We start from the raw sequence: 115,878 nt of genomic DNA on the forward strand, positions 1-115,878 counted from the left end.
TCAATTCCATCCATGTTCTGCAAATGGCATTACTTCGTTCTTTTTGTGGCTGAGTAGTATTCCGTTGTGTCTGTATCTGTCTATCTATTTTCATCTTCACTATCCATTCTTCTGTCGATGGACATTGGTTGCTTCCAGATCTTGGCTGTTTATACTGAGTTCTTTTTCCAGTGAACAAGGTGCACATCCAGGGTGATTCAAGGGAGGCAAAGGGTTTTATTAAAGCCCTGAAGCTGCCATCTGTTCAGCCTGCCTGTCTTTGGAGTGACGGGCCATCATCCGGTCCACCTGCCTGCAGGTGGTGGTGCTGTGTCTCCAGGCTATGATCAGAGAGGCCAAAGCGTCTATGAGTACCTGTGGCACCAGCTGCTGCTGCCTGGAGAGACACGGGTCACCAGGCCAGGGGTTCAAGGCCGACCTCTGCTGTGTGTGGGTGTGGTGTGTGCAGTCCCAAGCGTAGAAAAGTGCGATCTGGGCGTGGGTCACTGCTCTATACCAGGGCCGTAAATATCGCCTGCACTTTGCTTTGAGCATGCGTGGAGAGGGACACTTGACTCCTCTAATTAAAATTATTGCCACGAATGCCTCCAAAATTCCCTTTTCTACTGCTAGGGTGGCAAAGCCACCATTTTGAAGGAACGAGGCACAAGGTCACCCTTCCCACAGCCTTGTTTTAAAAGTGAGTGTTTCGGGACCAGGATGAGGGACAGAAACACCCACCAGTGTACCCTTGCCTCTACACAACGATCGTGAAGGTCAGAGGGGCCTGACTCCCTGGGAAACTTCCTCGAAGATCCACAGGGAAGAACGGCCTCAAGTTGTCAATAAATCCCTGAGAAGATGCTGGAGAAAAAGCAGCAAGGTGTGGCTGAGGAAAAAGAGGGAAAAAATCAAGAGAGAAGTAACCTGAGTTAAATGTTAAACATCAGTGTGAACTCTGAGCCCTAGTCGGGATGGTTATGATCACAGCGGACGTGTGTGTGGCTCCTGCTGTGCCCAGGTGCCACCCCAGGCTCCTGACCTGGGCTCATCACGTGACCACCAAGCTGTCAGCTGGAGCCTGGGGGCTGGTCCTGCCATCACCCACATTTTGCAGCTGAGGGCTGAGGCCCCGAGTCAGTGAGTGCCCCTGGCGCCCACGGCATGGAAGGCGGAGCCAGGTCTGATCGTCCCAGCTCCAGCGTCTGGGTGCTCTGTGTGCAGAGGGGCTGGGAGAGTCAATAGGGACGTGGTGAGTGGGGGGATGGAGGCGGGAGGGGGAAGACGAGGAAGCCTTACTTCCAAAGAGTAACTAGCGGTCAGATTCAGCCCGAACACCCTTGGAGGCCAGGAGGGCAGGCTGGCCACTATGACGGGGCTGTGGTCGCCCCCAGTGGCTCCTTGGAGTGACGCTGACCTCCACAGAGACTGGGAGACTGGGCCCCGTCTTCTTGAGGGTCCTGTCTCTGAGGGCAGGCTCCCGGGGCCGGGTCTGTAGAGCTGGCGGGAGCCCGGGAGATGTCCCTGCATCTCTGAGTCCGAGGCTCGAATCGGGAGGAAGCCGCCTCAGGTTTGACCGAGCAGAGGGCAGCATCACGGCGTCTTGGTCAGAGTCTGGAAATTTCCAAATGGTTTAAAGAGAAGAAACCTCACAGCTGGTGGGCTGTCAGCTGACCCCTGTGACAGGACCAGGCCAGCGTCAGTCCAGCAGCAAGATCACGGGTGCGACAGAGGAGGCAAGAGGGATTTTAGAAATGCTACTCCTGGAGCCTGCTCAGCCGGCTGGTATTTAAATTTCAGGACATCTTTTATCACCTGAGGAAAACAGAACCCAGTATCATAGAGTTCGGATCGGCCTTAATGACAGGGAGAGGAAACATTCCGGGCTGTCAAAGCTTTTCCTGTTAGAGAGCAATGTCCTTAATACAAAACGTGACACACCGTCCACTCTTTGTTTTCCCCAACAGAGGTTTCCTGAGCCCACACAAGCCATCACCTTCCTAGAAGCTGGGGTGTGTGGACACCTCTCTGGGCCAGTCCAGGAACCTCCTCCCCAGGCCCTGATGGGGGCCCCTGGGGAGCTGTGCGGGGCTGGGGCACCCCGGGCTCCTGGCTGGTGGCTCTCTGCCAGCTCGATGCAGCCCTGAAGTCGCACGCAAGCCATCAGGGAACAAACCAGGGGAGAGCAGCCCCATGCCGGTGCACGTCGGCGCGGGAGAGACACTCGAAGTTGCCTTTTAAAGTTTTATTCGTCTGAAGCAAGAGAAAACAGAGAAGAAGGAGGCGCACCCACCCATGGGCTCTCCAACCAGCCTTTTGGAGCCCCCAGATCAGAAAACAGGACCACAGTGAGGACAGAACCCCCACGCCAACGTCCGTGAAGACGTCAGCTCACCTCAAGCTGCCAGTCAAGCGGTACAGCCTCCTGGGAATCATTCACTTCCCCTGAGAAGGCCAGAAACTACTAACACCCAAATGCCAAGACTAAAAGCCCAGGGCGGGACGGCCTGCCTGGCCCCGCGGGTGGCCACCGGCCCAGTGGCCTCAGTGGGTGGGCGAGGTCGCGGACGCAGGGATGAGCTTGGGCCGGGCCTGCTGGGGCGGCGCCACGTCCGGGAGCGGCTCCCCGTGCTTGTACACGCTGACCGTGATGTCGATCTTCTCGCCGCCGTACTTGTTCTTGACGCTTATGCTGTACCGGCCCGAGTCCTCGGAGGTCACGCCCTTGATGGTCATGCTGACGTACTTGGCCTGCTCCACCTTGACCTGGAAGTGCTCACTGAGCTCAATGTCCTTGTCATTCTTGTACCAGACCACCTCGGGGTCGGGGTTCCCGAACACTGTGCAGGTCAGGTTCAAGGTCTGCGGGGAGGGCGGGGTGGGGGGAGAGAAGGGAGCGTTAGAGAAAGAACAGGCAGGCGGCCTCGGAGTGGGCGGGGTGCTCCTCTGTCCTTCACGTTGTTTACTCAACGTGCTCTTTACGTATGTGAGCACCAGGCTAGACAGCAGGGATCCAGCTAGAGCAGGAAGCAGGGCAGCCCGTGAGGAAAGTCAACGGTGCTCTTTTCTGTTTATCCTCAAGCTTAATCCATGGCTTAGTCGATTTAAAAACATGAAGGTAGTCAAGCCCTGTGTTTCCAGTGGGTATTTTCAGCCTGTTTCTAATTTTCTTCCTGTGCAGACGTGTGAACCCCCTTCACCAGCTCCTTCAGCAAATCCAGAGAATACACTGTCTAATGGTAAATGGCACTGTTGACACTGAGTGAAACACGCTTTCCTTCCACGACAAAGGAAGTGGGTGCTAATTTCTCCACCTTTGTTGTGAGATCCTTAACTGTTCAGCCACAGCTCTTCAGCTGCTGAAGAAAAGGGCGATAGATTTGGGTATTCTGGCCTCAAAAAAATCCCCCCAAGTGACTGTGTCCCCGTGACACTAAGGTGGGATCACTCAAGCACCCAGAGAAGTTACCAGTTAGATGTCAGTAATGCCACTGACAGGTGACAAATTAAGACTCCAATGAATGGTTCCCAACATACATTCCAAAACGACCTTGAAATTGAGCAGAGGTGGTTTTTTATTTCCCACTTGACGAGGTGGCTCCCAGCTTTGCACACAGTGGGGGGTCGTGCAGCAGTGGGTGTGGCCCCCCCGCCCCGCTCCTTGTTCAGTGATGCCCTTGAACGGGCCTGGCGTCAGCACCAGGTGGGTGCCCAGGGCTGGAAACACCAGTTGCCACAAACACGGCCGTGTATTGTGTGCCCAGCGCCGTGAGGCCGCTGCGTTTGGACTCGGAATGTTAGACTGTTCCGTCCCTTGACGACACAGGTCATCGGGGGCAGCCTGGGCCCGGCAGGACGTGGTCACCCTGCCCCCCACCCCGAGCATCCCCACCTGCTCTCACCTTGCCCTCCATGATGGTCACCACGTCAGGTAAGCCACCGATCACCTTGCCACGATCTGCAACGGGAAACCAACTTGGCTGAGGAAACCTGTCCACAGGGGCGTCCCGGGGGGGTCGGGCCCCGGGCTGAGCCCCCAGGGCACAGAAGGCAGGCAGGAGGGGCTGTGCTCCTCGGGAGGGCCCGCGGATGCGGCAGCGCGGCGGGGGCGGGGCTCGGGGCGGGGCGAGTGACTGATTCTGCGCTGTGAAAAGCTCTACAGGAAATTCGGGCTGAGAGGCTTTGAGGACGAAGATTTCACCTAGGGCTCAACTCGTCAGCTGTAATTGGTCGGGAAGCGGGGTCTCGGCATATCGAGAGAGGGTCTGCGACGGCGGTGTGCTACAGAGATGCGTGTGTTCTCTGTCTATCATGATGCTCTCGCATCCCAAACCCTCTTGACGCCAAGAGCCCGGCCAGGCCAGGCCTCCCCCGTCTGCCCTGCACCCAGGAGGCGATGTTCCTCTGCCAGAATTACCCAGGCCGGGAGCAAGGCAGCCAGGAACACCCGTGGAGCCCAAAGTCCAACAAAATCATTCAAACCAGCCAGTTTTACGGGCTCCCCCCGCCCTGGAAACCCCAGCAAAGGCCATAGCCTCAGTCCCCCTCCCTCCCATCTTCTGCCTCCTGACACCCTGACCACCCCCACGTGGCCCGTGTGGTCCTGTCTCAGGACCCGAGAGCACAGTACACCGTTCCCTGAGCCTCCCCTGCGTCCCCTCTCATGGCTGCCCCAGACTGACTGTCGTGTAAAAGGCCACAGAACAGGTGGCAGAGGCTGGGAGGCAGACAGGGGTCCAGGGAAGGAGGGGGGGCAGGGGTGAGTGGGTGGGAGCCGGAGGGAGGGTCTCCTGTCAGGTGAGATGGTTTTCTGTGTATTATTTAAAGCATAAAATGAATAAACTATTGCCCCTTCTGCCCCACCCAAATAATGATGTATTACACTCGTTATAATCTCACAGGTACTTACTTTTCTCTGCAAAAGCAGCTGCCCTGAAAACCACGGGGGCGGAGAGGAGAGAGCAAACAGAGTGGTGAGAACAGGCTCTCTACCAAAGCATCACACGTGAGCGGGGGCAGCACAGGAGGAGGGAGGCACGTGCGCTTCTAGGAAAACCCATTCGGGCCGCGGGACCTGGGGACCTGGGGACCTGGATCCTGGTGTTTCTCCCAATGCCCCTCCCTGCCCACGTGGGGTGGGCGTGCCCTGTCTCCCAGCTGCTAAAGCCCACAGAAAGGTTAGCACTCGGGCTCAGGCTGGAGAGAGCTCTGTCTTCACCAGATCCACCCAACTGCACTGGAGGGTTTATGGGTTTTGGTGAAAACATTGGTTTCCGATTTTCCTTAGTCATCCATTCAACGAATAGTTACTGACTAGCCTGGTGTGGGACAAGGATGGCCCTCAGTTTAAGACACTCTAAAATTTAGATGCACATTTAAAAATCCCAAGGTATTCCTTAAAAAGTTGCTCTGGACAACGGGATATTGTCCAGCACTACAGAAAAATGAGCAATCGAGCCACGAGACAATGCAGGAGCGGGTTAAGGGCACGTGGCTAGGAAAGCCTTCCTTTAACTTAGAGCCGGCCCTCCAGCATCTCGGGTCTGCGTGCGCGGGGTCAGCCGACTGCAGACCACCTGGCACTGTCGGGTTTACTACTGAAAAAGATTCACGTGTAAGCAGACCCACAAAGTTGAAACCCGTGTTGTTCAGAGTCAGTGGTATGGGACCTTCTGGAAAAGGCAAAGCCATGGAGACAGTGAGGTGGGGGTGGGGGTCCACGGGGAGGGGGGAGGACGGGGGAGCACAGAGGTTCTGGGGCAGTGAAGCTGCTCTGTGTGACACTGCAATGGCAGGCACATGACATTAGACACTCGTCCAAGCCCCCAGAACGTTCAGCAGCAAGAGGGAGCCCCCGTGTAAACCATGGGCTCGGGGTGATGGTGATGTGTCCATGGAGGGTCCCTGGATGTTGCAAATGGACCATCTGGTGGAGGTGCTGGCAGTGAGGGAGGCTGTATGGGGGGACAGGGGGCACGGGACATCTGTGTACCTTCCTCTCAGTTTTGTCCTGAACCTGAAACTGCTCTAAAAAAATAAAAGTCGCAAAAAAGAACTTAAATATATAACATTTTAAACAAAACTGCTCTGTGTGATGTGTTGCTATGATTAAAACTATTCTAGAAATTCAGTGTTTTAATCATCTAAAGCAACCCAGGATTATCACCACTCTGAAGTTAATTCATAGAAACACTTCTAGTTCAGAAGAACACCTTCGTCTACATATTGAGTTGTTTAAATTGCCATTATTATCCCAGTTCCCGGGAACATCACGTTCCTTGGGTCATTCAGGCATCCCCAGAGGTCCCCACCCTCAGCCAAAGCAAGGCCACTCAGCCGCACCCCACAGGGAAGAGCAGTGACCAGACGTGCAAGTCTTACTTGAGTTGCTGGAACTCTGCGAACGCCTCGTCAAAAGCTGCAAGGGAAAATTCATACATTATTAACCGTCTCACTGTGTTTGGCTTTTCTTCATCCCCTCAGCTGCTCTGCCGGTGACTCTGCTTAATGAAAACTGACAAACAGCCAAGTGAACGCGGTGATTGCTGGGAAGTGATCTTCTCTGAATGAAAATCGTGGAATCAGGTTGCTTCCCTTCCAGCATCAAGTTCCCCTCGACCACGAAGAGAGTCGCTAAGCACAACGTTAACAGGCGCTAAAGAGGTGCTCTGACCTTGACCAGACAGGTCCAGGGAGCGCTGGTGTCTATCTTTGCCGTCAAAGATCTCGAAGGTGTATTTCCCCTTGTCCTTCTCCGTGGGCTCATAGATCTGCAGCCAGGCCATCTCCTCGCTCCCTCCAATCCTCATGTGCTCACTCGAGGCAATCTTAGCATCCCTTTAAAAAAGTCACAGGAACAAACTGCAATTTAGAATCTCGTCTTATCTGCAAGGTGCCTCCGGGCCAGCATCCCAGGTCCCCGCGAGGCAGCCTCCTCTGACTTGCTAGCGCTCACGTGGTCATCGATTTTTCTGTATGTTACACGTTCACTAATTGACTTCAGTCGCTCAGCTCTGAAAACTTGTAAAAGTAAATCTGAAGTTAGTTTTAAAAGACACATTGTTGTTTAACATCTGCCTGTTGCCCACACAGCACAGACGATCAGATACTCTATGCAGCATGGCACTTTTCTGCTCAAAACTTAAAAATAGAATCACCGTATGACCCCGTGATTGCACGTCTGGACAGATACCCAAAAGAACTGAAAGCAGGGACTCGAACAAACATTTGTACATCCGTGTCCATAGCATTGTTCCCCACAACAGCCAAAAGGTGGAAATAACCCAAGTGTCCATCTAGAGGTGACGGACAAACTGTGGTGCATCCGCACAATGGAGTAATATTGAGCCTTAAAAAGGGAGGAGACTCTGACACCTGCTACAATCTAGATGGGCCTGGAGGACATCGTGCTGAGTGTCAGTCACAAAAGGACAACTAGGGTGTGACTCCACCTGCAGATCGTTGGGGGCCCGGGCAGGGGGAGCCAGGGGGGCGGGGGTTGTGGGTGGCGGGTGCGGAAGGCAAGCTGTGCAGACCAGTGGTGGTGGCGCGGCAACATGAGTGCCCCCGAGCTGCTCGCCCAGCGGTGGTTAAAATGGGAAATTGTACGTTTTGTGTATTTCACCACAATTTATAAAGCTCAACATAAAGTTTGAGCACCAGCTACCATTCCTGCCTCCTCAGAAAGCGTGAGCCCTGCGCCAGCTGTGCGGGGCGTCCAGGGACAGAGAGTTCACACCTTCGCGGCATCGAGTGAACGTGAGTTACTTCCGAAAGCCCCTTGGGTTTAGCGGGAGCGGAGGAGGATTTGCGGAAGTTCGAGTCACGGGCACTTGAAGCCCAGGACTTCGGCCAGACAGGAGCCTGCACGTGGGTCCGTCTCTCTCCTGCAGCAGCTCCGGGAGGCGGGCGCTCGGTGCTCGGCCGGGCGGGTCCGGCAGAGGACTCCCCGCAGCGCATCCGGCACCTCGCGGCCCCTGCCTGGGACCCTGCTCCGCCGTGTAGCTGTTTCCCAGCACTGTCGCTTACTAGTCGTGTGACTTTGAGCAAGATGATTTCTTGCTAAACCTCAGTTTCCACGTCTGTAAAACGTGGGTGTTGGTACCCGGCTCGCGGGGCTTTTGTGAGGGTAAGCGAAGTCTTGTGTGCTGTGTTTACCACACACTAACCGCCCCCACGTGCGTCTGCCCGCGTGCCCCACCCTGTGCTCACGGGGGTGTGGCCTGTGTCTGCGCCCAGCACAGAGCGAGCTGCTCCCTGGGAGGCAAGGCCGGGGAAGGAGCCGGCTCCCCGGCGGATGGACGGGTCTTCAGGGGAAGACAGGACGCACGTCACAACTACACACAACCTTCTGCAACACAACGCGCCGCAGACGACAGAGACGCACAGGGCAGGGAGCGATGGATTCTCCTTTTCCGGGGCGAGGCTCGATTCAGCTAGAAACAGATCAACCCGTCGGCCTAAAACACAAATCCTTATAAACAACTGCATCACAGAAACACACTGGAGATTTCAGTCTCCACAGCCCCTGTGACTGGAATCCTAGGGAAAACACTGCCGCTAAGGCCCTTCCCGACCAGCCCCTCGGGTGGGAGCTCCAGTGGCCCCCCTGCCGCGGCCGCCCCCACCAGCCCGCAGCAACGCAGGCACCAAACGCGGCGCACCGAGACGCCGCTGCAGCTTCTCGTCTGAGGATCCCGAGTGCAGCGTCTGAGACAAAAGCACGGCCTGTCAAAGTCCAAACAGGAGGAAAGACTCCCAAGGGCGCTTACCCGGTTAGCACTTGGGTTCACTCACGGATAGATTCACCTAAACAAAAGGGTGGCTCTACAAGGAAGAGCATCCTAAAGGCAGTTTGCCTTTTGAGATGCTAATTAGAGGAAATAACGCCTGCAGGCACAGCGTGGACCCTGCGGGGGTGGGGGGCTGCCAGGCCTTTGGGGGCCTTTTCAGTCCATCTGGTGGGAAACAAATAGACTGGAAATTGAGGGTGTGGCTTCCAAATGCTGTTTCCCCACTAGCTCGGCCAGATTCCAGACAAGTCGTGTGTCACCAGCAACTCCCCCAAGTTTTGAGGACCTCTGCCTCTGGCACCTCCGGGCATTTCTTTCTCTCTCTTTCCCCCCACTTTCCGGCGACGGCCCCCGCCCCGAGCCAAAGGCTGCATCCTTTCTCTAAACAGCAAAGTCTGGAGAGGACCCAGCCCCGAGCTCGAGGTCCCAGCTGTGAGCCGGCCCCGGCCCCGCACGCGGGTACTTACTTGTGATACCAGTTCACTTTCATATCTTCCATGAAATATGTCATGAAACACTGAAGTTTGATTCCTTCCGGGGTGCAGAGTACCTTCAGGGGAGACGCCGACGTTCCTGCAGGAGACAGAGCACACTCTGGTCGGGGGAAGCCGCGCTGTGTCCAGCGGACAGGCGCGGCCCCCAGAGGTGCCCGCCATGTCTGGGGGGAAATGTGCCCGCTCGCTGACAGCCTAGCATCTGCCAGCCACAGAGTCCTGCAGTTTGCCAGGTCATCGTCCTTCATCAAATACGCATTTGCCACACCGGAATCGTCTGAAAACCTCTTTGCTGGGAGACCCCATCTGGGACACAGACGTTAAAGACTCGACATCTGGCCTTGGCAGCTGAGGAAGAGGAGGAAATGTCGTGCAAAGAGCACTGTGCCGGGTACGTGCTGCGCGATCTGCCAGGTGAACGACCTGGGACTTGGCTGCTGCAGAACAGCGCCTAAAGGGAGGTGACGAGTCAGCGGAAGTGACACAGGCGGAGCCAAGGACACGGCAGCCAGGGGTCTGCCTTTGAGGTGAGCGAAACTGGCTAAGAGGGCAGCAGAGACCGCGGGCAGTAAGAAAATTCTACGAAGTGGGACTGGGCCCGATGGCCCTGGGGTGGGTGGGTCAGCGGCGGGGGGTGGGGGGCGATCAGGGGCCCAGAAGGTCAGCCTCTCCCCCGGACGATAGCGAGCTTGGAGCAGAGGCTGCTATGAGACACGTAACTTTAGGAAGTCCGTAGACTCACGGTCTTCCGTCAGCTAGAAAGTAATACTTGCAGCATTTGCAAAATAAAAGAAAAGAATATGAATTCAAACTGCGGATGAGGGTGTGATGGGGAAAGAATTTTCAAAATGCCACTTCTTGGGTTTGCTAAGCAACTGCAGATTTGATATGAACCCCAGAGTCACACAGGACTCTGCACAGTCACTGTATTTCCAGGAATTCACCCAAAGCAAATACTCCTAAATACTGACAAAAGCCTCTCTTTGCCCAAAGGTGTGCATGACTGTATAGTTAATTGTAGTGACGGGAACGTGGCAGTGTCCCTGCAGAGGAGGGTCTAACCCGCAGCACAGAGAGTCCGTGACAAGCCAGGCAGTGGTTAGAAACAGTAGGTATAAAATCTGTATAAAACCCAGTTATCACGGAGTACGTGAAAAGAGAAGCAATTATGACTCTAATGTAAAGAAACAGAAATCGAACTGAGAACAGTCCTGCCTGTGACGCTCTGTATTTACACACACGTCGCAGATCCAGCGACACTCGCTCCTCCCCGTCCCGACGTCGCACACGGGACGGAACGCAGCGTCCAGCAGCACCAGGCCTGGTGCCTCGGGGACCAGAGCCTGACCCCGGTGCTGCCGGACCTCCCGCGCCTTCTCTCCGCCCCCAGAACTCTCAGGGAAGCCCACGTGGTCCTTCCAGGCACCGGCATCTCCGACCCAAGACCCTGGGAACCGGAGGAAATGGGCCCTTTCCTGAGCATGTTCACTTTTCGAGAGGCCACGTGGACCGTCTGTGTGACGAGCAGAAGCAGAAGGGAGCAACCGCACCCTGCAGAGCTGCTTCGAGAAAGCACTGCAGACACACACGGAGAAGTTCCCAGAGGGGGCCAGAAGAACCCTGAGAGACGGCAGCGGAGCTCGGGCCTGGGAGGGACACTAGCTCCCAGCTGGAGTCCCGACTGCGGCTGGCGGAGCACGCAGGGCGCAGCCACCCAGCTGCTGTCGGCCTTGGGACTTTGCTGGAGGTGTAAACTGGGCGACTTTGGAAAGCCCACGGTCGTGAGGTTTCATCGGTCTCAGCATCGAGCCCTGTACAGATGGAAGCTACGATTGTCAAATGGGTAACCACAACCTCTGTTCTCACAGGTTCCGCGGAAGGGCAGACAGAGAGGAAGAAGGCATTTGCAAAGCTGAAAACTGGTTTCGTGCACATTAAACCAGACGCAAAACCAGAGGCTTAAAAATTCATTGCTGCTGCCCAGCATTTGCAGTGAAGACGCTGGCAGCAATTAGGCACAGAGCGCCGCCCCCACTGACCCGCGGCGAATTGCAACAAGTGGCTAATCAGGCAGCCCGGACTGAGCCTGTTTTGTCCTTTTTTTTAAAAGAAAAAACGTGTTCTACGTATAAGGCTGAAAATCACCCTGAAGAAGCATCACTGAGGCAGGCGGATAACTGCTACAGGCGATCACCAGGGCCCCATCAGCTGTGGAAAATGCCTTTCTCAGGAAACAGTGATTTTTAGCACCCAAAATGACTTGCAAATTAGAAGGCACGTACTTACCACAGACTCTGCTCATTGCCAAGATCATATCCTCGTACACTGAAAGGAGGAAGGAAATGCACCATTACGATGGGTAATTCTATCAGCAGCACATTCACGTGTAATTGAATTGATACAGGAAATCAGGGTGTTCATTTGAAAAATGAAATGCTAACAGGGCAACAGGGAGCCAGGAAAGGCTCGTGTGTGGCGATAAGTCCTCCTAACCTGGTCCCTTTTTAAACGAGGAACAAGAACACTTGACTCAACGTAAATCCAGCCATACGTTTAATTGAACTGCTCCACCACCGTCTGGACCGTTTTAACTACGTTCCCAATGGCATCGAACTTGGGTCCTAAGGCTAAGGTGGCACTTCGTACAAGCCCAGAGCAATGTCGCACCTTCTCCTAAAACCCTGCAACAGCTCTGAATGCGACTCAAGAACAAATCTATCTTGTACTGTGTCCCTGCTGAAGACGCAGTGTGTGCCGCAGCCACAGAAACACACACTGCGCCTTCGGGACTCGGCTCCCCCTGCGGGCGGGGCGGGGCTCCCTTCAGTAGAAAGAGGAAGGTTTAGTCTACCTTTGCCAGCCACCTCAAGGACAGACACGTCTTGACCTCTCTCGTCCTTCAAGGTCGCCTTATATTCACCATGGTCCTTCTTTGACAGCTGCAAACAAAACACACCCCACGTGTAGGTAACGATGCCGCGATATCCAATATACACGTTAACATAGGTTCTTTGCAAACCATGGAAATTCAGGACGCAGATCGGGAGATAACGCAGAAAGGCCTTTCTCGCCTGGTTCTGTCTGTCTCCTGAGCACACGGTACCTTTGGTATGAGCAGCTCACAGACTCCCTTCTCCAGATCGGGCGCCTTGTCCGTCTCGTACAGAACATCATCCTTCAGCCATTTGAAAACGGTTTCCTTCTTGGTGTTTGCCACCTACAAGACGGGAATCTCAGTGTGTGAATCGCTGTGGCTCATGAGAAAAAAGTCTATTCTGCTTTTAAATCACGGACCTAAAAAAGTCAATTTTTATTATCGACAGTCTCAGATGGAAGCTCATGGAGAAGCTGTCGGTCCTAACAGTGGCACACGCATCTCTAAACTCCAGCTTCCGAAACAGTTAAGCCCTCACAGGTCCACGCAGAAGGACAGGCAATTCCTCTTCGTTCTAACCCAGGACGTCAAACTAAGGTTCCTTGGGTTTCTATGAGATGTCAGTAATAAAACAAGCTGTAATCAGTGTATTTTAAATTTATAATCAACATAAAATATTATCCTAGGTCCATAACACTGTTTAGTGACTGCTTTTTTTTGGGCAACATGACACTCGATATGTCAACACAGGGGGAAGGAACTTTAACACAAAGTAAGCCCAGTGTGGGCACGAGGGCTTCCCTTCTGCTAAAGTTTCTCGAAATTCAGTCTCTGCCAGGAGCCTGACCTCGAAACAAAGCTGTGCACAATTCCAAAGGCGAGGAAACGTTTCAAGTCACCTGCTCTGACATGCACGTCCTACGGACGAGAAAGAACTCGGTTCTGAATGAGCAGAACGTAGTGACCACAGCGGACTGTGTGACTGACTGTTCTAGTTTACACCCCATGTAGACTCAGAACAGAGCTCTCCGGCGGCAGTCTCCCCTCATGGCCGGCGTCCTCCCAGTCCCCCCCCCCCACTGGCACTCAGCGCAGGCCCGTCGCTCCCCGGAGCCCCCTGCCTCCTTTCTCTCCTGCCCCTGGGCCACAAGCAGTATGACCCCCTCCCTCACAGCCTCTGGCGACGTCACATCGCAGGGGCCCATAAACTCAGGCTTGGTCCTCCAAAAACACGACTTTATACTTCCCAGTAATTCAGGCTTACTGCACTGCTGACTTGTGGCAAACAAAAACTCAGGGAGCACCTGATTCCCCTACCGCACCTTTTATTTCCTAGAGAAATCAGATGAGCCGCAAGGAAATTACCAGATAAATGTCACCACAGCACGCTTTCTCATAAACTCACTCTATCAACTGCCTGCCCGAGTCCTCCTGCAGGCCCGTGGTCTGTTCAGGAAGGGCCGACAAGACCTGAAGTCTAGGTACTAACGGCCCCCCGCCCCGCCCCCCACCCTCACCCCCGAGTCTGCCGGGACCGCCTCACCCGTCCCGGGAGCGAGACGCCCACTGCTGGCTGCTGGGGACCCGGGCCTCACCTTGCAGACAAGCCGAACTTCACACTTGTCTGTGACATCCCAGTGCAGGTACTCCGCGAAATGCGGGCCTGCGGGGCAAAGGGGGACGTTTTAAAAAGGAGGAAGTTCTAAAAATGCACACATGCGTGCACACACGCACACACACACATAAATGCATTTCTGGCAGAAGGAAGTAGCTGTTCCTCCTGAAACCAAGATCACTAGTCTCCAGGGCTCTGCGGTCAGCGTGTGGGACACTGAGACTGACGTCTGCGTTTCCAGCAGGGACCTGCCTCGTCGCTCCTCCGTGTCTAACAGCTCTTTCTCTTTGGAAAGAAGAATAACGAAATACTATGTTTTTTTCTCTAAGGTGTGTGTCTAACTGAACAGCCAACGGCATAGTACATACAACATCCCAGAGGAGAAGTAATAGAGGTAAGACGAAGAAAAGGCAGCTTGACCTCGCTGTCACGTAAACGCAGGTTCTACTTACGCAGCATTTGAATTCAAGGATGAATTTATATCTTTCAAAAATATCATTTTATTTAAAATCATTGTAGAGGAAAGTTATGTGCTGTATAACACGTTCAATACAAAAAATACAAAGCAGATTCAGACAGTATTTACTGCTTTTTTCCATATAAATATATTCTACAAAGTTAAAAAAATCATCTTGTAGAAATGAGTCAAATAAAATCTTTTGACTATTAAAAATTTTAAAAACTAAAAACAAGAAAAATCAAGAATGCCTTGATTTTGTATTTTAAAATCTTTAATTTTTAAAATATTTTCAGATATTCTAATTTTTTTCTGGAAACTATAGAAATCCCGTAATAAAATATTTTCCAAATAGACCCTTGTGTTATATTTCAGATTCTAAAATGTATCCATTTTTCTTTGTATCTAGTTATATGCATTTTTAAAAGAATGTATTTTAAGTGTATTATTTGTAATTAAAAAGCTAAAAAGCCTTAAAGTTGAAACGTTCACACAATTTTAGGTAAAACAGCGAGTCCCTGGCAGCCGGGCTCGCCCCTCCCGCCCTCTCTGCGCCTCTGCTAACAGTGCCCCCGGCCCACCCGGCCTGCGCTTCTCCCTCCTTTGCCACAGCCGCCGGGCTCCACCTGGACCCCAGCGGAGGCGCCCTTCCTCGGCAGTGCAGGAAAACTCGAGCCCTCAGCAGCAGCCCCCGTGGCTGTTCAGGGTGAAGCGAGGAAACATGCAGACGAAACAAAGGCAAAGATCCAGGAACAGGAAAGCACCCTGTTTCTACAGAGCCTCTAAAATCGCACTTGGAGTCTCTCGGCGGCCAGCAGGACCCGCTCCCAGCAGCCACTCAAACCCTGAACCTCTGCCTCATGTTCGCGGTGAGGGAGCAGTTCACCTACCTTGTTTCCTGAGAAACTCCTTTCTTTGAAATTCAGCCTCTTTCAGGACTGCCTTGAACGCTAAACCCGATATTTAAAGGGAAAAAGAAAAAGAAATGAACACGTTTGCTTGCTGCAGTGAGAAGACCTTCCTTTGACTCCCCCTCACGGACGCAGCGATACCGTCTCCGATGAGAACCAGAGAGGACTGGCTTTTGGCCTTCCCGTCGTGGAGCTGCACAGTGTAGGTCCCTTCGTTGTCCTCGGTGAACCGGTCCATCACCATCTCAACAATGCCGGTGGACTTGTCGCACTTGATCCTGTGCGCCTGGGAGCAGGGGGGAGCGGGCCGGTCACCGAAAGCCCCTCCTCCAGCCTTCCCTCCGGCCCCGTCGGCCCTTCAGGGCTTGTGACTCGCAACAAACACAAAGTGAGGGGCGGAGGGATAAACTGGGGGTTCTGGATTTGCGGGTGCACACCCCTGCATGTAAAAGAGACAAACACAAGGTCCTACTGTGCAGCACAGGGAACTATATTCAGTACCTCGTAACGGCCTAGGATGAAAAGGAATACGAAAAGGAACACACGTATAGATGTTTAACTGAATCACTGTGCTGCACGCCAGAAACTAACGCAACATCATAAACCAACTACACTTCAATTGAGCCCCCCTGTCCTTCCAGGCCACACCTCACAGGGGGTCCATCTGTCCACCCAGCACAGGGCCCGGCGGGTGACAGCACCACACAAGTGCTGGTTGAACCCCCAACGAGGAAGCCCGCCTGAGGCCTGTCAGCCCACGTAGCTGTCGGGGGCTGAGCCGCTCTCCGGACACTGCTTTGTGATATGGAGCAAGTTTTCTTTAGGGACATTCTGATGCCCAGCACGTCCCAGCCTTCATGTCCAGGGACAGACGCTGGACCAGCCTTCATCCAGGCAGCGTATGTAATAACAAAGCAGTGCCTACTGTGTTCAAGGCGGGGCTGGGAACACAAGGGGCCCGGGCATGGCCTCGGGGCTGCCAGCCCAGTGGGGAGACATGAGGCTGCCCAGTCACCAGGACAGGGCGGGGAAGGGCGCGAGGACCTGTGGGGGCAGCAGGAGGCTGGTGGGGAGCCACCGTCCATCCACCTTGAGCCTGGGAAGCCTTCCCCCATCGGGCCGAGCCCTCCCTTTTGCACATGAAGCCTCAGTGAAACCAGGCACTGGTGCGTGTGCCCCCCCCCCCAGCCTGGCTGGTCCGGCCGCCTGCCCTCAGCACCACCACAGCACCAGGGTTGATGTCCCCAGACTCTACAGCCCCCATCCGGGCAGCCTCCCCCGGGGACCCTTTCCCAATGCCGCCCAGCCCGCCCAGAGCTCAGGTCTCCTTCTGACTCACTCTCACCGCCTGCGATGAGCTACAGGGACTGAGACGTTTAACGGGTGCTGACAGACTAGGTTTTATCCACCCGGATATGATGTCTGCAATCAAGTGGGTCTCGGAGCAGGAGGAACAGGTCCCCATGAATGAGTCGTCCTGGACGCAGTCGTCATGCAGGGACTCCCGACAGGCTGGGGGCGCCGGGCCCGGGCCACCCCCGGGGGAACACGGCCCACAAGCTCCCTGGGGGCCGCTTCCTCTGGCCCTGACCACCCCCACCCGACTCCCAGAGTGAGCAATAGGGCAGTAACCTTTGCTGCTGACCTTTCCTGCAGGCCTTCCTTCCCAAGGGAGCCCAGCTGGGATTTAAGGGATGGCTTCCCTGCCTGGATAATGTGCATATACACGCGTACGTGTATTCCTTTCCGTGTTCTTTTCATTACGAGCCACGACAAGGTGCTGAATATGGTCCCCTGTGCTGTACCACAATTCTTACAGTGTCACTGTCCTCGTGGGGAAGACCGACTGGGCAAGAAGACTCACACCACCTTCACACGTCCACACTCGACTTCTTCTCGAGACATACTCATCCAACCATCCCAGCTTTACTCAACACCCATCCGACACCCAGCTCGACAGGGCCAGGAGCCCGGCTCAGAGGAAGGGTAAGTGGGCTGCCCACCTGGCAGGAGCGACTCCTGCGTCTCTTCCGTTAACATCTGGGCACACGGGTGAGGCAGTTAGGACTCAGCAGGGTCTAAGCAGACACAACGCCTTGGGTGTCGGGGGAGAGCGGAGAAGGCAAAGGTGGTGGGATCAGAGAGACCCCAAGGGCACCCTCGAACAATCAGGAGAGGCCCCTTCACACAGGCTGACTTTTAACTGGGTTCCCAGCTGTCCTGCAGGGACAGACAAGGATGGACGGAAACAGCCAACGCTCCAGAGCCGAAAAAGGGGTCCTCGTAACAGTCGCTCAATGAAAAGTAGGACCAGGGCAAAGTGTGTGCGTCAGGCGTGCTCTGCGGTTCTCTCTGCCCGCATTTACCAGCAGGAAGCAGCCCGAGGCTCCTGGAAGGTGCAGAACCTAGTTTCCCAGCCGAGGTCTCCCACGAGGGGCTTGCAGCGGGAGGGGGGCCTGGGGAGGCACTGCTCACCTCCGAGCACAAGCACACGCCCTCACAACCACCATCAAGAGCAAACAAACCAACAGCAAGGTTCTACCGTGCAGCACGGGGAACAACGTGCAGTAGCTTGTAACAGGCCGTGAGGAGAAAGATCACACGTGTACGTGCAGCTGAACCACTGTGCTGCACGCCAGAAGCTGACTCAACACTGGGCATCAACCACACTTCAACTAAGAAAGAGCAAATTAACGTCCATCAAAGATGCTGAACCTGAACCTTTTCACAAAACCAGGCTCAACGTCCCTAGAACATAGTTTGTCGTTTTTCAGTTCCAACAGACTTGACTTAACGAACTCCCGATCTCTTCTCCAACTCGGACCAAATCTCCGAGCCCCGCAGGAACCAGTCGTCTCTCGTCCGCCTTGCCGAGCTTCCACACCCCCGTCTCCACAGCTCCGAAAGGGCGGGAAACAAACACAGATGACCGACTTCCAGGAGCTGACCTCCCCGAGGAGCACCGGCCCGCTCCAAGGCCAGAGAGCCCTCCCGCGTGGACTCACCTCGCTGTCAGACACCTCTCTGTCATTAATGACAAAGCGGTAGCTGGCATCTGGCGACAAGTGCTCAGCCTGGAGCCAGAAGCGGACCTGGCCCTTATCAAAAACCTCATAAGCTAATTCCGACTTCAGAGGGATTGCTGGAGGAAGAAAAGAGCCACGGTCAGTGAGGCGTGAGCCCTCGAGAGAGAACAGCTGCTTGTCGGACGAAGTGCCCATCTTGGTTATTAAACTTTTTGAGAATGTGCGACCCTGGGGTGTTGAATTGGGTTATGAAGGGAACTCTAGCCCGGCGTCGCACCCCAAGCCCTCGAGCCTGGGCCAGTGGCCGGGAGGGTGTGCTCTTCCTGCACTCTGTGTAATCCGACAGCTGAAGGTCCATCGGACACAAACCTCACTTGGATTAAACGGCCACAGTAAACCCCACACGGGCAATGGAAATTCCTGCAAGTTACAATACTAGCTGACCCTTGTCTTCAACCAGCTGTTGACAAGGCGGGAAGCCGGGAGCGTAAGATGAGGCCAGCCTGTCCCCTCGGGCCCCTCCCAGAGCCGCACACGGGGTGAAGGGCCCCGCCCAGGGTGCAGCCCTGCCTCCGGTGACCCAGGCTCACTTACTGGGATTCTTTATCTCATTGCTCAGCGCCATCAGACGGTCCAGCTCTAGAATTAAGGACAAGATAATCACTCATTTTGACCTATAGGTTCAGAAGTTTCTCAACAGCAAAGCTAGACAAAGCAGAGGCTTGACATCACCGAGGTTTAATTTGAGGCTGTGAGAGAAATGTGAGCTGGGAGTGGGACGGAGAGGAGGGGTAACTAGCTCCGAACACTCCCTCCAGTCTGTTAGCGGCAGACCCCACTCAGATCCTCACCATTTAAATACCCGGCTTACTAACGGGATGGGTTAGGACGGGTCAGGGCAGAGGCCCGGAGGTGCGGGGGCTGGGGCGGGGTGGTACATCCCCTCAGAGAGGAGGTGGAAGGAGATCCCTCCCGGACCCTCGCATTCCGCATGAACTGCTTCCTAAAGTGGGTCTGGCTGGCGAGAACGTGGGTGGTCTCTGCTTTGCCTTCTCCTTTCAGTGTCCTGCTCGGATCCCTCTCACCCACCCAGAATGTCCCGTGGTGCATTACGTGGGGAAGAACCAAAACCGAACAAAGCATTGCTCCTGAGAGTCCCAAGAGCAAGTTAAGAAAAACCGAAGGTTCATTTCTTCCCTTCTCTTTCCTTCCCTCTTAAAGTTAGAACTGAGAAACGAGACTGTGGTCACGAAGGTCTGTAGCTCCTGTTCATCTGAACTGAACAACGAAGCCAACCTCCCGTGACCGACAGTAACTGGACCTGGTCTCATCTGACAGAGAGGACCGACTCTCCCAACTCCGTCTCACGGAAGGAACCCCCAGAAATTGAACCAGCTTAAGCTGCAGCATCAGGGTTTTGCCCAAAATATATCTGAGGGCCACAAACAGTACAAAATGCACCAGAAATGCTCATCCTTCGCAAGTATTTAAAATTAAGGTTGAAAATGTCATCTGCAAACTTCCAAAGGGTGCCGAGGTGTACATCACTTTCAGAATCTTTACGGATGGTTTGTGCTTAAAAAGCTGTTTGAAGACCACTGAGTTGGGGTTCCAAAGGGGAGCTTAAGGAGATGCGAGTGGATTCTGGCCTGTTCCTGCCTGACTGTGAGCAGGGAGCTTCCCGGCTCCATGCTGCCCCCCGCTGTGCTCCGGCTGGTCCTGCAGCAGCTCACCCGGTTCACCCAGCGTCCACGCGGGACCTGTGGACGCCTGCAGCCAGCCGTCAGCTGAGCTCTCCTCCCCCGACCCCCTCGGCTCCCTGAATCCCGTCCTGGGACCACACCCTTAGCTGCCTGCCAACCAAGATGCCAGCTGGTAAGGGACGGATTTTCTTATCAAGCTTGAGGCATTTTGACTGAGGACTGTCGGAGACTCAGAAGCTTTCAAAGACCCAACAAACCGTGTAGATCTGAGGATTCTGTCCAGTGCTACCTAGCTCACTCCAGATCACTAACTGATCATCTTACAAACTCGTAAAGCTGGCTCTGACCCGCAGGTGGAGCTGACAAGAGTTGGACAGAAATGTGTCATCTCCAAAGTAATTTTGGGCTTTTGTTAAGATTCCCCGCCCCCAACTCCCACAAACACACACCCTCTTCTTGAGCAACTAAGGCTCCCCTCGTTAGCATTCACCCTCGGAAGTGTTATAAAACCAAAAGGCAAGCCGGTCCCTCTGGCGTTACCTTCTTCATCCAAGACGAGGCTGGAGGACACGCCGTCCGTGTCGCTCACGGACACAGAGTAAGTGCCTATGTCCGATTTATCCGGGTTCTTAAAGTACAGCTTTGAGCTGAAAGGGAAGAAGAGCCAGGGACGTTCATCACGGGGTCTGCAGGAGCTCGTCCGAGGGCGTGCCGGCCGGCGTCAGCGGGAACTTACTGGTCCCCCACGGTCTCCACCCTGAACCGCTCGTCGCCCGCGATGTCCTCATAGGACTTGCACCAGGTGAAGTGCGAGGCATCCGTCATCTCCTGGCAGTCGAAGCTCAGGTAGATGTTCCCCTCCTCGTCCACGCCCGCGCTCACCTCCTTGGTGCCTGCAGAGCGACAAGGCCGGAGCGTGCCTTAGGAACACGCTGTCCTGCAGGTGCCGTTTTTGGAGAGGCGGCGGCACCGGCAGAGAGCTCGTTTTACGCCGAGTCATCAGTTTCTGCTGTCCGTCCGCACAGGACGTCGGACAGGTGTGAAGGGGCGAGTCCTCCCCGGGCCGGTGCAGGGCGGGGCCGTTCGGGGTTTGGTTTTGCTTTAAGACGGCATGTTTCTGACCATCTCCTTTTATGGAAAAAACTCTCTGGGCTGCAGATCCGCCCATGAGGCTCCTCCTTCTCTGTGAGACGTGACCCCTTGCCCGCTCCCGGGGCCCAGGCAGGGTGGTCACAGCACGTGTCTCACCCACCCGCCTCCACTCTCTCCACTTTGTCCTTGGGGGCGGGGAGGACGAGGGCTTGTCGGTTTGTTTGTGACTTTTTGACCCAGTGGACACCTGGCCCAACACAGGCCAGTCAGCATCTGTCCCTGGGGAATCTGGAATTGGAGGAGACGCCAGCCTGGGGCCAGGTACACAGTCTCCGTACCAGGAAGCCGGAGGAGTGGGGAGCCCGGTACAGAGCGAAACGGAGCAGTCTCCAGGGAAAACGTGGCTGCCGGTTCCGTCGCCTTCTGGAGCCAGGGACCCACCTCCCCACGCATCCTGCGGGCTCACCTCCCGCCCCGAGAAGCAGCTCCCCGGCGGGTCCCCTCAGCCGGGCTCTGACCACTTGCAGCCAAGAAAACTGCCAACGGCTTGATCATTTCTGATCAAAGCTCCACAGTGACATGAAAGACCATTGTCACCCCTGCGTGTGGCTCCACCCCTGACACCCCCACAGAATGACCTCGTGGCCCCGTCGCCGCCCCCCCAAATCTCCGCTGTGGTGAGGCTCTGACCCCTGAGCAGCCGAGCAGGCAAGGCTCACCTGGCCTGGCCTCCACCAACACCGGCTCAGACGTGTCCGAGGGCCGCCCCACGCCACTGGCGTTCACCGCCCGGACGCGGAAGACGTAGGTTTTCCCTTGGTGCAGGTCACAGACCTGGAAAGACAGACGAGACGTCACTCGTGAACAGAGCAACGAAAATGCTTTCATCACTTGTCACTTCACTGAAAACATCTGTCTTTTTAAAAATAACATGTGCTTCCCACTGGAGCAGCCACGCAGAGGACGCTGGAGAGCAGCCGGGAAGAGAGCCCCACGGGCAGCGCCACCGTCCTCTGCAAGAAAAAGCGGGGACGCTCCTGTTCTGATGTGTCCTTTGTTCCTTTTCTTGGCATATCTTAAAGCAGAATGGAAATCGTATCATCTAGTTCGTAATCGGGCGTTGCTGTGGCCCATAATTCTGTGGGACTAAAACCCACTGTACACGTGATTTTTAACTGTGCCGAGCACCCCCCGGGGGGCACACCCTTGCACGTGTGTAGATGGCGTACACTGAAGGCGGCACGGGCAGCCACCAGTAAGGTAAGTACGAGCTGCTTGCTAACTAACTCATTCAGGTGGATTCGCAGCTGGTTTTGTTTGCTCAGAAGGCACCGATCTTGTTTCATGCCGTCAAACCTTCCCCAGGTCTGCGCCCATTTGCCCCCTCCCCACGCGCAGCCCTGCACCCGCTCAGATGTGGCCCCTCTAAGCCACACCCCGGAGCCCACACTCTAGAGAAGAAAGCCCCGGACCAGGGCAGCGGGGTCTCCAGGTCTGAGGCCGCTGTCACAGCTGACCCCGCGATGGGTGCGCTGCAGGTGCTAAAAATGGAGATGCCGGCGGGAAAGAGGATAGAGAAGTGCACACATCGTAGTTCTGTCAGCCGTATTCACACCACGTGTCCGTGTGTGCTTCTCAGATAGACTCCACCAGCGACCACGTGAATTAAGGAAATTAAATGGGGGCGGGGGGTGGCGAGACGGAGGCCAGGTGTCACTGTGGGCTGCCCGTGAACACAGCCCGTGACCGGAGCGGGGGGTCAGGCTGGGGGAGGGAGGGAACGGGCCCGTCCAGGTGGCCCCCACGGCCCCACTCCACGCGTCTGCAGAGACATGGACACCTCCTTGAACCGCCCTGCTTCGCAGCAGGGATCCCCAGGCCACGTGCACAGCGTGCTGGGGGGTTCGAGCTGGTCGCCTACAGGAATGAAACGCGTTCCCCCAGAAGGCAACACCGTCACCTTTAAGTAACGGTTGGTGGTGGCGGCCTCATTGACGGTGATCCACTCTCCGGAATCCTCTTCCTTATAGTCCACGAAATACCCAGAAATGGGACTGCTGCCGGAGTACACCGGGGCTTTCCAGAGCATGACCAGGGACGTGTCCCGGACCTCACAGAACGTCAGGTCGTAGGCAGGCCCTGAAAAGCAGAGCCGAGTCTGTGACGGACGCCACCACTGGACACCTCCTTACGGACACATGGTCGCTGTCACTGCTCCTTGAAGCTACACAGTGCCTTCCCGAGAAAGCTGGTGGGAGCGGTGCTGAGCGTGGTGCTGGGGCTGAGGGAAAGCCGGGCTCACGGCCCCTGCAGCCTCATCACTCAGGCACCCTGTTTTGTTTTGCTCAGAACATGAGAATGTCCTCCATTGTCGTGGGGACCCGAAGGGACTGGACACGGAGACATTGAGGCCCAGCCCTTGTGAAGGCAGGTCTGAAATGTGGAGCCCTGAGTAAACACACATTTGTGAGAACGGTGATGTGGTTTAGAGCCAGGGGCCCAGGCTCTGGGAGGAGGAGGCCTGAGCTAACACACAAGCGGGACCAGCGTCCTGCGGTCCCCACTCGGGCCCGGCTCGCCCCTCCTCCTGGGAGCTGGCCTCCCTCTGCCCCTTTGGGAGACGTGAGCCTGGACCAGGTCCACGCTGGGCCCACCTCCAGCTGCAGCATCCTTGCCCTGGGGGAGCCGGGCTCATTCTGCAGCCGGGAGCGGGGTCCCCGCCTCTCACCTCAGCGCTAATTACTCCACATGTGTCACCCCCAGCCTGCTGTCCACGCCCAGCCCAACGCCCAGCTCTGCCCAGAGCCCGGCACGCGGTGGTGACACCGGAATCCACCCACAGTGACCAAGGCCTGCTGCCTGCAGAGGCCACGTCCCGGGCCCGCCCTGCGCATGCCCGCGTGGCTCGTGGGAGTGTGTCGGGGGAGCATCTTACCAGGCTGCGGCGCCGTCCAGGCCTCACACTTGAAGGGCTCGCTGGGGTCTGACGGCTCCCCGATCCCCACCAGGTTGGCGGCAGCAATTTTAAACTCGTAGGTTGAGCCTTCGGTCAAGCCCTCCACCTATTTAAATTGTGTTTCAATTAATCAGGGAGACAAACACTGGGTTACAATCTGTCGGGGGGAGGGAGAGTTCACGGTGACTCACAGCAGGGACATGAGGGCGCGGCCTCGTCACCGCGTCCACTGTGGAGCTGGGAGGGTTATTTCTGTGGCTGATGCTGCGTTAAACCTGACAGGGTACCTCCTTCGCCCCATAAGCCCCCTGCAGGGACGACTCGAGGCCCCCCTTCGGGCAGGTGGGGAGTCTGGGGCTCAGAGAGACGAAAGCCACAGGGACCCAGCGGAAGAGCAGCGAGGGGTCCTGCCCTGATGCCCAGGCTCCTCCCTGGAGGCTCGCCACCTGGGGTGCTGGGGACCGGGGACGTGAGGCATCCTCGCTGGGCAGTGGCCAGGCCGTATGAGCAGTCCCCTCCCTGCACACGTTGGCTGGAGGTCCATTCGGGGCCCCTCTGCCTGGTCCGTGCCACACAAGACGGAAGGAAGGCTTCTGACCAGAACCATCAGCCAGCCCTGTCCTGCAGCCCGGCCAGTGGCGCGAACACAGCGTCTAATGACATCGTCTCCGACAAACAGCTCCCAAAGCAAGCATGTCTGAAGTCAAAGCGCTTTGTCCGCTGGAAGGCGGCCTGTCCCTCTCGTGGGAGGAGCCAGCACTCGGGGCCCGGGGGCGCATTTCCTCAGGAGTTTGGGACCGGCAGAGTCGTAACGTGTCGGAGGTTAACCATGGCCCACACATCAGTGACGTCACGCCACACCTGAACTTGGACAGCACGTGTCGTGCACGTATAAAACGCATGGTACATACGGTACATAAATACGTGTTTTAACCTAGAATCTTCTACAAGATGGAGACCAGACTCCTAACTGTCTCCCCTACGAAACAACAACCCTCATTTTACAGCCGCGCCAGTGAAGCTGATCGCCGTGTGGTGCCGGTGTTGGTGTGAGCTGCCAGCACCCAGGAGCCGCGCTGAACACACGAGAGGCCCGGCGTGGTGGAGGCGAGAGTGGCTGGCCACGGGCGGCCGAGGGCTTGCGGGGGCTTGACCCCAGATCCTTGTTTCTACTCCCGCCACCCGGACAAGCTGCACCCGGGCAGGGACTCAATGGGAGCCTGGACCCTGCCTCCCGTGGAGCCCACGCTCTGCGCCCGCGCATCCTGCCGGGGACGAATCCCCTCCCGGCGCTGGGGGCCTGGGCGCCGCTCGGCACCTGGCAACGCGCCCGCCCGCCTGGCCCTCCTGCCCCTTCGCTTCTCAGAGAGAGGATGCTTTCTGAGAGCTCCAGTCCCCGTGATGCCCCGGCTTTAAGAATCCGTTTCTGTTTCTGTATCAGACGCTCTAATGGCATCAAACTCAGAAACACTCAATGGAGGACTCTGCCCCAAACCCGAAACCACCCGACGAGAAGGAATGAGTCCGCGAACACCCACCGTCAGGATCCTCTCCTTGAGAGGCAGAGAGTTGACCTCGTGCCAGTTTGTGTGGTGAGCCTCGCGCTTGTCGATGTAGTAACCGAGGATGGGGGAGCCGCCGCTGAATTTCGGCACCTTCCAGCCGAGGGTCATGGCGTGGCCGTCACAGTTCAGAAGCGTGATCCCGTACGGATAGGACGGGACGGCTGCAGAAAACACAGCGGAAAGGCACCGAGACCTCAGCCCGGGGTTCTCTGACCTCCAGGGCCGGCTCCAGCGTCGGAGGAGCGGATGGCCCCTGGGAGACGGCCCCGGGCCCCAGACCGCCTCGCCTGTCCCCGCCCACCACTCACCACCGCCCCTTGGTTTTCTCTCTTCTCTTAAAGAAAGTATTTTTTTGAATTTCTTCTGTATGTATTTATTGCAATTTCTAAACACACCTTCCAGTACATGCACACACACACACACACACACGCACCTCCTCTAATATCTCAATAACACAAGGGCAACGGATTACCTAAATCTGACCTGGACGTTTGAAAGCACAGACGCCCCATCCTCTACGGAAGCCCTTGAGAAGGAGCTTCTCATCCCGCCCATGAGGAACGACAGCCCCACCCCCCGTGACCAGTGGTGACCAGTGGTGACCAGTGCATTTAGGCCCGTGAGTCCTCATTTCCTCCATAGGTACAGAAACCAGATTAATTCAAAAGGGGATGAATTCACATTTCTTTTCCAAACACCTAATTTGGAAATGGACTGCCTTTTCCAAGTGGGTTGAAAACGATGTGTCTGCCTCCCCTGGACCCTGAGTAGCCTGCACGCGTCACCCTCTGGTACCTGACACACAGGTGACCGCGAACGAGCAGTTCTCACCACAGAACTAAACGCCAGTGATCGGTTTTCTTTAGTAAGAATGACGAACAGTAATGTCTGAAAGTCCTTCCTGGGAAAACCGATCGATTAGCGTAACGACCTTAAAACAGAGCAACTGCTGAGGCTTCGCCAGGCTGCCCACCCGAGGCTTGTCAGCTCTGACTCCCTGGGAGCCCCAGAACAGCGCTTCCCTTTGCGTTAGAGGAGAAGTCGTGATTTCCAAAGACGCTTTTAGATTTTGGAGACAAAAATAACTAGACAGCAGAACATTTCTGCCAGGAGTGAAAAGATGACACTGCAATTCAAACAAGTGTCTGAGACGGTCATGTTTCAGGATGTTCCTGAAGGCGTTCAGGCCGTGGGGGCGTTTTATATGAAGTAGTCAGAGCATCGGTTGTAAAACCCAGAGCCGTACAGATCAAGCTGACCGGGGCCTGTCCTGGGAACTTGGAACCCAAACTGCTCAGGAATTCAAACTTCAAATAACTTTTGAAGACCACTGTTAATGAACTAAGCCACATAAACATTTGAAATTCTCTGGAATTTCTTAAAGTCCCTTGAACTAGGAACAGCTAGAAAGGCCACGATGTTCCATGTCAGCATCCGTTCTTAAAAGAGGCAGTCGTGCCCTCCAGCACTCGCTTTACCGTGGGCACGCGCGCTTGGCAACAAGCGTGACCCCCAGTAATATTTTCTGGGTTTAACTTGCATTTGATTCGCATGTGATCGTTTCTCCCTCCCTCACTGGCACTTCCCAGACGAGCGGCCAACGGATGGGAGGTTTGCACAGAAGCGCACGTTCCCTGATCAACAGTTTACGTCCACTTTCCCCCGGCGACATTCCAAGCGGCACCATAAGTGTTTCCTCACGCAGAAGTTGCAGGGTAGCGGAGAACCCGAACCCGGCGCGGAGCCGCCCGGCAGCTACTCACTGAGGGCGGCCTGGACCTTTATGACGTCCGACTCCTGCGAATTCTCACTTGTCCCGACCGCGTTGACAGCCTTCACACGGAAGATGTACTGCTCGCCAGTGGTCAGGCCGTGCACCACGAACCTGCGGGAGACACGCACCGGAGGCATGACTGCGAGGCTCGGCCTCTGCCCTCCTACCACAGAAGCAGGGGTCATCTCCAGCACGCCATGAAAGCGTTTGCACCGGGGCTAAGAGGACGCTGTCCTCCTCGGGTGCCTCAGAGACGCGTAACATACGTCATTTTTATTTTCAGTTTTAGTTCATTAATTGCAATCAACACACCGTGTCCAAAAGTAAGGCAGCAACAGGGTGACACCAGGCACTGGAGGGAGCCAGACTCGGAGAGGAGGGCCACCGGCTGCTGGACCAGGGCCGAGGGGCAGGGAGCCAAGCCTGGGGGATCCCGAGTGGGACACGCGATGTGGAAGCCCCTCGCTCTGGGGCTCCCCCTCCAATTCTGAACCTGCCAGGTTTCCTCGGGATCAAAGTTCTGTTACAAAGTGAGATTCCACTCCTTACCTAAAAGAACCCACGCACGTAAAACTTAGTGAGTGTTACACTGCAGTGGCCAAAGGCTGACTCTGAAGGCAGGACAGGCTTGGAGACCAGCCTGGACACCTAAGAGATTCTGTGCCCTCAGTCAAGCTGCCTGACCTCTGAGAGACTCCGTCCTCCCGTCTGTAAAATGGGATCATAGTACCTATTTCTCAGCACAGCTGCCTCCCCCGTGGCAAGTTCTCAGTAAGCGCGAGCAGAGGTTATGTAAGTCTTTAGTCATTTATGAGTTCCTGCACTAGGATGGTATTTTAAGCGTTTTGCTCTGACAGCTGCTCCTGCCTCTGCTGCCGAGGGCTGTGAATAACCGCTGACTGCTGTTCTCCTCCGTCACCTCGCTGCTTTTCCAGCCACAGCTTTTCCCGTTTTTTTTTTTTTTTTTAATAAGAGTGAAGAGGGAAAGGCGCCTGAACCGTAACTGATAACCTTCCACGGTGGAGAACCTGACGGCTGCTCTGCTGTCCTCAGGGCGCATCCTGGAGAAAGGCTAACAGACCCGGGCCATCCCTGCGCCCCCGGCGTGGGATGGGGCAAATCCATGCCGGGAGGAAAGACGCCCGCCCCCACCGCACACGGAACCGCTCCCCAGCTCCGTGCAGCTGGACAGGACTGTCCACCAGGTCAACAAGGCAATGTAAAAAGTTCGAAAAATCAAGACAGAAAAATGAAACACCCTTCCCGTCTCGGTGGCCTCCCCTGTTCAGCGTAAGCCTTAAATGCTAACTGTCAGGACTGGTGTGGCTGAGCTGCCCCTCCCATCGACAGCCAGGCCACTTCAGCCCAGGGGCAGGAACTGGCCGGTCGGTCCGCTTTAATCCCGGCGCCCCTGGGGTGCGGGTGAGGAAACAGACTCGGGGCGCGACGCCACGGGTGTCCCCGCCCTGGCCCGTGCACCCGCTTCTCGGCCGGCACTCCAGGCAAGGCCGCCGGCCTCGGGAAGGCGGGGAGGGGCCGGGGGCAGCACCTGTTGTAGCCGATGGGCTTGTGGTTACAAGGCTCCCAGACTTTGGACCCGGCCACGCAGCAGTCCACGTAGTAGCCCAGCAGGTCCTCCTCGTGCTTGGGCCTGTCCCACTGCACCACGACCGACGTCTTGGTGTTTCGCGAAGCCAGGACGCGGCCGGGGGCCGAGGGGACCGCTGGGCAGAGGAGACAGTGACACGGTAAGTTTGGGGGCACAGACACCCGCAGGCCCTCTTGTCCACAGGGTTCAGGGCTTTAGATGAGATTTGGACAAAGGAGGGCGGCACAGGGAAGTGGGGGCGGTGCTGAGAGCCAGAGGGTACACAGGAGGTGCTGGACAGTCCCCGGTCCCCTCTGTCCCCCAGGCCCCAGCCTGGCCCCCACAGAAAGGAATTCTGCTCCCAGAAGCCCTGCACCTGCCCTGGAACCGTCGCCGAGGATCCTCCAGTGACACCCATGCTCTGCTACCTGGGAAGTGACAATCTGGGATGTAAAGTGACCCACTTTAAGAGCATAGGTGCTTATCAGATTCGAGGGACTCTGCAGGGGACTCAAAATCAAACCTGGGGGGAGGGCGCAGCTCAGCGCTAGAGCGCGTGCTCCGCATACACGAGGTCCTGGGGTCAATCCCCAGCACCTCTGTGAGAAAAAAATTGCCTCCACCAAAAAAAAAATCAAACCAAGATTTGACGCTGGGTTCCCCCCCATGCGATTCCGAATCTCTGCTGTCCGTGTTTGACGTCTTCAGGGAGGGAGCGCCAAGCCACACGGGCCGGAAACCCGAGTGCGTTTAGGTGAGGCCGTTTTTTTTTTAAGTAGTCGTTTCAGAATATTTCTAACCCGTTTATTAGTTTCATGCAAAGAAGACAGGACTCTGGAGAAGTGTTGACAACGGACCAAAGCGGCAGGGAGACCATCCTCTCATAAAGGCACTTAGACGCGTGGATTTTGGCGCACGTGCGACAGCGGGTCTCTATGGACATGGGCGAAGCCGTCCCACAGCCTGGCCTCCCGCCAGGACGACTCACCGATGGTGTCCTGGGCCTGAACGGGGGCAGTGATTTCCGACGGGTCGCTCAGACCGTGCTTGTTTGCCGACAAAACTCGGAACACATAGGATTTCCCGTCAGCGAGATCGAAGACGGCGTACCGGGGGGACCTGACGGCCGTCTGGGCGTTCACCCGCTGCCAGCTCCCGCTCCCCACGACGGACTGCAAGAGACGGGCTTGGTGACGGGGGCTCCCCGCGTGCAGGCCACCAGCTCACCGCACGCTCCCCTGACAGCGCCAGATGCCAGCGACACCCAGTGAGACGCTTCCAGGAGCCCGCGCGTGTGTGCTGGCACCTGCTCTCCCCGGCGCGGCAGTGGACAGGGAGCCGCCCCTCAAGAGGGCCGAGACGCCCCTGCTGCACCTGGCTAACCACCCGGACTCTCGTAACGCAGACACCGCAAGTTAGTTAGTGAGACGGTAACACAAGCGAGCCTCGCAGACAAGTGGGGAAAGTCGAGGGTCGTTGCTCCTCTTGGGGCCTGAACCCCTGTCATTTCCACCCACCTTGGCTTCCCCCCGTTGTGTGAACGCTGCTGCCGTAGGTCAGGTGCCCGTATCCAGCTCGTCTTCGTGTGCATGTTACATATGCTGGGCTGTATATATTACGTTGTAATGTAAGTGTAGACCCACAAAGCCAAAAAGGGTTTCCAGCAACGGCCCACAACCCAATCACGGGTCACCAGTTTGAATGAGTGAGTCACACCTGCACTTTGTGCAACAGGACAGGCTAAGGCGGGAGAGAGCACGCAGCGTGTAGTGAGGGCACCGTGTGTGGAGTTTGTTGGTTATGTACGTGAACTGTGTGTGTGTGCGTGTGTGTGCGTGTGTGTGTGTGTGTGCAGGCTGCAACACAGTTTCTTCATGTGCGTCCAGATCTAAGAAGTCTCCAAACCATGAGTCCGTGTAACCGTCCGCCCTCTGAAGGGTGAATTCCTCTATGAGGTCGCCACCAAGTATCCGCTGGGCTCACGGACACTCTGCGAGCAGGGCCGCTCTCTGCCTCCCCACCTCACAGAACTCTCAGACTCGGGAGCCCAGAGAGCTTCAGCCGGAAGAGAGCGACAGCCCCTCAGCGTGGCTCCCTGTGTGCCCCGTGTGCCCCGTGTGCCCCAGGTGCCCCGTGTGCCCCAGGTACGGGGGCCCTGCGCTGGGACACACTCCCTTTGCAGGGCTCTGCAGGGGGTCCCGGTCGGCCAGCGCCCACAGCTTCTTATTAAACAACAGTGACAGAGTCTCTGTGGTGATGGATTTGACCGCTGCTCAACCTTAAAACCCACAAACAGCATAACGGGAAATCCGACAGATTCGCCGGTTCCGGAGCCCCGGCCCGGGAGTACCTTCTCGATGAAATACATCAGCGGGTCCTTGCCCCGGTGAGCAGGGGGGTCCCAGCTGAGGACGACATACGTCCTGCTGGTTTCTGAGACGTGCACGTTGGTGGGAGGTGCTGGAATCTGCACTTCGCCTGGAGGAGGAACAAACTGAGTGAGGGCTGGAAGAACCCGGCGCGCGGCGGCGGCCACCGTCGGGCACCGCCCCCGGGCACGTCCCGACGCTGAAGGGCGCTCGGGCCCACCGTCCTGTGCTTCGTTTCTATTTGGGGAAAGCAGCCAATGGCAAGGCCTGTTTCTCCAGAGCTCGAGTGTCATGAACTGATAAAGACCACCAAGCCAGTTCACATGGAAGAATCTAATCAAAACCCATCCAGAATTTCAGCTGGACGTGGGGAGGGATTCACCCAGAGGAAGCAGGACATTTAACCAGACTGGGGCTCTGACTGCACGGGGAGCTGGTGCAGGGACGGCGCTGGCAACCGTGCTCTGCAGTGGGAGCGCCTTGCCCGACGGACTGTGCGCTCCGCCACGACCCTCGCTGGCTGTTCCCCTTAGCGGTGCCCTCAGAGCACTGAAACAATCCATCAGCTCGTGAAGCACGTTGCTCTTCCTGCCCTGGGAAGACCTGCCCCACAGTCGCAAGCTTCGTCGTCTCTGCCTGTGCACTTGGGATTCCTGAATGACATCAGTGAGTCTTTTGCAAGTAACTGTGATAAAACATTTGCATCAGAGAGGCCCGCCAGCCCTCACTTCTGACACACGACGCTTTTTAATACAACGTTGGGTGTCTGGGGTGTTAAGTTAGCCTATGAGAACTCCTCATAAGGGGTGGAGGTTTTCCAGACCTGCGGTCCCGGTAATTGCAATACAAAATATTATGAGCTTCCAATTAGATTAGCACATGATTAAAACGGTTCAAACATCCCCAGGACATCTCTGAGCCCTGCTCGATATCCAGTTGCTCCCTCCGGACTCTGCCGCCAGCAAGAAACTGAACAGCCGCATGGAAACAGCGCAAACAAGCCGGGGTTTCATTTCATAAGAGTCCTGTTACTGAGCTCATCACATTTTACGGGCGACGCGGGCGTCGAAGCAGGCCTGGTCTTATCCAGGAGCATCCTGGCAAGTGGGTTGGATTTCAAGCAAGGAGCCAGGGTGTCTCCAGAAAAATGCCAAGTGTACCGGGCGGATCTGCGTGCCACGTCCACACCTAAGGAGACCAGGGAGGCACGAGGGGGAGAAGACACAGGAAGTCCACCAGGGTCACGTGGCCAAGCTCCAGAACGCAGCCGGGGTCCACTTCAGAGGTACCAGATGGCACAGGAACAAACCGAGGGGACAGGAGGAAGCCAGGCAGGGGACAAAAGCAGCCTGAGCTGGGGGAGTCGGAGGCAGAAGCACCTCTCCCGCAAGGTCAGCCCTGAATGCCTGGCTGTTTGCAGACCTGGCTCACAACTTCCAGGCCCCGGGAAACAGAACAAAGGGCACTGAATCCAAGGCCACGGCAACAAGGAAGAAAATCGTTTCTGTCCGCAGGGAGCCCCCGATCGGAGTGAGATGCTTGTGTTCAGACCTTGGGCTGTGCACTAGCATGAGCCTCGGGTCTGCAGGCGACCCCAGCCCCGAATGGAAGAGGAGGGGATCAAGTTGGCCCTGGGGAGCCCAGTGGGGCCACGGAGATACGCTGACGTCCGTCAGCAACACTCCCACAGCTGAGAGGAGACTCAGCAGATGGAGGCAAAACAGAATGAGAGGGAACAGCCAAACGCTCTCCCCGTGTGCTGACCGCAGCACCGGCTCTGCCCTTGGCCTCTGCCTCTGGGTCACCGTGCCTCTCTGGAGCCCTGTCCTAACGAGTCACGTCAGTACCAGCCGGAAATGGAAACATGAAATGGACGTGGAGCTCAGAACGGAGCTCAGGGAAACGCTGGGCTTCCTCAGATCACACGGCTAGTGGGCGGTTGAGCTGGGGTCCTTGCCCAAGTCTTCTGATTCCAAAGCCAGCTTCCTGTTCTGTCAGCTCCAGGACGCCCCAGCCTCCACAGCCCGCCAGGAGACGCTTCTCTAAGTCAATGAAACACGAAGTTTCTTTGGAAGTTTTAGAATGCCCAAGATGACAGAATTCGAGAGAAGGAACAGCTGTAAATGAGTTTGTGGCATTCAGAGCAAATGATGGATTCAGCGTGCTAGCCGCAGACGGCCTTGTCCAGGGCAGCACGGCGACTGCCTGGATCTGCCGCTGGGACAAAGACAATCCCATCGCGTCTGCGGGAGCCGTTCTGATCCTTCCCCAGACGGGGCGTCCACTTTTCCATGGAGCAGCTCAAGGAAGACTGGAAATGTTGGATGACATTAAGAGAGAAGCATGGATAGCAATTTAAATGTTTGCAGGAAGACACTCACCAAGATTTAAATGATGATGAAAATTCGGCCAAAAAAACATGAAATAGCAAAGGAGCGACTTCTGAGCCAACAAAAGAAATGTCTCTCCTTCCTTAACACAAATGGCATTTGCCAGTTCTTTTTCTGGCCAAAACAGCACTGAGAGAGGAAGCTAAGCTTAGATGAAGAAAAGAGATATGGACAGAAAAGGCAGAAATTCCTACAGCACATCTGAACCGAGACACGGTTTCCTTGAAAACGTTACGGAGTTTCTGTCTCTATGAAGATCTGTATTGACTGGAAGAGGTATTTGTTGCTTAAAGTGAGCAAACAGATGAACGTTCCGACCCCCGTCTCAGGGTTAGGGTATTTAACTTCACACCTGGTTTGTTCTAGACCGCGGCCGCGGCCGAGCCCCGCAGGCACAGCCTCGCACGGGGAGCTGAAGGCCTGTGGGGCTGCACTCCGGGCCGTGCCAACGTCCCAAGGCAACTGAGTTTCCATCTGAGTGCCTGAGCCTCGGCCTTTCACGACCAGCTACGCAAACAGAGCCTCAGAAACGTCTCCCAGAACGTGGCTGTAAAGCCACCACGTTCAGGAAATCATCCAACAGCAGGAAGTCACGGGCCCAGGCAACCAGAAGCCCTGGCTGCTTACGAGAAAGAAAAAGGGAGACGACATGTGGGAGGTGTTAGCTGAGACTCTGTTCCAGGCGGAAACAAGCTCTGTTGTGTAAGACAAACTTCCATCGTAGCTGTCGGAAAACAAGGCCTTGCAAACGTGTTATCTCTTTATTTGGCCCTCCATGAATGGCGGGCTATTTATACCGGCTGTATCATCTTCACGTATGAAGCGATCCCCGAAAGGGCACCGTTCCCGCCCTGGAAAGGGGTGTCGGGTCACGCGACCTCGCCCCCGCGGCTTTTCACAGTGACCTTCGCAGAGCGCAGGCTCGCCGCAGGGGTGCAGTGTTTACAGACCAGCTCACGCCTTCTCGCTTCAGGTCATTCTCACCCGGTTTGCGTTCCGACCTGCCCGCCCAGGTAACTGAGGTGGCTGCTCTCCTCAAGGACCCGTCAGAGGGGGAAGGCGCCCCCCTTCCCTCTCTCGTGTCAGAAATGTCTGTTTCGCCCAGGCCGACCTGTCGCAGCAGCGCCTCTCCCAGACGCCAGGGGCTGTTTTTTATTCATTCAAACATCCGCCCTAATCAGCCTTTTAGGACGTCACCACGTCAGCCTTTCCCGAGGGTTTCCTTTCGTCTCTCACTTACTGGGCGTCTCTCCCAGGTTCTGGGACTTTCTGGAAGTGAAGGTTTTAACCAAGACTTTAACCAGAACCCATAAAGGATGCTCCTCAGAGAATTACATGTTCTTCCCAAGATCCTGGAGAAACGTCTTTACGGGGCAGGTGATACGAGGTCTGGATGCCACTCGGGGGTAAATGTGAATGTCAGCCTCTGGCCTCCTCCGACTCTGCGGCTCTCTGGGGAGAGGACCGTCTCCCCAGGCCAGCTGCAATTTTAAAGAACTCAGAAGTACCTCTCCTGGGACAGTGGCTCCAAATTAAGTCTTTTCTTCTAATTTTTAAGTTTTCCCTCGTCCTCTATGAATGCAGATTATAAGTGCAACTAAAATCTCCGGCCTTCTGGTTAGTGATGCTGGATTCCCCTTCTCAGGAAACCCACCTTCCGAGCTTTCTCTCTTGGGAAGAAATATTAAAGAGAAGTGGTCATAAAATCCAGTATCAAAAAGGAAACGCAAACTTTCGAGCCACAGGGACATTATTTGGCAGGAAAGATTAATCCCTTTCAGTTAAAATACATTTTTTTTGCTTAAAAAAATAAAAGCAAATACTATTCTAGCAGTGGCGTCTGGGAGAAGGGACCGCGGCCTCGGCCAGGAATCACGTTCCAGAGTCCGTCTGGTTACGTCTCCATAAGTCCCCAGGGAGCGCGGGTGACCCCCCCACAACACACACACACACACGCGGGGACGCGGCCGCAACTCCGCTGACGCCAACTCCTGCTCTCGTTCCTGCCCTCTGCCCTGCGAGCCCTGAAGCCTGACCTGCAGTTTTGACTTTTACACAGAAGAGTGGACCCACCTCATGGGTGCTTTCCCTCCGTCTTGCTTCCCTAATCACAAAGCCCTAATCCCCGGGGCATACGCAGCTGCAGGGACGGGGAAGAGTTCCTTACCTTCGAGGTCATCCTGATAGGTTACCGTTTCCTTGTGTCCCCCCAGGTGGGCTGCTGCGGAGAGAAAGGGTGGTGCTGAATTTGAGGTGCAAAGGTTCCTACAGAAAACAGCCGCTTTCCCCGGGACGAGGTCCGACTCCCCTTGCAGCCTGACCGCGGCGTCCGTGCAGCTCTGGCAGAACCAGGGCTGACGCCTTGGAAGACGCCTTAAAGGCACCTGGTTCTTCTCAGGTCTTCTCAGGCCACGCAGGTGAGGACAGCGCAGGGACTGACCCAGAACCACAAGTAAGGGTCCGATCCCGTTGAGGAATCTGCGGCCAGTGACATTAAGGGGCTTGGCTTCAGCGCCTTCTGAGCCTCATCGTGTGTTGAAATGGCAACATCGATGGACTGAAAAAAGTCAAGTTCTGAACCAGTTTAAACTGGACTCCGTGAAGAGCCTTGGGAAGATGTCTGAAGCCCCTTCGCTTCAAAGTCTAAGTGTCAGCCTGGCTGTCCCCACCACTAACGTGGCCTTGGTGGCCACACGGGGGACCCCGAGGTGCGGCTCAGCCCTGGAGATGCTCTCCAGGCTCGCACACAAGCTAGGGGGAAGAGAGAGAACAGTTGCACAAAGCTGCCGGAAACCTGAAATCTCGGCCACCTACCGTGCAGCCTTTTGAGGTCCAGGGGGTCGAGGGCGGCCACGGCCTCCGAGACTCTGGATGGCCGGCTGGTGCCAGCGCTGTTGACGGCCCGCACGCGGAAGATGTACGACCTTCCTTCCAAGAGGCCGGTCACCGGGTATTTACAGATTTTTACAGGGGCGTCGTTGCACTGAACCCAGTTGTCAGTTCCCACTTCACAGCTTCAGCGATAAAGAGAAGAGCAGAGAACACCAAGCACGTCAGTCTGGTCGGCGTACGCGGCGCGTCCGTCGCCCGCGCCCGCGTCCCGTGCACGCTCGGCCACTGCGGCAGGAGGCTGCCTCCACCGGCACAGCCGGTGCTGTCCAAATGCTGGCTTCCACAAACTGCAGTGTACGTGGACTTCAGGAGACAGAGCCACCTGGGAAGTGCGGCGTATACACACACTTCTCCCCGAGCCTTTGTAGCGCAGCTGGAGGTTAATCCCTGACTTCAGACGCATTCAGGCAAAATCTCCAGAGGACACTTCAGGTCTGTCCCTGAGAGCTCTCTTCCTGTTTACACCCCAGAATCAGCGGCTGCCCCCACGCGCCCCGCACGTCCGCTGCAGAGACTCAGGAAACCAACGGCCTTCCGCCCGGTGCCGCACGGTGGCTGCCGCTTCCTCCCCCGAGCCGTGAGGTGTGTCCTCCCCGCACGGCTGGCCCACCGCCTACCCCAACAACGTCAAGGTGTTTCTTTCCAGAGCAGCTCCCGTGTGGAATTTGGACGTCTTCTGAAAATATTAAGTCCTGACCAGAAATCTAGAGACGCAGCCAAGATTAACCTCCGTTTCTCACAGGCTGAGAAATTTCAGGACTGAAGCTTCCTGTCAGATTCCAGGAGGAAGGAGCAAGTTGAGAAGACCCGGCTTTCGGGGCTGTCCAGCCCCAGGGTCGTGCCCGCGCTTTTAGAAGGGTCAACTCTCTTTCCTCCTGACGAATCGGGGTTTTTCACGAAGTTCTCTGACCAGCGTGCGCTGCCCTGTCTCAGCCAGAGGCTGACGTGGTCCAAACTGAGAGGCTGGCAGGGGAGGAACTCAGCTCAAAGCAGCCGCTGGCAAGTTGCAAGGACAGGAGAGGGCCAGAAAAGGGGCCGCCTCCCCCCACCCAGAGTTTCTGCTGCTTTTATCTTTTTTAACAAGGGAGAGACCGGAGCGGAGCATTAACTGAGAAGGTGCCAAGTGGTTGGGAAAATTATCAAATGTCTTAGGACAGTAGAAAATAGCTTTTGTTTTTCATTTTTTAATTCAAGGTAAACTCTGAATGATGCAAATCGGACTATTTCCCTGAGGGTGACTGTCCTGCCTAAATACAGTTTTGTTGGTGGAGAAGGGAATTCAGTTAATACAACGCCAGCAAACGGAGCTGGCTCTGTTTTCTGAAATAACCTCCTTATTTTATTTTTTTTACACATACAAGATCTTAAGTTCCATCCAGAACCATCCAGAACCTAAGCGAAGAGCTAATGCCCTCTGTCTTCTAGATCCACCTTCTTTGACTGTGACTTCACTCGGTGCTTAGAACCGCAAATGCAGTGAACCCACGGCTCTGCCCGTGCTCTGCCCCAGCCCCTGAGCGCTGCACAAGTGAAGGAACGTGAAGGGTCAGAACCGCCCGGGGGCTCAGATGCCCTACGTTCCGGCAGCACTAACAGCTCCCGCCCTGAGGCATCACTATCTTTCACCTCGAAACAAGAAGCGGACGCTGCTTCACAGAGAGGAAGACGGCATTTGGGTCCGAATGGGCCAGCACCCTCCGCTGCAGCTCCCGGCGCCCGGGCTCCTGCCCTCGGGAGCGGGGAACAGGGCCGAGCATGGACCCGCCAGCCGGAGCCCCGTTCCCAGCCCCGGGCTGGACCCTCAGCAGAACCTGAGGCCGGGCTCAGAGCCCGGGGACGCAGGGTGGGGCCTGGTCCTCGTGTTGAGCAGGCCAACGGAGCCCCCCCGCCGCCACCACCACCACACAGAGGGGCCTGCCTGTTTGGTGGTGTTTTCCAGTTACGCAGTCAGGAACGCTAAGTAACCAAGCAGTGAATTCCTACATCCCATCGAGAAAGGTGTCGAGACCCTGAGAGTAGGAAAATACCCATAAATAAATGAATGCTCAAGCTCCAGAACGTAACAAGGAAAACGCCCAAGCCGCTGTCCTCGGCGACACCCGCTTCAGGAGCGCTTCATCCCCGGAGGGACCAGCAGACACTCACCGGTCGATGAAGTAGCCGAGGACCGGGCTCTCGGTGGTCGTGTTGGGCGGCTTCCACGTCACGATGACGTAGTCGCGGTTGGCGTCGTGGCACTGCAAGTCCATGGGCGCGCCTGGAGCCCCCGTCACCAGGGGGTCCGCGTCTGGTGGGGGAGGCACGTGGTCAGGGGCTGGGGCGGGGGGCACGGGGCACGGGGCCCTCGAGTCTGGGGTTCTTCATAACTGAACCCAAAATCAGATCCACCCTCTCCTGACGGCACAGGGCCACGTCACATCACATCAACACCGACTGAGGAAAGGATGAGAACAGCAATGAGGCCTCTCAGACCCTGAGAAGTGCCCCTGCAGCCCTGGGTGCTTCAGCATCCTCAGATGGGAGGGTTTAAATTTCTCTCCTGCAAGCTGTGAGCACACGCTGGGCCTGTCCTCATGGGTCCTGCCCCACAGCCGGCTGACCACGCACAGTTACGGTTTGGCCTCAAGGCCGACAGAGCAGTTTAGAAAGTGCAGACCCTGCGCATCTGGCCTCCCTGCCGCAGACGCGCATTTGTTCAGTGACCGCCATGGCTGCTGCCCCGTCTCAGCAGGGCAAGCACGATGCAGCTCCTGCTCCCGTCTCCTCAGCATGTTAAAAGCAAAGGATTTCTGATGTGGAGCCATTTTCTCTCCTGTTCAGAATCCTCGGAAAGAAATGGGAACAGCCAGAGTCCCCCACGTGCGTCCCTTCCCCGTGCTGGCTGAGCTGCAGAGCAAGGTGACTTCAGCTGCGCTGTATTTACTGCGCTTTAATGGGGCGGAACATCTCGCCAGAGGCAGGCTCAGAGAATGGAAGGGACGCCTTAAGGCCAACGTAATAAAAACGGTAAAACTTTGTGCGTGTGTGTAAAACCCCAGCCTTGCGAGTTTATGCCGTCTGGTGGGGGTGGGGGGCTTAATTTGCATTTTCCTTTTTTTTTAAGTTAAAATATTCCCGGATGACACAGCCCTTCCTTCGTACGCAGATCTAACTGATCTGGTTTGGAAAAAATAATACATAATCGGGTTATTCCAGGCACAGGCAACCTGGTGTCGGAGGCGGACGTAAGGCTGCAGGAGACACGAGCCCACGACAGGCGAGGCCAGGTGCACGAGAACAGAGGGCAGCACATCCCGAGGGAGGGGCCGCGGGGGAGGGAGCTGGGGCCCGGGGTCAGTGCAGCGGCCCAGCCACCCAGGGTGGGCTGTGCTGATGTCCTCAGGGCGGTTCAGCCATGCCTTGGCCAAGAGGGGCCTCTGTGCCCGAGGGCAGGCGCGGGGAAGGGCTCGGGCAGGCGGTGTCCCCACACACACAGGGCTGCAGCTTCGCGGGGGACCCAGCTCTGGCCCCCAGCACCTGCACCCTAGGGAGGTCCCCACACCTTCATTTGAAAAGGAAAGAGTATTTTAGACTGTATACGTGTATGTGAATAGATGTGTGTACACACGTATATATACACCTGTATGTAAGGATACACACATGCGTGTATGTACATTGTACACAAAATATATATAATCTTACCCTTTTTATATGTCCCTTCATCCACTTTATATACAAAACGTATGGAAGACACGTCCAGGCACACACACGAACGTGTTCACCTGTAAGCCGGTGTGTGATGGGCACTTACATGTAACACAGAAGTATGTCACACGTCTAAAGACCGGCGTGCCTATACAGCACGCACGTGACATCTACCGCGGTGCCTGGCGTGTGGTGGATTGTGTTTTCCTTCCCACAAGTGGGATGGAGAAAGCTGTCCTGCGGCCTGTCGTGAGGATGAAGTCGCCAGACGTAAACCCTCAGGCGTGTGGCCGCCAACATCATCAACTTAAACACGCGTGTGCTTGAAGTGGGGGGACTCAGGAGGGCGGGAGGCTGGCCGTGGTCTTCTGCCCCTCATGCTGAGGGGGTCTGAGGGAGTCTGAGGGAGCGGATGAGGTGGGCGACACGGGCGGCCCCACAACCTGCCCTCTCGCTCCAGACCCGCCCCCTCTCGGGCTCCCTGCAGAGTTAGCGGTGGGGCTGTGTTCACTCTTCACAGACATTCTGTAAATTCCAGCAAGCGACCAGGGACTGACTCGGAAGGACAGCCCTGGTCCACGTCCGCCCCGGACGCTGTCGGGGGCACCCAGGGAACCAGCACTCAGTCCCACCCGCCAGCCCGCACACCTCGGACAAACAGGAAGGCGCTGTGGTCTCTGACCCCTCCCCTGGACACGATCCTCAGGGTGTAGAGGCCCTCGTCGTCCTTGTTCAGGTGGCTGAAGGACAGCGAGGCCTGGCCCTCCCCGAAGAACATCTTCGTCCACTGGGACTCCTTCAGCAGCACATCTGGAAGGAGTTCAAAGCGAGATGCTCTCAGGGGCGCAGAGGACCCCGGAGCGCACCTGCAGGACAGACGTGCGAGGCCCACGAGACGCCCGTGCCCGACCCCGGCGTGCCCCTCGCTGGGGGGCCGGGGACAGCGTTCCAAGCGCGAAGGCTACAGCTTGTCAGAAACGGGCACGGCTCTGCCCTCGAGCGGCACCGAACCTCGACGCTGACCCCGGGACGGGCTCCACCAGGTTCCTTAGAAATAAACCGTCAAGTGCCGACAAACCCTCCTCAGGAGGCCGTGGCGCCACAGAGGCCAGTTTTGAGAGAAGAAATTAAATGGTGAAAAAACATCCCACGCCGGACATTGCAGAAACGCAAAGAACAGTGAGGAGAAATCTCCCTTCACCCACCCATCTGGCAGCGTCTACAGCTGGAAAGGGCAGGGAGCCACGCTCACATTCTGGTGGGAGCGCAGCTGTGCAGATGCAAAGTGAGAAGGCCTGCCCCGGCCTTAAAATAGGCTCGCAGCCTGGACACCACGGCACAGACCCTAAGAGCTGCCCCAAGGCGTCAGAAGGCAGGTGGTGAGGACTTTATTCCAGAAATGTTTGCAACAGAGAAAATATAAACCAGCTCAAACACTGAAACGCAGGGCAGGGACGGCCAGCTCACGTAGCGGGGCACAGGGAGCTCCCGAGCTACGGGTGCCAAAGGACGGAGGCTGTTGCTGTGCTCTGCTCAGCCGAAGAAGGAGACTTCAGATTCAAACCGTGTTCCCTGTTGTAACACCTGCGTACGGATCCAGAGAGACAGCACGTGACAGACGAACAGAAGTAATCTTCCCCATAAACCTACACTGCATGTGTTACAAGAAAGGATTTATTCTTATATTTTTGATTTTTAAAACCTGGCACATATCGCACCTCACTGGCAAGCTCAGGAGTGCCCTGGGCCACGGGGCACGGGGATGCGTGGGGCACGGGGTACAAATTCTGCTCCACTTAGTCGGCCTCACGGGCAAATCACACCCAGCATGGTCTCGTGTTTTATTCTACGGAACAGGGGTTTTCTGGCCTGCGGTCACTTTAGAGTTCTGATCCCCCTTAAATTGTGTCCCAGTTCCAAATGTCCTTGTCACGCTGCACTTCCCGAGCCCGGCAGAGGGCGTCACTTTGTGGGCTCCCGTCGCCTCGGGGCCGACAGGCCATTGGTGGCTCAAGGTTCCTTAATGCTAAAGAGTAGAAAACACATCGTTGCCTCTTTAGGTCTGAAAATAAGCTGGGGAGAGTGGCCTCCACACGTTCCCACGGGAGCAGCAGGGCCTGTGCCGGGCTGGTGGCAACAGGCCGTGCGGAGCTGGGCTCCCAGCTCAGCCCCGGCCACAGCCGCTCCAGCCCCGCGGAGGATGGCCCGTCAGACACGGCTTTGAACTTGCCAGGTCCTTTCAAATCAGTCAAGCCTGTGAAACCGCGTGTCCCCAGAACTCCGGGCACTTCCTAGTCACGGGAAACCTTCTCAAAGCATTAGGAGAACTGTCCTCAAATCCACTTCATCTCCCTCCAGAAAGGGTGAGTTAGACTCCTAGAACTTGAATTAGACCTTAAACCTTACACCAGAGCAACAGCGGGTGAACTGGACCTCCTCGGCCACCCCCACCCCAGCCCCTTCTCTCCCTCGTGGGGCATAAAAATCAGACACGGCCTGAATGATCAACCCAACTGGCGTCAAGGGTCTGCAAAGCCAGCTGTGCGCTCCCCCGGCCCCTGCAAGGTCACGGGCCCTCCCCGACCCGGGATACATCCCCGCGCTCCTCTGCCCTGCACCTGGGCCCGGGCACCCCACCCCCTCACCCTGAGGCCTGCTCGTCTTTCAGCAACCTATTTTTTCTTTCCACAAAGCCCTCCGTCATCGCTGCAGACCTGCTTTCCTGGCTAAGTCCGGCAGCACGCTGGGCCAGGACCGCACATTTGGCAAAGCATTTCACCCCATCCTGGGACATTTCTCACACTGTATGGAGACACAGCTTTACCATTCTGTGTGTTTTCCCGACCAGAATATAAATATCTCATGGGCAGGAGTGGCCTGCGATTCTCTGTAATATTCCACATTGTGTCAGGTTCTGAAGAAATACGGGTGGAACATCCTGTGACTGCGTCCTCGGGAGAGACGCTCCCTTTAGCCCAGAGATGAAGCCCCTCCCACACCCTGCACACAGCCGGCTGCACGGAGCAGCCGAGCTGGCTGGGCAGCGGTGCCGGGCCAGGTGGGGTCTGCAGCCAGGTGGCCCGGGTTCGAGACCCAGCTCGGCCCCTCTGGGGGTGGGGGAGGTGGGGCAAGCTCCTTGTCTCAGCTGCCCACCTTGTGGGACTTAAGGGCACTTACATCGTGGTCCTGATGAAGATCAAGTGAGTTACGGCACTCAGAGCAGAGTCGGGCACAGACATGGCCTCACGGTGTAGCTGTTGTTTTTGCCAAGGGAAAACAGACACAGACGCCTCGCCCACCCTTTCTCATCCCTTGGAGACCCTCCTGATGGGGCTATAAAGCCCCGGTGACTCATCTAAATCCAGGCGCTCCCGTTCGCCCCATTCCCTGGGGAAGTTCAAGGCCACGGGTGCTCCAGGCTCTCCCCCGGCCCACAGCCATCACAGAGGTGGAGACAGACACGGGTCAGCACTAAGGTTTACGACCCACCGTTACCCCAGCGAGGCCCAGATCGGAGCCCGAGCCCGAGCACGAGGCGACACTCACCATCCCGGTACCACTCGGCCCGCGGCTGCACCCTCTTCAGTTCCGGCGTCACCAGCAGCAAGCACTTGAGGGTCAGGGTCTCGCCCTCTCTCCGGAAGGTGACCCCAAATTTCTCCACAAACTGCACGTCGAAGTGCATGTATGGAATCACAGGCGACAGGGGCACTGCGGAGCAGAGGGACGCGGTCAGCACAGGAGGGGCTGGCGGACATGGGTCTCCTCCTCCTGCACCCACCTCCTCCAAGGAGCCGCGTCCTGGGGTGAACATCATGCCCTGGGTTCTCATGTCGAAGCCCTGGCTCCCCAGCCCAGTGGCTAGGAGGCGGCCCGCGGGGACGGTTAGGGTTGAATGGGCTCACCCAGGTGGGGCCCCTGGTGGGATCAGTGCCCTGGTGAAAAGCGGAAGAGACCCAGCCCTCCCTCCTCCAGTGAGGGCTCAGAGAGAAGGTGGCTTCTGCAGATGGGACCAGGCCTTCTCCACCCAGGGGGCTCCTTGACCTTGGGCCCGCAGCCCCCGGAGCTGACGGAAGTAACTGTCTGATGCGTAAGCCTCTGGGTGTGGTGTTCGTTACAGCGCCTGAGCTGACCAAGACACTTCTGAAGCATCGGAAGACCAGCTGTGGGGTCGTATCTGGCCATCTCAGCCAAAGGAGGATGGAGGGGCCGGGTGTGCGGGGAGGCAGCCTGGGCCCCGTGTGGTGAGCGAGGGTTTACTTAGATTCTGCATCAGCCCCAGAATCCATGGCCACGGCCGTCAGCACACGGACCCCGGCCAGGAGAAAGGGTCTTTTGAAATATGGTTTTAAAATAATATTTTATGCTGAAAAATACGTATTTTTTAATTACATGCTATGTTTGTACACATTTTTCCACACAAAAAATGAGAACAATCAACTTACACCCGATCGGGAGTCCCACCGAACGGAAGGGCTCCTCGTCGCCTCGGAACCCTGCAAGACAGCCAGCGCTGGCGCTCACGGCGGAGAGACGGGGCGGGAGGGCACCCCCGCAGCCCGCGCGCCCCACCCGAGGCCAACTCACTTCTCACCACCACCGCCGCGTTGGTGGACACCTGCCCGTGCACGTTCGTGGCCACCGCCGAGTAGGTCGCGCTGTCGTCAAAGTCCGCCCTGGGAGGGAAAGGGCGAGACATCGCCCAAACGTGCTGCGTCCTGTTCTCTAGGAGCCGGTGGCCCCAACTTGCGCACAGCCCCCCCCGAAAGTGGCTCGTGTGGCCTGGAGCCCTCGGTCACGAGTGATCGGGTCTGGAACAGTGCCAGCTCTGTCCTCGAACGAGGTGTTAAGTGTAGACGCGGGAGAGGTCAGGGCCCAGGCCGCGGCTTGGCTTCGGCTTTGCGGGGAATAAACGCACTGGCTCCCCTGCAAAGCGCCGTTTCACTCTCAAGGGGAAGCCTGTCTCCCCTCTGGTTCTGTTTTTCCACGTCTGCAGAGTTCCTAGGTTTATCTCGTCAAGGGGCAGCTCCAAGGGACACAGCCTCCTGGAGGGTTAACCCCACCTCCCTCCCCTGGGTTCCCACGTGCAGACCCCAAAGCAGGGTGGCCCCCTGTAGAGAGTCCCCACTTGAGGGCAGCATGAAAGCCCCTGGACCGACCCCGCCTGAGGCTCCCCGCGTCCGGGGACGCGTGTTCTCCCCGGAAAGGACGATGATGCAGGAACTGCAAACCCCCATCCCCCAGGGGTGGGCTCCTCCGCCTCCCCCGTCTGTCTCACGGAAGTCAAAGCTGTGAACTGTCTTCCCGCCAACGTCCCCCAGAACTTCACAGACAAGAGGGCTGGGGAGGGGCTGAAGTCTGTGGGGCCCCTACTAGGCGCTGGCGCTCTGCCGGTGTCTCACGTCGGCTACTTTGTGTGAAAGGCTCAAGAGCCTGGCGAGACAGTGCCAGGACCCCGCTAACGCGGTGGGACAGTCGACCCTTTAAGAAGTGGGTAAACACGGTCCACAAAACCCCCAAATCTGCAGCTTTCTGCTGCTTCTCCAAGAGTAAGCATCACGGACACAACAGACAAATACAAATACAGGGAAAGCAAAGTTACTCAAGCCTCACGCGGCGCATCCGGTGCCTCCAGAGACAAGCCCACTCCTCCGAGGTCCCTAGGGATTTCATTTTCTTCTCTCTTCCACTCGGAGCCGAAAACAGCGTCTTTGATCAAAAACTGCAGTGTCTCCAACGAAGGAGAGAACGCTTGAGAGACCGCGGCTACCTCCATGAGCTCCGTCCCTCCCCAGGAGGGTCCAGTCCAGTTCCAGGCCGTCGGGCAGACCAGCTGGTCTCCTTCCACGGCTGCTCCCACGGACGTTCGGGCTCAGGGCCTTCTCTTCAGCCTCACCTCGGGGGCCGGAGGCCAACCACGAAGCCCGTCAACGAAGCTGCCATTCTGGCCTGAACTCAGGGCTGCTTTATGGGCAGCTTCCGAGCAGACTGCAGGGACGGCCGTATCCCCGGGGGCGCGTCAGAAATCCCGGAACACAGACGCATTCTCCACCACGAGGCCTTGACGCCTGGCGCTGATCCACCCACCTGACGCGTGTGCACACGCCCCCACAGGGCACAGGCCCCGGGAGCTGCCTCTGGCATCACGGCTGGGTCCGGGGAGCAGGGTGGAAGGCAGGCTTACTCCTCTTCCTTAAACCTTAGGCAGTGCTTGAATTGTTTTTAAACTTGCACTTGGGTTATTTCTTCCAAACAATGAAACCACTGTGTTTCCATCCGTGCATTCTTCTGGGATTAGCCCTACACACTCTGACAAAGCCCCCGCCCAACAGCAGCCACACAGCAGTCATGCACCCCCAGCAGGGGTGGGAAAGCTGGAGACCAGGGCAAAGCGGGGGGAAGCGCAGGGCCCCGTACAAACGCCACCTTGAAATCCCCTGACCTGGAGGCTGGACCGGGACCCACTCGTGACAGACTCGGCAGTAGGAGTCACACGGGAAAAACCAGCAGCACCCCGGGGTGGGGGCGGGGGCGGGGCAGGGCAGGAGCTGACCCTCCCCACGCCGGGCCAACAGTCAGCATCCCCTCCCGACGCCCACGGGAGGCGTTTTCAGTGCCTGAGCCCACGGGGAGTCCTCGGAGGGGAGAGTGTGGCCGTCACTCAGAGTGTGTCCATCGGGCACCACAAAGCTCTCCAACATCCCCTGCACTGCCTCCCCCCAAGCCCCGTCGGGGATTGTCCAGTCTCACGGTCTCCAAACTGTCCCGAGGTCCTCAAACCGAATGTGCTGCCAACTCCTTCCTACATCTGGATCTCAGCAATACTTAAACACACAGCACCTCACGTGCAGTCACGCGCCATCGCACGGGCCCGCCCCGGGCCGCACTGACACGTTTGTGCGCCTACGGCCCTCGGACAGGGCCACTTGCCTTCCCCGCTTCACTGACTTAACATTCTGACTCCACGTCAGACTTAACGCTCCCACTGGCGACTAGGTATCTCCGCGAAGCAGGATTTTTTTTCAATATTGCACAGTCAGAATAAAGTCAGGGCAAAACAGCTGCTGGGATCACAGGGAGGCCATCTCCAGACACAGGTTACAGCCGCCAGATACGTCTCGTCTACTGACTCGGTAATAAGTGAACAGCACGCGTCTTAAACTCCTCAAGTGCATTCACTGAACTCCCCCACTTCACTTGGGGGACACTGATGATTAAATAAAACAATGCATTTGAAAACAGTTTGCAGCTTCACATGACGGTGCTCACTGTGTACATTATTGATGAAAGTGCATTAGCTGAATTCTTGGACCAAAGTTCAGAGAAGGTTCCCCGTCTCTCCTCCACGAGGGCCCTCCCTCTCTGCCTTTCCATCCCAACAAACAGCGCGGGTCTCAGGGCCGTGGGGGCCGCGGGGAATGGCTGGCCCACCGCTCCCTCGCCGGGCACCGCTGGAGGAGTCCCAGAAGGAGCCTCATGAGGAAGGGGGCGCAGGACCAGCCCCGGGCGCCGGGCCCACCTGAGAAGAGTGTCTCGCACAGGAGCTGGAGCCCGTCCTTCACTGAACTGGGACCCGGCCGGGAGCTACCTAACACATTAGCGCCGACGGGCTGGCCCAGTGACCCGTCAGCACCTGGCGCTCAGCGGAAGGGACCGGGCTTGGGAGAAGCAGCCTCATAGACTGCACCCTGAGCCTTCTTCCGTCAAACACAAATGGACGTGTACATGCCCACGTGCACACACTCGGAGGAGAGGGCCCACAGAGCCCCCCCCAGAACACGCAGACCCACTGGCCTCCCGCAGCGGCCCCCAGGGCAGGGCGCGCCCAGTGCGGGCTGTGCGGGGACGTTAGACCCCCCGGCGGTGGTTACTTTAATCCCAGTCTTCTTGCCCGTCTCTCCTGCAAATGTTCTACTTCGTACAAAATATAGTGGAACGTGTACAAATATGAGTAAGCGCACAGTGTGTACGGGGAGGGGGGCTCCTGCGTCTCTGTCGCCTGCTGGTGCAGGGTGGGCTCCAGGAAGCCTGGCCGGGGGGCACCGGGCGGCAGACACAGCAAGGGGCTGGGCAGCAGGACTTGGCCGATGCCGAGGAGATGGAGCCCAACTGAAAATTCCGTCCACCGGTCACTTGGAGACCCTCATGCCTGACCACCGCCCGGAGGGCTCCAATCTTTCTCTCCTTCCCAAGGCCACACTCAGGAACATGTGTCGGCAGCCCGCAGAGTCTAATTCGAGCCTTTACCGCGTGCTCTCAGAAACTGCAAGCAAGTGCTTAAGGGGCAAAGGGATTTATTTTCTGTTTGGACAGGATCCCAGAACAGACAGAGACGGTCTCCTCTGGTCTCAGTTCTTACCAGCTTCCATGGGGCCCTTTGGCATCCCAAAGCAACTATCTGAAGTGCCCAAAAACAGCTCCACGGGAGAAATTAGTAACACTTCATCTATTTTAAAGAGGGACAGACAGAGGTCTAAGTGGCCGAGGAATTTCTCCTGGGTAGTCAGGCCCCCGTGTCCTCAGACTCTCGGCAGTGCTGACACGGGATTTAAAATTTAACTCAAAGTAGAATTTGAATATCAAAGTCTAAAAATAAAGTGCAAGAAGAGGTTTGGCCTGGAGCCCTCTGGCGAGGAGAGGGGGTGGTGGTAATGGGACAAAGCACAAGACGGAGCGCTCCAGACACCTTCACACAGGCACAAAGCAGCATTACAATTCTTTGCAGAAATCGAAGTCAGGCCGTGAGTCCCAGGAGAAAATCTTATGAGCGTATAAAATAGTGTCAAGTGCAGCCTCAATTCGACCAGCACGGAAGAGAACTAAGTTTCCTGTTCGGCGCTTCAGGAATTCGGTGACAGCCGCCAAGGAATATTCATAGGAATAAATGTCACTCTTGTAACCGAAGGAAGAGTGGCGGCTGAGCCAGCGGAGGAGGGAGCCAGCACATTCCACAGCACTCAGCCGGCCCGGATCAGATGATGGAAACTCAGCAGTTTGGAATGAACAGCTGAGATCAGCTGTAATTTGTGGGCTCCCCCGGGCTCTTTTCCTGAAAAATACCCACATTTCATCTGCTCAGAGCGTCCCAACGCGGGTAAGCCTATTGGGAGAAAAGCTGGTCTGGGAAATTTCCTTTCCCAGATTCCTCGAATACTTGCGAGACTGCGCAAACGCCAAGCACATCGGAGGAGGAAGGAGACCCCTCCTGCCGTCTCTGTCTCCTGGGGCCTCGCTGGTTCAAAGCCCCTGTCATTCCCAACAGAGACGTAGAAGCTGCCAACACTAGTGTGAACAGGACCTTTCACGCTTGAGAAAAGGAATTCGTTTCGCTTTTTAAAACAGTAACTAAAACGCAGCTTGAAAACAAACCAGTTGCTACCTCAAACTTACCCTAAGTAGCCACAGGGCGGCCCAAGTTGGTTAGAAAAGGGTCACCCGGTCCCCAGATAAAGACACTCCTCGAAGTGAAGGCAGACTCTCCCTAGCTGGCATGGCTACCTGCCTGTGGAAGTTTCTGGGAAGTCTGGAAATCAAGCGAGAGTGGGCTGCCTAGGTGCCCCCCCACCTCCAACCCTCTGCCGTCCTCGTCCCGGCGGAAGCAGGAGCCCGAAGCTGACACCCACATCCAGTCCCTCAGCAAAGCCTCCGGCTCCACGCAAAGCCGGCCCATGCCCAGCCCCCGGCTCCCCACACCCCCGGTCCAAGCCCCCCGTCTCTCTCGAATTCAGCCAGGCTGTCCGACACTCGGCCCTTCCACCCACCCGCAGTCAGAGTGACCCTCCTGAAGCTAAGTCAGGTCTCCCCCTTCCCGCCTCTGCGGTCTCCCCGTGGCCCCCGAGGACCGGCCGACGTCCTGGCGACGGCTGCAGGCAGGGGCTCCTCGCGGTCCTGGAGACACCTGTGCCCTCCTGTCCCCCAGGCCCCCCACTGCGGTCCTGGGGCCCGAACCTCCTCCCCGCACCTCCCTGTCCCCCCACGCTCCCCATGAGCCCTGCCCCGAGACAGCTTCCCCACGAGGGCCTGCCCGGCCCCGAAGCACCACACCCGCCCCGGCCCCCGCCCGGTAGCAGCGCTCACCCCCTCTGACCCACTGTGGCTCACTGACACTCGCCGTCGGACACGGGGAGGAACCCGAGGTTGTTTCACTCGCCTGTATGTACTACATGTTTCCAATTTGTCATGAGAAAAAACCAGACATTAGATTTCCTGGAAGAGTCGGCTCAGTGATTGCTGCCCAAACCTGGCGGGGACGCGGCAGGCTGCTGACCAGGGCCGTCTCTGCCTCTCCCTGCGCCCTCACACCTGGACACCCTTGTCCTTCCTCCCACCCTTTGTCCTTTCGTCCCCTCTTTGTTCCTGGAGCAGCCTGGGCAGAGCAGAGTCCACGTCCCTCGGGCCTGACACCCAGGTCACTAGCGTTGTGTCCACCGCCCGTCTCATTAGCTGGGAAACGCCACGACGTCGCGCAGGACACAGACGTGGGGCCCCCTGTTGTGTGTGGAGGGAGGAGCATGTGGGCAGGTGCTGGGGGTGCACGGCCGAGTCCCAGCTCTCACCTGTTGATCTCCAGCGTGTGGACCCCATACTTGCTCTCGATACTGTACTTCCCCGGCTCCCCCGCCTGGCAGATCAGGCTGCCGTCTTTATACCTGAATGAGGGAAGCACTGCTCTGAGCATACAGGCAGACAGGGCCCGGGCAGGTGTCCCCTCATCGCCCCAGCGCGTCATGGCCCTGCCTCTGCCAGCGTCACCTCCCAGATCACAGCTCAGAGGCCCGGGGCCCAGCTCAGCTGTTAGGGACAGAGCGGCTCTGGCAAGATGCAGACCCCTGGGCAATCCTGAACTCCGACGGAGCCTGGGCCAGCGGTCCCCCTGAACCTGTTAGGAACCAAGGTCATGTCCTTCCATAGAAAAAATGGAGCCAATGTCGGGGAGGCCCTGGGGCAGCCTCCCGAGGCCACAGCGGAGCTGCGACGCGTGTGGAGGGTTCTGTGGGACCCAACCCCACCGGATCCTGCCTGGAGGATGCTGCCCTCGCCGTCCCCCAGGGCAGCAGGACTGCAGCTCCCCAAAACCAAGGCCGAGCGGCTCTCGGCCTCCCCAGCCCACCGCCTGCGTGGCCAGAGGAACAGGGCTCTGCTCTTCTGCTCTGCCCCGTGCGGGACACGGGCGGCATGGCTGTGGGTCTGCGGCGAACGGCAGACTCCGGCAGCACTCCCACCGAGTGGGAGAACACAGGGACGGGGTGTCAGCTTGAGAAGCACATGCTGAAACGGAAGTGTCAGTGGGGCTCAGAGATTCAATTTTTCAACATCACGCGACTGGAGGGACCCTCGCTCCGTGGTCTGGAGCCTCGGAGCTTGGAGCCTCCCTTACGAGTCTGCACAGGCGTGAAAGCAGTGCCACCGGTGGAAACGCTGGTCACGTCAGGGAGCCTGGCTGTAAACAAAAGTCCTCTGGAAGCTCAGCTGGGTCAGGTTCCCAAAAATGAAAGCACTTGCCCAGGATTTCCAGTGTCCACCCCACCCCCACCCCAGCCTGCTCCTAGGCCTGTGCATGCGTTTCCCAGAGTTTCAAGCACGCTGGTGGGTGGAATGGGTGTCATGTGCCATGTGTCCCCGGCGGGTGGACCTTCTCCATCAGCTCAGGTGAGCCGCCCGCTGCAGAGGAACCCCCTCCCAAAGGGACCCCACTCACCACTGCACCACAGGAGTGGGGAAGCCCTGCACCGTGAAACACAGCTTGACGGGCATCCGCTCCCACACGGTGTGTGACCTCAGCCGCACCAGGATCTCGGGCGCTCGACTCAGCCGCTCCTCGTACGAGGGCCTCTCCCAGGCCAGCCTGTCGTCCACCTGTCCCGGGAGGCGAGCGGTCGGGCGTGCGGAGGGCGCCAGGCTCCCGCCGTCAGGCGTCCCCCAGGCAGCCCCGAGCCCCTACCATGTGCTGCAGGGCGAATCTGTCCAGCTTGTCCTGAGCGTGGGAGCGAGCCAGGTGCACGTCCTCCTCCAGCTGAGCCAGCTCTCGGAGGAAGCGCTCCCGCTTGGCCTCCCCGTAGGCGGCCACCAGCGACTGGTACCTGCGGAACCAAGCAGCCACGTCAGTCCCGGGCCACGGGCCACGGGCACATGGTCACAGAAGGCCTGGGACCAGACACGCGCTCCCCCAGGACTTCCCTACGTGGGCACGACTTCTGTTCTCGTGGCCTCTGTCTTTCCAGAGCCGCACGTTGGCAAGCGTGTTAAATCCGCATGTGAAGGGCTATAAGGAAAAGCGGGTGCAAGACTGGTGACCAGACATCCGCCCGCCTTCCTCCTGCAGAGGCTGCAGCCTCGCCACCAGCACCCACCGGGCGCTCACTCCCGGGCGTGGGCGTTGGAAGTGGCCCTGTGTGGGGCGCGGGTCCCCACAGCCACGGCAGGCACAGGGCGCCGTCCCACAGCGAGTCCGCGGCCCCTGAAGCCAGACCACTCCTCTCCCCTTGTGCACGAGGCAGCTCGCGCCCAGCAGGTGCTCAGCGCAGACTACGCTTCGCTGTGAGTCGCCGAGCCCTCCAGGACTCGGCCTCCCTGTTTGTAAAGCAAGGAGGCGCTGCCTTCAGAGCTTGAGACTCGGGGGTGGGGTCCTGGGGGCAGAGGCTGCTGGCGGTCAGCTCCCACATCTGAGACTTCAGGGAACGCCGGGCCCCGTGGGCGGGCTGCCTCTGCGGGACAGCAGACAGAACCACTTGTGTGGGGAGGTTGCCAAAGACTGAATTGAAGCCCTTTGAATGAACAGATGCAGATAAGAAGTAAGTCTGTGTTCTAGAAAAATAAAAAGGCTGAAATACACAACTCAGCTTCTAACCTGCGGGGCCAGAGAAATGAGGGCCACCTCTGGAGCCCCGCGGGCCTCACCCCGGCCCAGCGCTGCCTCCGCGCTCCAGGCCGGCCGGCTCCCCTCTTCCCCACTGCGTTCCCGAGGTCCCCGCAAAGCCAGAGGCTTGCTGTTCCAGGGGCTGTGTGGGGAGGGAAGGCGGCTGAACAGTGTGCAGGCGGCAGAGCCGGGAGCAGGGGAGCTGCGTGGAGGAGAACTGGCTCCTGCGAGTTTTAGGCACCGGTGCCCGTCACAGGTCACCCATCACACCAGCTGCAACCCCTTCCCCGTCCGGGGCCACACACACAGGAGCTGCTCTGCGAGTCCGCATTGGAGGAGCAGTGAGCGCCGTCCTCAGAGGGCTTGCAGGAAACGAGCCCCCCTGTTTGCAGGGAATCCCACGAACTTCCAGTGACAGCAAAGGCAAACCTCTGTTCGTGCCACAAACTGTCACGAGAAGCCGAAAGGCCAGAAGTCCCACCGGGAACTTGTGTAAGATTCCTACGTGTGTTGGACTCACCAGCAGCATCACCCCCCACCCAATGTTTTATACTAACTACTAGGCCTGGAGTTGCTTCCCCCGACCCAGCCCCGAGCCCCGTGACCCAGACACGGAGGATGTGTCCCTGCTGGCCTGGGGTGAGGTCTCATGGCTCCGGCCTCTCGTGCAGAATGTCACTCATCCTGCATCCGCCCTCATCGCGAGCCCCTCGGACAGCTGCACCGGGCTGGGAGGCCCACTTTCCACAGGACACAAGTAGGGGCATCAAAGGGACATTTCTAATCCGCCGTGTCTGCCAGGAGGACACGCCAAGACCCTTCAGAGCACAGTGATGCTCTGCTGGAGTTTACATGAAGACACAAGCTTAGCTCACACTCATGATCCCAGACCTTCATCCTCTCAAAGGACTGACCTGTCCTGCGAGTGAAACCAGGACCTGGCACAGGAGGTCGGTCACGCCCAGGGCCAGCAAGGGCGGTGAACCGTCACGACAAGGACTGGGGCTCACTTAACGGCTCCCATCACCCTGGCCCGGGCCAGGAACAGAGCAGGAATTGCAATAAAATCTCCATTAACCCTGGCCCCGCTCACCGAAACCCACAATTACTTAGATTTACTTTTAAAGGAGGAAAGACCTAATTTCAGTAAGATCGTTCACAGGGAAGACGTGCACACGGCTGTGAGAACAGAACATCGTGAGGCCGTGCAGTGCAGACTCTCAGAGCACGGACGCTGGGCTCCGGGGAGAGCGGCACACGCCGACCCCCACCCGCCGCGCCTGCCCCGACGGCCTGCCGTCTGCCCTGAGCGGAGGGACACAGCGAGACCCCGGTCAGTCACCAGTCATCAAAATACGTTCTCGAGCCAGGTTTGCTGTTGCGGGAGAGCAGCTTCGCATGTTCCCGGAAGGTTTCCAACAGCCAGGATTGTCCAGAAACTTTTTTTTTGGCTGAAACCACACAAATCACAATAACCCACTTCCTGATCGCTCAAATTAATACAAGTTTACTTCCCGCACTTCACCCCAGGAAACTGAGGGCGAAGACGTTTATACAACGAGCTCACACCAAGGTACAATGGATGAAGACAAAGTTATGGAGCTCTAGCCTTCCCAGTCCCCAGGCCGAAGTCCTCAGAAGAGGGAGGACCCTCTCCTGACCCAACGCCTGGAAACCCAGACTTCCTAACGTGCACATTTTGCAGTGACTCTTTCACAAAAGAAGTCTGCATCTGGCTGTAAAATTAGCTTACAGGACAAAGTGCCCACAAGGCAGCTAATAGAGCGTTCAGACTTTTAAAAGCACAGGCTAGTCTCTCCGGCGAGCTGGTATCTTTATTAAGCAGCTTCCTTACTCATAGTGCAACTTTCAAACTGGAACTTGTTTACCCAAATCTCATTCTTCCTTCTGGTTTGGGGCGTTTTATTGAAATAGAGACAAATTTCTAGAAATAAATATCAGACGGAGGTAAGGAAAAAACTGCAGGTACAAAGTGAAGCATTCACAAGATGATTAACTGCTTTGTTCTTAAAAGGCCTGAGGGCGGGGGCCACCTGTCTCTCTAGGAGCTGGAAACAATCCCAGGACCGGTGTCCCTGCTCCTCCACCTCACCCCTGTGACGCGCCCCCGTGAGCCGAGTCCATTGAGCCGCGGAGCGCGAGGGGGGCAGGGCCCTGCCGCTCCGTCTGCGCCCGGACCACTGGCCCCTGTCTGGACCCCCTGCCGGCGCCTAAAGCTCAGGGCTGCTCCTCAGCCACCGAAGAGGCTGTGAGAGGACATTCAGAAGCCTCAGTTCCCGCCCCTGGGTCTTGATGCTTCTGAGCGTGACAACCTTGATCTCTGGGGAAAGGTAGCGAGTCTGGGGGCCGAGGGACAGCGGCCTGAGGCCAAAGTCCAGCTGCGACACGGAGGCCATGGATGTGAGTCCTCTGGGTCCAGAGTCGTCTCCACATGAGGATGCAGAAGTCCATCCCACCTGCTCTCCAGTTGGGGTTGGTCGAGATGGAGATGGTGGCAAAGTGATTGCATGTGGTCACCGCAGCAGGTGCTCCCCTCCCTGCTCGCTCACGGCCCCCTTCTTCCTCCGACCCGCAGAGCCCCTCCCAGATCCCCGGGCAGTGTGTCTGGGCGACAGCTGCGGGGGGTGGGGGGTTACCTCCTCTTAGTCTCCTGCGCCTCCTCCTCCTCCAGGGCGGCGCTCACCCTCTTCGCACAGATCCTGCAGGTCGTCGCTCCTTCCGCCGTCTGGCTGGATGCTCTCTGGGAAGACGACTTCTGGGCGACAGTCTTCTGGGAGGACGACCGGGTGGACGTACGCCTTGGGGAATGGTGACAAACTGCACGTGTTAGGGAAGTACAGAAATGTGCCGCCACAAACCACGGCACTGTCCCTCCTTGCACAGGTCAGGCATCTGCACACGCAGGCAGGCAGGCACATGTGTGTGCTTCCCATCCACGTGAACACAGTGCACACACACCCCCGTCTGCCCACACGCTCAGCCTGCACACGTGAGAACACACGCCTCCACTCAGGCACACGCAGACACACGTGCCGTACACACACGCATGCACACCCCCCACATCCCTGTGCGTGGCCTCCACCCCCGTGTGCACAGCCCGCCCCTCCGAGGGGCGCTCTTCCAGCCCAAGCTGCCCGCCACCCCCTTCAGGACCAGCGAGTGCCTTCAGCTCTGTTGGCCCGAGGCCACGGTTATATATATCTGAAGGGATCTGAGGCTCCCCAAGGCTGCCGGGAGGCACGGCGAATGTTTGGTTTTGTTTGTCAGCGGGATGGCAACTCACCACAGGGACCGCGGGCGTTTCTAAACATAGCGTGCGGGGACACGCACGCCAGCGTCTGAGGCCCAGCCGCTCGGGCGTGAACAGATTTGCTTTTTTGCCACGTGTATTGTTAATGTAGCAAAATTATCTTTGCTACAGTCTCCCTCTGAACTTGACTCGGTCCCCATCAACTCCATCCCACCGACAGTCTTCTCCAAAAAGCCCTTGCTTTTCGGTGACCTTTTAGATTCTAGTTCTGGAAGGTGCGTGAAGAGGAGTGAAGTCAAGGAGCACTTTCTGAAGGTCCTGCCTTGTGCCATAAACCAGGGGCTCGGAGCCAGTCTACCAGGCACTCCCAGGATCAGCCGGGATCTCCCAGGGTCTACCAGATTTACCCAGGATCTCCCAGGATCAGCCGGGATCCCGTGTGGCACTCCAACACAATCTGCTGTGCAGCCAGCCCCGCCGTGTCCCCCTCTGGCGCTGGACACGGGCACTGGGGGCACCAGAATCCCTCCCTCCCCAGACTAGTCCGCCTCCAGGTCTCAGGGCCTGGAGAAAGCTTCCTGCCATGAGTCAGACGAAGCTCGTAATCAAAAAAGCTTTGACAGGTCGAATCAGTGAAATCCAACTTACTTTTTCGCTGCATACTCATCCAGGAGGTACCTTGTTTGAATATTACGGTACGACTGGTCGAAGTGTTTGTGTCTCTTCTGGTAGAAAGGCAGGGTGACAAGGGACATCTTTGTGTTCACCTGCGAACAGAGAGCCACAGCAGAGCTGAGGTCCTGAAAGTTCTAAAGCAGTCGGGCTCCTGCGGTGCCTAACGTGCTGCGTTGTTCCAAAGCCGGAAATCAACTCCAAGTAATAAACCCTTTTACTGCTCGGCCATAAAAAGGAACGAAATGGTGGCATCTGCAGCAACATGGACGAACTTGGGGTTGCCATACTAAGTGAAGTAAGTGAGTCAGACATAGAAAGATAAATATTACATGGTATCACTGATGTGTGGAATCTTTACAAAATGATACAAGTGAGCTTATTTATAAAACAGAGAGACTCACAGACATAAAAAACAAACTTACGGTTACCAAAGGGGACAGGCAGGGGAGGGGTAAATTAGGAGTTTGGAGATTAACATACATAGTAAAACCGAGAACCAACGGGGTCCTACTGGACAGCACAGGGAACTACACCCAGTGTCTGGTAACAGCCTCCAATGGAAGTGACTCGATAAAGAACAGATGCGTGGATACGTACATGCACGTATAACTGAGTCACTTCGCTGCACTGACACACTGTAGATCAACAGTACTTCAAGTGAGAAAAGGAAAAAAATAAAAAATTTTAAAAACCTTCTTGGCGGGGGAGGGAAGTAAAAGAAGGAGATGTGCGAGGAAATGATCTCAGGCACCTGTCCCATTCCCTGGGACCTGATCTCATTTCGCGTTTGCGTCCATCAAAATCAGAAGCTTGGGCTGCACGTCTCACTTCACTGTAAACTCAGCTGCCGTCTACAGAAGCCCGCATGTGTTCATGGCACTGCGCACGGCCACGCGTGAGATAAGGACAAAAATAAAACTCAGATTAGGGATGTAAACAAACCCTGAGGGCACAGGAGACGAGGAGATAAGGCTCCGCGAAGCGAGGAGGGAGCACGCAGGGCAGCGCGGGGCCGCGGGCAGCCCCGGAGGCCCTGAAGCAGGTGACGTGTTAGAACAGCCCTGACGTCTGGGGAGCTGACAGGGGAGATGGCGGTGCGGGGAGGGCATCCCAGGAGGCAGGCAGGAGGCAGGAAAACACAGGATCTCAGGACACGAAAGAGGAGACGGGAGAAGCCACTCTGGAAAGACCAGGACCACGGGTGGAGGGCTCGGCGTCTGCGGCAGGAGTCGGAGCCTCTCGCTGCTCCGGAGGGGGCTTGGAAGAGGAGCGAGTCTCCAGGACCCTTCCAGACCCTCCCTTCTAAAAGCACATCTCACGGCTACTTGCAGATTCGCTGGGCTGGAAGGGCAGGAGTGGGGACTGAGCCCAGCATGGCAGCCTGGGGGACGTGGGGAAGGGAGCGCTTTTCGGCTAAATTCTCCCCCAACGAGAAGTCACTGAGACCCGGCCAGCAGCCTGGGATGTGGGGGGGCCAGCGCGGGCGGGCGGAGGCCCTCTGCCGCACACAATCCCCCAGGGAAAGAAAACGCCAACTTCCTGGGCACCGGGCTCTTTCTGAAAAAGACGTGCGGACGGCACTCCTAACTCTCTGTGAGCGTTAGCCTCCCAAAGGCAGGGGCTCGAGAGCCCCTCCAGGCCTGAGCCCTGCGCACGCCACTTGTGTTTACACTGCAATAATCTGCCTGGTTTAAAGGAGGAACCCTCAGGAGGCCCCAGGGCACAGCCCAGGGGACAGAAGAATGGAAACCAGGAGCAGGAATGCCAGGCCGTGCCCTGAAATGGGTCGTTAAGTTCACTCTCCCCCCGCGCACACACCTCTAAGCGGATGGTGGAAAACTTACCGAAACACATAACCCATCCCAAGTCTGTGCCTCACAGTCAGTTTCCATCAGACGGTGATCCCCTAGGATCGCAGAGCTGTGGCACTTGGGAGGATCCTCAGTGTCCAAACCCCTGCTCTTCGGGGGAGGCTGGGCAGGGCAGGGGACCCGGTGGCCACAGAGGAGAAATGGTCTCCCGAAAACGATATGGAAAGGGCTGGCCATCCACAGGTCATCAGACTCCTATTTCTGGGCATTTTACACTTTTCCGCACTAACTCATCTCAAAAGTCCCTCTTAAAAACCAACTAGTCCACCAACCACCATGAATCCACTAAGGGTCCAGCGTGTGTCCTATAGCACGTGGCATAAAACTGACTATAAATGTGCAGCAGAAAGCTGCACCTACTGGGACGCAGTGAACACACATCCCCTCCACCCTGCCTGTCCGACGGACGCGCCATGAGGCTGAGGTCAAGTGCACAGGCTGTGACATCTGACAGACCTACTGACTCCACACTTTGGTGTGACCTTGGGCTAACCTGTCGCACCTCTAACACAGGTAGTCTCCTGGATCCACACAGTGCTTGGCACCGTGCTTCGTGGGGAGTAACCGCCAGAACCGGGGGGGCCCCACATGCTCTTGCTGTTTGCTGCTGCTGTTAAGCTGAATTCTGCAGGTAGGAGGAGGCATCCACAAGCATGTACTGATCACTCTAATATCTGCAACATCCCCAGCTGCAGCTCAGTGGGTCTGCTAACAAGTGACTCAAGGTGAATCATGAAGAAAAGCTTCTCGCTCATAACGGTACACATTCCATTTGCTGTCCCTGGAGTGCCTCCCTGTGCTGGGGAAAGCTCTCGGAGCGGGCGTGCTGGGGGCAGATGTCACCACTCTGAACCAGTTTTGTCTCCGAGACACCTTCTCCGAGGTACCTGCCCAAATGCAGGGAAAGTCAGCCACACCAGAATGCCCAGAGCAATCCCCGTGGCTGCCACTGCCCTGGTGTCCCTGCCCTGTCACAATATTTACCTACATCTGTGTTGTTACCCTTCAAATCTCTCTGCATTTCTTGGCAGAGGGCAGGGTCCAAGAGTGGCCTGGGTGACAGGAGAGGATAAGCTATCTTGACACATTTAAACTGTGGCAGCCAGCACCCCCAAAAGAGGCGGCCCCCACTTGACAAGATGCTGCTCTTGTTTTGAACGTGGAAGGGTTGGGAAAGGTCAGCGGTGCCCACAGCTGGTGACCGTGTACCTTTAACTGGTCTGCACTGTGCAGTTCAGCGCTCCGTGCACGGGCCACACCTGGCGTGTCTAGGGGATGGTGTGATAGGAGCCTGTGTGACCTGCAAGTCCTCACACTTCCCGCTGGGAGCAGACACTTCGAACAGAGGAGGGACGTGGGCCACAGTCAGGTGGACACGTTTCCGGGGCCCCTTGCTCCGAGGGCAGACTTACTGCTCCCACATCCCCTCAAGACAAGGTGGCAGCAAGCAGGCACTCGTCCCCCGGTGCTCGCTGTCACTGAAGGACAGTCATGGGGGGGCCAGCAACCCGGGGGCTTCAGGACTCTCCCCGTTGTTTGCCCTGCACACCTGGAGCACCTGCCGCATGCCCGCCAAGCCTGGACCAGGGAACCGTAGCATTTCAAGGACAGAAACATCTCAGACGCCTGCTCCTGGGATGGTAGCAAACCCCGTCTTCCGTGCCTCTGACCCCGCCCCGGGAGTGCCCGCAGGGCCACCACACAGCCCGAGCCCACGCCCAGGGCACTCATTTGGGTTCTGCCCCCTGGACCTCGAATTCCAGGACATTCCCAGCTGTCCCTGACCCCGCCCGGGAGATCGCCTGCAGACGGGGGTGAGCACACCTCTTGGAAGCGAGCTGTCTGCAGGCTCAGCACAGGGTCCGAAGCTGCATCCTGAGGGTCGCCAGGCAACGTGAGGACCACAGAGAGAACGTGGCCAGCTGCGCTGGGGAGACACCACGACGAGAGGGCGGCAGCGGTGGTCTGCACGGTCTCCCCACACTTTCTCCTTCTCAGGGAAATGACCCCCCCCAGAGGCAAGGAGAACAGCCGTCCCCCAGCACGGGTTCTGGGGTGCACCCGGGGCGGGGTGCTGGGGCCTGGAGTCCTGCACGGACCCCACCACCCACACAGCTCTTGGCTTCTGCTTGCTTTGTGGGGACTGAGGGCTGGAGGAGGTGACGGCTTTCAAGCACTCAAAGTGCCCAAACTCGAGACCGAGTCCGAAGCCACCGGAGGCAACACCCCTCTCTGAGCACCGATCGTCCTCAAATACCAAAGACGCGGAGTCGCCCGGGTCCACACACACGCGTTTTGATGCTTTCCACAGCTGTGACTGAACTGACACACTCGAGATGCCTCCTCCCATTCCCGACCTCCTCCTGCGAGGAAACTGAGTCTCAGGAGGTGACGAGAACCCCCCGGTCCCGGTGCCCGGTGATGGAGCCAAGCTTCCATCCCAGCGTCTGACTGGGCACCGGCCCGCCTTCCACCCACGGACGCTCCTAACACGTTCGGGAATCATGAAACCGAAATGAAACGTGAGCCTGTCCTCAAGCTCAGGGGACTGGGCGCCACTCGCTGGCTTGGTCCTGGCCCTTCCTGCGAGCACTGCTGGGGCCCACCTCTCATGTCACCCAGAAGGGTGACATCTGTGCACACATTTCACTTAAAACACATTTACTTCCATTTAATAGAAGAAATTGGCATTTGTGCAGCTGAAGTTGTCCAAGTTCACAAACACACCGCCCTCGAGCTCCCCTAGAGGAAGAGAAAGGACCGGTCCACACCCCCAAACCACTGCGCCCTCCGTTCCCGAGACGGCTTGAGTTGCTTTCCCCGAGAGTCTTCCAAACCTCTCAGCTCCAGAAGTAAATCTGACCGGACACAAAATAGTTCTTACACCGTCATCATCCGATGCGGCCTGACGTCTGATGTCCGGCAGCCAAACTCCCAAGTGTTCCCGCAAACCACCTTTCAGACCCAGGACTGAATGTCTTCGCAGTTTCTTCGGCTGCCTGTGCCTCCTCGCGGCTACAGGCCTCTCCAGCTCCCAGGGAGCCTGTCCCTGCGGCCCCGCGGCGTAAGCAGGGTCAAAAATGTGCTGCTTCCTGGACAGGGGGACGTTCCAGCCGCTCAGCAAGCTTGTCACACATTGAGAGAACTCAAGATAAACCAAGTCACACACCTATTCCCTCCCCTAAAATTGTTCCCCCAGATTCTCCTCGTTTTTTAAAGAACAGGCACACGAGTGAAGGCGCTAGTTTCATGCAAAATCATTGCAAACATGATCCGGACTCGGGTATTAAATGACTCCTCTGAACGCTCTCTGCTCCACGTGCTCTCTGACGCCCGTTCACCTCTGCTCCCAGAGAAAGGACCTTGAGATCAGGAGGCAGAGAAAGCCAAGCGTTTCCCCCCATAAAGACCCCCCTCGTCTGCCTGCCGGGCCCTTCCAGGCCCCCTGAGGGCAGGCACCCAGCAACCCCACGGCCCTTCTCTGGGGCAGCTTTTCAGGAGCACGACCAGAGAAAGCTCAGGCTCTGTTAGGAGAACTGAGCCAGAAAATTCTGCAGGACCATAACGCATCCAGAGGCACAAAGGAGACACCGCGGTCTCGAGCTGAGACCCCTACAAGCACCGTGTTCTGCCCTGTCCCCTCCAGGCCACAGTCCAGGTCTAAGCTGAATAGCTCTGCTCTCTTCTTTCTCTTTCTTAAGAAATACCCGCGTTTATTTCACCCCATTTCAGACCTGCCCTCTCCTCACAGGGGCTCTCCTTCCTGAGATGTGTGAAAACTGCAGGCATCAATCAGCCAACCCGGGGACGCGCCGGAGGTGCTGCAGAACCCGGGGTTAAGACGCAGGTGCTGGGAAGAGGCCCCGAACCTCCCACAACAGAGAGTGTGCAGATCCAGACTGCGTCAGAGACACCCGGGGCTCCGACCTGACTGCCGGCTGACTTTTCCAGCACGGAGAGGATGGTGCTGTCCACTTTTCTTCACCCTGACATGGATCCATCTAGGAAATCTGAGTGCAACCAGCTGGTGCACAGCTACCACTCCAACGCCTCGAATGAGAAAAGGAAAGAAGAGACGGAAACTTACCCCGAGAGAAAGGAAAGAGGCAGAGAGGAGAGAGGCTCAGCCTGCAGGCTCCGGCCGAGGGAAGCAGAGAGCTTCTCGCTCCAAACGCCCGCCACTCCCTCCCTTTTATGGCCGAGGAAATGCTATTTATAGACGCCTGGGACGCCTGGCCCCACACTGATACCTGCGTCGTCGTAAATCATGAGCCTGATCTTAGGAGGGAACAAGTCTAACTCCAGTTGGGAAAAATTGAAACATGGAAAGCGCCCTCCTGACTCACGAAGGGCGCTTTTCATGCCCAGGAAACTGAAGATGCAGCTACTGACCCCAGAGAAGAGGGCGGGGCTGGCAGCCCGCCCTCCCCACGCATCTTCACGCCACGCAGGAGTTCACAGACTCATTTTCAGTCCTTGGGAGCTAGTCTCCCTGGTCCCTAAACGGACACTCCCAGAGGGGTCCCTAGCCACCACTTGACTGCAATAAGCATGTTTACCATTTTGGCCGCAGCCCCGAACTCCAAGGGCACGGTTAGCCATGGATGGAGGATGAGGGACAGTGGCCTCTGTGGTTGTGAGTGTTTGGTTGTTTTTTGGTTTTGTTTTTGCTTTTTAATTTCAGAGACGACTGGAGCTCTGACTTGGTTTCATCCTGGGGTTCGTTTAGCCAGAACTCCTACCTAAAAGAGGACCTGTGCCTAGTCGGCAAGTTACATCTTATTTATAGTCATTACCACAGGCGTGCGCGGCATCCGAACTGCCCAGATGACTGCAGGCTGCCCGTGCTTTTGCACAGCATGTGTCCAAATATAAATAACATGTGACTGGCATGATCGATCTTGGCTGTCACCAGGCACCCACTGCCCAAGGGCCCCGTCTCAGAGGCCAGGCCCAACCGTGGTCCCACCGGGAGCCGGGGGGCTTCCGCAGGCCGACTGCGGGGCTCTGTCTCCCCGTCTGTAAAGCACATGAGAGCAACTGGCTCTGAAGTTTGCTGCAGAAACTAGAGAGAAAAACATACGGGACGTGCCCAGGAGTCTGAAAAACAGGTCAGTGGACAAGATGAGAGTCACAAAGGCACAGAGACATGGACACAACCCAGGTGCCCGTCAGCAGCTGACCGGCTTCAGAAGGTGTGGTGTAGACACATGCACTGTGGAATATTACTCAGCCATGAAAAGGAATGGAATATTGTCATCTGCAGCTACATGGATGGACTGAGAGCCGTCACAGTAAGTGAAGCCAGCCAGCCAGAGAGAGGCAAATATCGCATGGCATCATGTATACGTAGAATCTAAACTATGATGCAATGACTCTATATAAAACAGAAAGAGACTCACAGACACAGAAAACAATCTATGGTCACCAAAGGGAAAGCTGGGGCAGGGATGAACTAAGAGTTCGGGATGAACAGACACACACCACTATGTAAGAGCAAGACACACTGAACCCCAATTTCTGAGTGCATTTCCCTGACACACCTTCTCGTTTCTCCTGACGTCCCCAGCAACCCACCCACCAGACCACGGGCCGCTTCTCCCCAGGTCACAGCACAACCTCTGTGCTCAACAGAGGGGTGGGTCAGAGACGTGGAAACTCACTTCAGTAAACGTGACTGTGAATAGTGGCTCAGAACTGAAAAAACATCCATGGTTGACAAAGCGAGGCTGTATTTAGTAATTCTTTACCTCCATTTATCGGATACGTTCACATATATCTACGTATATGTACTTTACATACATATACACTTTAAAATGTACACATACTTTAATTAGCATTTATGGGACATCCACTATGTCCCCAGCTCTGCGCAGTGCGTGATACGTCAGGTGTCCCAGTGACTCTCACTTCTGTCCGTGACGAAGGAGTTCTACCCCACAGACAAAACGAGACTGCGCCCAGCAGGACGGGGTTCTCATCTGCAGCAACTGAAATCCAGACAAAATGCAAACAGAGAGAGATGAGAAGGTGAAAGACGGACAGAGGATGCACAGAATAGCTAGGACAGACAGACCGACAGATCGATGGTGGATGACTGGTGATAGAGGACAGACAGATGGACTGGCCGATACAGACAGGTAACTGACTGACTGATGACACCCACACTATTGAAAGATCGATCGATAGATTGATGATAGATATTTGATAGACTGATTGATTGCTGATTGATAATAGATGGATGGATGGATGACGATCCATCACCAGCCAGGATTTGGGGCACCTTCACACCACCCTCTCCTCTGTCTCTGTGTCCTTTTCTGTCCCTATCAGGCACCCTCACTGGATCCAGGGTCCCCCAGACTCCAGTACGACCCCAGCACAATCCTAACTAATTACATCTGCTAAGACTCTGTTTCCAAATAAGGTCGCACTCGGAGGCTCCAGACGGACGTGAATGTTCCAGGGGCCAGAGCGGGAGGCGCTCTTCGACCCAACAGGAGACCAGCAAAATAAACAGTATGCAGAAGTCCCAGGTGTCCATGTCATGGGAGTTACAGGCACATTTTAAACTGCCCATGACTGGACTGGGACACTGTGCCGTACACCAGAAACTGACACACTGTAATAGTACTTCAGTTAAAAAAATAATAATAAAATACCCATAACTAATACGCTGAGGAAAAAAGGTTACAAGGTAGAGAATTTCATCAGAGAACTGAAATTTTATTTTTAAGGATAGCATAGATATTTTTGTAATTTATTCCTTACTTTAAAAAAAAAGATCTTTTTAGATCAGTTTCAGGCTCACAGCAAAATGGAGTGGAAGGTACAGAGATTTCCCAGAAACTCTCTGCCCCCGACACGCACGGCCTCCCCCGTTACCGGCCTCCCCCGAGACGGTGCATTTGTCACAGTCACTCGAAGCCCACTTATAGCAGGGTCCCCTCTTGGTGATGTACTGCACGTGGATAACGATGTGCACCGGTCACTACAGTGTCACACAGAGTAGGTTCACTGATGACAGTGCCTCTGTATCCCGCCTGGTCCTCCCTCCCGTCCCAGCCCCTGAACTTACTGCCCCCAAAGCTCTACCTTTTCCAGAAGGTCCTGGAGTTGGAATCATGCAGGTGACCTTTGCAGACTGCCTTCGTTCACTTAGGCACACTAATTTAAGGAGCCTCCTCGTCTTTTCATGACTTGAAGATTCATTTCTTCTTGGTGCTGAATCATATCACAGCTTATTTATCCATTCACCTGCTGACGGGCGTCTTGGCTGCTTCCAAGTTGGGCAATTATGAATAAAGCTGCTGTAAACACCTGTGTGCAGGTACTGAATGGACTTAAATCTTAACTTATGAGACTGGTTTTCCTGAGTTTTCCAGTTCATCCAGCGGGAGTGCAGGGTAAGAGTAAGTCCAGTTTTGTAAAAACCACCAAACCGTGGCTGCATGCCCGCTTCTGCCCCCGCCAGCAGTGACGAGAGCCCCGGCTGCTCCCCACCTCGCCGGCACCTGGTGTGTCAAGTCCGGACTCGGGCTGCTCCCACAGGTGTGCGGGGGTGCCTCGCGGCTTTAAGTTGCGTTTCCCTGGTGACACAGGATGTGAAGCCCCTTCTCAAATGCTGACTTGCCCTCTGTGTCTTCTCTGGTGAGGTGCCTTTTGTCAAGACCCTTTTTGAAGTGTCTTGAGCAGAAGTTCAAGTCTTCTGCCCAACTTTTAATCTAGTTTTTCATTTTCTTCTGTTGATGTGTGAGTCCTTTGCACGTTTTGGGTAACAGTCCTTTATCAGATGTGTCTTTTGCAGATATTTCTCCCAGCCTGTGACTTGTCCGTTCATTGCCTTAACATCGTTCCACACAAAGCAGACGTTTTTAAATTACAAGAAGTCCCACCAATCAATTACTTCTTTCTTGGATCGTGTCTTTGTGCTGTACCTAAAAGTCATCGCCATACTCAAAAGCCGTCTAGATTTTCTCCTGGAATTCATTTTTATAAAGAATGAAATGAAAATTCTGGAAGTGGGAAATCCAACTGAAGAGGGTAAGAACTTCGTGGGCGTTTTTAGCAGCACCCACTCTCTCTCCTTCTGCCCCTGAGGCCGACACGCCCTCCCGTGGAGTAATCCCAGAGCAGGCGCAGGACTGGAGTGCGCTGCGAGCCCGTCGGCCAGGAAGGAAGCCCCACAGCCCCCGGGGCACCTGATGCGGCCCTCCGCAGGCCCTGACTCAGGAACACACCGCGGCGACCCGACGGCACGCCGGCCCGGCTGCCCTGCACAAGCTCGAGGAGGGAGAAGGGGCTGAGCACGCTGAGAAAAGCGCCGAAGACGCTGAGAAGATCCAAGCCAAACTTCAGGATGTACCACTGGGTCCTCTCCCATCACTGGTCCAGCGTCTCCGAGCCTCCCCCAGCGTAGGAACGACTCCGATCTCCGCCACACACTGCGCCCCAGCAGTGGCCTTGCCCCGCCGGCCTTCTGGTCTGTCGTGGTCACGTCCCGCTTGTCCACTTCCCACGGCCCTTTGGCTCCTTCCAATCTCCCTCCTGCCCCCTTCACCAGGACAACTTGAGGTCCCCATGACCCCACGTCACCACATCCAAGGGCATGTCTGCTCTCAGGCTGCGCGATCGCTCACCGCCGTCGGACCCGGCTGACCTCCCCCTTCCTGGAAAGTGCGTCCTCTGCCCCTGGGGTGCCACGCTCTCCCCGTCGTTTCCATGTCTCTGGATTTTTCTCTTCTCTGTCCTTGGCTGGCACCGCCTCCTACAGGCGCCATGAAATGTTGGAGCTCCCCCTCCCTGCATGGTTCACAGCCCCCTTCTCTTCCCACAACCTCATGCTAGCTGCGAGGCCCCATCCCGAAGCAGGTGCCCTCCTAGGGTAACCAAGCCCTTATGTCCAGCTGCTCCCCCACCTCCTTCTGAAGAGCAGACGGAACCTTAGACTCAACCGTCGAGGGCTAAACTCAGTCCCCACCCACTGCACCCACACTGGTCTCCGTGTCCAGGGTTCCCTGCCCCACGCGCAGCACAAGGTGGACATCCAGGACGCCTCCCCCAGGCCCCACCTCCTTCCGAACAATCCTGCTGCTGACCCTCAGTCTGTCCACTTCCATGGCCACCACCCCACTCACGCTGGGTGGACCTCTTGCCTGAACTATGACTGTCACCACACTCTGCACACACCCCCTGGTGCCTCCAGGGACCCCACTGTAAGCGAGACCCCTTGTCTCCATCTGTCGCTGCACACTGGCCAGTCGATGTCACCCACCAGACAGGGAGCCAGGGTGCTCTGCTGACCGGGAAGTCCAAGGACCCAGCTCCAAACCTGGCACAAAAAGTACCAAACAAACTAGCTGATCTGCCTCCTTCCACACTAGCAAGAAACTGCACGGTGATCCCACTGGAATTCTTTCCAATGTCAGTGCAACTGGGCCGCGGGCGTCTGGGCATTCCTCACCGTCTCTGTAATGGAGCCCGGAGTTTTTCCATATTTTGTAAGCCAAAACTCCTCCTAGGAAACCTGGCAACAGCTCTCGCCACGTACCCTGCAGGTGTCGTGTGTGTGTTCTGTGACCTCCAACGTCTTCCTGGAGGAGATGGGGGAGCTGGGGACCCCCGGGGTCTCTGGCTCGCAAGGTCCATCTGGACCAGGTACAGGACAGGAATCGCTTAGCAGAGAGGAGACCCAACGAGACTCTGAGGACGCACGTTGGGGAGGAAAGGCCGAGACTGGGGCTGCTCACAGTGTAAAGGCGACCACAGGCTTCTCCGCCCTGATGAGAGCCACGACCATAACGTGGCCCTTAATGCAATATTGATGCTTGTGTTTAAGGCTATGGGAACTGCCCAGCTGACCACCAGAACGGGACACTGTAGGCCTTTCTTCTAAACCACCTGTCCCCTGCGCCCAAGGACTTGTGCAGGCAGACGGGGACTCGGTGTCCGCCTGAAGCTTCACGGTGACGGAACCGAGCCATGCCCATGCAACGAGCAGCATAAACCCATTCTCACTGTGCAAGTGCAGCTTCATCCTGTCGGTTCTGCCTACAGGTTTCTGCTCCCAGACGTGGGCCTCCACCGATGGGACGTTTATCTCGACACTGTCATCAAACAGTCAGAACCAGCCTGGAGGCGGTGAGACCTGGCCGGAGCGCCCTGAGCTGGTTCTCAAGGGCACTGGCTCCTGGCCTGGTTTTCCTGTTTGTTAATCTGTCCCTGAAGCCGCGCGGCCCGGGCAGATCCTCTCCCACCGCCCCGGCCTTGGCGGCCCCATTTGGAAAGTGAGATTAGGTGATCCTTGTTTAAGCCCCGATAGGCTATGGTTTCAATCCTGGATGACTGAGCAGGGAAGGGAGCGTTACCCCCACAGACAGGGTCGCCAGCTGCCTGGCTTGGAACGGGAGCCAGGGAACAGGGACACAGGGCAGTCACGCCAGGAGGATTCTGTTCTGAAAGCGCTTAATGGCATAAAGATTACCACCAACGCAGCCAAGCCACGCACTTAGAAGAACAGAGGTTGTAACGGAATAAAAATGGGTGGAGGGTAAGAGCGGGTTCAGCAGGAGACAGACCACGCGGACCACGCAGCCCTGGGCTCTTGGGGGCGGCAGTGGATGTGGTGTGCAGACACAGGCAGGACAGAGGCCCACCCACCAAGGACCCTCAGAGCCGGACGGCACACTGGCAGGCGCCCCGCCCGGCCCCTTCCCTTCACCCAACAATTGCAGAAATTGAGGCCCCAAAAAGTCTTTAAAAATCAGCAGGGTCACACGTCCTGCATGGGCTTGAACTAAAATTCAAGTATCTTTATCTTCAAGCCCTTGTGACTGAGCCTCCAGGGAAGGGCTGGTTCCCATAGCTGGAGTGTGAAGCCAGGTCAAGGTCAAGGTCATGGCCATGACCACAGTTCAGCACGTGACCTGGGCCACAATCCACTCAGGGAGGTCACGGCCAGAGTGAGTTACGGGGTGACTCACACAGGTCAAGTCTGCTGACACGCCAGGCCCCCAGACACGTGAAAACATGGGCTTAAGTTCCAATTCTTTCTAAACGCACGGCGGTAGGAAACAGTGGCTGGAATGCAGCATTGCTTAATGCTCATTTGCATCACGGTGCCGTCTGCCCCTCGCTCCCGGGAGCAGACACGGTGGGAAGAGCGGACCAGGGCGACCTCTGGGCCGGAGACCTGCTTTGCCCAACACCGGACGTCTGAACACGGCCAGGCCTGGAAAACCACAGTCGCCTCCCGGGGAGGTTCCAGTCTGCGTTCACATGACAGGAGTTTGCTTGTGTTTGCTCCTCGAACCTCCTGGGAACCCCAAGATTATGCCACTGAGAGCTTCCCAGATCCCCCAAATACAACTCGGCTTTTCAGACACAAAGGTGCAGGAGGAACGGTTCAGCTAAGGTCAGGACAACACTCCGCCACCCCATCCCTGGACCGCTAGGCCTCTGGGCCCCTCTGGTTAGAACGAGGCCAGCCCTGCCGCGGGAAGCGGTCCTCATGGGCCCGGGGCCCCCTCGAGTGCCTGCAGGGTGAGGGGGCCCGACAGCACAGAACCGCCCCCCAGGACGGCCACCCGGGTCCAAGGCCACTGTTCCAAGGGCGCTGAGTGCTCAGCAAGCTGAGCAGAGCAATTGGCTAATGACACCAAATAAATGGCCAAATATTTGATTCGGGACTGACATTCAAGGCTTGTGTCCTTAAGGCTGTCTCTCATGAGCCCTGCGACAGTGCCCTGCGCACTGGGCGCAGATGCAGGTTTCCCGTAAAGGAGGGGTGAGAATGAAGTAGGTGGCTCTTCGTCCAACCAGGGCTACCAGGACCTGCCTGTCTCAGCTCCAAGCTCCCTGATCCCGTGATAATCAGGGAACCCTACAACTTACCATCCAAGCGGAACCCACTCTAAGAGTGAGAGGAGGATTGTGACAAACACTCGGGGACAACAGGCACACACCTGCTGTCACCTGGACAGCTGACTTCACGTGTCAAGTGGGCGGGGCTGAGGGGCTCGCAGGGAGCTGGCAAGAAGTGGTCCTGGGGTGTCCGTGAGGCCGTGTCTGGAAGAGGTCAGCATTCGGTGGGGTCACTGAGCAAAGACGGCCCTCCCCGTGTGGGCGGCGTCTTCCCAGCCTTGGCAGTCCTGACTAGAGCAAGACGGAGGAAGGGAGAGCGTCTCGCTCTCCTCCTGCCCTGGGGCGTCAGAGCTGCCGGCCCTCAGACCCTGGAGTTGGACGGTGTCCCACCCCCAGCCGTCCTGGTCGCCAGCCTGCAGATGCTGGGCGCAGGGCTTTCTGGCCTCTGTAACCCCTGGGCCACTTCCCACAATCCACCTCCTCTTGTGTCTGTCTCTCTGCCCACCTGGCCCGCTGGCTGTCCCTCTGGGGGACCCCGACACACACCCTAACCACACCCCGCGTGAGCCCAGCACCCACGGACCTGGAGACGTGGACCCGATCAGGGGTCGGACGTACTTCAGAAAAAGGGACTCGCTTGCCAGGCGCTCTCTTGGTGAGGCTGGTGCTTTTTCTCCAAAAGACGATATTCTTCATTCTGGTCTGATTAAAAGCTGTGGTTTTGCTGTTTTTTCCATGAGCTACACATTCATTTTCCTTTTTTATGCTTGTGAGAAGCTTGCACAGAATCACCTCCCTTGCCTTGAGGTCCACACTGCCGCTCTTCTTTGAAAGATTTCTTTTATCATTGTTGTTGGAGACGCCGCCGAGAGAAACGCAGAGATAAAACCCCAGCAGTAAAGTGTCCTAAGTTCATGGAAAGGTTGTTTACATAATTCTAATTCCAGCCAGTTAGGGCTGAAACTGCAGACCGGATGCCCAGGGCCTAAGAGCACTTCAATTACTCGTAAATTAAGAGGTGACCTTCCTGAGTTAAACTTGGGGGTCATTTTAGAAATTTGAGAAACTATTTTCAAAGTGCACATAAATAAGGCTATTATTACGCTGCCCCAGGAGAGGCAGGAGAGAATGTCTCGTTTTTATTTTTGAGAACTATTCCTGGGGCTGTCATATAATAGACACTCGATAACATTCCTTGGTTTGGTTGTTTAAAAGAAAATAAAATGAACTGATTCAAGACATGGGGTCCAGTCAGGAACGGGACCTGCTTTAATCCTGTGGAAAGTGAAGGCAGAGGAATCAACTGCGGACTCTTGACGTACAGATGAGATGATGCTAAAGGATCAAAAATTAGCAATAAACAAATAGTTATTATTACTAGTCATTACACAATTCATTCTCATTTCTGAATTCAACATTACTCTGTTATTAACTATCTGCAGATTACAAGTACTCCTTTAGCCCAAAGTTTCTCAAACATTTCAGTTTTGGGCCCTAATCACCCTTCAAAACATCCCAGACAGCCTGTATTTATGTGGGTGATGCCGCCCCATATTTACCCCGTTAGAAACGCAACTCATTTTAAGGTAACGAAGTCTAACCCATCACATGTTAACAGAAATAACGTATTTATGAAAAATAACTATTTTGAAAACAAAACAAAAAAATAGAATGGGACGCTTTTCTATGTTTGCAAATCTTTGGTCTTAAGACAAGACAGCCGGCGCCTGCTCTGCGCTCAGCTCGCGGCGCCCCAGCTTGGGGCGGAAACGCGGCGAGGGGCCCGGGCGCCCAGGGCCCGGCCTGAGTCAGGGCTGTGAACAGGCTTCCCGTTTGCTGGAGGCAACGCTACCCGGTGATTCCTGAGGATCAGGTGCGACGTGGAAGCTGACGCCGCAGCCACAAGCCCGCGCGCCACGCTGGCGTCCCGGGACCGCGCCGCCGCCGGGGCGTCCTCCCCGCTCTGCGCGGGGCGTCGTGGGCCGTTCAGAGAATCGCGCTCACCGAATTCACGCGGGAATTCCAAATTCCACCGCACGGGAGCAGAGGCTCACGCTGGTAACTCAGCCGCCGATCTCATCAGTACTGGAAAGCTTTGGCCCCAGACTCCCTAAGAGGGCACAGATCTCCGGGAGACTCAGGACGCACTCTGAGAAGCGCCGTTTCAGCCTAACCTGCAAAGCTTGACAAGGTGCGCGTCCAACTTGTGTCCACTAGATGGCGCGCCAAACCGGCGGATCCATCTCGGCCCTTCCGAGGGGAGAAAATCTATTCACAGATACTAAGAAGAAAGTCCAAAGTATTTTATAGGAGAGAGGGAAAACACTATAAGGAAAGTTAAACAATTGTATTACAAATAATCTGCGGTTTTGGAAAAAAGTTGTATCAGTCCTGACTTGGCTCCAGCTAGTCACTGTAACTGTATCTAACCAAAAAATATCAGTGTCAGAAAACTCCAAGTTGAGTAATCAGATTAGTTATTTGCAGCAACTCGTACACTGAAAATAAGTTTTTAAAAATCTGAAGGGGTGTGTGTGTGTGTGTGTGTGTGTGTGTGTGTGTGTGTGTGTGTACATACTGGGACTGTTCATTTTACGTGTCAACTTGGCTAGACCGTGGCACCCAGATGTCTGGTCAAACACCAGTGGAGATGTTCCTGTGACACCACTTTTTTGGATGGGATGAACATTTAAATCAGCGGACTTCGAGTAAAGCCGATTGTCTTCCCCAGTGTGGGTGGGCCTCGCCCAATCAGTTGAAGGTCTGGACAGAAAAAGATCGAGGTCCCCAGAAACAGGGAATTCCGCCAGCAGACAGCCTCAGACTCAAACTACAACTCTTCCCCGGCCCTCCTGCTACCTACCCTATGGATCTCAGACTTGCCAGCCCCACCAGGGTGTAAGCCAATTTCTTACAGTAAATCTCTCTCTCCCGTAGTTTTTGTGTTTGAGTTCATGTTGGATCTGCTTCTCTGGAGAACCCTGACTAACACACACACACACACACACACACACACACAGAACTGACAAGGAATTCTGCAAGGCACACCAGCCGGAAGCAGAGGGAATAATGAAGCCCTGCAGTGACAGATAACTTTCATGTGACAGTCTTATGTAGGAGGCAGAAATAAAAGTCCTGTGTCTGAAAGGAGGTAAGGAGTCCGTAAGTGACCTGTCCCTGGAGCTCCAAAGAGACGCACCCTTGGGACAAGGACACAGTGGTACAGAAGTACAGCCTCAGGTCAAGCCCTCTGGATTCTCGAGAGAAACTTAAGCCTTGAACTTGGCTAAAGGGCGTCCCCAATGAACAGTCTCCACCCCCCACCCCTGGACACCTGGAAAAAGTAAGTGTAAATAAACTCTGAGAAAGGCACCTCATCTGTGGGGGAAATCACTCTCACAAACCACTTTCCAGCTGCGATGACCAGCATCTTGTCAAAGGTAACGAGACACCTGTGCAGACTACCCCGTGCAAGACAGACCCGTTGAGATTCCCGGGACTTCCACCATCAGGGGAGTCCTCACCAGGGAGGCGCAGATGGAAACCACAGTGGGGCAGCCCGTCACCCCCACGGCGGCCATCAGACGGGCAGGTGACAACACGGGGAGGAGAAGACCTGCCCATGTATGAGCACTGATGAGTGGGGGGATGAGGCCCCCACGACGGAGAAGAGGCTGGCCGTCCAACAGTCAGCACATGACCCACCGATTCCACTCCCAGGTACGAATGCTAGTCCCTCCACACCCCGAGAAGCTCCGCTCAGAACACCCCGAAGTGGAAACAACCCAAACACCCGCAACTGATTCATGGATAAAACAGAATGTGGTCCAGTCACGAAGACCCCAGATGACGTCCTAACATGTACTGTGTGGTGGCTGAACAACCCTGTAAACATACTAATAACCACTGAACTGCGCACTTGAAACGGGTGCATTGCATGGTGTGTGAGTTATATCTCAGTCAAGTTGTAATAGAGTGAAAACGTGTGAAATGCTGAAATAAGAGACAGTCTTGAGAATATCTAAGTTCACATGAAAACGCGTTAGGTTTCAAGAACAACTAAATAGAGCTTTGAGAAATAAAAATTAAATAACCAAAATCAAGAACACTGAGGATGGACTTAACTGCAGCATCGGTACAGTTGAACTGGAATATTAATCGGAATGAATTCTCCAGAGGAAAAACGACCAAGAAAATAGAGAAAACCTACGAGCTACGAAAACCAGCGTGCACACCGCTCTAACGTCCACTTTGTTAGAGAGTGACAGAGACGCAAAAGATGAGGAGACAGTGGAATTTCGTTAATCCCAGAACTGATGGAAGTGCCAATCCGAAGGCTTTCCCAGGAGCAAAATCCTGTGTTGAAATAGTTGACCCAGACCGGGTCAGCGTTACCCAAGATTCTAAAGTCATTTGTTTGCAAAAACGTAACTGTGCTCAAGTAAAGGCGGTGACATTTCAAATCCACTCCTGCCTCCTGTCGGCTGCACAGAATCCCGCAGAGAGAAGGTGACAAGATTCAGCGCAGCCCCGCCTGGCACAGGTGAGGAGGCTGACGTCCTCGGCGACGGTCTCCAGTTCACCCAGAGCCGCAGCACCCCGCTCCGCTGCCCCCAAGCCCAGCGTCACCCACCCGGCCAGCTTCCGGAGACCCGAAGGGCCCGTGACTCCGGGAGCCCGTCTCCTCCAACCCCCGCCTCCTCCAGCACCTGCCATTCACCGTTTAAATTAAAGGACGGCTTCCCCGTGAGGGAAGGAGGCTCCAGAAATACACCAAGGGCAAGATCCGCTTACTTCCTTTCAAACACGGTTTGAAATTTCAACGAGAAAGATGTTGGCTTTAGAGGGATTAACAAAGTCCAGCACGTGTGGGGACCAGGCCCTCCTCTGGGTATCAGGGTTTCAGACGAAACGCTGCCCGTGTTTCTGAAAAATCGACTGTCAGGGCCAGAGACGGCCCTGGGAAGCAGCGGCCAGGACGGGCCGGCCCGGCCCGCGGCCCCCAGCCCCGTCCGCGTGCACCTGCTGCCGTCCCACCGCGCAGGCGCCTGCAGGTCTGCGGCCGCGGGGCGGAGCCCCGGCCCCGGCGGGGGTCGCGGGGAAACGCGCCGCTCCGCGCTGCGGGGGCGGGGCCGGGAGGGGCGGGGCCCGGCGGGCGGCGGCGGTGCGCGCGGCGACGGAGGGCCGCGTCAGAGGGGCGCTGTCCGGCGAACCACGGGGTCCAGCACAAACGAGACGCGGGCGTGGCCGCCTCGGTCCCGGGCGACCTCGCGGCTGCCGAACGTGGGCGTGTCCTCCGGGCTGCCTCTTGGGTCCCTAACCGTTACGGTACGAGCGCTAGGTACAGTTTTTCTAGCCTCCTTACCAGCTCTGCGCTGCTGTTTGGGATTCTCCCAAAGCCCCCGCGACGGGAGGAACCCACGTTTGTTCACGCCTCGGAGTGACCTGCATACAGGGCGGTGGGCGCACGGAGGGGCCAGCCGTGTGTAAGCGACGCTGGAGGACGTAACTCCTCGCAGGACGTGCGCCACCTTTGAAAAGAAAGCTGCACTTCAGTTCTTCAACTAACAGGCATGTACTGTGCGCGCGCACGTTCAGTAACATACGTGTACGTAAGGGGGTTGGAGAGTATCCCGTGTGCCCCGGTCTATCTTGTAGCAGCTGTGATGTCACTTAAAATATTTCGGTCCTTCCCAGTTCAGCGTCCTGGTATTTAGTTCCCATTTGGCTCCGAAGTGTGACGTTTTCCTTGTCCAGCAGGTGGCGGTGTCCGAGGCAGCTGCAGGCTTCACGCCCCATGTGGCTCGGCTGGTTCTAGGCGGAAGGCGGGCCGAGACCAGAGCCGCTGGGGGCGGAATGAGCAGCCCCCTCCCCGCCTGTCCCGCGGCGAGAGCCCGAAGCACACGGAGCCGACTGCCCTCGGGCAGGTGGACCCTGGCCCAAGCCGGAGGGAACAAAAATAAAAACAACAAAAAATGTTCGTTGTTCTGAAAGTCAGGAGCGGTACTCAGGACGTGCAGCTTGTGCGGAGGGCCCCGAGGAATTCAGAAGGAAAGGGCGCACGCGGCCTGCCCCCCCCCCGCCCCAACGGCCTGCGGCGGGCGCGTTACACACACGTGCCCGCGCGATGCTTGATTCCGCGTCAGCTCCACGGGGCCCCAGCACGCCCAGATGTCTGCTTCAACATCACTTCCGGGGGTGTCTGGGAGGGCATCCTCCAGTCCTCGGATGGCTCGAACGGGACGCAGACACGGAGGGGCGTGGACGCACTGGCTGCCTGCCTGCTTGAGCTGAACACCCGTCTTCCGCCGCAGGCGCCCGGCGCGGGCCCCCAGCTGCGCCATCACCAGCCCGGGCCCAGCTCGAGCGCACCTTGTGGGCCTCTCAGCCTCCGGCATCACATGAGCAAACACCGCACGACAAGCCTCCTTCTAGAAACAGGCGTGGAGACGGGTGTGGGTGCAGACACAGACCAACGTGTGTCTGCACAGCCACGTGGACCCCACTGTCCGTCCGTCTGTACCGCCTGCCGGCCCTGCGTCCCTGCAGAACCCCGCCGACGCGCGCTCCATGATCTCTAACTGGAAAAGAGGACACAGGCAGAGGCCGCGGGGTGCAGCGCCAAGCGTCTCAGGAGAGGAGGGCAGACGGGCGGGCCTGGAGGCAGAAAGTGCAAAAGCGAAGGCCCTGGCGCTGCCCCGGGCGCGAGCCCCGGGGACACATGTGTGCACGCGTGTGTGAGCGCTCCCCGCCCTCCCTTCACGAGGCAAGCCCTGGCGGTGGCCGTTCTGCTCTCGGTCAACCCACACGTGCGGCCATACCCCGCAAATTGATTTCCCGACACACGAGTCACAACCTGAAGTCTGAAAGCTCGGATCCGTAAGTCAGCTGTTTCCTGGTGGCATCTCTGCTGCTTAGAAGTCGCCTGGCTGTGCTTAGGGGTGGGACCAAGGACTTGCTATTGGGATTTTTAAAAACAGAAATGAAACAGCAGGTGGAGGTGTGCAGGGGCATGCGGCAGCTCCCTGCTCCTCGGCTGCATTCGCCTGGTTGGATGCGCTGGGTGGCAGCGGCTGCAGCATCACTGTCCCCTTCGTGTCACTGTCCCCTTCGTGGACCGTGGGGCTCAGGCTCAGCTCCCTGCAGCGGGGCAGCCGGGACACTGAGTCCAGGTCGTGCCCTTAGAGGAAGGACGTCTGCCCCCCATCCTGTGACCCAACACAGAGCTGTGATCCCGGGTCACAGGAAAGGGACACAGACACTTCTTAACTGCCTCAGCCACTGCTGACCTGGGTTCTCGCTGCACGCAGCTAAGCCTGCCCCGCGCTGATGCACCCGCCACGGGGAGGCACCGCGAATTCCAGGACAGAACCGGACAGGGCGTCCGCCCTCCAGGAACTCCCGCTTCAGTAGGATGGGCTGAAAACGGAGTAAACCAGGAATGGATGGATTGACATGTGGTGAACTGAGCACTGGTAAGTTTTTATCAGCGGCTAAGTGTATTGAATCATTGGCTTTGACCCACAGCTTGATTGTAAATAATCAAAGAGAACAGTAACAACTGTGAGCAGAGAGGGGGCCGTGGCTGGAACAGGGGCATAGAGAAGTTGACGTCCCGACCCCCGAGACGAGCAGCAGGGCTGAGGCCCGAGGCCCCCGGAGACTCAGGTGGGAGACGGGGTGGCAGCGGGGCGGGGGGCAGTCACAGCAGAGAAGCGAGAGTCAACTTTGTCTCAGAGACAGTGTATCATCCTGGCTTTCATTTTCTGTCTCTTGTGATGTCCTGGCAGCTCAAACCCCTCCTGGCCGGGAAGGGCCGTCTCTCCCGCAGCAAAGGGCCCAGCCAGGGGACGCCTGTGACAGATGCCAACGACCCAGCCAGCCAGGCCTCCCCCATCTGCCCTGCACCCAGGAGGCAGCATTCCTCTGCCCAAATCACCCAGGCTGGGAGCCAGGCAGCCAGGAACACCCCTGGAGCCCAAAGCCCCACAGTGTCATTAGAACCGGTCAGTCCTGTGTGTTTACCCTGCGCTGGAAACTCCAAAAGAGGCCGTGGCCTCAGTCCCCCTCCCTCTGCCCCCTGACCCCCTACCCTGTGCTTCCCCACCTGGTCCCCAGGGGTGGGTCACACCCCTCTTTCCAGGGGACTCAGAAACGTGAGACTGGCTCCTCCCTGCTGTCACCCAGCCACCTGTGTAAATAAGACCCAGCACAGAGCAGAGAGGAAGGAAAGCCAGCCCCTCTTGAGGACTGAAATCATGAATTTAAAATTGGTTCTGCCTCCTGCCCTGCTGGTGGGAATGCAGTTTGGTGCAGCCACTATGGAGGACAGTATGGAGGCTCCTCAAAAGACTAAAAACAGACTTTATGATCCAGCAATCCCACTCCTGGGCATATACCTGGAAAAACTATAATTTGAAAAGACACACGCACCCCAGTATTCAGAGCAGCACTGTTTACAACAGCCAAGACATGGAAACAGCCTAAATGTCCATCAACAGAGGACTGGATAAAGAATGGAATACTACACAGCCATAAAAAAAGAATAAAATAATGCCATTTGCAGCAACATGGATGGCCCTGGAGATTATCAGACTAAGGGAAGTGAGTCAGACAGAGAAAGACAAATACCATATGATATCACTTATGGTATGTGGAATCTAAAAACAATGATACAGCTGATTGACAAACCAGAAATAGACTCACAGACATAGAAAACACACTTATGGTCACCAGGAGGAAGGGGGCAGGATAAGTTGGGAGTTTGGGATTTGCAGATACACACTAGTATGTATATAATAAATAACAAGTTCCTACTGTAAAGCACAGGGAACTATATCCAATACCTTGTAACAGCTTATAATGGAAAAGAATATGAAAAGAAATTTATATATATTATATATATATATATGTAACTGAATCACTGCCCTGTACACCAGAACTTAACACAACACTTAAAGCGACTCTACTTCAATAAAAGAAAAGTTCCCTTGTGCTTTGAAGCTGCAACTGGCTGGGCCTGCAGGACACCCTGATCCAAAGAGACCTTGTCTACCGCCTCCTCCTGTCACTTTGCACAGGCCCCCCGGGGACACGCCAAGCCCACTGCCAGCCCTTCTCGGCCTCACACCCGTCCCCTGACCCACCAGCCTCAGTCCCTGGTGGCAGCCCCCAGCCTGCAGTGTCTGGGCATCCATGCCCACCTGACTGGGTACCACCTTCTCCAGGAAGCCTTCCCTGATCCTCACGAGCCCCCGTCGTGCCTGCAGCCCGGACACAGCCTGTGCTGGGCCTGCTCACAGCACGGGCCTGTCCTCACGTCTGGGGTCATCACACCTGGGCTGGCCTCGCAGCTGGGCGCCCCCTTGGCTGTGGCTCTGCGTCTCGTTCACGTCTGCTCCTCCAGCAAGTCGGAACTCGACAACTGTTGAGATGACTCCTGCTTAGGCTGTCATGTTATCCGTCCCCTCCTGGAATCCAAATCTCTGGGTTTAATGCATTTGAATTATGCCAAATAAATTATCTCTAACTAGACGGGGGGCGGGGGGGAGTGTTCATCCACTCTTCAGGGCCAAGAGTTGAAGAGCCACTTCCCTGACCCCGTTACAAATTCTTCTATCCTGACCCTCTTTGAAAAGGACCCAGTACGCAACGTCAGAGAAACCCCTTTAACCGCTAACAAACCGTGAGAAGGCAACCGATCAATGTCCTTTCCTCAGTGGCAGTCACCTCTTAGCAGCAGAGGCCACCGAGAGTTTCCTCGCTTGCTCCTGGATACCATCCCGCTGGAGCCGCGGAAAACAGTGGGAAATTCAGCCCCGAGGCGAGCGGACAAAAAGAGGCTTTGTCTGCAGCGAGGGGCCCGGTTCCCACAGCACACACACAAAGGAGGGCCGCAGACACTGCTCTGCTCTGTGTTCCTGCCCTCGGTGTTTACAGAGGGGCCTGCGACAAGCAAGATGTGGAGAAAAGCCCCTTGTGTGCAGGACACTGCCTGGGAAATACGGGTGTTGGTTATGGACGCCTTCGAAGGAAAAGGAAACGGGACACAGAGCAGCAGAAAACGTGTGCGAAGAGCCAGTGGAAGCAGCCTGGGTGACGCCCACCCAGCGGGAGCGCTGGCCTCTGTGCTCGTCCTGGACCAGATGCCCTGGAGGTCTGACCTGGGCTCCAGCTGCCTGTGACCTGCCTGCCTCGGAGGAGCTGAGCCCTGATGGAAAGACAGTATGACAACCAAGCCCGAGGGTTTACCATGTCCGGTGACCGACCGGCAGCCTCTCCGCCCAGCCCGGACGCCGGCAGTCGCGGTGATGCTGTCTGGCCGATCAGAGCCCAGCAAAGCAGACTGGCAGCAGCCGAAGGGACCGCGCCCTTCTGTAATCACCACCTGAATCACAACATCACGTTATTAGCTAAACACTCTCTAAACGGCAACAGGCACTGGGCAGCCCTCGCGCTGGATGGGACGCTAGCACCACCTCCCACTTCCCAGAACGCGGCGGGGGAGTCAGCCTTGGCGCCTTCGCAGCCTCAGTCTCAAGGGACTCGTCGTCTGAAACCCCGGGGGCAACAGGCAGCCTGCATCTGTTTCGACGGTTACACAGCGCTGAACCCGGTGATGGGCACGAGGTATATTTTTGATACATTACCTTGTTTCTCTTGGCTCGTGCGTGCAAGCCCGTTTATACCACACTGCTGAAGTTTGAGAGGTTCCAGAGTATGCCATGGAAACAGAAGAAAAGGTTTTCAGAATGCATTAGAAAGGTTAACATCCAATTTGCAGAAAAAGGAGCGGGTTTAGATTTTAATCTCTCGAGTCTCTGAGTGTCTCCCCCGACTGAGATACTCTGCCTGCCTGAGGACCTCAGGCTCTGGCCACATGACGACTCTGTCCAGACCTGGACACCAGGACCCTCAACCAAACTCTAGCAGGGCCGCCAGCCCCATAAGGCTGTGTCCTGGGAGACCCAGACCCCAGAGAGTGGAGGCTGCCGGGAGGGGTCACCGTGTTCCAGCCACACCCGACCACAGGCCCTGACCCCACACCCCAAGTCGCTGTCACTTCTGTGTGGCTCCCAGTGACCCCTGTCTCTTCCCACTGTGGGTGGGGACCTTAGCGGGATGGCAAGGGTGAGTCCTTCGTCCGTGCCTCAGATGCCCATTTAACTCTCACCACCCAGGAGCCCCCTTCTCCAGGGCCTGAGAGCCATGCCTTCAGATGGAATCTTCAGGAAGGAAGGGCTGGTCTCCCAGGCCCTGGGGACGGCGCAGTCCTAACTCGGGCAGCCGCCTGCTACAGACATGTGGACCCTTCACACATGCAGGACTGACCCTGGCCACCTGTCCACGGGTCTCCCCCATCCCAGATCCCTCAGCCTCCCCCAAGTCACTGTCACCTCTGCATGACTCCCAGTGACCCTTGTCTCTTCCCACTGTGGGTGGGAACAGAATAAAATCTGTTGTCACCACCTTAACGGACATCCGACTGTGTTTGTCTTCAGTGGCTTCAGAGGTCAGGAAACTCACCCACAAGCCTCGATCTGGTGGGAGGAACGGCAGCTCCCGGGACGTCTTTATAAAAGTCGGGACGCTGTGCCCACAGGCAGGTGACTGCAGAACTGAGGGGTGGGCGGTGAGAGAGAGAGGAGCAAATGCGACATGAGTGACAGTTGGGGTTTGGCAGACGCCCCGGCAGAAAGACTGTTCACTACAGTGTGGACCCCACCTGCTCACATAACGTGCCTTTTAGAGACTGTGCTGAAGGTGGATTCCTGTAGATAAATACAAAATGGCCAGGTAAGTGCCGTGTCACTCCTGGAGCTGCGGTACTGTGACCTCCGTCCGGGCAGGGCCACACCCTCTGCCTGGCGGGGTAGGAGGATCTCAGATGGCTCTCCCGCGGAGTCTCACGCACGCACTCGCCCGTGGTCCCGGTAAACCTACAGGTGCAAGCTGAGTGCCTGCATGTCCCAGGCTGACCGAGAATCTGGGGGCACAGGGGCAGGCGGGACCAGGCCCCCCGTGTCTCCACGGAGCTTGGCTTCCAGTGAGGGTGACAGACCAGAGCAAGCAAACAGACCTGCTACAGCCGGACGTTAACCACAAAGGCACATCTAAGTGGGGAACAATAACAACGGCCCGATGTAAGTGGAAAATCAGAAGACACAGCACACTGGATATTTGTGCCAAAGATAAAGGTCTGATCCAAGCGGGTGACAGCAAAGGCCTCGTGTAACAGGACAGCAGCACACTAACAACGTGATGTGACATGACGGGTGACAGTGACAGAAGGGACGTCGCCTAGCTAGACAGTAACAAGAGCCACCAGGAAAAGCAAGGAGAACACCGCTCAGCCACAGGGAGAGTGAAACCGGCCATGTGCAGCTGCAAGGATGCCCTGGAGGTGACCACGCTAAGTGAAGCCATCCCGACAGAGAAAGACAAATATCCTACGACATCACTCATACGTGGAATCTCAAAAAATGATACGAATGAGCTTATTCACAAAGCAGAAAAAGACGCACAGACAGAAAACAAATTTACGGCTACCAGTGTGGGGGTGGGGGAAGGATTAGGCGTTTGGGGTTTGTAAGCACACGTTGCTAGATATAAAATAGATAAGCAACAAGGACCTACTGTAGAGCACAGGGAACTACATTCAGTGTCTTGTAACAACCTATAATGGAAAAAAATCTAAAAAAGAATATGTATGTACAACTGAATCACTGTGCTGCACACCAGAAATTAATACAACATTGTAAACCAACTATACTTCAAATAAAACAAAGAAAAGCCAAAGCCGCTGAGTGACAGACAGTGGCGGGACAGAGGAGGTGAAGTGGGGAGGGTGGTGTGGGAAGGCCGTCTCCAGGGCAGGACTGAGCGAGAGTGAGCAGGGGTGACAGGAGCCAGGGGACATGGGGACAGAGGGCCCAGGCAGAGAGGACACTGTAAACTCTGTGGGACGTATGTACGCATGACCCACATGAGGACCAGCAAGACAGCCTGAGTGCCTGGAAAGGCATGAAGATGGGGGCACAGCAGGGACAGTGTGCAGAGGTTGACAGAGGCAGACTGGGGAGCCCTGTGAGCCGGGCTGGAGTCTGGGTCCACTGGGGACAAGCAGGCCACCAGAGGGTCTGCGTCTGTGTAGGACAGTGAGAGGCCCATCCCCGGGTGATGACAAAGGCCAGAGGGTGAGATTCGTGCTGGACACTCTCTGTGGTCCTGCTGCCCAGCCTGGGCGCTGGGCCCAGGGCCCTCTCGCTGATGCAGCAAGGGCTCGCAGGGTCCGGGAGCACAGGCCATGCGTGGAGACGAGAAAGAGCCTTCAGGCCACTGCGGGGTGCGGGGAGGGAAGGGCCTCGGAAGGGCCCAGAGCAGGAGCAAGATAGGAGCAGGCCTGGAGAGGAGGATGGGGTCCCCGGGGCTCAGATGAAGTGAAGACAGAGCCAGACCCAGCCAGGTGTCCTGTGCGCCTCCGGGCCCCATGGTGCTGACAGAGGGGTGACTGGGGCGGCCCAGAGCTCGAGTGCCCAGAAGACTTGGAGATGGCTGTGGACCGACTGAGTGAGCCCACGGGCAGGAGCAGGCGGCGCGGCGGCAGCTCCCCTCAGGGTGTCTCTGAGACGAAGGGCAGCTCTGAGGGACTTTTCTCTCATGTTCTGTTTTTTGCTGCCACCGTCCGAGGATCAGTCTGAGAACCTGGACTCTGGAGAGTGAGGCTTGGTCCACGGTCAGCACATAGTCGTCCCAGGTCATCCTGGGCCCTGTGAGCCCTCGCTACATCAGCGAGAGGGCCCTGGGCACAGCGCCCAGGCTGGGCAGCAGGACCACCTTTACCTGCGGAGTCACAGTCAGTGTCCCCGTCCACAGCACAGGGGATGAGGGCCCCCATCACCCGGTGCCTCCGCCCCTGCACCTGCCGGCCTCTCGCACCTGCCGGCCGGCCTGTGCAGACACCACACCCGGACGTGCTGACCCGGGCACCACTGCTGCTGCTCGGCCGCTGCGAACACGAAGGCCCCGCTCATGACTGACTCCTGAACGAACGCTGATCCCTGGACCGCAGGAGTGGACGGCGGGCAGGTCGCAGCCGGGGAAGGAGGCTCGTCACCTCCTTGGGGTGCAGGTGGGGTTTCCCCTCATCTCCGAGGGGCTGACCTGTGGGCTGCCACCTGGTCACTGGGCAGCCTGACAGCTGGGACAGAGCCCGGCTCTCAGCAGGTGCTGTGCGTTTGTTGGGGGTGGCACCCGCCGGCCCACATTTGGAGAAACTTCCAAGGCGCTCAGGAGTCCCCTTCCCTGGTCACCCACAGAGGGGGACAGTGTGTACGACTCTGGGGTCACTTACACCTGGGCTGGAGTACCGGCCACCCTGTGAATGTGGACCTGTGTCTGGGGTCCGCTGTAGGCAGGTTGTCCCCTGTGGGGACACCTGCGAAGGGCGAGTGAGGTAGGAAAGGGGAGGGTGTCCTTAATACTCTGCAAAAGGTGATGGCTCTGAAATGACCTCATCGCGCTGGATGTCACTCTGGGGCCCGTAACAGTCCTGCCCCACAAATGCCCGAAGAGCCTGGTGGAGACAAGGGATGTCGAGTGCCCTGTGGACACCGACGTTCAGCCACAAGACCTGCGGCTTCTAAGCTCTTTGCTCAGTGGCGATGTATTCAACAGGAGCCCGGCCTGGCTGGGTTGTTGGCATCTGTCACAGGCGTCCCCTGGCTGGGCCCTCTGCTGACAGGAGGGGCCGTCTCGCCCCAGGCAGGAGGGTTTTGAGATGCCAGGCCACCACAACAGACACAGAATTTAAATATGTGTCACACATGCACTGAGGACAAGGCCACAGCGGGCTGATTCCAGGGCACAAGCCGCCCGGCCAATCCGCCCAAACCCACATCCTCTCCCTCCCGTGCTGGTCAGTGTCTGTCTGTCTGACCACTGAGCCCATCTCTCCATTTGCTCTGAACTTGGCGGGGGGGGGGGCGGGGGGGCAGGAGGAAATCCCCTCGGGCCCCTTTCTGGGGCACTTTGGGGTTTTTGTGGAATGAGGGGCCGCTCAGGAAGAGGAACACAGGGAAACTGGGTGAACATGCCCCGATGCTCACCTGACATGCCCACAGGGACTCAAGCCCGCTCTGGGGGCTGGGGCAGTGGGGTCCCCAGCTGCGTGGGCCACGTTCCTTATTTCCTCTGTTGGATGGTGTTCTGACCCAGGAGAGACCCCCCTCCCAGGGCCCCGGCTTCCTTAGAGACAGCAAAGGGCAGCGAGCACGTCTCTGACACAGAACCAGATTCAGCCACCCCCGACCCAGCCTCACGTGAGCCAGCACCTCCCCTGCCTGGCCACCCAGGGCAGGCCCCAGACCCCGACGGCCCCGGGATCATTCACAGAGGCCAGCGCCCAGCTGTTCGCCCACCGCCTGCCCTTCCCGGGGACCCCAGTAAAGGCTGTTCTGTGCCCTGACCCAAACCAGGTGTGTGCCGACCCCGCTCCGGGACGTGAGCGTGCAGGAAACTTCTTCCTCCCAAACCTCGCTCCCATTTCCTGCCGTGGCCACATCAACCGTCCTGGCCCACGGCCAGCATCACATCTCACGGCCCCTCCAGGAGACACTGCAGCCAGAGGGGCTGCTACCTGCTGGCCATGGGGACAGGGAGGGGACGGCGAGGGCAGAGGTGTCCAGACACACCTGACGAGTACGTGGAGACTCCCTTCCTTAGCACTGGCACCTGGAAGGACGCTCAGGAGTCACCAAACTCCTCATTTACAGATGGGGGCTCCCACCCTGCGCCTGCAGGTCCAGCCAGAGTCTCCAAGCCCCCTGCCAGCTGGCTCCTGGAGGGGATCCCCACCCCCCACCCAGGGCTCTGCTCCCGAGAGAAGACACAGCTGCACACATTTCAGGAGCACTGGCATCACCCAGCGATTTATTTCACCTTGGCACAGACAGACAGACAGACACGGTTTTACGGGATGGGTGCCGGGCCTTGATCCGCACGTGACGCAGACAGTGTCAGCCGCCTGGGCTGTCTCTCAACGGGTGTGACGTGTCTTTAACCCCGGCAGCTCCGGGGCCCGTGCAGAGCTTTAAGAAGCCTTGGGGGAGTTTTCATCTCGCATGAGAACACGTTGAGCCTTTTATTTCCCTTCATTTCAAACCAGTTCCCCAAGCACGGAGACAGTGCCCACCTGCCCGTGGCTGCGCGGAGAGCTGGCGCCACGTGGTCCAGGCGCCCTTCTGGACGGGGAGAGCCTGGAGAAACACGCCGCCGGCAGGAATGCAGATGCAACCGGGACGCGTGCGCACTTCCACCTCAGACCCTACCATCTTCTTGGAATAATGCCACTGCAGAAGGAAGGGGGAAATCAGAACTCTGATTTTTTTTTAACACCAAAATAAAACATTTTGGAAGCTAGGAAAGCATCTAAAGCAAGACAATACGAAACAGAGGTTCTGTTTACATTCAGCCCAGGAAGGTGTTAACACAGACTATGTCCTGAGACCATCTGAATCTCAGGGAAAGGCAAAGAACCAAAAACATGCCGTTTCAGAATCTTTCTCAGGAAGTTACCCAAGAGACCAGCGGGTTAAACAGGGGCTACCAGGATCACTAAGGGGTCACAGAAATTAACAGAAATGGAGCAGGTGACTCGTGTTTGTAAGTATTTGCAGCAAAACTGATCCAGGTAGGAGTTTTAACTCAGCAGCCAACGAATCCCCACAGCGTTCATTCTCTTCGAGGAAAAAGAAACAAGTGTGGCCACAGAGTCAGAAGTCAAGTCGCCAAGTCCCAAACGCAGCCACGAGTCCAGGCTGGTGCTGGGTGGGCCCCAAGACCAAGAGTGAAGACAGACAGAAAATGAAGGCATCTTAGCCCCGTTCCCTTGGGCTCTGAATGAACCCCGACTGACAATACCCAAGTCACGGCTGGTCAGCTAACCGCGAGAGGACGCTTCCCTGAATAACACTCTCCCCTTAAAATGCCGCTGCTCGTTCCGGGGCCTGGACGTGTCATTGTGCATGCACAGCTTAATTTCGTGAGAACTGTGGATGGCCATCCTCAGTGTGTTAGGTTCATCTGCCTCTTCACTGATCCAAGATCAGGAGTATTTCTGCCCTGACTGTTTCCCCACGCAGAGCTGCAAGCAGACTTAGCACACCACACTGAACATAATGAGGTGCTTCCTGGGAACCTCAGAGCTGCGGCCAGTCTCGGCCATGCCTGCCCCTCCCCCCAGCAGTCCTCCAAACCAGCGATCTTGGGAGGGGTGGCTTTTCCACGTGTTTAACTGGTGCACACCTCCTGGCCCCACACCCCAGGTACTGCCCCCGGAAAGCAAAGCGATCTGGCTCTCACGGCACGCCAGGTCCTCAGGGCTTGTTCTCGGTGATGTCACTATCAGAAACCCGGTCTCTAAGGTTCTGCACCCTCTCCAGTCTAGGCTTCCTTGGGTATTTCAGGCTGACAAACCCCAGGCGCTCCGGGACCAGCTCCCAGAGGAAGAGGTGCTCTGTGTATACAGACATTCAACCAAAGGATGAAGTAACAGACAGCACTCCGGCTGGGCTCGCCATCACTCAGCTGTCCACCGACGTCTAACACGCCTCCCACCCTAAGGGAAGCCCGTTCCCGCTTCTAAATGGTAAACGTCATAGGAATGATTTCCCAAGTGAAATCACGGTGATGATACTTCATGGGGTTGATACTGAAGGAACGAAAATACTAGCTTGGTTCCATTTCACATGAAAGTTTTACCAAAAGTGCTGAAGGTCCAGAGTAAAAATGTACGGCCGCAAGAAACACTCGTGTCTTTAAAAGAACATCACTTATTTCTGTTAGATCTCAACTCTTTTTCTCCAACTATGTCTCCAGTTGACTGCGACAAAGAAGCCAAAGAAGTCGGGTGACAGGAGGCCAGTTTTCCTTTCCTAAGACAATGAACCAAGCTGTGAAGACACCGTCTCCTGGCAAGAGCAGGCGTGGGCAGGCACACAAGTCAGCAGGACGCACTCGGGCTGCAATGGTACCGCCTGGTCCTGGAGCACAGGCGTGATCCATGGCGTCCTTCCTCACCACGCTGAACAGATGGCTTTCATAGCCACAGACCCTCTAAAAAGCATAACCTACTTCCCATCTACCCCCGGACTGGCACAGAGCTAAACTCCCGTCGCTGGGTTCACGGGTCAGCCAGTCAGGTGCACGTGACCTCACCTTCTTACTCGCCAGTCATGTTCCACGTGTGCTTTTCTGACTGTAATAAAAAAGTGATTGGACTCAGAACCCAAATCAGTTTGCCTCTGTTGATGAGTGGGTACTGTATCAGAGAAGTCTTAATAAACAGGAAGCCCTGTCCATACCTACTTGGAAAGTAAAATGCTGTAACAAATGAGGGGGTGGGTCCTTGTGCCCTGTTAATTTCAAGTTAACTCTATTAAGATATTTTCCTACAATTAGGAAAATGTAGCTTACCTGCTAAACTGCATGTTAAATACACATTACTTCCCCATAGGTCAACCTGCTCCTTGGCACTCTGCCACGTTTTCTCTGAACAATGCTTGCAGAAACGGAACTTCCCTCATCAGAGTCACAGGATTCACATTCAGAACATCATAGGGAGTGGGTTCAAACTGTGCATGCGGGTTTCCCTTTAGAACTCTCAAACAGAAAGGACTGCAACCTTCTCTGGGGGGAACACTACTCTCCCAGAGCCCCTTTAAAACGTGAAAACGGCCGAGTGCACCTGGTGGTCCTGGCGCTCCCTCTGAAACAGACCAGCACCCATGTCTGCTGCCAGCTTCCCCCTGAAGACATGCTCTGCAGCAAACGTCCAGTCACCAGAGATTAAAACTCAAACAACAGCATGTCGTTATCCTATCACCGAGCATAACTACGACCACCCTTTAACTGGAAAATACTGAACCCGTGGAAGTTACGTTTAAGAGCTTTACTTATCAGTTGTAATTTTAAGCCTCAAGCCAAAAGACACGTGACCCTCTTTCAGTGATTCCACTAATACAGTTCACGTTGGCCTAATTTAGGACCTCAATTCTTGGGCCTTGGAGCCTTCTCATCCTGCAGTGGCCACACTGCACCCACAGAACTCAAGCCTGGCCTCCTGGCCACTCTGCCAGCAACCCCTGGGACACCCCAGTACACCCGGAATACATGCTGGGTACACCCAGCCCACCGCGGTACACTCCGGGCCCCGCCCACCGTACCCTGAAGCTTAATCTTGCATCCTAGTTCCTCCTTCTCAGGTGTTTTGTATGTTATTTGTAAGGGTACCTATTTGCACATACCCTTCGTCTTACACCATCCACCCCACTAAGCGAAGCAAAGCGAGAGGAGTGCAGATGAGCGAAGCGGACCTTAACACAGTTCTGCAAAAGGTCTTCAAGGCCCCGCGACAAGCTTCTACCATCTACGTGTTTCAGTGACCCCGTGGGCAGCGCCCATCCCACAACTCTCCCTCCCCGCCTCCGCTGCCGTGGCCCAACTCCAGCTTCCCTGTTGGGATCTCGGCCCGCGGGGCCTCCCCTGTCCCAGGGCCGCAGAGGGACACGCCTGGGCGACCCTGGCCACCCTACGCGGCGCCCTCCTCGCCTCTGTCCGGCTTCTCGGGCAGGTTGAGCACGAACGGGAAGAGCACGCCCCGGGCGTCCGGAGGGGCTCGCAGCGACTGGAGCTCGAAGCTGCCTTCCGTGCCCGCGTCCCCGCCGGGCTCGCTGTCGGCGGGCGGCACGAAGCGCCAAGTGCCCGCGCGGCTCACGCAGTAGATGGTGCCGTCCAGGGCGGCGCAGCGGAAGGGCTGCAGGCCAGACGGCGCGCCTGGGGGCCGCAGGTGCGAGGCGCAGCGGCCCCACTGCTTGGCCAGGCAGTGGTAGCGGAGCACGCTGACCCCTCCGGCCGGCCCGGCCGCGGGCGCGTCGCCGCGGGCCCCGCACAGGTCGAAGCGGTAGATGAAGCCGTCCAGGGCCACCATGTCGGCCGAGCGCTCGCGGCTGCTGCTGCACGGACACTCTAGCCACTCGTCGCGCCGCGGGTCGTACTTGAGCAGGCGGTAGAAGAGCGAGCCCCCCGACACGTAGATCTCGCCGTTGCAGGTGGTGGCCTCGTGCGCCACGGCGAAGGCGCCCCGGGGCAGCGGGGCCACGGCGGCCCAGCGGTCGGCGCGCGGGTCGTAGCGCTCCACGCTGAGCAGGCACTCGCCGCCCACGGCGTACAGGTGGCCGTCCAGGGCCAGCAGCTGCAGCTGCGAGCGCGCCTGGCGCAGCGGACGCACGGCGCTCCATTGGTCGGTGGCCGGGTTGTAGCAGAAGACCTGGTCCGAGGGCCGTGCACGGCCGTCAGGGCCCGGGGGCCCCACGCCGCCGGCCACGAAGAGGTAGTTGTAGAGAACGCACAGGCCGCAGCCCCGCGCAGGCGCGCCCTCCGGCAGCCGGGTCAGCTCGCGCCACTCGCCGGCCGCCTCCTGGAAGCAGTAGACGGCGGCGTCGCCGCGGCCCTCCGCGTCCCCCGACGGGCTCTGCGGGCGGCTGCCCGCGCGCTCCCCCGCCGGCCCGAGCGCGGCGGCCAGCAGGCGGGCCCGGCCGGCACGCAGGCGGCGGCGCAGCAGCAGGTCGCGCTCGGCGCCGGACAAGCGCCCGAACACGGCGGGCTCGCGCAGCACCTCCAGGTAGTGGTCGCTCATGAAGCGGTAGGCGGCGTCGCGCAGCTCCGCCAGCCGCTGCCGCTTGGCCGCGCTCAGCACCTCGTAGCAGTTGGCCAGGCTCAGCTGCGGCGCCACGGCCTCGGTGGCGCGCTGCGCGGCGCAAGGCAGCTGCAGGCGGCGCGCGCCGGCCACCACCTCAGCCACGTTGTCGGGCCGCACGCCCGCCATGCGCCCGCTGTACGCGTAGGCCAGCAGCAGCCGCAGCGCCGCCCAGCCCACGCCCTGCACCCGCAGCACGTCCCGCGACGCGCGCGCGCGGAAGTAGTCGCTGCGCGCCGCCAACACCGCCTTGTGCGCCCGGAGCCGGCGGCCCGACACCTCGATGACCAGGTCGGGCTCCCCGTGCTCCGGCCCGACGCCGGGTGGCACGGGCGCGGAGTCCCCGGGCTCTTCCGGGGACGCGGGCTCCTCGGCCGGCGGGCGCTCCCCCGCGGACGCGGGCTCTTCCGGGGACGCGCACTCCTCGGGGGACACGGACTCTTCCGGGGACTCGGGCTCCTCCGGGGATGTGCGCTCCTCGGGGGACGCGGCGCCCGCGCTGCCGACCTCCCACTGCCTCTCCACCACCCGCTGGCCGCTGCGACTCGAGGGCGGGGAGGCCGCTGCGCCCTCCGCTGCGGAGGCGCGAGACTGCGGCGGGGAGTCGTCCCCGGAGCTGAAGCACAGGGACGCGCTCAGACTGCAGGGTGTCTGCGCCGGGGACGCAGCGCCCTCCCCCCCGGCCGCGTCCAGCGGCTGCAGGCTGCCCTCTCCCGGAACCTCGGGAACGCCGCCCCGGTCCCCGGCCTGGCCGCACGCTCCCTGCGTAAAGGCGCGCCCGGGCTCGGCGCCGCGGCCGTGGTCGTCCCCCGGGTAGAGGACGCAGGAGGGGGCCACCCGGTTCTCCATGGGGGCGCTCTCTCCGGCCGCCGGCCGCCGCCCGCGCTCAGCAGCCCCGCATGGCTTCGCCCAACTCGGGCCGCTCGCCCCTCCGGGGCTTCTGGCTCCGCACGCTTTTCCTGGCGCGCGATCAGATTTCACTTGTGTCCACGCTCGGTTGTGCTCACACGCCGCTCCCCTCGCGCCCTCCCACTCTCCTCTCCAGCGAAAGGGGTGTGTCGACTCGAGCGCGCTCTCGGCTGAACTTGTGAACCCGGCTGCGCTACCGCCCGGCGGCGGCCTGCCAGGGTCTTTGTGGCTCAGCCCCCCGCCGAGCGGCGATGCTTCAGTCGGTGGGCGGGACAGCCCTGGAGCCGCAGCCGCCGCTCTGTCTGCAGGTCCTGCTCCGCAGAACTGAGCGGCCAGGTACTTGTAGGGAACCAGGGCCCCGCGTGCCCTTCCTTCCTGAGTCAGTGTTTATCACTCCACATGGCACCACATCGCTGCCTCCGAGGACCAACGAATCGGAGACAGGCTGCGGTCAACACTTTCCAATCCTGAGTTTAACTCCGTGTTTTACAGAGAGCCGCCCCCCCCCCTCCGGAGCTTGCTTTTTTGACTGACTCGCTTTCGCGATTAACGTTTATGAATGGTCAGCTGGAGAATTCGTGTGTGCGCGGCTCCCCTGGTGTGTCTGCCACCACGACGGTCACCGGTGGAGGCGGGCATAATTCACTGGCCAGGTGGGCGTTAGGGAAACACAGCCACTGCGCACGCTGGACCGGCCCGCCTCGTTTATCCGTCAGAAGCCTGGCTCTGACTTCCTCTGTCGGGCATCAGGTGTTTCCGCGTCCTGTTTACAGGAGAGAGAGAGAGAGAGGCCGTTGGAATTTGCGTTTCACAGCAGGGCTATTTGGTGTCGTGGCACCCACCACACTTCCCTCCACAACTTACAGGTGACAGGACTCAGATTTGGTGGGAACAGGGACTTTGCCTTTTCAGGGCTGGAGAGCTCAGTGAATAAGACATACGGATTATTAGGTATCTAGGTATGAAGAACAGCTCCTCCCCTGAGTTTGAAGGCCTAAAAGGGAACCCAATTCAGCCTTAAATACACTGGGTTGACCCCCAGGAAACCGCCAGTTTGGTAGCTCGATGGCAGTCAGATCTCCACCATTTCCTACTTTCAACCCGGTGAGACATGTGTAAAATTAAGGACTTTCAGCGAGAAAGCACGACTGGTCTATGAAACCTTGTTTGTTTTATTATGTGAGTTTTCCTGAAGTCATTTCTAGTCAAGTGTCTCACATTCAGTCACAACAGATATTTGCAGAAGGGTGCTGAGGGCTCTTCTCTGGAGTTGGCCTCAGAGGCTCCAACTCTGAAGTCTGTTTGAACTGCTCATTCGTGGAATTGCGTCTCCCAGAACCCCAGGGAAGCCACTCTCCAAATAGCAGACCTGTGGCCAAAGAAAAGGCCCAGCACCCAGACCAAACCGAAACACAGCCAAAAAACAAAGCCCACGGAGGTGCTGTGAAGGCAGGTGTGAGCGCCTGGAGACGAGGTGTTTTTAAAAAACAATAAAATACCTCCTCAATTGGCAAAGCCTTCACTGAGACTCCCCGGCCTGGGAGGGGGCTTCGTGTAAAGAGGGAAGCACATTGTGCTCTGGGTTCCCCAGAAGAGGCTGCAGACAGAAAACTGCACCAAGCAGAGCTCAGGCTTCTCATCGTTGTGCAGGGGGTCACCTCTCCGATGCGGTGGGAAAGGTGACACTTAACCACCCGCCTCCCCCAGCTGCTCTTGATTTCTGCTGATCACACTTAATACTGACCTGGTCCCTCTAAACGCTCTGGGTTGAGTGTGTGTCTTGAGTGTGTGCGTGTGTAAATACACACCTGAACCAGGCCCTGTTCTTCCTGCTCCTGTTACTAAAAGAGCTTTCCGGTATCCTCAGAAATCAGTCTTTGAGGTGGAAACTCAAGACACTCAGTTCTCGCTCTCCCCCCACCCCCCTCCCTCTCCCTTTCCAGAGTCTTTAACCATAACCTTCTGGGCGCATTCGGCATGCGCAGGGCACTGTCTGGGACCCGTGGGAGCTGCGTGGGGGATGCTGGGATGGGCTGACAGTGACCGCGGGACGCCAGCAGGACACGCCGGGCTCGCGTGTTTACTCAGCTGTGCCCCGGCCCTGCCGAGGCTGCGTCCAGTGAGCTGGAAGTGAACGCTGGCCCCCGGCGACTGGGGTGTGATGACAACTGGAAACCTGCACGGATTTTACAAGCAAAGTTTCTGGCGTGTGCCCAAAACGCCGGAGGTGCTTTTTTAGCTGAGTCACTCAAGGGAAAATTTGATAAAAATTAAGACAGATTTCCATATCTTACCCCAATATGCACATGAACCTTAATGTCTGAAATAAAGTCAGAGAACCGGCCCCCTTATTTGCTTCTTTCTTTTCACACTTTCTCTGTGTAGTAGAGAAGACCTTGGAGCTCAGAAAAATAACTAGTATTTTTTTCTTTTTTTGGCCTGGAAAAGGGTTTCAGAACTTCCCAGCCCAACCCACAAGACTCCTCTTCACGGAAGTCATCACAGACCCAAAGGAACACACAGGATGGGACACATTTTAAAAGCCTAAGTTTGGAACTCTCGTGTTTTAAAAGCGCCACAGAATCAGCCTACAGCCTGAGAGAACCAGGCAGACTGTGTATTTTGTCTTCGCTTCAGCAAGCAGAGGCTTCATCTCCACAATGAAACAAAAACAGCCCCGTTCTCGCCGGCCCCCGGGCGCCCCCGGCGTGGGGCACAGAGCAGGCTGGCGGAGCCGGGGGCGGCCCAGACCCTGGCACAGCCACGGTCCCCCCCAGTCCAACCGTGACGGCCACACACTGACGGCCAGCTGTGCGCCCAGCGACCCGGTCAGGGGCCCGCGCCCACCACACATCAGCCAGGGTGAATGCTGTCAGGTGGGCAAGGCCATCTGTCACTGACGCTGGGTCCACGAGCTGGGAGGCCGCCCCATGGTGCCGCTTTCTGAAGGACGGTTCTGCAGAGCAGCAGGTCCCGGCCCCCACCCACCTTGCAGGACAGACGGTCAGATTCCCCCAGAGAGAGAGGGAACCACGTAGAAGGGCCATTTCCTTGTTCAAACGTGTTAAAGGAACTCGACATTAATAGCTGTATCTTTTTTTCCCCCCAAATAACCCATTACTCTGATTTGGCCTTAAAATAGGTGGGGAAGAGTCAGCCCACAGTATCACAGTCCTCCACGTTGCTGAGACAGGGGCGGACTTGCTTGGACCGGCAGTCCGCGGTTTCCGGAGGGACGTCCGCCTCGCTCTGCGGTTGGCCCTGGAATCAGAACTGCCCCCAGAGGCTCCGGGAGGGTTCTGTGCGCGGCACATCCTGGTGGTGGTGAGATAACCAGCCTCCGCGCCTGACCCAGGCGGCGGGAGGGCTGCTCCCCTGGGCCCGGCTTCTGGGGCCTGTCACAACCGAGGAAGACGACACCTGAGCCCAGCGTAGTAACGGGGCGGCCCTGTCGGGGGAGGTACGGAGTGGTGCTAACAGGCCCCTTCCCAGCTGCAGTGGGAATTCTAACAGGGACTCATTTTCTTTAAATGTAACTTAGGTAGCATTTCCCACAAAGAGCACACGTTTCTTCTTGACACTGTAAGTGCCTAAGTGGGGTTTTCTAAAGCCCCTTCTATGAATTTCTTCACTATTAATGTCAATTTTTAAAAAAGGATTGAGTATGACATCCTAAGGCGGACACTATTTACACATATAATGTGGAAATTAGATGATTTAAAATTAAATACGCCTCATTGTAACGACAGAGGTTGCTAAAGGGGCTCTCCCTTTCCAGTAATGAAGGCAGCTTTTTTCTGAATTAATGAGCAGACGCAGGACGCTTACGTGCACTCTGCCACCGCCTCGTAAGGAATTCCTCCCGAGTGTCCTCGCCCGTCTAGCGTCTCGTCCGCGTGTCCAGCCACACGCCTGTGATGCCAGAGTCCCCGTGCCCCGCCCGCTGAGGCCCCCCCCACACCAGAACCCCTCCGCCCACACGGTGAACAGCCACTGAGTCTGGGGTTAATTCGCAACGAAAACACAGAGCGGAGGCCCTTCATCGAGTCTGGGACCCTGGCAGGGGCCTCAGCACTGGTCGGGTGGTAGGATGTGCTCACTGGCTTCGGCTGCTCCTGCAAATGCCACTTTCCAGGGCGCTTTCCTCTCTGGGCACCACTTAACGAGCCGCACACACAAGGCTGGGGAGGGCAGCCGCTGACCTCGCTCCAGGGTCCTCGTTCACTTTTTGGGCCACGGGGCAGCCCCAGGAAGACCATCAGAGCGGCGTGCCTGCAACGACACGGTCCAAAGCTGCCACGAGGAAGCGACACCCACAACTCTAAATGCCACTTCAGGGGCTCCGCTGTCTGGTGCTAGAAGCCGGTGCCGATGTGGAGGAGTTCACGCCCTTGGTGTCTGTCTGCGGCCAAAGCCAGGTCTAGGCCATGTGCTGTGTGAGGTTCAGGGGTGGGTGGGGGTCTGGTGTGTGGAATACTTAAGTGGGTAAGTGATGTCCTTCAGGAGGCAAAGCGAGGTTCACCGGAGCCCACTCCACCAGGCCGCATCCTGCAGCTTTAATTTCTTCCTCGTGAAGCACGTGTCTAGGACTCGCTGGGCTGTAAGGTGCCCTGAGTGCCCAAGTGGTGACGAACCAGGCGCACCTGCTCCGTCTGCCCTGCAGGCACCACGGTCACCGACACACGGGACCCTCGCCAGCAGCCCTTCTGTGGGGTTGCACCGTTTTAGCCCTGCTTTTCCAAAGAGGAAATGAGATGGAACTTCACCAACGTCATACAATCCACCAGCCCAGCTCTTAGAAGGTGGAGGACCCAGAAAGGGGCCCCGCGGCCGGGCTCCAGCGGCCACGCTGGGAAGTCCCAGGCCCGAAGCCCGGAGTCGTCCTGTCCGTCACCAGTTTTGACCGGAAAGCAGCTGGCTCTGCTGCGTCCGCGTGCTGGGATGACAGATGCCCACAAAGAGCCCGCACGTCTGGCCGGCTGCCCGGCGCATCCTGTGAGCAGAATTCTCGTGACTGCATCTGCCCGCACCCCGTTCTGAGCGTAAAGCAGATGGAGGCGGCGGGGAAGATGGTGGAGGGGATGGCTCCGACTGCTCTGCCCGGGTGGGCGTGATTTAGGGGAATGACAGTGCGGTGAACCTTCTGGGAGAAGTAAAATTACTGAGAAATTCCTTTCTAAAGAAAGCTTTTATGTAACAGCTATTCTCAAAGTCCAAACTCCTTAGGCTGGTAAATGAGGCACGCGCCATCTGTTTCCCTGTCTCCTCCGCCCTCATCTCTCACCCCACTCCCCACTCTGCTCGAACGCCTCTCCATCCTCCAGCAGGAGCACAGACGGCCACCACACCCTGGGAAGGCCCATGCAGTGTGTGTGTGTGTGTGTGTGTGTGTGTGTGTGTGTGTGTGTGTGTAACCCATATAGGTGTCCCTGTGCACTTCCACCCTGGCGCCTCTGCCGCCCAGAGCCCCCTGCCCTCCTCGGAGCCAGAACTCTTGCTCATCCGCAGGCTCAGGCCCCCGGGGACCTGCTGTGACTGGTACTGCCTTCCTCACTTCCGGAGTGAGCTACTGCGCAGTCTGTTTGCACAGAAGGCCTTATTTTAGAGCCTCACGTGCATACGTGGCATCCTTTTCCACGAGGATGTGGAATTCATGGAAATGCATCCATCGTTCCAACCTCGGCACAGGGATGCGTCCTGCAGAGCCACCGGGAAAGGCTGGACTGGCGGTGAACGAATGAACACTGACCAGCGAAACTACGACAAACAAGTCTGAAGACACCCAGGTTAGAAACTCTTCCAAAAAAGCTCTTCAGCCACACAAAGAATGACGTACACTAGGGTGTTCTCATTGAAACGTGATGCACGGCGCACCGCAACATTCTTGAAAAGGGGCCGTGGCTGTCTCTGGGTGTTGGACTAGCGCTGGCTTTATTCTCTGCTATAAACCCATGCCTGGGCTCTACACTTGCTACAATAAATAACCGTGAAGTGTTGTGGGTTTTACGCGTCCAGCCCAGGACCGCGCCCCGCTCTCAGTGCCCCGTCCAGCAGGTCTTCCTGCCGCAGTGACGTGGCCTCGGGTCGGTGCTGGAGAAGGGTTTCCGCAGGTAGGTCAGGGAGCTGAAGTCGAGGCAGAGCGTGTCCTCAGGAGAAGAAAGCAAAGCCAACCCAGAGCAAAAACGCAGGACGTGGAAAGAGAGGCCACGCTCTCCAGACAGTCAGGCCACAGCCGGGGGTTGGGAGGTAGGCAAGCTCCGCTTCTGGCTTCAGGGACCACAAGTGGGGTTCCGATCCACAGAAACTGACGTAATTCTGACCATAAACAAGAACCCGCCTCACTGGTCGCCGCGGGGATTAAACGGACGTGCGCAGGGCCCAGACCAGCACAAGCCCTGCTCCGCGCAACCACGCACCGTGAGACCCGGCCCCCGAGAACAAAGCCGTTCCCAGCCCAGAGCCCCCAGCAGCCGGGCCCCGGCCAGCATCAGCACAACTCAGACGTGAGGGCAGGTGGAGGGCTCCCCACGATCTTGACTCAAGAGATGAGGAAAAGCTGACGGCCCAGGACACGAAGTTACTCATCTCAAAAGACCAAAAAACAATGAGCATCAGACCATAAAAAGGCCCGACTTGTATCTGTTCATGAAACTGGTCGGTCATGGGAACGCCCAGGGCCACCCCCCGCTGCCCCGGGTTTCGGAAGTCCAGTGAAACACTCATACTTTGAGGAGGGCGCCCCACTCTGCGGCCAGCTTCCCAGGGGCTGTGACCGAGGGTGGTGGCCATCACGAGTGTCCCCATGCCCTTGGCCGTGACAGTTCCAGGCTCTTTGGGGAAGACGAAGCCCAGGCACAGACATCACACTGACACATCCAGCTGGACAGCCAGGTCGCAAAAATCTGTTAAACAGACCGGCTGATCCGCTCTGGTTTTCAGATCGTGGACCTTCGCTTCTAATTCCAGCACTTGGATACCCGCAGGGAGGGGGCCTCGTGACCCACCAGACGGTCCTCTGTTGGTGATGTCACAACGCACCTGGAGTCACCACACTTTACAGCAGGGGGGCCGAAGGGCACTGCTGGCGTGCTCAGGATGCGTGTGTGTCACACGCCACCGGAGGTGCAACAGGTCCTGTGGTCACCAGAATCGCAGACCTTGAAGAACTGGAAGGAAAAAGGCTGAGAGTCAATCTGCATTCACGCAGGAGAGACTCCAAGTTACACGCTAGGCTTCCGGAAGGGCCTTCGGGAAGCAAGCTGGGAACATTCTGCAGCAGAAACGTGAGCCTCTGCTTGTGGCTCAGGTTCAGGAATTACTGCCTTAGCCAAACATTAAGATCACACACAGAATCACTGAGACCCTGGAAAGAGGCACTGGAATTGCATTACTACCCGGAAAGCTCTAGCTCTGAGGCCCAATTCTGAGCAATATTTGGGTAAACTTAACTGTCTTAAAATAAGTCTGTTTTGTGCACCCACTGAAATCAAGTCCTGCCAGTGGGAAGCTGGAGTCAGAAATGAGAGACTCCCTGCATTGAACAGGTCCCACCCCTCGCCCAGTTCTTCAGTCTGGGAAAGTCCGGTTAACGCTGATAAATAATAAACAATTTCCAGTCCTTTGCTCATTTACTGGGCGGATATACACCAAACGCCTGTGGTGTACCAGGAAGTGCCCTGGGTCCCGGAAAGTGGCAGGAACCAGACTTGGCCCCACAGAACTCACGGTCTAGTGACAAAGGCAGATCTAGGCCACACTTATGTGAATTCCAGTGCAATTACAAACCACGGTGAGAGCCACAAGGATCTGAGGATGATGATGAACGGGCCTGGCTTCTCCTCGGGGACCAGGTGAGTCTCCTCTGAGAGAAGTCAGCCAGACAGAGGCGGGCAGAACACAGAGCAAACGCCTGGCGGTGGAAACAGGCTTGACCAGTTCTGGAAACTGAAGAGGCCGGGGAGCAAGGGCCCCGTGGGTCTGCAGGGCCGGGCCCATCCAAGGCTCCTGGGACTCTTAAGGACGACGCGGCCCCTCCGGTGGCTTCAAAGGCGTGGAGCCCAGGCGTCGGGGCAGGAATGGGACTCACCACCTGCTCAGGGGCACACAGCTCGTGGTGCCAGGCTGAGTTAGACTCCAGGTCCCAGGACCCCCACCCATCTCACCCACCACGGCACTACCTCAGCTCCAGAAACCCGAAACGCACAAGAACACGTCCAAGATCCGACCATTTCCAAGGTTTCTGCAGATCCCGCGGCACCGCAGAAGGCGCGGTTTCCAGGCCAGGCTGGAGCCGAGCGCGCGACACATCTGCCTTCGCCAGTGCCCCCGGGAGACGGCCACCCCCAGGACGGAGCAGATGCCGCCCGCCCCCAAGCCCCTCGTCCCACCGCTGCCGAGCTCCCTCCCAGTTCCCGGGGCCCCACAACAAGCACCCCAAGTTCACAGCCGGGGACGAGGCCCCGAGGCCACCACCAGCCGCACCCTGGGCCAAGGGGAGGCCCTGTGAGGTCAGCCGATCAAAAGTCCTCATGGAGACTGGGATGCTGACCGAGGGCCTGAAGTCGCCTACAGTTCATTTTTAAATTTCTCACGGGAATTTCACCTCATTCGCGATATAAACTGGGCCTGTATCTTCCACCTCAATGTTTTCCCTCAAAGTATCAACCCTTTAATAAGGTCTCATCGATTTAATAAATGGTAAGAACATTTGCGCTAAAAACCAATCACCGAGCGGTCTGTCTGACATAAGAGAAATGAAGGTAATCTTTCTTTATCTTTTGACTTCTGCACGAAGGTGGTCACCTCCACGGCTAAAAGCGCTTCACCTGACTTCCTCCTTCCATCTCCCCTGCGGAGGGAGAGCAGGAGTCGGCCCAGGTGAGGGGCTCGTGCAGCGGGACAGGCTAGCACACAGCGGAGGGGAGGCCTCCATGGAGCAGCGAGCGGCTCCACTGCCGGCCACGTGACGTCTCTGTCCCGTCCCATCCCGTGACACTGACCTACACTGGCCACACGTACTCTTTGGCCAAAGGACCAGCGAGGGTGAGGCTTCTCCCCTCACCATGCCGTCCCCGCACTCAGGCCGCAGAAGCACCAGCCTTCGGGAGACGCAGGCCTCGAGTCAGGATGACATGCCCGAGTGGCTCTTCACCCTCCTCACTGGTTCACTCATCCCGGGACTGGACGGCGTGCAGCCTCACGTCCAGGCCCCGGAGACACCAGTGGACAGCACGTGGAGAGCCCGTTCCTGTTCCGGGGGGGACGCCCACTGCTGGGGCCAGCGCTGTGCTCTGAAGAGTCCTAGTAATTGGGCCACTCACCCCGCTGAGCACAGTGCGTGCCCGGCTCCACGCAGACCCCAAGACACGGCCCACAGGTCGGGCGCACCCCTGCCTTTCTGGGGCTTCTGGTCGGGGGGGGGACGGCAGACGGCAGCCTGTGACCAGTGACTGCCTGCAGGATGCAGATGGGAGGTGCACTCCAGAGGCGCCAGGTGGGAAGGCCTGCCCTGGAGGTGCTCCCCAGAGAAGAGTGTGCCAGACAGACGGATGGAGGACGGTGGGGGGGGGCAGGCCGAGGGCCGCACACAGGAGCTGCAGGAAGGGCAGTTCGGGCCCCAGCGGCGGCCGGATGGTGCAGGCGCACCCTCGGTCCAGACCCCCATGAGCTCTCCTCAGGGTGACGACGGCCCCCCCGGAGGTCACGTGTGCCAGTCCTCTCCATCCTAAGCGCCCACGACTATGCTGAGGTGAGGCTGCGCTGAAAATGGTAAGAACAGCTTCCTGAGGACCCCACCTCGGACTCCTGGAGCCAACACCTAAGAGGTCAGGGGACACCGGACACCAGGCTGGAGGGAGCACACGGGGAGGCCACAGAGTCAGAGGACGCCCGGTGGTCCGGCCCCACCGCTTGCGTGCTCCCAGCCAGTGGCAGAAGTGCGTCTCTGTTATCAGTGCACTCATGCCCTCATGAGGCTCCGCCCTCGTGACCTCAGCACCTCTCAGAGCCCCCCTCCGAATACCGTCACCTGGGACAGGGGCTCAGCATGTGAATTTGGGGGACACACACATTCAGTCTACAGCAGCCACTAAGTCTGTGGGGCTGATCACTGAACAATCATGCCAACTGGAGCAAGGGTCCTGTTACCCATGTTGTGGGCTGCACCCACGGCAGTGGGAAGTGATTGGCTGCACAACTTAGTAAGACCGGTGTCTTTAAATGACCACTCCGCCGACCGTAGGAGGAACTGTCAGAGGGATGAGCTGTGTGCAGCCGCCGGGAACCAGCGCAGTGGGAGCAGGAGGTGACAGTGCTCGGACACGACGGCAGAGCTCTGAGGCCCCTCGACCACAACACCCCAGAAAACAGCACTGATGGCCTCCGACGGCAGTGCAGCAGTCACCGACTCCCAGGCACCACCTACACCACCCCTTCAACAAGTGTCCTCATGACTCAGCAGACCTCAGTGCTGTAAAAACAATCCACGTCCTGCTGCGAGTCTGAAAGCGTGAAGCTCCGTCGAGTTCATGGAGGAAACAGCACAATTAATTGGGGGTAAAGTCGCACATCTGTGACCACGGTCCAGGCGCACCTCCCGGCCCCCCTCCCACTCTCAGTTGCGCCCTGTTCCTCTGGGACCTCCTCCGTCGGGTCGTGCTCACCCTTCAGACCCCAGCTCAAAGCCCCTTGGTCAGAGGCTTCCTAGGGCTTATTCCTGTCCTTCCGAGAACTTGCCCGCTTGTTCTTACACTGGAAGTAACATGATTACACTTTCAATGACTCTCGCCTTATTAGGATCCAAGCTGCAAGGGACTAGGGTAGGCACCGTGTCTGTTTTAAATGCCACTGTATTCCCAGCACCCAGAACTTTGCCTGACCTGGGGTAGACATTCAATGAATGTTTGTGAAAGAAAAATTAATTTTTAACCCATCGACTGTTGCATAAGGCGTGCAACGGCTTCACCTCCCAAGGCTCTGTTTAACACCCTTCCTAGCAGGAGCTGGGTTGTTGGCAGAAGGCGAACTCCTGGAAGTTCCTGCTTTATTCCAGAAGTCATTGCTCATTGTTAACTATCTTGCGAAGATGTGCCGGTGCCAACACTATAACGTTCACATAATTACAGCAATTCCAAGAGAGAAACTCAAACCAAGGCCACAGTGGAGACCACAATCCCTTGAACTCCAGAGGGCAGATTCACCACGGGAAGATAGATGTGCAGCATGGCAGGGCTGGTGTCGGTCTGCACAGGGACGGCCACCGGGGCAGCTCCGAGGCCCCCCAGCAGCCGTCCTCCAGGGTCCGCCGCCTCGGATGGAGGGAGGCTGCGGGCATGACAGCTGCCTATGTAATTCCAGGCTCGGCAGAGCCATCCATACCGACAACTCACCGCTGGTACTCAGAAAGCAACTGAAGCATGACCCCGCATGGAGGCCCCACTGCACGGAGAGCCTCTGGTCTCAGGGCCAGGACGAAGTCGCTGGACGTGGACCCTCGGCTAGAAAGAGGCCTCTGCTTTCCCATTGCCACACGGCTACTTGAATCAGAACAAGCGAAATGAAATCAAGCCATGGGGGCTGCCAAGAAAGATGTTCCGAGATGGATGATGGCCTCACCGCATTTCCACATTCTTCTGTTCTCCCAGGGCTGGAGCCAGCAACAGGCAAGGTCCTCTGGGAGAAAGGAAGCCGCCCTAGCAACAGGGATGCCCAGACCCTAGGACGGCAAGATGCCCACGCAAGCCAGGCGCCCAGGCGGCTCCTCCCTGACCTAAGATGGACATTTACCTGCTTTCTCGCCTCCTCCCAAGCCTAAGACTGCCTTGAATCCTGTAAGCCAAGTCTTTGAAAGTGTTTCGTTCTGCGTTCTAATTACAGTATCACTGGTGGCCATGCAGTGACATGAAAAGCGGGACAGGCTTTATTTCATTAAAATTTTGCTTTGTTAGACCCAGAAGGGGAGCTGGAATGCCAATTTCCATACACGTGCAGACACCACACTTGTCCTGGGCAAGTCAGACAGAACAGGAGAGCGCCCTTCTGCATTTCAGGGTGGGGAGGATTCTAGCAGCAGGGCACCGCTAGCTCGGGAAAAATGCCCAAGGACAACATCGCATCCATTAAGGGATCCTAATTAGAGGCTGAGGAACTGCTGGTTGAAGAGAACCCGAGGGGGGCGGCCAGAGTACAGGCGGGGGCAGGGTGGCCTCGTTCCTCGGTCGAGGGGCTGCGCAGGGACTTAAAATTTGATTGTAAAGTGCTTTCAGTGGGTTGTGCAGAAATAAAGCTATTGCACTGATCTGTTCTTTTCCTTTCCCTTAGAATAGATGTGGGGGTGGGTGGAGATAGAGAACGTAGTTTCGTAGGAACCTGAGAAGTGGTGGAGTTTTTTAAAAACCTTTCTTATTTAACGTTACAGGAGCAGCCATGCGGGACTGGCGCGACCCCGCGGCCCCGCTCCCAGCCCCCCGCGGGAGGCTGGGGACCCCCCGCCCTGTGGGTGGCAGCGGGAGGCCTGCTGCTGTGGAAACCATTTAACCTCCCTCCAGGCACCTTCAGCCCGCGGTGCGGTGGGCTGGTTCCACGCAGTCTTTATTTAAACGCTACTCCTTTTAGTACTCCCGCCCCCGCGCCATCGTGATGTCAGGCACGTTCAAACCCAGGCGACAAGCACTGTGGCGGGCTGTCTGGTCGGTCAGTGGGGCGAAGCCTGGATGAAAAGAAAGCATTCGCTGAGCACCAGCCCACACCCACGACCCCGGGCAGTTCCGGGCAGCAGCGGGACCCTGGGGGAGGCGGGGGTCCTGGCGGGCGGCCGCAGGGCAGTCAGGGAGGGAGACGGAGGAGGAGCGGCGAGGTGCCTCCGCACGAACTCCGGCACGTTCCTCCCCTCCCCCAGGCCCCAGGTCGGGGAGGGACCTCCCACCCGCTTCCTGCAGCCCCTCCAGATGGGCAGCGTTGCCCGGCTGTGACCGTCCGCGAGGCACGGCCCGGCAGCCCCTCGGAAAGGGGAACTGGCGGCCAAGCCAGCCGCTAACGTGGCCACGGCGCCAGGGCCGCCTCCCCAAGGAGCGCGCAGCCTGGGCAGCGGGGCGCCGGGCCTGGCTCCTCCCCGCCGGGCCTCGGGCCGCTCCGCCCCCGGCTGGCTCCGGCTGGGCTCGGTGCGCGGGGGCGCGATCGGCGGCGGGAACGGCAGCGGCCACGGCGCCCCCGGGGCTGTGTCCTCGGAGGCGGTCACCGCGGGCGCAGCGCGGGGACTGGCGGTCACCCGCTTCCGGCAGGATTGCCCTAGGGGAATCCCCGCGCCTCCGCCCCCGTTCCACGCGGCGCCCGGGGCGGGACGGAGGTCCGCCCACCCCACTCCCCACACCCCCACAGCGAGCAGGGCCACCCCCGGCCGCCTCCCCATCCTGGCCCCCACCCCGCCCTGGCGGCCACCCCTGGCCCGATCAGCGCCCACCCCTGGCCCCCGCCCCGCTCGCTCTCCGCCTCCTGGGGCGTCTCGCCGCTGCCTTCCCCCTCGGGGCCCGCCCCTACCTCGCAGCTCTGCGCCTCGCCCTCCACCCCGGCGCCCATCCGAGCCCGGGACGCGGGGACCTCGCCGGGGTCTCCGACGCGCATGCGCGGGTCTCTTCCCGCGCACCTGTGAGATCGCCTGGGGGCGGGGCGGCCGCCCTCCGCGCACCTGTGCATCATCCCGCGCGCCTCCGAGCGCCCCGCCGGCCCCGGCGCAGCCAAGCCGGCCCGGCGAGGGTCCCTTGCGGCCCCGGCCCAGGAAGCGCGCCCCCGGCCGGCCGTGGTGGCGGCGGCGGGCCCGGCACTCACCGCGTCCGTGGAGGCCGCGCCAGACGCCCAGCGGCCCCGAGGCGAGGACGCGCGCAGGAGGGCGGCCGCAGCCCCCGGCCAGGCGCGCGTGCTCTCGGGCGCGCAGCTCCGGGTGGAGCGCGCCGGCGCGGCCCTGGGTCCCGGCCCGCCCGCCGCTCGCGTAACCCTTTCCCGGCGCAGGGAGGTCCCGCGGAAACCCGGCCGGAGGCGGGGGAGCGGCGCCCACTGGAGGCGTGTCCCTGTGCGCACGGGGAGGGGCGCGGGCTGTGGGCTGGACCCCGCGGCACCTGGTAGATACTGAGTTTGAATCCAACCACTACCCCACCAAGAAGTGAGAAACAGGTTCCCGCTGGCGCGCTGGGGTCCCTGCCAGAAGCTAGCTCTTTTGTGTCCGAGCAAGTCCCCCATCCCCTTACAAAACCATGCAATAATGGGACTTAGTGTGTATGTTTTTGGAAAATTAGGGACGATGCATTGTTGAAATATTTAGTGGTTAAAAAACTGCCCACATCCTTACCGACTCCAGAATAAAAAAGGAAGACATTCAGAGTAGAAAAAACATTCAAGCAGAAGAAACGCTGAAACTTGTTCTTGTATCTAGAAACGTGGACACACACACACACAGACACCCGGTCCGTGCAGCGGGGACGGGGCACAGGAGCAAAGGGCAACCAGGGACCCTCTGAACCTCGAGCCAGTCAAGAGCGAGCTCCACAACGACCTGCCGGATGGAACGCCCTTCCACCTCAACTGCCTGTCTGTCCCTGCGCACCGCTGCTTCCCGCCGGGTCAGCGCTGGTTAAGACCGGGCCCCTGATGGTGAATGCTATTTTTAAAGGTTTTGTTTAAAATAATGATTAAATTTCCAAGGCACAGAGAACCTGAGCCTTTTAGGTTTTTTCTTTTTAAAAATGTTGCCTTCAACAGTCTCCGCCAGTTCAATGTTATGAGCCCTTGGGTGTTCAGTACCAGAGTTAATACCCTGTGAACATCCTGTGAAAAAATCTTCATTCAGTTGCTGTGCAGAATACATCAGGATTTGGGTTAAAGGAGGCAGAAACTGAGCAAACTATCAGGAAATAACTTCTTGAAATTCAGTTCACTCTAGCAGAAACAGAACTTCGGACGCTGAAATAATTCCCATCCTGCTCCAATTTTATTTTACCCAATTCACTTCAGAAATTTCCAGACTCTCCTGGGATCTTTTCAGTGCATCCCTTTACCTTTTTACATGGAGACTACTTGTAACACCATGATTTAAAGATGTCTGGGGGAGGGGGGATTTAAATGCATATTCCCAGCACCTCCCCACCCCATCTTTTCAAGAGACATGTCGGACTGACCCAAGCACCAGAGTTGCATCCTGTTTTGTGAATAAGCCTTCAGTGACCACCCAGCTTTCCCAGTCACAGGTGCCGTTGCCACTAAGGTCCTGGTCTGCTCTCTCTACTGCTCTGCCAGCTTCCAGAGATCCGGTAATAAGTCATATTTAACTTTCACCCTGCTGGATTTTACAAGTGCTTGGCATAGAGTAGGTTCTCAATAAATACTTACGGAAGAAGTGAAAAAATAAATGAATGAAAACATCCATGCAACCTCTCCACCATCTAGTACAGGAGAGTGGGGAACCTCATCTATTTTCAGACTTTAGATTTTTCTTTTAATGCACTCTGGACCCAATACAGTCAATGGAAATTGCAGAGGAACATTACATGCTTTTAATGAGGAGTTCATTCGAATGCCAGGGACCTCTAGGTTTCCTGAAATTGAACCTTAAAAATGTCAAGCAGACAGACAAGTTATCCTAAATATTTTAGGGAGAGCCTGATCGCGCATGGTAGGCTTGGAAGTGTGCAAATATTGCTGCCGCATGAAACTGCCTGAAAAATGGAAGTGAAGCTGTGGGCTCGTCCTGGGAGTGACGGTTTACAGGCCCCTGAATGCAGGGTCCAGGGACTTGGGTTCCAGGCTCAGGGGACTCAGAACTGCACTCAGAAGCTGCATGGACCAGCAGAGAGAGCAGGGCTTTGGGACTCAGCAGATGAGGTTTCAAACATCAGTTCCACCACTGCAAGTCTTGTGAATTTTGGACACTTACCCTCTCCGTGTTCACTGTCCACCTCTGTCACGTGGGGATATGACCGACCCCCCGCCCCACGAGACAAGACATGCGCCTGGAGCCACAGCTCTTAGTCCTAGTAGGGGAGCACAACTCACACGTGCACTTGCAATTCTGTCCCTGCCTCTTCGGGTGATTTCCAGCGAATATTTTCACTTCTCCAGCTGTGCTGCCCCGTATAGTTTGCATTGTATGCATCCAGTACTTAGACCCAGAAGAGGGGGTGGCTGGTAAGTCCCAGGTGCTCCTTCTGAGCCCTGTTAGGGCCCTGGATATTGTTTTCCTACGTGTGCTAATACCAGGTAACAGATAATTTCCCCCAAGCTTTTAACAGCCCACAAGAGTTCATGCACTCCCCCAGCTTTCCAAAGGAAAAAAAAAAAGCAATTAAATTCCAGTAGCCATCAGGAATTGGTCCAACTGCTACAAAGTACTCTGAGTCTCTTGGCATGAAAAATTAGAGTATCTGTGTGTCGGCGTGGAAACCACAGTCCCTGCGCATTTCAGTATTCTATCCATATTGTACGAAAGGAAAGCCATCTTCCCCACTGCTCCCCTGCACTCGCCGAGCCCCAGCCTGAGTATTTTCTGCAGGTCTCTCATGAACTCTGGGTGCGTCTGCATTCTTTTGTAAGCTACTCCTTAAATATTGGAAGCTCTTTTCTTCGTGTCTGAGTTTTTCCAAGTGTCTTATAAGCCGGTGCCTGAGAACCTTGTGCTCAGACGAGAGGATGCTCCCAGGTTCACAGAACATTGACCACGATCAACAGTGCACCCAGGTGGACTGTGTCAGTGCAAACATCTCATGTTAGAGACAGTCCCGGCCTAAACTAATGCCTTAGCTGTCCTGACTAGACCACCACAGCAGAGAGCTGTCTTCTTAGCCTCACACTGGGACGGCCAGCCCTGTCAGGGGGAAGTCCTCCCCAGGAACTGCTGACTCAGTGAACAAGAGCTGCCCTACTGGGTGCACGCCTGTCCCTCACCGCCCCACACTGCGGTCTGCCCCGGGCGGCGGGCGTCTGCGCGGGTACTTTTCCTCAGTGGACTGCAGACTATCAGGAGGCGGTAAATTCTCAGTGGGCAAGTGCTACCGTCACTAAATGGCCACTAAGTTTATTAGTATTGATCCCAGTAAATGTTCTTTTGGAAGAGAAATAAAAATTTAATAGTCACTGTAAAATATTTTCATGGTATGCATTTATAGTATTAGCGCAAGGTATCTGCCATTAAGTATGACTTCACATAAATGTGTAGAGTGCACCTCTACGTCAGTGTAGGTAGAGTTCACAAAATAATGGGTGTGGACACACACGCAGGGCTCCCTGGAGGTGGGGGCTGCTTCCATTTTACAGCTGAGGGAATTTAACTCTCAAAGAGTGTGATGTAGCTCTTTCACTGTGTGTGAGATGGAGCAAGAATTCTAATCCCGGCCAACCTCAAAGCCTTTGTTTTCGTTTACAACGAAACACTATCCTTCCAAATGAATGACGAATGAATCCACGCTTCAGAGAGCAAATGAAGAAGGCTTATGAGCACAAAAACCACACTCCGGGGACAGGAACCCGTGTGTTAAAAATGAAATCGGTGTCCCAGGACATCTTGGAGCTTCTTTCACCGCCCTGACTTTCACCCCGATCCCCAAGATGTTCTGAGCTGTGAGTTAAAGATTAACGTTCAAGCTTACGCTGCCCTTGGGGGGAGGAGGTGCTGGTTATGCAACTTGAGAGGAATCTTGCCCCAAATGTCATTTTGCTCAAGATTCCTGCTTCAGCCGGTGAGCCTGGAGGAAGTTTCCAGACAGGAAAGTCACGATGCTCGCCTGTAACCCTAGTAGGAAGACGGAGCGGGACAGAAAATGCTCTGGTACAGCCTGCCAGCGTGGTCCTGGTGCCGGTGCCGGTGCTGGTCCAGATGCTGGTCCTGGTCCTGGTGCCGGTGCTGGTCCTGGTCCTGGTGCTGGTGCTGGCGCAGCTGCAGGAGCCCAGGACTCGGGCTGTTCCTGTCTTGCTGAAGGGGCAGGGGGTCCCCAGAACAGGGACAGATCTTGTTGTCGAATCAGTCTGTCTGAAACCACACTGCTGTCATCACATAAGGAATATTAGTGGTGGCTTTGATGATGTGCAAGGTTAAACAGGACAAAAGTCCAAATCAACAGGTATCCACGGCATTACTGACCTCACTGCTGATAATACAGTGACTGCAAAACAGGTTTTAATTTTTCAAGTCATCTTTGCATAGTAAAGGACTAACTAAGAAATCCTCAAAAGCATAAATAAGGACCCTTACCCAATAGTAAATTCTGCTTAACCCCAATTCAAAGGTTTTTACAGGTTGAACTATGTCCCCCAGAAAAGATATGCTGGCACCCTAACCCCCAGGACCTCAGAGCGTGACTATTTGGAGACAGGGCCTTTATGAAGTAGCTAGGGTAAAATGAGGTCCTTGGGGTGGGTCCTGATTCATTATGACCAGCATTCTTATAGAAAGAGGAGATTCAGCCACAGATACAGCCACACACAGAGGAAAGCCACGTGAAGCGATCAGAGGGTGTGGTCATGGCCAAGGGAGATGCAAGGATGCTGGCAAACACCAGTGGCCAGAAGAGGCAGGAAGGATCCTTCCCTGGACCTTCAGAGGGAGAGCGGCCCGTGCCCCGTCCCTCGCGGACTTGCGCCTCCAGACTGGGAGAGGATGCCTTCCTGTTGTCTCAAGCCCCTCGTTTGTGCTACTCGGTTACAGCCTGGGACACTGATCCAGAGGTCCTGTGTCTGCTCTATACAAACATTGCTTTTCCAACTGTCTTTTGTAAGGAATCAATTCCTTTGTTTCCCCGTTTTCAGTCTATCATGGACTGATCTTTTCAGAGTAAAGGTGAATCGTTAGGAAAAAAAAATTTTAAATGGCATGCAAAATGCAAAGCCATTTCCTCAGTACTAAGTGAGGCGGGTACACACTCACTCTGTTGAACTGCTGTACGAATTTCGACACGACACACTGCCTCGGTCCTCGCCCTGGCAGGGGGCAGGAGAGGGTCACACGCCAGTTCCAGGATGCCTGGGCGGGCACGTGGCTCATCCGTGGGAATCTGACCCTTTGTCACACCCTTGCAAAGACCACAGCATGCAGGGTGCTATTGCCCTGTCTTTCCCAGTTGGAAATTGTGGAATTAAGCCATGCATCTGTGACAAATTAGTTGGAGGAGTCGGGTGGTGGGGGTAAAATGTTTGAAAATGGGCTCTGAACAATTTCCAATAAATACATGTGGAAATTTAACCTGCCAGGCAAGCCCCTCTCTCCTGCTGCTCTCCAGGATTCAACTGGGTACCAGGGAAACTTGGAAAATGCCAGCATCAAACTCATGGGGCCTCTCTGTTTGAAACTGCGGCCTTCCAGGAGGTAGGGAGGCCCTAGATGCGTTTACAAAAGTGCTGGACACTGACTAGGGGCTGCTGTTCCCCTCACACTCCCAGCTTCTGCCCTCACCCTTCAGGGAAGCAGGCCGGCGGCTCTGAGGGGAGGAAGGCAGGCAGTTGCGGGCGGGCACCCGGGACTGTGCCCCGCCAGCCACTTCCCCTTTGCCGCCCCACCTCCACCAGCGGTTTTGTTCTGCACTGCAGCCGGAGGTCCAGGCAGCAGAGAGGAGGGAGGGAAGGCTGGGGTGGGGCTGACCGCAAAACCTTTCCAGCTGCCATTTCTTCTGGGCAATCTGGGACCTCAGACCCCAGCCAGCCCCTCCTGAGAGGCCCCATCTGGTGCTGTCTCCCCCACCTCCTGAGGCAGTTCCTACTGACTGTTTAGCAGAATAGAAGTAATCAGTGCACAGTGGGAGGGATGGTGAACACAGAAGGAAGGAGAGGACTTGGGTTCCGAAGACAGTGCTCTCCCCTCTGGTTTGTGTTTCTGTTAAACTAAAGGGAATGTAATTTGAGAACGCAGACACAGACGTCACGCTCCAGGAGGGCGGCTTCCCGTAGCTTTCTGATCACCGATTCAGACGGTGAGGAGGGGGGAAATGCAACTGCACACAAGCCCGGGGTGGGGGGTGGCATATTCTTTCTGCAAGTCCACAGCCCCTGCTGTCAGCCATGGATCTATCGATCCATGAACTCTAGGTGCAGAGTCCCCGTCCAAACACATTCTGTGCTTCGAGGCGCTCAGCAGCGGAGGGAATCGTGAGTCGGAATACGTGGAATGCCAAGCCCACGTTTGCTGCTCGTGGAAATCTGGGTGCGCAGACGTCGAACTTGCTTAAAACGCGGTGTCTGACGGGACGATGTCTCCTGCCAGCACGAGTTCTCTTTCTCTCTTGGCTGAATATGAATCCAAAGCCTCTTCATGCTGTAAATTTACCATTATATTAGATCTTGCTCAAAGATCAGTGTAAGTAAGGCTGTTTGAACATGGGCAGTTTGCCTGTTCATCTGTAGGAAAAGCTCCATTTCATGACCAGAACAAGATTATTTTTATACTCAAATTAGAACAGTGGTGTTACAAGGAGACAGACTAGCGAGAAGTCGAGGACATCTGGGAACAAAACGGGAATCCCATATGTTCACCCCGGAAAAGAAATCACAAAATTGAATGAGGATGAACCCTCCTTGACTGACCTCGTGGATGGTCGGGGTGTGCTGTGCCCTGTGGGGTGTCTGGCAGCCTCCCTGACCCCTACTCTCTGGACACCAGTGGCATGCATGCCCCCCTCAGGCAGTGACCCCCAAATGTCTCCAGACATGACCCCACGACCCTGGGGCGGAGGGCAAACTCGCCCCGGATTGAGAGCCACGGGCCTAGAGACAGAACAGGAATCCCATGTGTTAGCACCAAAACAGGAGAAAAACCCGTTAGTTTTGACGAGCAGAAGAAAATAAAGGTAACTCCCCATCACCCGTGTTGTCCCTCTGCCTCACCTGAGCAGGTGTGCTGCGTCTCGCACTCCCGCAGGTGCTGGTCCTTGACGACTCACCTGTGGACGCTGGCGAAGGCGGCTTTTCTGGATGCTCCTCATATTCTGGCACCACCCCTTCCCGGGGCTCCTCCGGCTCGGCGCTCAGTCACTGTGTCCAGGGAGACCCACTGCAGCAGGGCAGGCGGGGACCCCGGGCAGGGGAAAAGGCAGAGGCCCATGCCCCCCTCGTCTGTGCCGTCCCCGCAGTCCTACACGCTCGGCCGCACGTGCGCCAGACAAGCTGGTCTGTCCGAATCCCCTACTTACAAGGCCCTCCAGACCTCAAACGGAGGTCACCTGGGATGAAATTCCCAGCCAGCAAGCCACGCAAAAGGGTGCTGAACTGTTGCTGGGAGGTGCAGCCAACGCGGAGGGGAAGCTCAGTCCCTGACTTCTGCGGGTGGCTCCTGTGGGGTCTGTGCTCCCAGCCTTTTGTTTTCTTGCTCCGCGCCCTGGCCCCCTGGCCGGGCTCCAGGCAGTGCGGTTATACAAGCCTCCCTGCAAAGGCGCTAGCCCCTCCCTCCCTCCTCCTCTGTGAGTCCAACCCTGTCATCGGAGCTCTGGTGACCTCCGAGAGGGCATGTGGGCCGCTCCAGCCCTCTGCAGGCATCGCCTGGCGTCTGTGCACCTAACAACCAGCTTCCCCCTCCCACCCGGCTCCCAGCCTGGTGCTGGGTCTGCGGGAGCCCACTGGGCAGGCCGGGGTGCCCAGAGGACTGCGAGCCCCCTGCCCCTCCCACATTCAGGGTCACCCTGGAAGCTCCAGGGTCACAGCCCTCCACTGACAGGTGGCCCTGACTGCCCCTCCATCTTGGAACCCAGACTGCACGTTCTTATCAGAACCGGGCAGAAGTGTCCCCAGACGCGGCCTGGAAGGCAAAGGAGGTACCAGGGATCCGCCCGGAAGGACCAGGATGTGATTCCCCCAGACACGTGAACAGTCCGTGCCTTCATCCCCACAAGAGCTGTCTGGCAGCAGAGAACTCACTGACCCGCCTTGCAAGGGTTAATGCTTTTGGGCTCGGAGATGCAGGGAGCAAACCCAGGCAGAGCCAGGCCCCTGCCAGCTGTCCGCTCCCTCCTTCCAGCCAAACAAGCACGGCCACTCGGCCCGCACAGGCGCAGGCGCATCTGTGTGCACGCATGTGCGTGCGTTTGTGTGTGGGAGAGCCGTGCCTGTGCGCAGGGGTGTGTGTGCGTGTGTGTGAGAGCCGTGCCCGTGCGCAGGGGCATGTGTGCGTGTGTGTGAGAGCCGTGCCCGTGAGCAGGGGTGGCTGAGGGCGTGAGAGGGCAAGTGGGCTCTGAATGGCCAGCGCCCTGTGCCTGAGCTAGAGCTGACACACGGGCAAGGAGGCCGCCAGCAAAGTAATATCGCACCTTCGTTCACTCATTTTCTTACACGGCCTCCAGATTTTTATTTAAGGAAAATGAGAGATGCGGCTGCAGCCTCCCACCTGGCTTCCCCGGGAACCGTGACCTGACATCCCACAGCTGCTCTAGGTCAGTGCCCACTCCCGCTACTGAGACCTTTATTCATTAAAAAAAAACCCAGTTTTATGAAACACTTCCATGCATATTAATCTCAAAGCTGCCTCCAAAATGCACAGTCCCTGGGGCTGGATTATGTCCACTTCGAAGGCGAGAAAGCTGGTTATGAATTGTCCCTCTTTCCCAGGATCTGGGACATTTTATCAAATTCAATTTATGGAAATATTTGCAGAAAAGGACACTTCGGGGCGTGATTTACAAAACCAAATCAGATGACTCTATTTGCAGAGACCCCCCCCTCCACACCACATGGCTCGTCAGGGAGAGAAGCCCTTACCCGCGGTCACCAAGGAAACGCAATGCTTTCGTCCCCAGCTCAGCGCCAGTGCTGCTCCCGTCCCCAGGAGCAGCCGGCCCAGGTCACGCAGCCAGACGCAGACTGTCTGGACGCGGAGAGGAAGCCTCCTCTCCAGGCACCCGGCTCCTGCTCTGACCGGTGCAGGCGTAAAAGCCAAGTGTCCAGAGCACAGCAACCGACCTCGCCGTGGCCCCTGCCTGTTCCCTATCCTGCTGGAGCCGGGGCCTCACAGCAGGGCCGGGCCCAGAGTGACCGGGAAGGAGGAAATGGGTTTTCTGGGGAAATCCGAGTCCCAGAGACTCAAAGCACAGAATAGATTGTGCTCCCGGCCAGAGGCAGAAACAGGAAGTGGTGTGGGAGGGGTTCCAGATGGATCCAGTAAAAACAGGGTCCCTGCGGGGGCTCTGGACTGGCTGGATGTCAGCTCGAGAGGAAGCGAGGGGTCTGATGCAGTCCCCTGGGCACCACCAGCCAGGAGGGGCAGGAGGTGGGGTGACCCCAACCAGGAGAGGGGGCAGAGGGTGAGGGCATCCCGGACCTGAGGGGCGGGGTGGGGTGGGCGCGCAGCAGAGAAGAGCTCGGCGGAGGCTGGGTTTGGCCTCCAGGGCTCCACACCCTCTCACTGTCCCCCCCAGGGCTGGCCGCCTCCTCGTCCTCCAGGACCCTCTCACACATGAGCCCAGCAGGATCTAAAGGACATTCTCTCACCTTCAGATGGCGGTCTGAACAGTTCCCGTCTCCCGAAGAGGGCCCGGCACATCCGGGGAGGCCGACACGGTGGAC

At 57.0% G+C, this 115,878-nt stretch overlaps 2 protein-coding genes and 4 long non-coding RNA genes across 11 annotated transcripts; 3 read left to right on the forward strand and 3 right to left on the reverse strand.

The window, feature by feature from the left end:
• Positions 1 to 2,209: 2,209 nt before the first annotated feature.
• MYOM2 (myomesin 2) lies at positions 2,210 to 76,462 on the reverse strand. Of its 5 annotated transcripts, XM_072950558.1 has the most exons (38): positions 75,418 to 75,729; positions 64,664 to 64,825; positions 56,938 to 57,056; positions 55,676 to 55,837; positions 52,104 to 52,242; positions 51,861 to 52,018; positions 50,719 to 50,811; positions 44,750 to 44,838; positions 44,608 to 44,658; positions 43,709 to 43,873; positions 40,811 to 40,972; positions 38,624 to 38,765; positions 36,401 to 36,600; positions 35,754 to 35,807; positions 31,178 to 31,305; positions 29,816 to 29,999; positions 28,789 to 28,963; positions 27,229 to 27,350; positions 25,439 to 25,626; positions 23,880 to 24,006; positions 22,905 to 23,083; positions 21,664 to 21,778; positions 20,589 to 20,745; positions 20,393 to 20,499; positions 18,744 to 18,788; positions 18,129 to 18,265; positions 15,265 to 15,409; positions 15,103 to 15,162; positions 13,736 to 13,803; positions 12,369 to 12,482; positions 12,117 to 12,204; positions 11,552 to 11,590; positions 9,239 to 9,344; positions 6,653 to 6,816; positions 6,361 to 6,397; positions 4,889 to 4,911; positions 3,882 to 3,937; positions 2,210 to 2,841 (listed from the first exon to the last, which is right to left on the reverse strand). In XM_072950558.1, the coding sequence occupies exons 2-38, from the start codon at positions 64,673 to 64,675 to the stop codon at positions 2,524 to 2,526; spliced, it is 4,428 nt and encodes a 1,475-aa protein (XP_072806659.1). In that variant the 5' UTR covers positions 64,676 to 64,825; positions 75,418 to 75,729; the 3' UTR covers positions 2,210 to 2,523. The 5 variants fall into 5 exon arrangements, with proteins under 5 accessions (XP_072806659.1, XP_072806663.1, XP_072806660.1 ...); XM_072950562.1 differs by lacking the exons at positions 64,664 to 64,825; positions 75,418 to 75,729 and adding an exon at positions 76,304 to 76,462; XM_072950559.1 differs by lacking the exons at positions 64,664 to 64,825; positions 75,418 to 75,729 and adding an exon at positions 76,063 to 76,151.
• LOC140689542 (uncharacterized) lies at positions 3,737 to 7,444 on the forward strand. The gene is made up of 3 exons (XR_012064589.1): positions 3,737 to 3,910; positions 4,881 to 4,984; positions 6,463 to 7,444. It is a non-coding gene; the product is annotated as an uncharacterized lncRNA (long non-coding RNA).
• LOC140689541 (uncharacterized) lies at positions 76,170 to 76,677 on the forward strand. The gene is made up of 2 exons (XR_012064588.1): positions 76,170 to 76,268; positions 76,458 to 76,677. It is a non-coding gene; the product is annotated as an uncharacterized lncRNA (long non-coding RNA).
• A 177-nt stretch (positions 76,678 to 76,854) lies between these two features.
• LOC140689543 (uncharacterized) lies at positions 76,855 to 82,171 on the forward strand. 2 transcript variants are annotated; one of them, XR_012064591.1, is made up of 3 exons: positions 76,855 to 77,576; positions 78,008 to 78,172; positions 78,488 to 82,171. It is a non-coding gene; the product is annotated as an uncharacterized lncRNA (long non-coding RNA). The 2 variants fall into 2 exon arrangements; XR_012064590.1 differs by having other exon boundaries at positions 76,855 to 78,172.
• Positions 82,172 to 86,606: 4,435 nt separating this feature from the next.
• Positions 86,607 to 92,443, reverse strand: KBTBD11 (kelch repeat and BTB domain containing 11). The gene has a single exon (XM_072950563.1). It carries the CDS (start codon positions 92,299 to 92,301, stop codon positions 90,286 to 90,288), a length of 2,016 nt encoding a protein of 671 aa, XP_072806664.1. The 5' UTR covers positions 92,302 to 92,443; the 3' UTR covers positions 86,607 to 90,285.
• A 106-nt stretch (positions 92,444 to 92,549) lies between these two features.
• Positions 92,550 to 105,975, reverse strand: LOC116285670 (uncharacterized). Its single transcript, XR_012064592.1, has 3 exons — positions 105,895 to 105,975; positions 99,400 to 99,527; positions 92,550 to 93,124 (listed from the first exon to the last, which is right to left on the reverse strand). It is a non-coding gene; the product is annotated as an uncharacterized lncRNA (long non-coding RNA).
• Positions 105,976 to 115,878: the final 9,903 nt, after the last annotated feature.

The sequence above is a fragment of the Vicugna pacos genome, chromosome 26, assembly GCF_048564905.1.
Source record: "Vicugna pacos chromosome 26, VicPac4, whole genome shotgun sequence".
Lineage (NCBI taxonomy): Eukaryota > Metazoa > Chordata > Mammalia > Artiodactyla > Camelidae > Vicugna > Vicugna pacos.

Excerpts from the sequence above, each read along its gene's own strand:
- MYOM2 (XM_072950558.1), bottom strand. Across the intron at positions 55,838-56,937 it reads GATGAGTATGCAGCGAAAAA|GCGTACGTCCACCCGGTCGT; the intron begins GTAAGTTGGATT and ends CCATTCCCCAAG. Across the intron at positions 2,842-3,881 it reads TGACCATCATGGAGGGCAAG|ACCTTGAACCTGACCTGCAC; the intron begins GTGAGAGCAGGT and ends CCCTCCCCGCAG.
- KBTBD11 (XM_072950563.1), bottom strand. The coding sequence starts at position 92,301 with ATGGAGAACCGGGTGGCCCCCTCCTGCGTCCTCTACCCGGGGGACGAC.